Genomic DNA, 137,401 nt, shown 5'->3' on the forward strand with positions numbered 1-137,401 from the left:
TGGTTTGTGACCAGTGTGTTTGTAGATTCTTGTTTCTTGACTGTTTTATGTATGTTCTGATGGGTTTGGTAGTCTTGTCTTCATGGCTTTATTTCTGTTTGGTTTAGGGTAGAAGGAAGACTCCAGATCCAACTGCCCTTTGTGGGCTGGCCTGGAGGGCTTCCCTTTCTTATATTCATTTTGGCCAGCCCATCAGACTTGTTGTATTGATTGTTTGGGGTTGATTTTTTTGGGGCCTTTTTTGATAATTTATTTAATAAACCTAATGTTTTGTTTTCAAGCCATTGACTCTTTGATTCTGTTAGACCTCTTTGGTAATATTGGGGTCATAACTTAATTGATGTTAGAATTCAAATTGTAATTTTTTATTTAGAACTCATTGTTCTTGTTCCATTTTGTAGGAAGCAGGAAGATAAGTCATGTAACGGCTGTTGCATATGCCACCTTCCAAGTATCTACAATTATCAGAATACCAGCTAACTGTAGTGCATACACACACACACACACACACACACACACGCACAATGTGATGGGCATCACAGCAGCTGACAGTTTTCAATAGAATTAATATGTCACCTTATACTATACACTCACCTAAAGGATTATTAGGAACACCTGTTCAATTTCTCATTAATGCAATTATCTAATCAACCAATCACATGGCAGTTGCTTCAATGCATTTAGGGGTGTGGTCCTGGTCAAGACAATCTCCTGAACTCCAAACTGAATGTCAGAATGGGAAAGAAAGGTGATTTAAGCAATTTTGAGCGTGGCACGGTTGTTGGTGCCAGACGGGCCTGACAATCTGCTCAGTTACTGGGATTTTCACGCACAACCATTTCTAGGGTTTACAAAGAATGGTGTGAAAAGGGAAAAACATCCAGTATGCGGCAGTCCTGTAGGCGAAAATGCCTCGTTGATGCTAGAGGTCAGAGGAGAATGGGCCGACCGATTCAAGCTGATAGAAGAGCAACTTTGACTGAAATAACCACTCGTTACAACCGAGGTATGCAGCAAAGCATTTGTGAAGCCACAACACGCACAACCTTGAGGCGGAGGGGCTACAACAGCAGAAGACCCCACCGGGTGCCACTCATCTCCACTACAAATAGGAAAAAGAGGCTACAATTTGCAAGAGCTCACCAAAATTGGACAGTTGAAGACTGGAAAAATGTTGCCTGGTCTGATGAGTCTCGATTTCTGTTGAGACATTCAGATGGTAGAGTCAGAATTTGGCGTAAACAGAATGAGAACATGGATCCATCATGCCTTGTTACCACTGTGCAGGCTGGTGGTGGTGGTGGTGTAATGGTGTGGGGGATGTTTTCTTGGCACACTTTAGGCCCCTTAGTGCCAATTGGGCATGGTTTAAATGCCACGGCCTACCTGAGCATTGTTTCTGACCATGTCCATCCCTTTATGGCCACCATGTACCCATCCTCTGATGGCTACTTCCAGCAGGATAATGCACCATGTCACAAAGCTCCAATCATTTCAAATTGGTTTCTTGAACATGACAATGAGTTCACTGTACTAAAATGGCCCCCACAGTCACCAGATCTCAACCCAATAGAGCATCTTTGGGATGTGGTGGAACGGGAGCTTCGTGCCCTGGATGTGCATCCCACAAATCTCCATCAACTGCAAGATGCTATCCATCAATATGGGCCAACATTTCTAAAGAATGCTTTCAGCACCTTGTTGAAATCAATGCCATGTAGAATTAAGGCAGTTCTGAAGGCGAAAGGGGGTCAAACACAGTATTAGTATGGTGTTCCTAATAATCCTTTAGGTGAGTGTATGACTCAATGCCCCATTTGCACAGAACAAAATTTCCAATAAGCCAACTGTGTAAAGTACTACCTAATGTTTCAGAAAATAAAAAGTTGCCTGTGCAGGGTTGTGCAAAATGTGACATTTTGTGATTTTCCTTTTTCCTTTTAAAATACTCCAAAACTTGAATGGAGTTTGGTTGAGGCTGGTCAAACCTTTCGGAGTTGGGTGGAATTTTGCCAGGGGAATTTGCTGGGGGAGCAAAACTTCCAGCCTATATTGATTCCACTTGAAGATGTAGCAGCAGACAGTGTTGAAGCACAGACAGAGCCCTTCGCTCTACACCTGTAGTAGACCTAAATGTCTTTTCATATAGACCTGTAAAATGCCATTACTGTAAATGAGAGAGTTGTATGGTCTATATTGGCCTGGCTGTCCCTGCTTGTCCTTAATGAATGAAACAAAAATGACTATGAAACAGCTGTAACTTTTCTCAATTAGTAGCCTACAGACCGTTCTAATGGAATGTTACTGGGAGGGGCATTCGATGGCGCAACTCTGGGTTGAAACCTAGAGCGTCACCAGGATGGTTTGAGGTGATTAAATAGTGACATCCCACTGTAACTTCACAATAGACAGCACCAACACAAAGAAACTGCACCAACCATGGAAAGACACTTGAAGGGTGAGTCTACATGAATTTTATTTTACTTCTACTTCACAAGAGAAATTTGATAAAACGATTTAATCACTGAACATTTTGAAATACACTATACCTTCATTTGTTTAGTCATATTTTTTTATACACAGCAAACAGGGCTGCTTCCACTAAGCTTGTGCCTACAGCATGCAATGTCAGTCGTGTTCAGGCACACTTTATCCAATCCGACTGCAAAACATCTCTTTCTAATGGAATATACATGAGGCTGGATGTACTTTATAACCATGTAGTTTCTAGAGTGAAAGATGTAAATTAAATTCACTGTCTAACTGGAAAGAGGAACCGAATATGTATGTCTGAAAAAGTGGAAAATACCAGAAGGATTAGTTACTGAGTCAACATGTAGCAGTCATTAGGTAACCACTAAACCGATATGAGTATTCTAGGCACAGAAGTGCACATATTTCACTATCTCACAAAGCTTACAACATCCTTGATTGTTGAACGTAATGTGTGCAGTCTGATGACGATAAATTCATTACACAAGTTCCTGGATGCCCCAAACCACACAACAACGTTTGTAGTCAGGGGTCACCATGTTAGGTTTTAGTAAGACTGAGGACCGGGGTGCGGATACAGAACAATCAAAGCCCCTCAAAGTAAAGAGTTTATTCACAAAGGACAAAATGGTAGTGGGTGAGATGTGAGCAGGGGCAATCCGCTCTCCTAGAGATCCTCCAAGCAGGGCAAATGACACCGGACTCGGCAACTTGAAAAAGGAGATAAACAAATAAACATCAATCTGGTTTCAGGCAGAGACACACTGGAAAAAGACTAAACGCTCAGGAAACAAGCTGGCCTGAAGTACTCAACCAAGTTATGGCTAGGAATAATCTGGCGATGAGTCTCAGGGAGCCCCACACATTAAGACCAGGTGTAGATGAGGATTGGCAACAGGTGTGTAGCCTTGCCGGGCGACCAGCTCCCTGCCGAGGGAAAGACACACCCACACACGCCCACAGAACACCACAGGAAAAGAAAACAAGGAAGCAACCTCCAACTGTCACAGGACCAACTGTGACACACCAGAGCAAAACTGCCAGAAAGTGAATGAAATGTAATCTGCGTTTAATAAAGCAGCAGTCGTTCATTAGAAATAACACACCTGGATTTTAACATTTTTCAATTAGGCCTACCTGGCCAGGTAAAACTCCTAAATCCCAGAGTGAAAACAAATTGTGTGCTTATTAAAAATGCTCACAAAACACTTAAAATGAAATAATAATCTCTATATTGATATCAAAATGTATCTCCACAATAAGTAATGCTTTATTTCCCTGCTCATCCCTAAGCACCAGTGTTGGCTAACAATTAGATTAAATATGATATTTTATAATGGTAATGAAATGCCAAGCCAACACTGCAAATGAAAGCACGGGCTATCAGCTAGCTAACAGCAGATGGCTCATTTTAAGTAAAATAAATGCTATCTAGTAAGAAAGTTAAGTGTATTAAACAAGTTAGATAGCTAATTACTGACATTAACCTACAGTGTCTCCATTAGCTCGTTGTGTGATGCACTGGACTTACATGAGCAGCTGTGACGTAGACCATTCAACTAATGTCAAGGTTAGGAAATGGTATGGGCCTCTTTAGAGGTGTCTGAAATCATATTTCAAGATTCTTGAGGCATTAATATGGGAAATATATTGTAACATTTACAATTACAGGGAAGAAAGACTGATTGTTTCTGCCTCCTTTGGGGGGGTCCAAGTCTTAGTTAAGGGGGTCAGACCCCCGAATCTCCCCCATAATAAGAACATTGAACCATGACCTAGACACAACTTTTCATAAATGTTTTTTCATTTTTTAAGCCATTGATGTCTGAACTCCAATAACTTTGTTTTTCCTTTACTCAGAAGAGAATCCCAGTGAAAGTCAGAGCCCCAAGGCAGATCCTGGACATCCAGAGAAATGTTCTCCAGCTGTCACAGATGATGTTGCCCTGAACAACTCTACTCTGAATGTACTTGCAGCAGAGAACTTTATTCAACAGTCCTTGGCCATCATTATGGAAAATGCAGTGAAAAAGGCCACAGATGTCAGAGAAAAGGTAAAGGTGCAATTTCCTACTAGTCTGTGTAGATATGTAGACTTACATAAAACTGTTAAATTCTTAACAGTTACTCAGCATTTTAGATTTTGCTGTAAGTGAAAGCATCTTGAAGGTCAATTTCAAAAGAGTCTGCAGTTTGACAATGACGTAGAGTACATTTCTGCTACAGACCAACACCTTAAGAGGATTATTAGGATGTGTGTCCATACTGACCAGGTCTGTGAGTGGCGTTCCCCCGAGCAGCTGAAGGACTTGTTGGACCTGGAGCTGAGAGACGAAGGAGAGTCAGAGTCAGAGATCCTGCAGCGCTGCAGAGATGCCATCAGATACAGCGTCAAGACCAGTAAGTCTTCTGACTTTATTGGATTCAGATCAGACTCAGTTCAGGGAGTCAAACTCAAGAAATGTTTTCTTTTGCAAAACCAGTGCTCAGACTGAATATAGCAGCCTCCCCCGGGCCCTGGCTTGCCATGCTCACTCTTATGTACAAGTAACTCCACACTGGCAAATGGAACTGGCAAACTGGTCTGCAGTATCAATTCATATGATATCAGAAATAGATGGTGGGCTGCTGTGGGCTGTCAGGTGCTAGATAACAGAACCTTAGTCATGGTTTGTGTTAAGTTAAAGTCTTAGACAGTCACTGATATTTGTACTGTTGACAAGCCACTGCTCACCCTCAGAGGCAAACAATAATTCACAGACTTCCAAATAAAGTCCAATTATCATCTGCAACCATATTTTGTAAACTAGTTAAGGTAGTAAATATGCATACACTGAAAGATGTTGGACTGCAGCTTCTCAAACTGACATTCATCTGATTGTTACCTGCTCTCAATCTGCTCTTCATCATCTCTTTAGCCCATCCTCGTTTCTTCAACCAGCTGTATGCAGGAATGGAGCCATATTCCATGGTGGCGAGCTTCATCGCGGAGGCCCTCAAACCCAGTCTGTGAGTCACACATTTAATTGTAATATACAGTATGCTTGCAAATGTGTTAAGTTTAAAAATCATGCAAATGGTCTAAGGTTGCAGCTTCCATCAGGTACACATATGAGGTGGCTCCAGTCTTTACCCTGATGGAGGGTGCTGTGCTGAAGAAGATGATGGAGATGATCGGCTGGGAGGAAGGAGACGGAATCTTCAATGCAGGTACAATCACTGACAGATACTGATGATAACACCTCTGTTGCTATGACAGCCTTTGTTTCATTGTTCAGTAATCATTTCATTCAACCTATAATGGGATACATGCAGCCTCAATGCACCTTTGTTTTAACTCATCACACGGGTTTTCCTTCCAGGTGGCTCAATGTCCAACATGTACGCTGTGAACTTAGCCAGGTACAGTCACTGCCCTGACATTAAAGAGCTCGGCCTCTCTGCTGCTCCACGACTGGTCATCTTCACATCACAGGAGGTAGGCTTTACAGGCACTTATAAAACTTTAGAGAACATTTATTTTAGAATAACTGTAGAAGTGAGTTAAAGGGAGACTAAGTGATTCTGCTGAAGGCTTGTTAGATCATTACAGACACTAGCACTGAGTCTGAACTTTCTACTATAGTTTGGCTTGTGTGATGATTCCAAGCTCGAACTCGAAAGTAATTTTGCATTGGTTGATAGTAGGACTTGTAGTAGGACAGTAAAGTGTACACTGCTAGCTATTATATTTGGAACATTACAGTACATTTGTTGTAATGGAAAAGCCAATTAGCAAGCTAACTGAACAAACCTCTGGTACCTACCTGTCCAACAGAAAACAGGTTAACTCTACAGGCGGCTCATGACCCAGTGGATAGCACTGTGCATCACAGCAAGAATGTCCTGGGTTTGAGCCCCGGTCGTCACGGCCTTTCTGTGTGGAGTTTGCTTGTTCTCCCGGTGTCTGTGTGAGTTTCTTATGGGTGCTCCGGTTTCCCCCACCATCAAACACATGTTAGGTTCTCCAGTTTTTTGACCAGTGACACCGGCACAGATCTAAAGTTGGTTCCCTGTCCCTGCACACTCCGGGTTAAATGCAGAGAATGAATTTCGCTACATGTATGTGTAGCATCCTCTCCTTCACCAGCGGTTAAAAGACAACCCCAGATTCACCCTGTTTTTTTTGAGTGGCTTTGTGTGCCATTTTTGTAGCTTCCTCAAACCTTGAGCTGCATTATTGTCTGGGGGCTACACAACCACTGCCAGAAGACCGATGCCTGGAAACATCCTGATCACAGCAAAATAAAATAATTCAGGCAGAGGGCAGGGTCTCTGCAGATACACGCCACACACTTCTAGTAGGTCATAAGTAACGACCACAGGTGTGAGTATATACATTTTTTAAAGGAAAATCCTAGTAATTCTGCCTTCAAACATGTTAAGATATATATAGAGGAATCATTTTCTGTTAAAATCAAGCACTTTAGGAAACTACATTCTGAATTAAACAGGTTGATTTTATCTGAATTAAAAAAAAAATCATTTTTCATTTTATTATTTTAATATGACTTGTGTGTTGAAGCTCTCCTCCACCTTCACTCCTCTTAATGAGATTTTTTTCACAGAAATGAATCTTGAGACGAATGACTTGCGTGATTAAGCAGATGAAATTTGTCTTCTCATGAGGGATACTCAAAAATATACCAGACATTTACAGTTTATATAGTGAATCATATGGTAAAATAGAAATTATATATATATACCTACTCAGGTATATGTTTTGCTGACAGACTCTTGCTTAATCTCTTTCAGTGTCATTACTCCATCTCCAAAGCGGCAGCTTTACTGGGCGTCGGCACTAAGAACGTTTACGTAGTTCCATCTGATGAGAGGTAAACTGCTTCTCACACACACTTTAAAATTCTACCTGATATCTCCTCTCTGTGGACAGACAGGTCTGACTAGTTCCAGTTTCACATTTGGCATTGATTTCATTCAATCAACAATAGTGTTTCTGTTTTAATAAAATTCAGTGGAACTTGACTGTAAACACTGTGTCAATCTTATAATCCCCTATTCACTTACTGAGTGCTGGAGTCGAATGTAAGTTTGGATGTAGATACAGTTTCATTTTCCCGTGAACTGGTCCATTTATTTGATGTCAAACAGAATTGTTTTGTGTGTTTGTCAGAGGAAAAATGATTCCCTCGGTTCTGGAGGAGCAAATAAAAGCCGCTAAAAGTGAGGTGAGGGAGTCATCTTACCTGTTGAGGCCTGAACAGAGACATTGTTACATATAATTTAGTGCACAACACTGAAACATCATTAACCCTGCGTGTGTGTGTTCAGGGTGCCGTGCCCATCATGGTAAACGCCACAGCAGGGACCACAGTGCTCGGAGCTTTTGATCCCATTGATGAAATCGCAGACATATGTGAGAAGTACAACCTGTGGCTGCATGTGGACGTGAGTTCATTCATTCATTCATTTCCAATAATCCTGTCATAATTTCAGTATAAAAGCCTCTTGTCTCTTCCCTGTTCATCAGGCCTGTTGGGGAGGAGCAGCTCTGATGTCCAAGAAGCATAAACACTTGTTAAAGGGCATCCACAGGTGAACAGTTTGATCAAGTCAAAGCAACATTTTGCTTCTAACAACGCTATCGTCTACATAAATTCTCTGCTGTGTTGCTTGTGTCTGATAAGAGTCAACTCTGTGGCCTGGAACCCTCACAAGATGCTGATGGCATGTCTGCAGTGCTCTGCTTTCCTGATCAGGGACAAAACGGTAAGATAGGCTCACTTATAATCTGATAACTCAGCTCCTCCACGGAAACAACACCTACACTTACACCTACATTGAGACTAGGTATAACTAGTAATTAAGTCAGTTTGATTCACTGTCAGAAAACCATTAAATATATTACAATAGAAAAGTCATGTATATGTATAAACCAGCAAGCATTCGTGGACATGACAGATATTCAGTTGTCTCTTTGCGTGGGGCTACCAGCAGAGTTTCAGGAGTGGGACCACACATCAATGACGTCACTCCCGGCATTTCCAAAAATACCCACACAACGCGCTTCCTCTTCTTCGCTCTCGCATTCCTCACACGAAATGAGACCAAAGCAACATACAATAACGTGAATTATTACAAGCTACTTCCATCCACTTACCTCTTTGAGAAGTGTCGGCACATCGTTATCCCCATCGGACGATGAATCATTCGTGACATCTTCTACATTCACGTGAGCAGACCCAGCACCGTCTCTCCTCCTTCTCCACGCTTGAGGCCCTGCTTTCTACAATCCTGAAGTCGTCCAGCTTTAACGCCATCCGCCTTCCACGGTCCACTCTCCTCACCAACCATAAACATTGAAGAATCCTCTCATCAAACAGCTGATCACAGCGTTTCCACGCGCCAGCGAGATTCCGGGTCAAACAGTCTCGACACGAACTACCGCCACTCTTCAGAAAACTTTTTAAAATGAAATAATTCCGATTTAGAGAACAGACAATACAGCAAACTTTTCAAGCTGTCATGTCAGCGAGCCTTGCATTCAGTTCCGTCAACACCAGCTCCTTTCCGGGTGGCGCGTTACGCACAAACGGACAGTTCACATATTACCTCCATCTCAAGATAGCAGAAAAGTCAAAACAAAACAGGATAACTCGAGCTAAGAGGCGTTTCGAGCTAACTTTGAGCTAAGAGGCGTTTCGAGCTAAGAGGCGTTTCGAGCTAACTTTGAGCTAAGAGGCGTTTCGAGCTAACTTTGAGCTAAGAGGCGTTTCGAGCTAACTTTGAGCTAAGAGCGTTTTGAGCTAAGAGGCGTTTCGAGCTAACTTTGAGCTAAGAGGCGTTTCGAGCTAACTTCGAGCTAACTTTGAGCTAAGAGCCGTTTCGAGCTAAGAGGCGTTTCGAGCTAACTTTGAGCTAAGAGGCGTTTCGAGCTAACTTTGAGCTAAGAGGCGTTTCGAGCTAAGAGGCGTTTCGAGCTAACTTTGAGCTAAGAGGCGAGCTAAGAGGCGTTTCGAGCTAACTTTGAGCTAAGAGGCGTTTCGAGCTAACTTTGAGCTAACTTTGAGCTAAGAGGCGTTTCGAGCTAAGAGGCGTTTCGAGCTAACTTTGAGCTAAGAGGCGTTTCGAGCTAACTTCGAGCTAACTTTGAGCTAAGAGCCGTTTCGAGCTAAGAGTCGTTTCGAGCTAACTTTGAGCTAAGAGGCGTTTCGAGCTAACTTTGAGCTAAGAGGCGTTTCGAGCTAACTTTGAGCTAAGAGGCCTTTCGAGCTAACTTTGAGCTAAGAGGCGTTTCGAGCTAAGAGTCGTTTCGAGCTAACTTTGAGCTAAGAGGCCTTTCGAGCTAACTTTGAGCTAACTTTGAGCTAAGAGTCGTTTCGAGCTAACTTTGAGCTAAGAGCCGTTTCGAGCTAAGAGGCGTTTCGAGCTAACTTTGAGCTAAGAGGCGTTTCCAGCTAACTTTGAGCTAAGAGGCGTTTCGAGCTAAGAGCCGTTTCGAGCTAAGAGCCGTTTTGAGCTAACTTTGAGCTAAGAGTCAAATAACAAAGTAATTTCCTAGTTTAGCCGTTTTCCAGCTAAGTCATTCCAAGCAGTTGTCTTCTAGCTAATTCGGTTTGAGCTATAGTCGTTTTCAAGTTAACATTTGTTGCTACTTTATTCATTCAAGCTAACTTTCATTTCGAGCTAACATTCCTTTCAAGCTATCATCGAACTAACCATAGTTTTGAGCTAACCTCCAGCTAACGGTTGTTTTGAGCGAACAATCGCTTTGAGTGAACAATCGTTTCAAGCTAACATCCAGCTAACGGTTGTTTCCTTTCATTTTAAACCATGTTCCGAGCTATGCTGTCACAAGGGAGAGTAGTTTCGATTGAACAGTTGTTTCAAAGCAAGTCATTCCAAACAAACGTCAATTTAAGCGTTAAAAGTTGTTTTGAGTGAACGAGCGTTTCAAAATTAAAGGGCTTTGGTACCGGGATGCTGCTCACTCCCAGTCATCACTAACCTGACTGCGTCAGTCAGTTCGTTACATAGAACCATCCAGTTTGTTGTTGGAAACCGCTTCGAGTTAGCTTTACTCGGGTCATTAGGCACCGGGATGCCAAAACCCCTTGCAGCCCACATCCATCAATCTCTGGTCGCTCTAGTCTGGGATTCTGGCACCGGGATGCCAGGATCTCTAGCATCTCATCTTTACCAGTCCATCAACTACAGCTAGAACCTCCGGCACTGGCACCCATCTTTCCTCCACAGCCCTAGCAGCACCAAGTTATTTCCATTTCTAATTTCGGTCTTTCCTCTTAACCCATTACGCCGCCATGAGCTAATCCTCTTACTCGTCATCCTAACCCTTTCATCTCCCATTCTTCAGTTTACTAGTCTACTCAAACATATCGTAGACTATGTTGTGGAAATTATATTCCTGGTGAGAGGTTGAGCAAATAATTGAGTTAAAATGAACCGTTGTCTTTGAAGAATTTATTTAACAAAAGAGAATAAACAGAGAAGTACTACAACAAAATCAGCTGGACCAGAGGTTCTGTCTCCTAAGACAGTCACTAACGTCTGGCCCAGAGCAAAGGGCTGCATGATCATTTACACAGTCTGAGCATCTATGTTTTGGGGAACAAAGAAGAACAGCTAGTGAGGAAAACAATCAACAATCCCACATCCCTGACCTAAACCCCACACATGTGGACAGACTGGAATAACAAGAACAATAATAAAGAGGGGAACAGGTTAAAGATTTAAAACAATATATAAGACATAATAAAAGGAGAAAAATAGCACTCTTATAAGTACTTGCATAAAAGATTATAAGTAAAGAATAAAACAATTTTCTGCCCTTACAGACTACATGAGATCTTGTTCTTTTTATCATGCCCTTTCCTCATTAACCGCCTTCTAAAAGATCCCTCGAAGGGTACCTCTACCCAAAAGGGAGAACATCCACCCGGTTGAGAGAACTCACTCCTGAAAAGTTTGCTTACACTTTCTCCATACACTAAGACGATTCCATGGCCATTATTCTAGATCGGGTCCCCAAGTCAGAGGCATGGTTTTACCAAAAATCCACATCCACACTGCTTCCAAGCCACAGCTTGCTTCAGTGGTGTAATCAGGGACCACGCAACCCTAACATGCCCCCCAAGTGGTACCAGGGCCGCTGCGCCAAGCTCTCCGGTTTTCTCCAACCTCCGGGTTCCAAGGTCTGCAGAGAAACAGCAGGTCTTCCCATGACTGTAGATTCTAGGATTCACTCTCGACACAATCTGTTTCACATTGTAATCTGGATTGAAAGCTTATGCAATCAGCATTCAATCCCCAATTCCTCCTCGCCTTTGGCTCAGTATGTAATTGTGATACCCCAAGATACCAATCGTACACCGCCGCCACATATTCTGCAAGTTGTTAAGGGTTCTACAAAGAAAACTAATCGTAGCAGAATGGTCCCTGAAACTCTGCTACCAACAGCATAGCCCTCTCTCGGGTTACAGGCCAGCTTCGAAGAACTTAGCCACTGAAGTCAGTCAATCGGGCCAGTTTACGTTCATCTTTTTCTTCAAAGTCCAGTCATCTCTGAACCCTTTAAGACCCTCGTGAACTATAGGGAATCCCGGCACACAACCATGTCAGATCATCCGAGACCGGTCTAGTAGCTACTCGATTCCGGTTCTACCAGCAGTTCTGCCAAAGTACTCCTTCGCAAGGCATTTCTCCCATCCATTACTTCGGTCACTCCTCCAGGATCTGAGCTACCATTCACACTAAGGCTGTATTCACACTAAATCTGGTGTTGCAGCAATTAGTGCAGAGGTGTGCCGTGGGATGTGGGTGTTCATTTGTGCTTTACATAAGTCCAGTGAAACAATCAGAAAAAATAACACTATCACAGCTCCCTCTCTTCATTCACTATTTAGCTGGCTCAACTACCTGCCAGACGCCGACGTCGAAGCTTGGTACACGAGATAAACCAAGCGAGGACAGAAATGGCAGAGAATCATTTGGTTTGTTCCATGAACTCTGCTTGCATAGCCATCGGTTTCTGTGATATTTCAGGCTGATTGTGGAGCAGTTTGCTCGTCGACTTATGTCATTGGCCACCGCAGCGTGACATCAGGTTGTGTTTCTCCAAAATTTGATTCTGTTTCAACTTTTTCCCATAGGCCTGATGTGTTTTTTCTGCATCCTCTGTGGCCCTCACCACCGCAGCCTAAATGCACTGCACCCATTTAAATGAATGGGAGGACTGATGCTTTTGCTACAACACCTGATTTGGTGTATGCATTTGTCAGAGGCAGCTAGCATTGTGGGCCAGCAGACAGATGTGCAGCTGACATACTCTGTACAATACAAACTGCAAGAAATCCTGTTACATTAACAGCCACACTTTAAAGAAATAGTTCATGACAAGACTTAGATGAGAAGATTGATGCCACTCACACATTTCTGGATGCTAAATAAAAAGCAGCTGCCAGGAAGAGTTAGCTCATCTTAGCATAAAGACTGGAAACAGGGGAAAACAACTTACTCTGTACAGCTAAAACTTGTTATGTGTTGTAAATGTTATGTCTTGTGTGAGACAGAGCCATAGCTGCTTCCCCCTGAGTGCAGTCTTTGTGCTAAGCTAAGCTAAGCTAACCTTCCCCCAGTCCCAATCTTCTCATCTATCTTTAGGGAAGACAAACAAGACACAGATGCATTCAAATGCATATGATGGATGTTGCATTTAAACAAACTAAATTTGAGATAAGATTTTGACATGAACTGACTAAATTTCTTTAACTGGGCCCATAAAAGCTGTCTGATTGGTTCAGTTTGATTAGGTCAGTGACATCATAACCTGATACAGTTGCTGCTATAAAGCAACATGGGTAAAAATTAAGTTTAAATGTATTCCTTTAGGTGTCAATAATTCAAAAATACCCTCTTGAGCGTTATTGCAATATACAAAAAACGTTATATGCTATATAAAGCATTCATGTCATTGTGCTTCCTCAGAGTCTCCTCCAGCGCTGCCACTCTGCTCAGGCCTCCTACCTCTTCCAGCAGGATAAGTTCTATGATGTCAGCTACGACACAGGGGACAAGTCCGTCCAGTGCAGCAGGAAGCCGGACGCCTTCAAGTTCTGGCTCATGTGGAAGGCTTTGGGAACCAGAGAGCTGGAGCAGAGGGTGGACAGAGCCCTCGCCATGGCCAGGTTAGTCTGAGGAAACAGACACATGGCAGAGCTGCAGCTGACACTCAGTGACAGAATGGCCAACTTGGTTAAAATGTGTCAGCACAGAAGCGGTCTGTTAAACACTGTTAACCTCAATTCATGCACCTCGTGACACCGAACAACAGCCGAAGAAAGATTTTTTTCTTGGATGGAATACTGTACTACATTATCATTATGCATGCAGACTGATGGGCAGGTCATTGTGATGGTAGAGTACTTCCTGACATAGATTTAGAAGTCAGCTGGTGGATATTGCTCTCTAGTGGCAATGTTGTGAATAACCACCATACTGAAAATGTTTATGATTATGTTAGAATGACTTGTAACATTTTAGTACTAACACTTGATAAGCTCACTAGCATATAAATCTAAACACATTATGTGCTAAACCTTAATAAATGTGACATTCTGAAGATCAAGGTGCTTTTTTGCAGGTATCTTGCTCAAGAGATCAAGAAAAGAGAAGGATTCCGTCTGGTGATGGAAGTAAGTTTATCAACAATATATTTCACAGCCTGGAATTTGGCCAATATCACAGTTACATTAGCTCAGATGTCAACAAAATTTTAAGTATTTAAATAATTAATTAAAAGTATTATATAATATTATTATAATATATATCTAAATCTATCTATCTATCTATCTATCTATCTATCTATCTATCTATCTATATATCTATCTATCTCTATCAGCTAAACCTGGAATATTTTGCCTGTTTTGAACTGAGCTTTTTTGCCCCGTCTACAGCCTGAATATGCAAATGTTTGCTTCTGGTACATTCCACCAAGTCTGAGGAACCTTCCAGATGGTCCTGAGCTCTGGAAACAACTCCACACTGTAAGTAATCAATCACTGAAGAGGAAGATTTTAACATGTTGACATGAGGAGATGACCAAATTTTCCTCAGTGCCCTTTGTTAGTTTGCTGTGAAATGCTGTCGGTCATTACAGTGTGTCTGCCTCCTCCTGTAGGTGGCCCCAGTGGTGAAAGAGCGCATGATGAAGAAGGGCAGCATGATGGTGGGCTACCAGCCGCACGAAGACAAGGTCAACTTTTTCAGGATGATCATCATCAGCCCCAAGGCTGGCAGACAAGACATGGACTTTGTCCTGGATGAGATTCACAATCTTGGAAAGGACTTGTGATGAATAGTGTCAGTGAAGAGCCTATCTCCCCCCACCCACTTTTTCATCTGTCATGGACTGACTTGTGGACAATCAAGGCATTTTTCCACCACAATCCCTTTTGTCCCCTCCCCTTTTGGGAGAATGGACCTCGGAGCTCTGCTAGTTTCTACTAATCAAAAAGTTGATTTACAGCATGTCGCTACTGTTCCCTGCCTCTAACTTTTCTCAAATTGGAAATAAACATCAGTCATTAATTGAAATGTCAAAATCACATGATGTCATACAACTTTTTACATACAAGACAGTTTTTACATGTGTTTATTTGTTGGAAAAGAAATGCTATAATTTGAAATACATACAATAGAAGTGGCAAAACAATAATACTGATTTGAAGTGTTTTACAAATTTGTTATATCTATTTGAATGTACCAAATACAGGAAAATAATGTACGTTTGAGGAAGAGGTTTTGGAGTGTCTTTCAAGTTTCACTCATGAATCATAGATCCAGCACTCTCTTTTCACCTGGTCATTTTTTATTAATGTTTTCCCTCTAAAGTGACTCCTGGGTTTTGTTTTTGCAGTTCCATTGTGAGTAAGTTTTTATAAGCATTTCAGATACAGCAAAGCATACATAGACACTGGTTTCAGTAGTGTCAACTCAGAATAGAAAAAATACTTATCAGTATGCAACTGAAGCATTCTGTGACTATTTATTCAGTTTATCTGTAGTGATATAGCTCACAAGAGGGTTGATTATTGAGTTGAGAGCAGGTCAACAGAGACCTTGTAGACAGAAATCAATGGATCAATAGCTCGGCACCAACTAGGTAGGTGTCAGTGACCTGAAATGGATGTGGATCCATGACCCCTGTGTAAGCACATAATGAGTGAGGCAGCACGTAGGACACGAGGCCGAAAAGACAACAACAATAAAAATTCACCAGATTAAAAAAACTGTCTAACAAATACTGGAATCCTCGTGTTCTTAATCTTTGATAAGATATTTCAATAATGAATGGATCGATTTTACAATGTGTTTTACTTACTGTTTATATTTAACATTTAACATTCCAGTTGTTTGAAGCGGAGTTGATCTCCTTTTGTCAAATGAAAGAAAAAAAGGTTTTGTACACAACCCACCCAAAAAACAAAAAACACACACACATCTGTAGTTTTGGTTCAGTCTTATCGCCATTATTTCTGGCCACAGCAGCAGATGTTTTCAGTTTTCAGCACTTATAACTCTATTAATTATTAAATCTCAGTACACTACCTGCCTAGCAACAAACAACAAAGTTAGTGATGCTGGTGAACATGGTGGAACGTTTAGCAGCTTCACAGTCAAAAGATGTCCCACAGGAGTTGGTGGAGACCAAAACAGAGCTAGAAGGTGATTCCACTGTGAAACATCATAACCCCTAGCTGCTCTGACATATATAGCAATTGTAAGTCTCTTTGGACAAACACAACACACACTTGGGGAGGATGTTAGAAAAGACTCCACAAAGAAATGCAACCAAATCTACATGTGGCGGGTGATGATGCAAGCGAATCATTAAATGTAAAAATGCACACAAAGCACGTACAAAAGCAAACATCAAAAGACAAATGTGTACACATGGATAAGTAAAACTACAAGTTGAAAATATATAACGTGTGTTGAATATTTTGCATTTATTTTAGTTGCTTGATATTTATTTGTAAAATTGTATCAGAAATTTTACGGACATTAAAGCACATTTGTAATCATCATCTATTCAGTTCATACAGTTCTACAGTATATAATATGCCTATGGAAAGCTTCATTATGGTACGTACATTTATTAATACTTCTACAGGGTTCAAGTTCAATTGAAGACTTTTTAAGACCATTATCAACACAATTTAGGACCTATTTCACATCCTGGCACAAAAAGTCTTCCCAGAATTACTTGCAAACAACTTTATATGACTACACAGAACTGTGTGTACGTGTATGTGTGTACACAAGAACTAGGCTACATTGATCTGAGCTCTTCTGCCTAGGCCGCAATCTCCTTTATGTTCTTGAGCTCATTAATATGAGTACAGTCCAGAGCATCTCCGCTTTCAATGTTGCTGTAGGTCCAAACAGTATCGGGGCTCCACTTATTGGAGTTGTTATATGCAGAGTGGTTCACGCTGGGGCCTGACTTTGGTGTTGCTCCCGATGTGAATACAGAACAATACTGGGTGATGGCACACGTTTATTTGTGGCTTTTTGCAGCTAGTTTTTCAGTCCTTCCTATACAAAAAGTTCCTAATCTGAGCATTTCCTTTCACAAGCTGCAGACGGCTTCTAATTCATTATTTTTCAAGTCTTTAACTAAGTGCTAAATGTGCTGTTCTCGAGTCAGATCTTGCAGAACCTGCACTTAACCCTTGTAGATGACAGTAATGTTAACAGAAACAATTTTAACTTCCTACTTCTAGAAGTAGCAATATTTTTTGAGTGGAGACACCACATTACCCCGCACACCACATGACGACATGAAAACCAGGTGTGCTCTGATAAATTCTGACTGTGGCTGCACAGTTTGCATTAGTGGTAATGGGGTCCATGTTGGTTTTGTTTTGTAGGTGTTACAGCATGATCAATACAAATGTTTCACAAAAACACATTTAAAAGTAAGACTCAAGTTAATGCAACTTTATGATTGTAACATTCCAATCCATTTTTAGGGCCTGTCAACGTCGTATTCAAGACATTTTAACGCCCCTTGGAAACCCTGCGGAGCAGTAACCACTCTTGCTCTAATGTGGGGAGAATGTCCTGGCAAGTCCATCTGTGACAGATGAATGAAAAGCTCTACATAGACATGAATTATTCATCACAAGTCTTTTCCCAGATTGTGTATCTCATCCAGGACGAAGTCCAAGTCCTCCATGCTGACCTGAGGGCTGATGACCACCATCCTGAAAAAATTGGGCTTGTCACGGTGGGTCTGGTAGCCCACCATCATACTGCCCTTCTTCATCATGCTCTCTTTCACCACAGGAGCCACCTACAGGAGGAGGGAGGATACACTGTAAGGACTTATTACTGTCTTACACAGTACTCATGCTTGTTACTTTTACTCTGTGCTTACAGTGTAGTTACACTCATACAAGTCTGTCATTTCAGTTTTGACTGTTGTCATCCTACATGCATCCAGAAGAGGATCCCAAGCTTGTTCATTTGACTCAACTGACTTTTTCAATAAGACAGAGGTGCTGAATCTGTAAACTTTGGCTATGGCAGAGTTCATATGAAGTTTTCCCGTTACGTCTGAGACATATGATTAAATGTAAATATTCACATACAGCATGTAAAATATAAGAGCAATTATTAAAAGACAAATGTATACGTATTTTTTCCAAATCACCTTAAAGAAGCAGAGGTGGATACATTTTCAATATTGTGCCCCAAGGGCGATTTACTGTTCAGAACATTTTAATAATCTCCTCATGTCAACATGTTAAAATCTCCCTCTTCAGTGATTGATTGATTACTTACAGTGTGGAGTTGTTTCCAGAGCTCAGGACCATCTGGAAGGTTCCTCAGACTTGGTGGAATGTACCAGAAGCAAACATTTGCATATTCAGGCTGTAGGCGGAGAAAAAAGCTCAGTTCAAAACAGGCAATGATGTAATGTTACTGTGAAATTAGCAAAATAACAGGCTGTGAAATATATTGTTTTTTGAGATAAACTTACTTCCATCACCAGACGGAATCCTTCTCTTTTCTTGATCTCTTGAGCAAGATACCTGCAAAAAAGATCTTCAGAATGTCACACTTATTAAGGTTTAGCACATAATGTGTTTAGATTTATATGCTAGTGAGCTTATCAAGTGTTATTACTAAAATGTTACAAGTCATTCTAACATAATCATAAACATTTTCAGTGTGGTGGTTATTCACAACATTGCCACTAGAGAGCAATATCCACCAGCTGACTTCTAAATCTATGTCAGGAAGTACTCTACCATCACAATGACCTGCCCATCAGTCTGCATGCATAATGATAATGTAGTACAGTATTCCATCCAAGAAAAAAATCTTTCTTCGGCTGCTGTTCGGTGTCACGAGGTGCATGAATTGAGGTTAACAGTGTTTAACAGACCGCTTCTGTGCTGACACATTTTAACCAAGTTGGCCATTCTGTCACTGAGTGTCAGCCGCAGCTCTGCCATGTGTCTGTTTCCTCAGACTAACCTGGCCATGGCGAGGGCTCTGTCCACCCTCTGCTCCAGCTCTCTGGTTCCCAAAGCCTTCCACATGAGCCAGAACTTGAAGGCGTCCGGCTTCCTGCTGCACTGGACGGACTTGTCCCCTGTGTCGTAGCTGACATCATAGAACTTATCCTGCTGGAAGAGGTAGGAGGCCTGAGCAGAGTGGCAGCGCTGGAGGAGACTCTGAGGAAGCACAATGACAAGGATGCTTTATATAGCATATTTACATTTCACGGAACATCAGAAACTCAATTCATTATTTGTATATTGAAATGATACTTTAATATTGACACAAAAGTCACTTTCGACTGGCTTTACTGGTGTTGTTTCCGTGGAGGAGCTGAGTTATCAGATTATTAGTGAGCCTATCTTACCGTTTTATCCCTGATCAGGAAAGCAGAGCACTGCAGACATGCCATCAGCATCTTATGAGCGTTCCAGGCCACAGAGTTGACTCTTATCAGACACAAGCAACACAGCAGAGAATTTATGTAGACGATAGCGTTGTTAGAAGCAAAATGTTGCTTTGACTTGATCAAACTGTTCACCTGTGGATGCCCTTTAACAAGTGTTTATGCTTCTTGGACATCAGAGCTGCTCCTCCCCAACAGGCCTGATGAACAGGGAAGAGACAAGAGGCTTTTATACTGAAATTATGACAGGATTATTGGAAATGAATGACTGAATGAACTCACGTCCACATGCAGCCACAGGTTGTACTTCTCACATATGTCTGCGATTTCATCAATGGGATCAAAAGCTCCGAGCACTGTGGTCCCTGCTGTGGCGTTTACCATGATGGGCACGGCACCCTGAACACACACACGCAGGGTTAATGATGTTTCAGTGTTGTGCACTAAATTATATGTAACAATGTCTCTGTTCAGGCCTCAACAGGTAAGATGACTCCCTCACCTCACTTTTAGCGGCTTTTATTTGCTCCTCCAGAACCGAGGGAATCATTTTTCCTCTGACAAACACACAAAACAATTCTGTTTGACATCAAATAAATGGACCAGTTCATGGGAAAATGAAACTGTATCTACGGCCTGAGTTATATTCTTCTCCAGCACACTGGCTCAGTAAGTGAGTAGGAGATTTTAATAATGACTGTTCAAACAGAAACACTTCGATTGATTTAATGAAATCAATGCCAACAGACAAAGGCCTCTGTCCACAGAGAGGAGCCTGGATATCAGGCAGGATTATAAAGTTTGTGTGAGAAGCAGTTTACCTCTTATCAGATGGAACCACGTAAACGTTCTTAGTGCCGATGCCCAGTAAAGCTGCTGCTTTGGAGATGGAGTAATGAGCCTGGAAGAGATTAAACAAGAGTTTCCTTAATCAAGAAAAATGCAAAGCGACTTCAGCATCTTTCTGAACTCTTGTGGCAGAATAATTCAAAAGGACTGTATGACTGCAGTTACACAATAATCAGAAAGTAAATGCACTCTTAAAGAAGAGATCTATATATTTGTGATTATCTTCAAATCCTAGAACAAACTAACCCAAACACATGAACTGATCCTTCTAACAACATTTCAGTAGTGTGTATCCAAAGCCTGATACTGTATATGTTCTTCCTCTGTGCCATCAAGTGCCATTGTTGTCTAAAAACCATTGAACACATCAGTAAGCCTCCTGTTTCAGTAACATTTGTTAAAAACTACAGTGACCAGCTGCGGAAGGAAACCACTGAGCCTATTTTTAAATTGAAATTGATTTGTGAGCTGTTTTAAAAGATTTCAGTAGGAACCAAAGGGCTTCGTGCTGAGAGCCACAGATTGTTGACTCTGTTGGTTGGTAAATTTTACCTCCTGTGATGTGAAGACGACCAGTCGCGCAGAGCCGGAGAGTCCGACCTCTTTAATGTCAGGACAGTGACTGTACCTGGCTAAGTTCACAGCGTACATGTTGGACATTGAGCCACCTGGAAGGAAAACAGCAAACAGAGGATGATTTTTATTTGTTAAGACCCATTCATTAGGAATCATGAGGGAGCAGTAGTGATAACACTGGGTGCCGCTGGTGACCGTACCGGGGTTAAAGAGACCATCGCCTCCTTCCTCCCAGCCGATCATTTCTATCATCTTCCTCATCACAGTATCCTCCATCAGGGTAAAGACTGGAGCCACCTCATAAGTGTACCTGATGGAAAACACATGTGCAATGTCATTACATGATTTCAAAGTTTGGTGTAACGCCACATAGGTAAAAGAAAGCCACTGGACTCAAATTATTGCACGTGTGACTTAGAGAATTACTATGAAACACGTAACTCACAGACTGGTTTTGAGAGTCTCCACTATGAAGCTGGCCGCTGTGGAATATGGCTCCAAGCCTGCAAACAGCTGGTTGAAAAAACGAGGATGGGCTACAGAGATGACAGACAAAATCCGTTATCACCTTTGAATGCTTTCCTTTCTTGCTTCCTAAAATTTGAAATAATAGCTAAAGCGCTGGATCATTGTTTTGGTTAGATATGTGGAACAAATGGCACAGAATCCTAAGATAAAAATGGTGTTTTTTTATCGAAAAATAAAGCTGTTTTTGCCTTGAGTACAGGAAAAACATCAGTCACCATGACTGGCTGTGGAGACATCCTGTACTTTCATTTGGCAAATTCCACCTTAAAACCACTTGATGCATTTTATCACTGTGCCCTGCATCACAGTTACAGGGGATGAATTACAGGAGATGAATATCATATTCATCGCTGTGTACTAAAAGGTAAGCGTGCCCTCATCTGCAACAACAAGAGAACTGCACACTATCATCAAACTGCCTCAGCATATTACATCTCATCTCAAATTTAAAAGTACTGTTCACCACCGCAGATCCCCGGACTGACTGACTCTTGATACCGCATCAACAAATACTGAACTTGGCAAGAGTGCCTTCCACTACTTTTATTGTACCATATAAATGGAATGAATGTCAAATAACATTGAAACTTGAAAGTCTCATCCTATTTAACTTAGAACATTTTTAGTGACTTCTGTGTTTCTTTCTGACACTGTTTGTATGTATTTGCCCGTATGCGACTGTTTTATCTCTGTTGCTAGTTTCCTATGCTGTACTCAGGGCAGTCTTGCAAAAGAGATCTTGATCTCAATGCGACTACCTGATTAAATAAAGGTTATAAGAAGACTTACTGGTCTTGACGCTGTATCTGATGGCATCTCTGCAGCGCTGCAGAACCTTGGACTCAGACTCTCCTCCGTCTCTCAGCTCCAGGTCCAACAAGTCTTTCAGCTGCTCGGGGGAACGCCACTCACAGACCTGGACAGTATGGACACACATTTCACTGTCAAGGTCATCTGTATTGGCAGTAGTCCTATTAAATACACGAGAATCTTATCAGTGCTGTTGCAGAACTCTACAGTACATTGCCACAGACTGCAGGTCAGTAAATAAATAAGCTACGCCTTTACCTTTTCTCTGACATTAGTGGCCTTTGTCACTGCCTCATCCAGAATAATTTCCATGGCTTGGTGGATGAAGCTCTCTGCTGCGTGTACGTCCACGGTGGGGCCATTAAGGACAAAATTGTCTATGAAAACTGAAGGACATTTCACTGGAAGCCTGGGATCACCCATATGGCACTGGTTATCACAGGAATTCACTCCTGCAAATGAAAAAAATAAAAGATCCACAAAAAGTAGCGATGAGAGGCTGTTTTCACAGAACCTCTTGTGGGTCTTGCTGTCAGTATCATTAAATGCAGAAAAGCCCTCTCACACTCAGATGAGGTGGGAAGGTGCATCCTGCTTGCTGTGCAAAGCTTTTCCAGCGTTATGCCTGGTGCTTTATCTTAAGAGAAGCATGGTGATTAGACTGAGCGAGACTAAGAAAGTTATTTTTTTCCTGAGGTTAAAGTGAGTGAAGCATATGATACTTTACCACCACGCTTCCATGGTCATGACAGAATAGCATTCATGTCTGTATTTTTGTTAATGTGATGGATCTCCCTCATGCATGAAACATACATAATAATTATCTCGCTCCCAACACGGCAGTTTGGTAAGTGGCCTCACGCGTCAAACCATGATGCTATACGTACTAGTCTAGCGTCGGTTCGGCACGTGCAGGGCTCTGTGCTGAATCATACTTTGGTTAGATTGTGGCACCAAAACTACTCGCTGAGGTTTAGAAAAGTTCATGGTTTGGGCTACAATAAGATCGTTAGTACACTGGCTGCCTGAATGGTTTCTGTTGGTTTCCTATAGTTTTCTGTGCAAAGTAAACATCAAATGTCAGTTTAGTGTTTACTGCTGACTGTGCAATTTGTTATCTCATTAACTAGTCCTCTAGGTATTTTCCATTGTCACTGATTGAAACAATTCATAAATCAATTATGAACTTACCTTTTGCCATTAAATTTACAAGTGCTATAAAGACACTGTGTATCCAACAGCGGCTTTACTGTTATGAGTCTACAGACACTTTGGCTTTACATACATCACAACCAGTTGTAATTTGGTAATTTTTATATTGACCAGTCAAACCAAAATCAACTTTTTTAAGTGAATTGTGTATGAAAATAATTAATTTACATAATAATATAATTTACACATACATTATCTGTCTTTATATAGTGACAGAACACGTGCATTTAAACTGCCTTTATCATACTGCTTTTGAGTCCAGGCTGCTTATTAACCTATGAACTGACTTGATTTTCACCTTTGATAAGTGTTCTTTTTATATATACTGTCAAGGGCCATATTAGTCATGGCAGAAGTCCAAACTGTAGGCACATCTAAACTCTTTAACCCCTCAAAGCAAGCTACTGCTTATCTCTTGACATTTATCCAACTTGTCACAGAGGTGGGTATCACTCTAAATTTCAGTTGCGTTTCTACCCTCACAGGTAACGTCCTGCCCTCCAGCCCCTCAGGGGTCCTGAATGCCCCAGGTTTACTGTGCCACAATATTCAATTAATTAAGGGCCCTAAGGCAGGTCCTGCACTTTTACCCAACCAAATTTGATGGGCTTATCTAGTTTTGTTGTAATAGATACAGTAGTCCTCATTATTTCAAAGCCAGGCCTGTCTTTCAAAGTTTCATCCTCTCCTACTTTGGGACTTACTGCAGTTCATTCAGTCTGGCCTGCCTTGATATGATGTGCAATTGGTCTTAAAACAGATAAGACGTTTGTTTTATATCCAAGGTGTGGACAATCTAGGGGAAAATATATCATATCTATAATATTCCTCCATATACTTGCCTTGTGTATGTTACTGTATAGTTAATTTAACCTTTTACAATATTTTGACCCTTTTCATTAAAACTGTGATTGTATTTCTATGGTGCACCTATCAAGATATTACACACTGTAAATCTCAAAAATGCATAAATTAATCTGTACCGCCACAAAGCTACTAAAGTAACGTTAGACTTCATCTGTCTCCTCCCTGCCTCGTGGCACATAGCCTAAGGCATGCAGAGCAGTATCGCAGCTGGGCTGTGTAGGAATAATTAAACTCTGTTCTCACGTAACACTTTGTTAGCACCAATGCGACCTTTTTGTTGAGTTTTACCTGCAAAAAAAAGTTGCAATACATAAATGCAAATGCAATATTTGTTAATGTGTGTTACAACTGCAATGCACATTAAGCAACACACCAGGGCCTATAAAGCTTACTTTGACATATTCATTAGTACCTTCTTCTGTGAGGTAAAACAACTATTTCAAGTGAAAATTATTTCAAGTCTTCTATAATACTTACCATTCAAAGTTTTCTCCATGTTTGAGGCCATTTCTCAGCTGTGAGTCTGCTGTAAATTGTCCCTCCCGTTTATTGAACACTTACAGTAAGACGTCTGTATTTATACACAGAAGCACGGACTCTTCTGATGTCATGGAAATTTCCATGGATGGCTTTGGATGTCCAGCAGCCAGGGGAATCTGCACCACAAAATAAATATCACTGCTAATATCTTGTATAACTTAAGCTTATTTCCTGGTCTGATTAGTATGGAAGCACGAGGCGCATAGACCATTGTAGCCTATAGGTTAAAAACATATGGAGCAGGGCGGGGGACGGGGGCGGCGACTAGAAGAACAGCTTACGTGGAAATCCTGAGATTCCAGTGGTACCCAACATTAAGAAAAAATAAGAAATATACAAGAAAAAAACTTTTTTATAAAGGTACAAATTTAGAGGAAGACCCCTCTGAAATACTCATTTTTAGATGTGCTTGTGTCATTAAAGGCTCTGTAGGACCCTATGTGTAGGACTATATTAAAAGCAGGGTATGCAGATGCAAATTAAGCTACTTTCATGCACCATTATTATGAGACACATCCTGTTCAATGACCAAAAGCATAAACTGGGGAAGAACTGCAGACATTTATAAATAAAGATGTACATGCTTTCAAGTGGCTTTGATGCTGCCTGTCTGCAAGCCCCACCTCTTCTCTTAAGTCTGACTATTGTCTTGCATTATTAAAGTGTAACCTTCCTACAGTCTATAAGTGAAACTAGGACTCTCCATTCTGCTAGCCCCCCAAGATATTTGCAGTGGAGGACTTCAGTGTCCAAGTAGCCTCATGGCAACGTAGTGCCTGAAGCGGGGAGGTAAGGAGACACCGACCCCCGATAGACCTCTCAGAGTTGCAGGGAGACCCTGCAGGGCCAGGCAAATGGTAGAAAACTGGAAGTCAGAGCGAACCAGCCATGAGCAGCTGCTGCCAGACACAGAAAGCTTTGCTACTCACTAGAAGCACATTCATGGCCCTTAGTAAAACTTTCTTCCTGGTGCCTGTGTTGTAGCTGAGCTAGCTGCTCAGAGAGACTGAGAGGGTTTCCAGTGTGTGTGTGTGTGTGTGTGTGTGTGTGTGTGTGTGTGTCTAAGCGAGCAACTGTCTGAGAGAATATAAATTTTTTTCTTAGAATATTATATTACATTCCTCCCAGGCTCTGTAATGCATTTAAAAAAAAATCCTACAATGGCCTTAATACGCCAACTGTATGGAAGCCCTGAGAGGCAAGTGTGAAAAAGTCTGATCTAAACTGTTTTGTCTTCTGTGTTTATGACCTATGACCAGTATGTAGGATTCAACGGTCTCTAGTGGAGAGGCTGAAGATTGCAAACAACTGAATACTGTCACCTTATAAGTCACCTTCCCAAGCATGTAGGACAAGCTACAGTGGCCGCAAAACTCACGAAAAACAGAAAAGCCCCATCTAGAGCCAGTGTTTGGTTTGTCCATTCTGGACTACTGGATTGTCAGAGTTATTATTTTTTTTAATAATATTACCTCCCTCCCCCAGCTCTGTAATTTATGTATTTATCTACAATTGCCCTAATATGTGATCACACTGACACCATATCTGTCTTTAAAAACATTTCCGGTGCAACAATACAGTGGTTATTCAACAATAGCTATCAATTACATTGTCAGAAATAGGATTTCAAAAAGGTTCTGCCTACTGTAAGTGACCTGGGAAGAAAGTCCCGCACAGTCTGCAAAAATGTGATCTTAATCAGGAAATAACTAGAACAAAATAAAGTAAACAAGTCAGAAACTAAAACACATACTTAAGATTTGTACAAATAACAGTTTCATTTGTTATATTAAAGTCATTTGCTAGTTGTAATTTCTTACATATTATTCACTAAACCCCAAAATAAACACTTCTACTTTACAACTGAGGTTACGGTGCACCAAACATTCAACATTAACACTACATTCTGGCCTTGCAGTAGCAATAAATATCAAAATTCAATTGCAGAGTGATGACATAGTCACTAATCATGCAGCCTACTACTTGGTCAAATTAACTCAAGCATTTCTCATATATTTATCTATTTAAGTGTTTTGCTATTCTTTGCATATATTGTTTTTATTGAAATATAACCTCTGGGCTGTAGTTTTTCTTTTTGCAAGACTGCGATAAGAAACCGCTGCAGGGGAGAGATTAAATACACAGATGAAATCCATGTACAAAGAGGAGTTGAACCCAAGCTTGTGCAACTCACATTTAGTTAGCTGTAAGTGGCTGTGTCATCGGACCACTAGAGTGAACATTGTCCTTTCCCCCCGCTGTGGAAAATAACTGAATCTGTCCTTACTGTGGAAAGTTACAGAATCTCTCAATTTCAGTCATGTGGGGCAGTTTATTGATATAAGACAGAGTATGTCCAGGTAATGTAAGTCTGTACAGAAAGAGTCACAGAAAGTGAGTTTCAACCGTGCAGAAGAAACTGGAGTCAGATGGATGCTGGGATGTGTGAGCAGCAGCAATGAAGAAGAGGATGATGATGATGATTATGCAGAGATGTTTTTAGAGTAGATTGTGTAGCAGCCGCAACATGTTATGCTAGGGCCACGCTGCCTTCCTTGTAAAACAGGCGAGATGGCGATTCGCTACATGAAGTGCTGCTCATGTGGGCTGTATGACTGTATGGCTGCTCTAACCGTGGACATGTACGGTAATTTTTGGTAATTTGATTAAATACAAATCTATTTAGGAATATGCACCATGTAAGTAATATCAGCTGAAATAATAAAGATATTAGGAAACATGGCCCGTCTACAAGACAGGGCCAGAGCTAGCAGTTTACATCCTGAAGTTCATTGTTAATGTCTACAATGAATGAACAGTCCACAGTGATCATCAACAGATGGGTTACCATTTTTCAGTTCACCCTCAAACACCTTTGGGTGTAAGGGCAACTACTTTAGCAATAATGACAAAAAAGAATGACTCTCACAATCATCTGATCACCTGTGACAAACCTTTTATTTAGGTACAACAAATCCAGAATAAAGCGCAGTGGCTCTGGGGCTGATAAAGTGAAATGAATAAAACTACTTACAGTTAATCTTGCACTGCAACAAAGGAACAGGCTGGAGTATAAAACATGATTACCTATCTTAAATAATAAAGTAATGTAATAATGTCACATATACTGTATATGGAGGTCGATCAAACATGGCTAAATGGCTTGAATATTTAATGGGGTACAGATGAATGCACAGATGTATTTATTTTCATTCTTTACACACATTACACAAGACTAATAAGCTATGCAGACAGTTCTCCACTCAGAGACACAACGGGTGAGTCTCTATGAGACACTTCCAGATGAATCTCGTACAGACCGGAAGAACGTAGCTAGCTTCCAGCGTTTGTTTTAAAGGTGTTGACAGCCCCAACAACAAGGGGATTTTTATCATCGTGTGGCTGAGCTGAGGTTGGACGCCCCGGCACCACAGATGGATGAACTTCTATCAGTCATTGGCCCTGAACTGACCAGACAATCAACAAATTGAGCAGCCAGAAACAGAGCTGCCATAGAACCCAAGAAGAGACGAGCTGTTGGACTGAGGTAAGTTTAACATTAAATCACTGACCACAGGCTTAATAAACTTTTTAACAGAGATAGAACCTCACTGACTATTTTCAACTACAGACTATCAAGAGTTATAGTGGTGGTGGAAATTGCCTTTTGTATTCTGGCTTCCAGGTGGAGTGTATTATTGCATCGTAGAATCAACCTGCTCCCTCAAAATGTCTACACACTTGTGGTGGCTGCATGAATCCTTCACAACTTCCTGCTTGCTCCTAGCAAAAACCACAGGTTGCAGGATGAGGAAGAGCAGCTAGGGAGACACATGGCAACAGTGAGGAAACATGGGTGGAAACCGGGCATCAAGAGAGGCTTGTAATATCAGGGAGATTTTCTGCACATTCTTCAACTCCCCTGAAGGTAGTGTGTCGTGCCAGGACAGGATGGTGTGATACCATGAAAAAAGCAAATTTGGACCCAAATAACTTGGTGTAACCATATAATAACAAAGCAAGTTATTATTCTTATTAGTCTTATTTTTCTTATAGCTTATAGCTTATCACCTTATAGCTTTGCTAATTAGAAAGTTATAATATTAAACTCCAGGCCTTGTCCTTTTTGGTGTTGTCCTTATGTAAAGGATCTGTGGTGTCATACAAAATCTTAAGATGAATCTCTCGTTGTCCATGGTGTCAAATGTCCTCTGACCTGGAAATCTACTGGCCTGGTGCTACCGGCTATGATGTAATATTGAGGTAGAGACAGGGTGTTTTATTTTGAAAATCGACCGGATTCTCTATGCTGTTCTGTGTCTGACTTCCTGCCAGGCACGATCTGCCCTGTGCTGCTTGATGCGTCTTTCGTCAAAAATAGACTGGCTGCCTATTCTCTGTGCAGCGAAGCGGAGAGCCGCGTCTGGGATGTGCTGCGACGTTTCAAGTGTAAGCACAAGCATTGACTACAATGGTCAATTTGCTCCGGCAGCCGTGGTGCAGTTGTAATGCGGCGCACACGCCATTTGTGGTTAGGGGTGCTAATCAGCTGAATCTCTGATAAGCTAGATAGCTAGGTCACAGAGGTTCTGATCAGCTGAGTCTCTAAAACACTTAACAGCTGATTCCCTGAGAGTCTGTGGGATGCAAACCAGCTGAATCTTTGGTGAGCTGGATAGCAATGTCTCTGGAACACAGGTTAGCTTATGCCTCGTGCAGGCTACACAACTTTCAGCGTCAGCCGATAGCCGTGCAGTTCACACCGCACAACTTGCCGTCTTGTGACGGGAGTCGAAGTCATTGTAGCATTCACACTACGTGACTGATCTGTGACAGGGGGTCACACACTACACAAGTTGACAAGGACTGTCAACCGACGCAGGTCTCCAAACCACGTTTTGTCAAGAAAACACATGTGAAATGCGAAACGGGAAATGACGCGAACCTACACATGAAACAGCTGTTGTTTGTTATTATAAAGATAGCAATTATAAAGACAAAAAATATGGGTGAAAGAATGGAGTAGCACATGCAGGTAGCAGGGGGTGTCTGAGCTACAGAGAGAGCTGGAGGCTCTTTCAGATATTTGGCATGCTAGATATCTGGCAGACGTTGGCGATGTGTCAGACATGTGTTGGGGAGCCGTTTTAATGCGACGTTGTGCAGTTCACACATAACGACTGGCGACCGCCAATTGACTGCTGATTTATCCCCCATCACAGGCAAAATGGGCAACAAAATCTCAGAGGGACTATACAGCTGAAACTCAGTGAAGATAGGGAACAAAGTCTTGGGGAGGGTGGCTAGGTCAATCTGAAAAACAAGGCAACAAATCTCTGAAGAGCTAGACAGTGGATTTTTAGTCTACATAGTGAACATAGTCTTTGGAAAGCTGGCTAGCTTAGTCTCTGAAGAATCAGGCAACAAATTCTCTGAGGAGCTAGATATCTGAATCTTAGTAAGATTGGGTAAAAGGGTCTCTGTGATACTGGGCAGCTGAATTGCAGCATAGCTGGCCAGCAGTGTTTCAGAAGCACTGACCTGCTTAATCTCTGGGGCTTCTCATTGCTGGGTTACTCTGTCTCCGCGACGCCGGACAGCTCTGTCTCTGTGACGCTGCATCGCTCCGTCTCTGTGATGCCAGGCAGCAAGACCTCAGCACTGGAAGGAGGTGAGGGAGAGAAGCTGGGCAACGATGAGGACGAGGAACTTGGCAGCGATGAGGACATAGAGAAGGCCAGCGAAGTCTCAGTGAAGTTGGGCAGCAGCAAAGATGAAGAGCTGAGCAGTGAAGACTCGGAAAAGTTTGGCAGCAGCGAGTACGAGGAGCATGGCAGTGGAGGCTCTGGTGTGAGTAGAGGTTGAGGCTGCCACTGGCGTCGGGAGCCAGGATGACTACGTCTGCTCTTATGGCTTCCACGCAACTCACTGAAAATGACCAGGCGAGTGCCCTCGCTGGAATGCTGGATGCTGGGGTGGCTGACCAACAATCAGGCTGGCAGATAGCAGACAGGGGACCAGGCGGGTTGATGCTACATGGCTAGTGGGCCAGGGATCAGGCTAGCAGATGCTAGCTGGCTGACCATTAGCGGGCAAGTGGCTAACAGGCTTGGATGCTGATGAACAAGAAGTAGATAGAGGAGCTGAGGTGTGAAGAAAGCTGACCATTCCGGGATAGATTCTCTCAACCGAGGCTTCGAAGAAACTAGTCTCCCTATGGCTGTCATGACTAGCCTTATGCCACTTATTCTTTAGCTCCAACAAGTCCATCCATAGTTCTTAAAGTTCATCAGACATCATGTCTGCTGGGTCCATAATGGTTGGATCGTGCTGTCAGGCTTGGTGTTGTTTGCTCAGGCAGTGAAGGGCTTTGCCAGAAATTCTAACGTTATAATCCAACTAAAAACAGGTTATGCAAACACGAATGTAAAATCCAAAAGGCAATCATAAAGTCCCAATCTAAAACACGAAACAAAAATAATCCAGGCAGGGAAGAATCCATGAATATAAAGACTGGGAACAAACTGACAGAGTTGCAGACAGATGAATGGGACAGGAAACCACACGACACGATGGATGAAGGACCCGACAGAGGCTGACCGGAAATCAGGACAATTAATACAGACACACACAAGCAAGGAGGGTGAATCAACAAGTGAAACACATTAGGGAAAACAAAGACTAAACAAAGCTAGATACACGAGGAAACAGAAATTCGCTGTATTTCTAGAGTTTTTTTGGTCTAAAGTGTAGCAACCACAAGGGTTGAACAACAGTCTCTCAATGAGTGACTGAAGAGCCAGACCCAGATAGCACACACACACATCTTGCTGATGTCGGCCTGGATTATGTCAATGTTATATTTACAGTGTCTGACAAGCGACGCATAGTCAGATTTCTTCTGAAGTTAATTTCAAACTTCTCAGATGTCGGTCCACTGCTTGCAGACTTCCTGGCAGTGCAGGAGAAGGAGAGATGCTCACGTGTGCCAAGTAGGGTTGTCAGGTAAGTGATTACTAGACTGACATCAAATAGCCATATCTCATTGGCGCCATATCTTTAACACAGCCCAGAATCCGGCTCATCAACTACCTAGATTTAGCTAGGCTAGTTTGGATAACCTCAGCATTCAACTTCCTATTGAAGTCTGGTTGCCTGGCTGTCAGGTGCCCATCATCACAATGAGGCTTTAACAGCTGAGGCAGCAGCAGGTAGGCAGAGTCCCTGATGGTATATTATATATGAGAAAAGGTTATTAACAACACGGGGTGGTGGTTGCGCATAGATAAGATGATTGCCTTTGGTGTGGGGGACCTGGGTTCAATTCCCACTGTGACACATCCACCATTGTGTCCCTGAGCAAAACACTTAACCCATAGTTGCTCCAGAGGTGTGCAACCTCTGACATGTATAGCAATTGTAAGTCGCTTTGGATAAAAGCGTCAGATAAATGTAATATGGAATCATTTTTATAGTTATGTAGCCTCCACATGGCCTACACCTCCATTTTTCCTCTGATAGACTAGGGAGGGACAACGATCTCCACAAATCCATTTTTGGAACAATCCTTCAGAAGGGAGGGGTATAGCAGAGATATACAGTAATTCATAATTTAATGATTATTCATTTAGCTGACACTTTTATCTAAAGCTACTTACAATGGCCGTATAAGTCAGATGTCGCACACCTCTGGAGCAACTAGGGGTTTGAGTGTCTTGCTCAGGGACAGATTGGTGGAAGTCACAGATTTGAACCCAGGTCTCCCACACCAAAGTGTATTATCCACTGTCCCATCGCACAGTAAACACAACAATTCTTTCATCAGTATAGGCTTATATGCTTCAAATTATACACATATATACATATATACATATATACATATATACACACACACACACACACACATACATACATACATACATATATATATATAAATATTTGCATGAACCTCTATACTATAAAAGAGAAAGTAGGTCTAGGCCTTCCAAGTGGATCTGCCAGCCATGTCTGTCTATTAGGTCTATTTATTTATATGCATGGCACTCCACTAAGTATTGGACTGAATGCAGCCAATATAACATAACCATAACTGTTCTGTTTTGCTGTTTGAATATGATTAAAGCCTGACACAGGTTGTCAGCTGATTCCCCCCTGCAGGTTAAGGCTGTAACCACAGCTACGTGATTTTCTTCTTTAAATAGTGTGGGTAAACTAACCCCAGGTTCATATATTTGTGAAATTTGTAATTCATTGCATTATGGACATTTCTTTAGATAATTTGAGTGTGGAAACTCACTGCATTTCCACTCTAGGGACCAGGATCCAAATGAATATTCTTGAATGAATTAATAAATAGTCAAATTTAGATCGTACGTCAGAATTATATTTATAGCTCGGAAATAGCAGCTAGTCCTGCGATGTGTTTACAGCTAAGCTTAATACGGGGTCAGGAGTTATTGTGCTATGGTCTACCTTGATATACAGTATATGTGACATTATTACATTACTTTATTGAGGTTTCTACAAGGAGCCAAAGTAGGTCTCAAACAGACCAGTTGATTACAACAGGTACTTAACAATCCAACGCGATTAGAAATCTGGTCTCTCCTCTGATAGTCAGCATGGAGTATTCAGGTCAGGTGTGTGATTGGTAACTACCAGCAGGTGAGGACTGGCACCAAAACTGGAGTGCTGGTTAACACCCACTGGCTCCACTAGAGAAGAGAGAGAACACAGACAGACGAAGAACTTAAATCCACTGAGCACACCACATTCACCCAAAGACCAAATAAAACAAAAACACACTCAATTACAAACCCACTTTCACTGTGCAGGTGTCACAGCAGGGGGGGCAGGGAATTTCAGGACTGATATTGCCATCCAGAGCGCAGGATGTTACCTGTGAGGGTTGAGGCACAGCGTAGAAGAAGTTGTCTGCCTGAACTAACTCGCATGGCTTCAATCAGTTATAGTATATATATTATTTCCAGCTCTATCATTAAAACAGGAATACCTCCTTTAGGTCTCAAATGCAGATGCCTTAGGAAGAGCTGATGCAGTTCTGTAATTTATTAACACACAATGAGGAACACAGTCCTACAGGATAGTGAGGCAGGCAAGGGTCAAAACCAGAGACAGCACTCCATAACAGACATTTCCACAAATCCAAAGTCCACTATACAGGCAAAAGGTCAAACATGCAGGTAGGCAGAAACAGGGAACCAAGACATGGAGCACAGAGCAACAAAACATCTGGCAGAGATCAATAGAAGTTGACCTATGTATGGTGAGTGGCTGAGAATAAGTTGCAGTGAGTAGTGGATGGAGTTGGCCAGACTTCGGTTGAATAGTCAATAAATCTTGATGGAAAACGTCATGTGGTTAAGGTAAGATGTGAAGGAGAATGGATACGAGAATTTTTTTTTCAGTGTGTTCCACACTGGGGGGGGACTTAGCAAAATGACATTCATTGATATATTTTGTTATGATGATGATATTTTTAACCGGAAATGCAATATGCTGGATCTTCAAAAAATTCTCCTGTTTGGATATATTTGAATATACATTTACGTGTGTCTGCCATGCTGAAACTACAGCGGTGCATAGCTGACACAAGGAATTGTGGGACAGCATTATCTTCTTTCCTTTCATAAGGTCCGGTGTTAGAGGACATAAGAAAGAAAGCCCTGAAGCCACTTTCTATAGAATTTAGAGAATTTGACCAGCTCTTATCGTGGCTGCCACTTAGATACTTCCAGGGCCCAATCCCAAACGCCACCCTAAAGCTTAAACCCTCACAGACTTAAATGACTGCAAGTGCCTGAAATGGTCAAATTTGAAACAGCACTTTGCGATATCACGTTACCTTTACAACGCCAAAACACGTTATGTACCATTATGGATTTGGGACTTCACAGCCAAGAAACTTACTACTAAGAAACTTACCTATTCCACGCTCTTGCTTCACCACACTTTGAACTGTAAGTTATTCCCTGAGGCAAAGTCTGCAGAGGTGCAAACTTATGGAAAGTGTATATAAATGGCTCCAAAAGTCTGCGTGAGAGCCCTCTTGCACTTAATGATTTGACAGTGGGACAGTCCTAAGACCTGGCAGACGTACGAGGAACGCACCTCAAAATCCATGAGGGTGTGGATATTGGGATGGGGCCCAGGTCATTTCACTCAATTAGGAACCTTCATAATTAAAAAAGACTGTTCGACCGCAGCCTGCAGGACTGTTGAGACTAATGAGAGAAGTAGGAACAGGTGTGTTGATGGGTGGGGCAGTCAGGTGATGGGAAAAGTCCAAGGCCTGGGAAAAGTGAGCAAGGCTAGATTAGAGACCAGGACAGAATGTGGCTGAAGAGAGGGACTGATGAGCAAACTGTGACAACGGCAGGTTTTGCTCTACCAGTGTGTTTTTCTTAATCTCTCACCTTATCAGACAGCCGAACTAGGAAGATAATTAAAGAATGGTAAAGTCCATATACAGTATTTAACCCTGACCCAGGGCCTATGCAACGTGGAACACCGATACCATAAAGCACAGCTATGAGGATTAACTCTCTTTCTTTAGAGATAAGATAAGAGATAAGACCATGCAGGTTGATTCACTCAAGCAAAGATGTGAGATAGAATTTAACCTTTGTTTTGTTTATGTTTCTGACTCTATGACACTGCATTAATGTTCTTTTACTAAAATATATTTTGTTTTGAAAAATTCTTTGGTTGTTAGTCAAGATAAATAAGCAAAATGTATGCCCAGAGGACCTGGCCATGATTTAAAGGCTATTTTAGTTGGTTTTGCATCTTTTTGAGTTTGTTTGTGGACATTTTGTGTCTCTTTGTTGATGCTCACAAGTCTTTGAATTAGAACTAGAGTCCAAGTCAAGTCTCAAGTCTCTGATGATTATAATGAATGTTGTATAACCTGCTGCGTTCAATCCAGGCTGCTTAACACTGCATAGCTATAAGGAATTCTGTAACTGTAACCTGATTTTCACTTCCAGAGCACAACCATGTGCAATGCAATTAATTAACTACTATAAGTCAACACCCACCCCAGACTCTCAAACCCAGTGTAACGTTAACTAAATAAAACTGTAGTGTTACATGATCAACAATAAACCTGTAACCTGTTTGAAGCCAACGTTAACAATTAACATGATAAACAGCCTGCGGGACGTAAAATAGCAAGTAAACAAATGCTCATTCATCTTTTCAATAAAAACGAGCGACAGTCAGAGTTAACCTCTTGTAGGTTGTAGCTAAAGCAAGAAGGAAGCTAATGTTAGATGGCCAATGCTGAGCTAAAGATGTTTGTTTAACCTATTTTGCATTTGGTGCTTCTTTTGAGTCTACGTAAGCAGGTCATAGGTAACGCAGGGAGGGGAATAACATCTAGCTCAAAAATTTGACTGCTTTTGCGGCGTCTCTAGGAGAGTCGCGGTGTGAGCCGCTATGTTGGTTTGTTGTTTTGCCCTCCAGGTCACCGCGCATGTCACGTGACTGAAAACTATGAATTGCATAATGTGATAATGGTAACAGATCACCTTTTGGTTTTATATTCGTGTTTTGAGAGGAGTAATAGACCTGTACACGTGATAGGGCAATGAAATCAAGGGTGTGCTTGTTTGTTTGGGGAGTTTCAACTACAGGTGACCTCTGCATGTGTGCATGCTGCTCATGTGCCTACCACGTGAACGTGCCTGCATGCTAGTGGAGAAAAGTATGGAGTAGGCTACATGTAATCCCTATGTTATCCCAAACATAGGACAACTGTGTTGCCTGTTGTTGAAAATGAAAACAAGTTCCCGCCCACTAGGCTGGAGTCATACATTTAGCACAGTAGAGCAACAGATGTAACCCATTATCAGACAGCCTTTATCAAAGAAACCATTAGCCTAATCATTTTATGTTATGATCTGATATGGACCTAGGTGAAGCTAATGTTGCTACTCTATTTGACATTGAGTGAGCACAAGCTGTAGCCGACTGGTCTCAGTTTTTGATAGGGTTATGATTATGTTATTATCATTGACATTAATTTAAATTAATTATCATTTATCATTGTCATCTTGGGGATGATGATCCCTTCGCCTGAGTGTCCCTGTTTGCTTGCACGCTGTCATGCTCTTGGGTTTTTGTGTGGTATTTTCTGTTATTTTGATAATGTCCGTTCCTGTTTTACTCTTTGCCTCTGTGTTCTTGTTTATGTTTGGTTAGTTGATCATTGCCTACTTATTCTCTGTTGTATTTGGTTTCACATGTCCTCGTGTATAATCACTAGCTTAACGTCCAGTTTTATTTTGTAATGATCCGTTTCATGTGTTTTTGTCTAGATTTGTTTCCTGTCTGCTTGATTGCTTATGTGTCTCACCTGTGTTAATTGGCCTGCCTGCTTGTGTGTATATATTGCCCTCAGTTCTGTTTAGTCCTCGTGGTGTCGTATGTGAAGTGTTCTGCTGTGTACTTCCATGGATTTTTGGATTATTCCCTTGCGTTGGATTCCCTTGCCTTTTGTAGGATTTAACTCGTGTCTGGACCTTGTACTCAGCCCTTGTTGGAATTACCCTTTTGTTTAGACTCTTGCCTTGAGAGAAGTAGTAATCCTGTTTTATTTGAACTGCAACCTCCTCGTCAGTGTCTGCAACTTTGGTCCACACCTCTGTTCCTCTGCTACCACTACACTCTCCTCCTGCTCACTCTGTTCCTCTCTTCCTGTAACACGCCTGCTCTTCACACGGCCAGCCACCTCTCCTCCTTCCACCGGGTGCTGCTCTGAGGCAGAGCCACAGGCATTGGATTTAAGGATAGAAGGGGGAGAGTTGGGCTGGCCCAGATATGTAATTGGGCCCTTTTTTCACATCTCTTCACAGAACAATGTGACCAGTAGCTCATCTGTTGGATCAGACATGGTTCAGCCTTTGTTCCCCATGTACATCAGTTAGCCTTGGCCGGCCATGACCTTGTTGCCGGTTCAACGCTTTTCCTTCCTTGGACCACTTTGATAGATACTAACCACTTTAGACCATTTTGGAGACGCTCCTGTCTGTCTAGCCATCAATTTGGCCCTTGACAATGTTGCTCAAATCCTTATGCTTGCCAATTTTTTCCCCCTGCTTCTTACATACCAACTATGAGGACACAATGTTCACTACCTGCCAAATATATGCCACCCACTGACAGCTACCATGGTAACAAGATAGTCAGTTATTCACTCACACACCTGTCAGTGGTGATAATGTTAAGGCTGATTGGTGTATTTTAGGATTTTATATTTGAGTAGTGCTGAAGACATACTTGAAAAATGTGGACACATCCTCTGTGTTCATAACTGTTTTGGCTATAGGTATTTGGTATTACTGAAATATTTAGCATGTAAGTCTACCGGTTAATCTATTGCATTTAAATTTTTACGATTTTCAATTTTCATTCCTGAAAAAGCAATATACTTTTACAAGTTTTAGTAGAACAAAATGTCCAGGACAGCTCTGCACTCTGACAACTACTCCACTTATTACATAATTAAAAGTAGTTTTTAACATGTTACATAACAGATGTGAGTCAGTGTTTTTCACCTCTTTTTTATTTATTTATTTTTTTGAGCTCAGGTGCTTTTTGGGAACCTGGTCCATAGAACTGCAGCAGGCATCTGTTGGTTTAAAAAAAAAAATACTTTCAACATTCAATCTTCTACTGTAGTTAGAGTGAAAATGGTTAAATAGAGAGACTGTCTCAACAGTATAATACCCAATTAAAATACACAGGAATCAGCAAATGAATAAATATTTTCATTTCCTTACAAGTTCAACCCAATTTAAATACAGTACATTTTCACTTTTTCCTTTGCAATGCCCAGATGCACAATCTGTCTACTGTTACGTACTCTGTTAAATGTGTGTGTTTGTCTTTGGCTCTTTATCCTCTTGATATTAATCTCATTAATCCCTTCCCCTGTGGAGTCTTTTGACATTGTCTGTCAGGTTTTTGATGCATTAAAGCTAAAAGCTTAGAATGTGACAACGTTAATGGATGGTGTTTTACCAGGAATACCGAACTAGACACAGTGTCCTGATTATGTTCAGGATGACCTCAGGGTCATCCATTAGTCACCCAAACACTGGAGTTAAGAGAGGAAGGGCGGAAAGGATAAATGGACAAATCATCCAGGAGAGTTTGTCTTTCACTTCACTTCAAGTGTTGTAGGTATGATGACACAACTGATTGCTGTTACTGCACATCACAATTTCTGAAAAATAAATTCAGAGACAACAGGAGGATTTGGAATCACCAATTTAAGGTGAGTTACAGAACCTTTACGAGTATAGCAAACATTTTGTCATGAATGATGCTATATAAAGGCTTGAGACAAAATGAGATGTATAGATATCTCATTTTGAGCAATTGTAAGTCACTTTGGATTAAAGCATCAGCTAAATGAATGAATGTAAATGGAACAATCTGAAATAGCATTTGACATCATCTGAAAGTTGTTATGGTTAGTGTTAGACATTTTTTTTATCAGTGACAGAACAACATTAGCATTCATTTGGAGTCGTGTTTATGGGCATCTGATGAATGTAATGTTCACAATTCAATTTGTGAGAAATATCTGGCTCTTCAGCTGCTAAAAACTGCACCATGTACACTAGCTAGTCACTAACTTTGTCTGTCTGCAGTTTGGTGTTACAAGTAGTGGACAGTGGGTATATCATAGCCTGTCTGTATTGCATTGCCTGCTGGCCAAGAAAATCTAAGCTAAAAGATTATAAAACACTTCATAAAGCTGAGGTGAAACAGCAGAGCTGGGTGACTATTCTTATAGATAAACGTCACACAGGTGCATCTCAAAATGTCTTTACAGGTCTTTTAAGTTTATTAGCTGATTAGAGCTATTTTCAGGTAATTTTTAATGGAAGAAAATTAACTTATGATATTCACATTTTTTTTAGATGCACCTGTAGTTATTGGTCCTAAAAAGTGCATTTGCATTAGTATGCACAATTGTGTAATGCAGAAATATATCATAAGATACTCCTCTAGAACATTGTGCATATAATAATCCATAATTTCAGGTTTTTCTTCACATCTCCAAATGGAAACAATACTGTAACTACAGTACAGTTCTGTCAAATACCAGTCTACCACCATGGCCATCATCAGTGCTGGATTTGATGATCAGTCCTTTAGTAGTGAAGACAGTTACAGCCATGTCTTCACAGATTCAGAGACCACAGTCAAAGGATTGTACTTTCAGCGTGCACAGCTGCTCCGTGGGTCAGAAGCATTGCGCTGGTACTGCGATCCCACAGAGCAGGCCCTTGTAAACGTCGGGGGCATCCGGTACGCCTTTCCCTGGAGCACCCTTGAGGATGTCCCCCAGAGCCGCCTGAGCCGTCTGCGCTTCTGCACCACCCTGAGGGAGATAGCAGAGTTTTGTGATGACTATGACGAAATGCGACATGAATTCTTCTTTGACCGTGACCCTTTAGCCTTTCGGGCCATCCTCAACCTCCTGGCGAAGGGGAAGTTGCGTCTGCAGCAGGAGGTCTGCAACGTGGCCCTTCACAATGAGCTGCTCTACTGGGGCATTAATGTAGGACAGATGGAGCCCTGCTGTCGCCACCGCATGATGTCCTCTCTGGAGCAAGTGACCGAGCACCAGCGCAAGGAAAACGAGTGGCGGGAGAGAAGGAGGGCACTGAGAGCTCCTGTGGCAGAGGGCAGCCTGTTCCACATGCTGGGAGAAGCAGTGGAGAACCCTCATTCGGGTTTAGCGGGGAAAGTGTTTGCCTTCATGTCTGTCATCATGGTGGTGGTTACTGTGGTCAGCCTGTGCATTAGCACCATGTCAGACGAACAAGAGGAAGGAGCCACGGTGTGTATGAATCCAAGCAATGCTTTATATTGTTTCTTAATATTATATTGTAGATTGAAGGCAAAATACAGAAACGCTACCCTGCCTGTTCTAAGAACGTTCTATCTTTTAGTATGATTAATGTCTTGTTAAATAAAATTTCTGAGTCTCCAAAACAAAGAAATGACACCAACTTCCTTTTTTACTTTTTATGTTCGATCACTTTACCTCCATTTGTACAAATAATCACCTCTCTTATTGACATTATGATCACATCTAATATTGATCTACCTTTTAATTTGCCAAGAGTTATTGGAGTAATGAATATAGCGTGAGAAGACGTTGTGAAACGTAACTAGTCCAATAAGGTAAAGAGTGAGGAGAGGTGAGACAATTGGCAGCTGACCTGTCTTCTCATCAAAGCCATTTTTTTTTTTCCCCGGCCCACCATTCTCAGGAAAATGATGCAAGGGTGGTTCAAGTTACTGTAAAGCCCCGAGTGAATAACAGTTTGAGAATGGTGGCTTTATGAAGTAATGTCTCACTAAAGGAGATGCTAGAATCTGCCCTTGCAACAAACATGGTTGCCTGGTGAAGAAACCTGATGGATCATATTTGTTTTCGGATATGTTTGTGTGTGATGAAAGCACCAATATTACAGACACTGTTTAACTATTGACAACATTTCTTTGGAGGACCCATCTAAAAAGAATCAACATGAAAGTATTATTAAGCATAACTTGCTTCCTTCAATGTGAATTTATTGCATTTAAAAAGTTGATGTATAGGCAGCTGTTTTTCTAATATCAGATGTCAAACGCGCAAACATTTTGACTTTTAAAAATAGTTTCTGCTCACACATTCATCACCACACATGACGACATAACTTCAAAAAAAACAAAGGTTACAAATTGTTAATTGAAACGTATTCCCCCGAGGTCACAAGTTGATTTCCTTTCTAATATGACCTGCAATGAGAGTTAAGGAGCTGAAACATCCACAACAACTAGCAGGGTAGTTTAGCAATTTAAGATTTGTTTTTACTGAAACTTCACCTCATTTGTAGGTCTGTAAAATGTAATCAGTACTTTTGTCTTTTGTTCTCTCCACAGGGTAAATGCTCCCAAAAGTGCCGCGACATGTTTATGGTGGAGTCTTTTTGTGTTGCTTGGTTCTCCCTAGAGTTTCTGGTGCGATTTTTCCACGCACAGAGCAAGCTGGAGTTTGTCCGTTGCCCTCTGAACATCATTGATGCTGCTGCCATCTTGCCCTACTATGTATCCCTGTTTCTGGAGCTCAGAGATGAGTCTGTGCAGGACATTGTGGCCGGTGCAGGAAAGAGCACAATGGATAAACTGGGGCTAATCCTGCGTATGATGAGGGCCCTGCGTATACTGTATGTGATGAGGCTGGCCCGGCACTCTCTGGGTCTGCAGACTTTGGGGCTGACTATCCACCGGAGTATGACGGACTTCAGCTTGCTGCTGCTCTTTGTGTGTATCTCGGTGACTCTATTCTCCCCACTAGTGCATCTCGCTGAGAGTGAGCTGGCTCCAAACAGTGCCAAATCCCCCCAGCTCAGCTTCAGCAGCATCCCAGCGTCATACTGGTGGTCCATCATTTCGGTGACCACGGTGGGGTACGGTGACATGGTGCCCCACAGCATCCCTGGCCAATTTGTGGCACTGATCAGCATCTTATCAGGGATCCTCATTTTGTCTTTCCCTTCCACATCTATCTTCCACACGTTCCAGTGCACCTACAACGAGCTCAAGGAGGAGCACAAGAGGCTGTGGAAGGAGGAGAGGGGGGCTGAGCTCGCCACTGAGGCTGAGGAAAGCATGAAAGAAAGAGAAACTTGGCCTGATGACTGGCCAGAAACTGATCTTTTACCTGGTCTAGATGATCCTTATTACCTTTTTGTGAAAGACATTACAGTGCTGGCTCGGAGCAAGAGTCATCAACCTCTTCTTTCTCCAGTGACCTGTTGAGTCCACAGAGATACACTATAAAGTATGGCCAAGATATGTGGACATCCATTCCCAACATCGGATGAAAGTGTAAGAAAATTCCTGCAGCCAAGTTCCAAAATACTGTAGAAAGTCTTCCCGGAAGGGTTGAGGCAGTCATAGCAACATGAGAGGTTGTGGATATTAATTATTTAGCTTTTCAAATTAAATGTTGTAATGTGGGTGTTAAAGTAGATTATTCGATTGTGAGCATGTTAGTTTATTCAGCTGATATAATCTTACTAGTTGAGCGTAAAAGAGTTGTTGTTAATGTTGTGGCTGACTGGTGGCAAACCAGGACAAAGCACTAATATCAATATTCCATTATAGTGGCAAGAGCCTTTGTCTTTTAAGGATATTAGTGTTTAGTGGATTTAGAGGATAATTCATTACAGAGTCAGACATAGATGTGAGATGATTCAACTTTGACTTGTGAAATTTCCTGATCACTCAGACTTTTAACGGAGACATTTGTTATGGACATCCCTGGGCTAGAGAGATGAAATCTATTAAAGATGTTTTTTGATTTGTTTTTTTATTTTACAAAACAAATTGCAATTTTTATGATGCTCAAAACAAATAGTTTCTTATGTATAAGGAAAGACGGTCTGTTAACACGTCTTGTGAAAAACAATTACCAATGTGAAGCAGAATTTCTCACAAAGATTGTGCGTACAGTGAGGTTCAGGTATATTGCCATTAGCTGTAGAGAGGCAGGTTTTCTGAAGAGAAAAGGGTTCGTCTGTTATGTGATTGAGACGAGATAGACAAAGTCCATTTTATGTTTTAGTGGTCATTATATTATGATTTAAGGGTCATCAAGAGTTTTTCTGGCTGGATGATTCTAAAAACTTTAGATGTGTTTTAGGAAGAAAACCTTTGTTGTGGAGAATTTGCTTTTAGACAAGAGTGAGGAGTGAAAATGATTTGTTTGCAAAGTAATATTATATTTAAGAAGTCATGATGTTGGGGTTTTTTTGGACAGATGTTTCACCTTTGCAATTGTATTTTTGATGTCTTAAATAACAGTAACTTTATTTATATGACAACTTTCAAATACAAGTTACAAAGTGCTTTACAATACAAACAAATAATAGAAGAAAATACAATCCAAAACATTACATAAGGAACAAGATAAAACTATTTAAATAATTACAGCAAATAGCCAACCATCAGTTAAGAGAATGCCTTAAAGAGGTGGTATTATGCTTTTTGGCTTTTCCCCTCTCCTTTATGGAGTTATATATCTTTTTTGTGCATGTAACAGATTTGCAAAGTGAAAAAGCCCAAAGGGAGTTCCCATCTCCCACAGAAAGCTCTGCTCTGAACCGCTTGAAAACGGCTCCTTTGTAGTCCAGCCCTTCACTTCCTTTACTTGTGACGTCACAATGAAAATGCATCATAAAGCTTGCCAAGCAGCTAGTGGTTCAGTGGGTATATCTTACAGTTTTTGTATGGAATTTCACTAAATCCACTTCTGAGAAGTTTTGAGGGGAGAAATCAGCTGTGTAGATTTCGAATATTGACAGTTTTACAAAAAGTGATGGCGAAACAAAAATGTGCTTGAATATTTTCGGAGTTGAGGAGCTCTGCAAGTGGCTGCGGGGGAAGCCTGCGCCAACCCGCGGGAGGAGCGTGTGAGGCCGGCCAGCCGCCCGCTCACAGAGCCCTCTGCTCCCGCCGTCACACAGACCGCTGCAGCAACAACGGCAGAGGAAAACACAGCTGGAAGGTTTTCATACCGCTTATCTGTCTTTACATTCTGAGTAATGTTGAAACGCTTTAACTTAAAAAAGAGAAAGCTGTGTGGGTCGCTGGTGTGTGTGTCGCATTGAACATTACGTCGCGGCAGTTGTGTGTGGCGTCGCTATGACGATAAGCTACGTACTATCTCTGGGTACTGTCTGCAATGGAAAACGAAGCAGGGCTGAGTAGAGTCGAGTCTATCGATTTGCGCTATGGTAGCATTTTTCGGCAAGGCAGCATAGATCGTCAGAACACCGGAAACAGTTCAACGTTTAGTCCTCTAAAAACTATGCAACTCCGACTCTGTTTGGGCCTGGAAATTCACAACCTGTAAGTATGCTTTATTGGTTGTGAATTATATTTAAAATAAACAAGGCAATGTAACTTCACAGACTGTTCAAGTGCGGAGTTGTTGTAAATGTTGGCTAACACAGCTAAAGTTATAGCTATTAAAGACAAATTGTTTGGATTTTGGAATTTTTATGTAAAATTTAGTTGAAATATGGTGATTTTTATAGTGGTTTATGGTAAGATGTGGAACAATGATATTCTGTGGTTGTGAGTAACTTATACCATCTGCTAGGTTACGGTCGCAGTCTGAAGCGGCTTTGATTTGGGTCACACTACCTTGTTTCTTACGACCCGCCCTTCTCTGCTTCTGATTTGCTAGTAGTCCTTACCTGGGAACTGAGCATGTGCAACTCCCAACAAAGATTATGTACAAGTAAGATGCATCACTCTGTAGCTCAAGAGCGGAGCGTACAGCACACAGGGTGAAAAGAGGAGCTGCAGCAATGTGCAGTATGAGAAAAATGTGGTGTTTTTTGAAAATTAAACCATGTAAACCTGTTCTGGTACAACCCCTAAATAAGATTTGGAACCTGAAAATGAGCATAATACCACCTCTTTAAGATAAAAGCGAGTCTTAAGGGTTAAAGGGGACACTGAGTTTATTTGCTTGAGGTCCACAGGCAGGGAGTTCAACCCCATTAGTGAGAAGTCGAGGTTTTGTAACCGTTAGTCGGGCCCTGCCAGACGATCTCGAGCAGCAATCAGGCACACAGCTCTTACCACTAAGGCTGCAGGCATATTTTGGAATATTAAATATTATTTACTGTCCATTACCTGTTTCAAACTGCTGCAAACGTTGTGTACTGTATTGGATATTTGTATTTGTTGCAAAAATAAAACCCTGTGGGAGAAGGTAGCCGTGGTGAATTTAATACTTCAAACTAAAGGCAGCAGACTCCTTTTGAACAATTACTCACATTTACGGTCAGCACCTTTGGTTAAAAATCAATGTGTGCTCTAAAGAAGAAGTGTTGCATTATTGGCTGCTTTGTCCACGAGAGGGCAGACATGTTCTTTCTCTTAACACAGCGAGCCTGAGGTATTGGAATACTATTGGAAGTCAGTTAGAAGTTGAGAACGTTTGTTTCCTTGCAGGCACTTCCAGTAACAAAAATGACTATGGCAGTAATTGTTTCAGTGATTACACCCTGAAGGGAAACATAAAAATCCAACTTGGATGTGCCCACATTTTTGTTCTCTGTGTTACATTTGCTAAACACGGGGTGGAAAAATAAAGCTGTAATCCCATTTCACTGTCTCTGCCAGGCAGGTGCATCACCTGCAAAGAATCTGCAAAAACAGTGATTGGGAGGCAGACTGGTCCAGACTGGTGATTCCAACACAGAGAGCAGGCAGGGAGAGGCCTCTGGAATATATACAAACACTGCAGCACCACAGAGGCTTATAAAAGAATGGAAAAGAGGCCAGGAGTTAATTCTGGACACAGGATGTTTGCCCCTAAGGAGAGTCAGTGATGCCAGGAATACACCAACAAAGACTGGCATGAGGAGTAGAACTGGGGCTTTAAGATGGAAAGAACAAGAGAGAGCCAAAGAGAAGGAGGGGAATGGGAGAGGAAGGAGAGAAGGGTTTGTGTGTGTGTGTATGTGTGTAAGAGAGAGAACATGTGATGTGGTGCGCTCTGTTCCCTATACAGAGCTGGTTCTTGGGCCCAGCAGGCCTGTCATTACATTTCTCTGGTACAAATTCTGATCTGCTGAGGAATGTCTGCACCACACATACACACACACACACCGTCTGACTCACTTCTCATTTCACTACAAACATTTCCCCCAACACAACACTCTCAGTAAAGGAGTTAGTCCGCTCAATTGATCCTCAGCTCCCTCGCAGATCCTTGCAGGCTGGTGACTGCTGGCCGTTCCCTGCATTCAGTCACTGATGCTGTATGTTTGGGGGTGGGGGTGAAGTAGGACTTGCAGAATGGAAGTACATCCTTCCTCTAACTGTGACTCCAAATCAAATTCTGGTAATGAAAATAATTGTAAAAACAAAAAGGACATTTATCATATCAATTCTAAACGGGAACCTCACACTGAGAATGATCCCAGCCTGGCAATTGTTTCTGGATGTGTGAAGAAGATCTATAGACTTGACACTTGGACTCACCCTGGAAAGTGGCTATAATCATTGTTTTTAAATTAACGATGGATCAACTGTCTGGTGTAATGTAAAAGGTTTACTGTAACTTGTAGTGATGAACAGTAATAGATTACTGAACTCTAAAGTTCAGCTCATTGCTTTGGTTTGCCGAACCGAAAATGTACTGTTTTGGTTCAGTTTCATCCCTCTTTTCGGCAACAATAGTCAGCGGTTTTCAGTGACAATGCTCAAATAAACCAACTATCTGTCCAGCAGCAAACTGGTGCAAAAAGTTAGCATTTAGCTGGTGGACACTGTGGAGCATTCAGAAGCTAAGGACATACTATTTTCAGGAGATGGTGGAAATGGTGATTCTCATAGTTTGGGGGTCTTTAAAGAAAACACATGAAAATTGAAATAAGTGAATTAATTCAAATGTGGATAAGGACGACGTTGAGTTTACAGTATTTTAATAGAGTGCAGTGACATTATGTGGACTTAACACATGACTTAAGCCCAATTATTCTACACGTGGTGTTCTCATAGAAAGGGTATCATGATCCAAAAATGTAAAAATGAGTAAAAACATGAAAATTACTACAACTTGAGTTGGCAGACTTTCATTAGACAGCTGTAATCTATTAATTCTTAAGCCTTAGTGTTGCACCCCTTCTTCACCCTGACCTCACCCCGCACAGTGTTTTAAAAGTTTTATTTCTTACCAGTGAATTATTCTGGACAGCTGGCTGGGGTGGTGCACTTCCTATGGCATTCCTACAGAAACCAAAGAAGAGGACAAGAGGAGTGAAGTAGAAAAAGCAGAACTTGATGTAGTGAGATGAAGAGAAAGAGAAAAAAGGCCAGGCAGAGAATATAAATAAGGAGAACTAAAATGAGCTGAGGAATGAGCAAACTGGGATAAAACTAATGCAAGACAGATAATGACAGAGGAAGTGGACAATGCAAACTTAAAGCCAGATTGAAGGTTCATAATTTAAGAACAGAAGAAGAGAAAAGCATGTCTTGTATTTGCAAACCGTCTAAGAATTACACTTAGAGTGCAAAGTGCAGGAGTAACCCTTTAAACTGCTTTTCAAGTGATCACATGACTAATTTTCTGTAAGCCTTGAGCAGTTTCAACCTGTACACCTGAACTAATTCAAATTACGTGAGTTATGTTACTTATATACTATTTTAATCCAAACCATGATCTTTTCCTAAAGATGATGTCTATACTTACAGACTCAAGTACTGGAGTTGTGTACTTTGTCCACATCTGATAATATGTCAACAATGTCCTTTAAAGCTTGTTCTGTCCCCCCTCCCAAAAAATCAGTGAATGCTGCTTTAACGTTTAAAGTCTAAAAGCAAAACGATAGTGGAGAAGTGTTTTTATTCTAAAGTTAGCTGGTAGGAATTAAAGTCAATGATTTTTAGTATAATTTTTAACTGAAGTCACTTTCAGCAGTTTGAAATGATCAGACCAAACCGCAACACATGCACTGTAGTTTTTAATGTAGTTTCATTTTACTGTCATAATTGAATAAGCAATTTTTTAATTCTTACTGTAAGTCTTAGTTCCTTGTTCTGAACTTATAGTGCAGTTACAAATGCTGTGTTTTTAAAAATACATGTTTAGACTCGCAAAAACCTTGAAAAATTAAATAATACACTGTCGGAGATAAACTTCTTAATAGTTTAAATAGCTTAGGTAGTTTGCAAAAAATATACTTTTAAGATTAGGCCTTCTTATGTGAGTGTTGAATAAGAAAGAAAATGTACTGCAGATAAAACACTGTCACAGTATCTCATATCTTGCTCCCATGTTTGGTTGGATTACAGAATGAGTAAGAACAGAATCTTAGTATACGGAAATATCTTTAATTCATAAAAGATTTACAATATTTTACATATGACACACACGTAAGGCGGCGTAAAGGATATTTGGCACACTCCTCAATTTCCTATTGATATAAACATAAAACATACAAAATGTTTTAAAAAATACATCTCATTCAAAGATAAGTAGTAGGATTACATTCCCTTTTTGGCTGATTTGTCTCTTATGTACACTTATTGTCTCTATGTACATTGTGCTTGTTTATCTGGCAAACAAGGTTTAGGTATAGCTGGGTAAAAACAAGGTAACATACACTCATTCACACACACACACACACACACACACACACGGATTCCTGCTGGCGAGGAGGGAGTCCATAGCATCATTAGTGTTAAGGAGACATCTCTGCTGGCTCAAAGTCAGACACACAAAGGCACTTTTAGGGCAAAAACTCCCCTTAACTTCAACATGTTAGAGTACATGAAAATATACAAAATGACAAACATCTGTAAAGTGTACGTATCACATGGTAAAGTGCACATCAAATGTCTTTGGTTTAATAGTTATTGCCATATTTAGGTCTCATAAAGACAGTGACCTTTTTGCTCAGAAAAAATCCTGTCTGACTCCTACAAAAATCCTGTCTGACTCCTACAAAAATCCTGTCTGACTCCTACAAAAATCCTGTCTCCATGTTTAGCATATCTTTGGAAGCTTCCAGTTAACTTTGGCTTTTTGGTTCTTCAGCTTTTTTTTTTAGCTGTTTAAGGCAAGTTGTTACATTTTAGATGTGGTGAAGTCCAAAAGCATCACCCAGGGTCTGTCTTTGCTGGGCTAGAATAACACAATTGACACACTCAACTCAGTCCTAGGACGCAGGAGCTCAACTCCTGAACATCACTGCTAAGAGTTATCTCTTCAATCCCATCAAAGTGGAATAAGTGCCTTTGTTAAAAAAAAATCTCCCTCAGAGTCCATGAAGATGTAGAGCTTCCTCTCACTTCTCGTCGCTCACGGAGCAGTCCACAGCTATGACGTCCTGTATTTCTGTGATTTTCACCACCTCCTCCGGGATCTCCACCTGTATCGGGATCTTCAGCTCCTCTGGGATCTTCTCTTCTGAGGAGCTGCGGCTGGACAGTTTGTCAATCTCGTCCTCCAATTCGGAGATGCGCTCGGCGACGCAGTGGGCAGTGAGTCGGGCCTCTGGGTCGTGGTCCCAGCATTCCATGATGGTGGCGCAGATCACCGCCACACCCTGTAGAGGGAGGAAGAGAGCAGGGATGTCAGACTCCACACTAAATAAAATTCCCTGAACTGTGTGGGCACAGACACAACACAAACTTCTGGTGTAGGGGTGAGAGCAATCGTTTAGGACACTGAGTAAAGTTGTCCAGTTATCCTGAATTTACTGCAGTTATGTTTGCTTGTTATGATCCGTACATGGGCATTCATAAACTTATTTAAGTGATTAATGAAAAACATATTTTGCTGCAGTTTTTGGACAGTACATTTCTGATTTTCTAAAAGAAAACCATGCACCAAACGTATGATTTGGCTGAAAGGACTGGTATTCACTTGTGTGCAATCTGTTAAAAGCAGGTGATAAGACTGCCTTGTGGTGCTCTTGTGCTAATTATTCTAGCAGATGACAGCTGAGGATTCAATTTAAGCTTTACCAAAAAACGGTTTATCCTCAGCATAAAAACAGATTTCGAGATGTGTTAGTTTACCTCTTGTGTTTGTTGAGCTAAAGGTCTGTCCAAGATATAAAGTGAAATTTATGAGTGTGTGCATGTTTCTATATTAGTGACAGACAAATCAAATATGATATTACTGTAGTTTCAGAGTCAGCGTGTAATAACAACATGTACTTTAATGTAGTCAGAATAATAATGCTACATAATGCAGTACCATGCAAAAACTAAACTATCACTTTATGGTTTGAAAATATCATATTCTATGTTCATGCATTTAAGCGATATGTTAAAAACTGTTCTAATCAATCTGCCTCCTGAATACACACTATAGCAGAAAACTACATTCAGTGTTGATGGTTAATTTTCTTCAAGGTATGAACCAAGGGACAAGAGTTGAAAATGAGCCTTTTGTCTAACATTGGCATGTTTATAGTCATGTTAATAATGTGCTTTGTTCATGTAAAAATAAATAATAATGGTGCGCATACATGCTACAGTTAGTGTCTGTATAGTATGTAAATGTCATTCCAGTATAACAGCACAGTGTGTGTCTGACCTGATGCCTGAGCCAGGTGTCGGGGATCTCAGGTCTTCCTCTCTCTCTCAGCACGTTGTCCTTCATGCTCTCCACACAGGGGTGCTCACGCACTTTAGAGCCGTACGCAGGCTCGTACTCCTTCACCTCTGCAAACACAAACAACCCGTGGATCAGAAACGGACCGGAATTCATCACCTGAGTCTCAAATGCAAAAGTGATCCTTTCATTATGTCAGGTCGTCTGTGCCATCACGCTACTGTTATTTATCATCATCACTTCCTGGCAAGTACATGATGATAACAAGATGTAGACGAGTTGGTGAAGTTCAACATGAACACAAAACAGGCGCACATTTCATGGCATGGTTTATGACACAGTGAACATTTCAAGAACAAATGTCAAAGAGGAAGACAGAGTGAAACAGGTGGCCGGTTGAGTTAACATGATTAGAAAGTGTAAGAGCATCCTGGTATGAGGTCATTCTATCCCAAACCACTGAGCTGTTAGCTTCACCCGAGTTGACAGCTTTAAACACTGGCAGTAATAATGCTGACAGTAGTAAATAAAATGTCTCCATTGGAGGAAAAATGCTCGCTCTGGCACTTGATGATAAAACAACAAATCAGCTTTGGCTAACAAGTAATTACTAACATCAGACTATACAGAACAGCAACATCACAATCTGTGTTTAAGAACTAAAAGGGAATAAAATGAGAGAGCATAACGTCAAAACCATGAAAAATAAAAATCAAAGTTCTGGGACTGGGTCCAGACCTCATGAACAACGAACTCACAACAGCTGCAGTCTGTCTTCAGCACCAAAGAGAAGGCGCTCAGATCTCACAGTTGTTGTGAAATGAGACATTAGTTCCTGCAAAGTAATCTCTCTCTCTTTTTCCCATCTGAGCCAATCTGAAAATGATTCGCAAAGATTTAACAAATAGTGTAAGCATCATGTTTTCTGTACCTCCTCTTGTTCTCGCATTTAACAATGTCTATGTCCTGTGTTTCACAACCTGTCAAGCACTTTTTTTTTGGGTGTGTTATATTTGGCAGCATCTGAGCTGTTCTTTGGACATGTTCACTAAAATGACTTTAAAATTCACTGTGAAGGCGAATCACCCCTGCAGCACTATAAGACTACCCAAGTACTCAGTAAAACACAACAGGTGTTCCAGTCCTTCCATCTGTGTTCTCACCCGCATTATCTGTGGCTGAAAAACTGTACTCACACATACTGTATACAGTGCATTCAAACAGAGGTTTAAAGTTATTCTTAACTTTGGAAACAGCAATAAATCATGTTCAGCTAGATTCAAGGGACAAGTCTGTTACAGATCCTCCAGTATGCTTGCACACATATTTCAAGCTCTAAAGATTCAAAAGAGAAAAGAGATAAAATGAGACAAAATGTCTCATTTCAAGATTGAGTCTTTTGTTACGCATTAGTTCAATTAGTTTTCAACTTCATTTTTTCATTTAGGTAAACATCATTTTACCAATGTTAATTTGGAGTGTAAACAACAATTATGATGGGGTGTAATTAGTTTTGAAGGTGTTTGGTCATAAAGAAAAGTATTTGGTAAGTTGAAATTTTGACCTGATGATGGGCCCTAGATAAAAAGTCATGATCATGAGATTTCAGTCTGGACAAAAGTGGCGGACCTACCAATCGATGCTACCGTAACTGCAGCCACCTCACCAGATGTTGGTGGCTCAGTGTTTAGAACACATGCCTTCCAATTCTTAACCTCTCTCTCCTCTAGATTGAAATCCTTACTTATTCTAAGAAATGTTATCAGCACTGGCAATTAAATTAGCTTGTTAAAAACTGACATGAAAACATTTTAGATATGCAAAATGTTTTCACTTCAGTTTTTAACAAGCTAATTTAGTTTTTGCAGCGTAACAACGATATCTGCATTTCAAGAGTCTTTTTTTTAAGCCATTGCAAAAATCAAAAACTCAAGCAACCAAATGATTGAATCAAACTGTGTGTAATCTGCTCTACAGTAAGCTGTGATGGTTAGCCTGCCTGGCTAACTAGCTTACCACATACAGTTGTAGAGTATCAGCAGTCTCGAATTACCAACGCCAAGGAAAACATCATTACAGCGGCAGTAGGCAACAAGTGAACATACAAAGTGCAAAAGCTTCTGCGTCTCTCTCTGCTGCTCGTATCACTCGGCTAAGCCCCCCCCCCCCCGCCATCAAACCCATGAAGGAGCCGCTTGCCTTTGGAAACCACATCCTTCATATGGATCAATCTTTGCGGCAGGGCCTTGTCGATACCCTGGTCCCTCTCATCGCGACTTGTCTTCTCAAAGAAGCCCCTCCAGCCTTTCGCAGCCCAGGGCAGAGTGCCCCTGGCTTCACAGGCAGCTGCAATGCCACAGAATGAGAGGCTAGTACACTACTGTCCCCCTTCAAGAGTGATTCCCCACTGTTTTTCATCATGCCTCTTTGCCACTATTTTGTACTATACACTGTTAGGAAGGATGTTCAGTTTTTTCAGTGTTCACATTTGTTCAATTATTAATCTTGAGAAGCTGCACTAGTCACTGCTGTAACTTACACTGTACATTTTCAGCCAAACTAAGGCTTATTGTTGACCATTTTCTCTCTGCTCTGCTGCCTGCCACTCACAGGTCTTGTGCTGAGTTGTGCATGTCCGCCAACTCACCGAAAACTGCATGCATGTTGCGGTTCCTTGTGGGTCTATTCCAAGTAATGTTTAAAAAGAATATAATATTGTGTGTGTGGTTTGTTAATGCTGATAGTTGATTCGAACTTCTTGCAAAGTTCACGCACAACTTAAGGGTTAGCCAAAATGGTATGATTGAGAGTCGAATCAGGCTCCCCCTATTGAATCATCGAATCTTCGACTATTCAGTCAGCCCTAGTAAGCAGAGCGGCTAACAGTCTGATCTCAAATCTTTTCTTATCAATTATCAATACAAAAATAATGCTAAAGCTTTATTTCCATGTCTCAGCTGGTAAGGATTGTTGGCTAGAGATGAGAAGGTGCTTTTGACTGAAATCAAGGTCCCATTGTTTAAAAAATGTCTGAACCTGTGGTTAATCTTCCACTGTTACTGTAAACTGCATAGGCAGTGTAAGAATGGAAAGGCTGATAGGAGTGGCAACAACCACTTTTTTTGTGGGCACTTAAAGAATGTTTATGAATCTGTCTACAGTCCCATGACACTCCATGGCAAACTCCACCTGCTGATGAGGATCATGTGATATAATCAAAAACTCCAAAAACAATTACTAAATGGCACTTGTGGTGAGCTTGGTTATCAGCAGTCTCCAAATTGCCCATAATCTGGTTTAGTAGCTGCAAATATCAGTTTAAATAACATGTTGTTCATGTTAATTAGCATGATGGTATGAAGACTCTAGGAAAATCTCCAGTAGTTTCATTTAGGCCCCTGTGGTCTCTGCCGCTGTGTCCTTAAGCACAGGAAGGGGGAAGGTTGGAGTGGAATCCCCGGACAGGAAGTAGGATGGCTGAGATTGGGGCTGTGTGCAGAGAAGCTGACTCTAAAGGTCCACACTTCCTGTTTTTGACATGTGGAACTTCCTCCATTTTTAGTATTTTAATACAGGACCCAGCCGGGCCCGTCCAATTCCCCTGAAGGTTATTTATGCCAGGGCTGGCATTGTCCTCAGCTCTCTGCTGTTCAGATCTCCTGCTGCGGAGCTGGTATAAATACAACACATTTTCCTGGACTGGATACAGCTGAAACACAGAACAGAGAGCGAGCTGGCCTAAAATGAGAAAGGTGCAAACAGAAATATAAAGAGGCGGAGTACTTTTAAACATAACGATGGCTGAGTGGACTCTCATGTAAGGTCTCATTTCATGCTCCGATGTCAATCTGGCTCCAATACACTTGTCCTCATGTTTCTGAATGATATCTGGGGCATTACAGAAGTTGACATACCATATAGAGAGCCACTGCAGTCTATACGAGAAGTGCTGCCTGCTTCCCTTAAACAGCTCTGGATATTTGAAAGCTATGAGAAGAATTTCATCCGTGGTTTGAGAACAGATTTCACAAGAGACTGCAACCAAAGCCTTAGCCTCACTTTCCCCTCGCTGTCTGGGGCCCGTAGTTAAAGCCCTAGTATGTCCAATCTAAGGGGCGGAAAGTGGTTTACGACAGTTTCCTTTTCAGATTATCTGTCTGAAACCTTTGTGGCCTGAAGGTTAGCAGAACCGCCGTGGCTGGCTACACTGTCTGGGATCTGCTCTTTTGAAAGAAACACAGCTCAATGTTTGGCATTCAAGCGAACTTAGAATCTCAACAGGTGCATAATATTGGGGCTTTGCTGCTAAAGGTGAATTTAGTTCCATTTGTGTCCAGAATGAAAATGACTCTGTTGCTGGTTAGAAAACTGTTGATGGCAAATCGAGTGACTCCACTACTTCTATTCTTTTGTACATATGCCTAAAACCTAGGTGGGAATGACTCTTGTTACCATATGCTAATAATAAGTATATATTGTCATGTTTGAACTGCTTGCAAAGTCTGTCTTGTATCAATTGCTTGCATTGTAGCTGACATTTTCTTCAATGCATTTTGACTTATTCTATTTTTTAGCTTTTCATCTTCCGTTTTGTTACTTTCATGATTCACTTTCGTTGCTCTCGTTTGATATAACATGTTCTTCATTGATATTTAAATGGTTAATTTGGATACCTAATTATCGACACATACTCTACATGGCGATGTTGATTGCATGCTGTAATTATTTCTTGACAACATCTGTTTGTTCAGCACTTCTGTGCACTCGAGCCAGTCACTGTGCCTGGAAAAAGTTACAACACAGGCATGAGAGTTGTATCAATCTTTTCATCTATTTCCAGGTAAGAAAGTGAATGAGCGAATTTCTCAATAAATGAAACTCTTCTTTTTCCTGGGAAATATCTTGTCCCTCAGCTTTTGCCCCAAGGGGGTATAACCATCACCCCCTCAGCAGCTGTTGCCAAAAGCTGTCTCCCTTCATGGACCACAAACTTTTTGCTTGGCACGGTGCAAACTCTTCACCCCGCTCCATTACCCTGTGTAACCCTCAGCTCAGACAGAACATGCATGCTCCGCCACGCCCTTCAGGCTAATTCAGGATACGTAAATAAAATTCTCAGAGACACACAGAGAATGTACTATAACTGACCACAACAACAATGCCAGCGCAGGGTAGTATTTCTATCCACCATGCTGTCCCCTGTTGTTGGGGTGGAGACAGACAGAGTCACACACACACACACACACACACACACACACACACACACACACACACACATCCAGGATTGAGACATAGAATCAGGGCTAGATAAGGTCGTCTGTCTAGTACTTCCATCTCTCTTCCTCTGTTTCTGTGTACCTCGCTCTCCGAAATAAATACCTACAGACAAACACACGTTTTGGAATGTGACTGTTATTTCTAAATGTCTTAGACTGTCTAGAAAAGCCCACTAGGAGGAGGGAAGGAGGTGGACTGGAGAGAGTCTCTCTCTACTCACAGGAGAGTAAGTCGGAGGAAACAGACCAGTCCAAAGGGCTGGCCGTTTTAGAGTTGAAAGATAGGTTTGGATTTGAAGCTTATGAAGCTTCAGCAGTTTTCCTGGCAGTCACAAGTTACTGCAAGTGTTTATATGCACATGTTAATGTGTCTTAATATGCAATGCATCCTGTAATTTGCACGCAATGTGCAAATTAATTTGAACAAATTACTGTATGTGTTGAGTTGAATACGTTTGAACTTGATTTTTGCCCTAAGCGTTAAGGCTTGGGGATAGGCATGTAGTGGTGATGAGTTCAGGGTCAGTGGTTAGGTAATGCATCATGTCGGTGAGGGTCCTCACAAAGGAAATACAAACATCTTACTTTTCTTGTGAGGAAATTTAAGCCTCATGGACACACACACACACACACGCACCCTACTGAAACAGGTACAGTATCCACTGCTCTTCTCTCTCAGTGATTTCCTGCCCAAAGAAGGGAAACAGCAGAGTTCAGATTGTCTCCCTTACATATCAGACATTCCTCAGATTCCTGCTCCAGACCTGGAGCTGAGGTTGAGGTGCAGTCCGATGGACACGACCATCAGACTCCCCGTTGACACACAAACCCCCAGTCACTGCATAACAGGAAACAGTAGCCTAAACCCTGTGTCTGAACAATGTAGGTCACAGACACACACAGATGCACACAATGTCATGGACAAAAAAAAATACAAGTCTCATAATTAGGATTGAGAGAATGTAAAATTCTGGGAATTGGGTGAAAGTGATCCTTAAAAGTTGTGGAGGAGAAAAAAGTTCTCTTTAAAATGTCTGTGAAGATTCTCAGTCTTCCAGGTCATAGTTATCCAAGGAAGGTTAAAATCAAGGGCAACTGGAAATGATTGAACATATTTGAAGGCTTTTCTAAAATGCAGATGCTCAAGTGTCAAGAGTTACACAGACATTGTTCTGACTAAATTAAGTTGCATAACTGATGTGATCCACATTATGTATTTCTTTATGTAGCATACAGAGATGCTATTTCTGTCTACACTGGATGCCAATAATTACTCATGCATCATTTAGAGTAAAGTGTTTCCCTTTAAGATTCATCTGAAAACTTACTCTTTCCTCTCAGAGAACTGGCCTTACAGCTATGGCAGTGAAACAGGAAATTACTAAAGTTTGTAAGAGCTTTATCATCAGGGTAATCAAATAATTAAAATAAACTTACCGTTAATGGTGGCCAAACAGAATAGAGAACGAAAACGTAGATGATAATGATAAGATAATGTATCTTGGGGGTTTCCTTGTAAAACTTGTTCTGGGGGGAAATTTGCATTCATAATGTTCATGAAATATAAAGAAAACAATGTTTCCCTTTAAGAAAACAATTCCATAAAGCCATTTAAAGTGCATTTAAGATTATTTATTTAAAGCTGCACTAATTCATATTTTATATGAACAATAGATCAAATGAATGTGTAATGTGAAAGATGTCACTTGTTGTGAACCCACAGAGAATTATAAACAACTCTGCAGTTCCCTCAGCTCTGTGGGGCATTTTAGCATCTTTCAGCTCATTGCTTTGGTTCAGTCTCGCTGTTGTCGTCAGCTTTGTTTCCAGCTGCAGCAGGCAGCTGTTTTCAATGAACAGTTCTAAAAACCAGCTGTACACTACCTGCCCAGCAACATGTCAAAGATGAGTTTCAAGTTGTGTACAGCGTGTAGATGCAGCAGCCGGTAGCTCCTTCAAACTTTGCTACACTTTTGTATTACCTATGACAGAAATACAGTCACTGGGAAAGAAAGACAGGGTTTTGTATTAAAGAGCAGCGGACATTGAGACGATCCACCAGCCAGATCAACTGGACCAGACACCACGGGGGGGGGGGGGTGGCGATCGCTCAGTGGAGAGGAAAGAGAGCTGGGATAGGAGCCATGTCGGCCCAGCTTTGACTGCTCCTAAAGGTCCAGTCTGGACAAAATGAGACTCAGGTTGGCCAAGCAAAGGAAATCAAAGACTGTTGTGCCTACATCTTTACAGACACCTGCTTACAGTATCAACATGACGGATCAAGCACACTGCTGGGGGACCATGTTCCAAACCAACAGAGTGCAAGACTCCATCAGGATGACACACTGTCTCCCAAATGTCACACTTTTTTAAAAACTTATATGTGACCATATTTTAATTTAATTATCTGTTAAGTTCTGTGTGTGTAGCATGAAGGGTCTACGGTTTTTATTTTCATTATAATACCTTGATACCTTGACATCATATGAAAATGTTTTGCTGGGCGGCCATGTTAATCACTATACAGCTGTGACACATTCCTTCACATGCTGCCTTCACTGCGACTGATGAAGCCAAACATGATGACATCACTACCGGCCGATGGCTTGTTGTGATAACCCAAAACTGTCACTGCTGAGTAATCCCAGTGGTGTACACTTCACCTCAGCAGGATGTCTGACATCATACTTCCCACAGCCTGCAACAGGTAATTACTGAGCACGTGTGTGTTCGTGGTGTGTGTCCGTGCACTCACCTCCAACAGCTTCACACCTCGACGTCATCTCCCAAAGCACAAGGGCCATGGAGTAAATGTCAGTCTGTTTGAAGGACTCTGTGTTCTCCAGATTCAGTCGGGCCTCCAGCACCTCTGGAGCCATGTAACGTGCGGTGCCCACCTGCAGTACAGAGACACCACGAGTGGTAAACACACAAGTACACACACTGAGCAGAGGAATACACTTCTTGTTTCTGTAGTCAGGCGGACAGAGGGATTAACAGCATCTCACTCTCACTCTGGCACACCACCAACACATTAAAGACTATGTCAGTCTGCAGGAGCGCAATGTTTACCTTCTCATCTGACATCTCACTGGGCTCAGTGACAACAAACCTGACTCACCTCCTGGCTTCATTCATTATTGGAAAAGATACAAGACTACACTGGTGACGTGTTTTCTTTTGTAATTATTCAATTTATTGATGCATGTAATCAAATTACACGCATGGGTACAGTTTAGATTACATTGTGCTGCAACATCTAAAATTACACTATGAACTTTTCCATGTTGCTGTTGTGTTGCATTTTTTGTATTACCCTGCAGATGAGCTCCTTGTAAAATCATGATGGGAGTTCTGCACAACCAGAGGTAGGAAAAAGTCATTGTTTTGCAAGTAAAAGTCAAGTCTCAGGTCACGGCTATGAAGTTATTCTTTCTCGGCCACTGCGCTCCTCCAACGAACGCCGTCGGGCTCTGCCATCCTTACACACAAAACAATCTCAGTCCCGGCTGTTCCCATCTGTGACACCACGATGGTGGAACGAGCTACCACACGCCATCAGAGCAGGGGCGTCCCTGTCTAACTTCAAGAAGCTCTTGAAAACTTATAAGAGAAAGTGTTCTCTGAAGAGATAACACCTCTAACACCTAACCTCTAACATGCACTTCCTGTGCTCTTCTTCTTTTATCTCCTTGCGATTCTTTTGTGCACTATTCGTTAGCTTTTACTTGTTCTCCCAGGTATTTACCACATTGATGCCGTACGCACTAATCGCTCTTACTAGTATGTATTTCTGCTCTTAATAGTATCTACGTATTGTCACTTGTAGATCTCTTGCTTTGTTGATGCTTGTATATCGTTCCTCAAATGTAAGTCGCTTCGATAATAGTGTCTGCCAAAAGAGTAAAGATAAATGTAAGACCAATAAATTCCAAACTCAAGCCTACTAGGTCCCAGGTCAAGTTCTGACTGGAATCCCAGGTCAAGGCCAGTATGTTCAAAGTCAAGATCAACAAGTCCCAAATCAAATACCAAGTTAAATCCATTAAGTTCCAAGTCAAGTCCCAGACAAAGTCCCAACCCTTTGCCCCATTCCTCCATGGATTATAAAAACATACTATTCTTGTGCACAGATTATATATATATATACATAATAATAAATATATTGGTGCGTCAGTCACATTGAAATTAGGACGTTGTTTGTATCGTGTTGACCAACATCCTGTTTGTAATGTAATCACACATTGCTCCCCACATTGGGCTTAGGGAGGACGTCGAGTCATTCCCAGACAAAAGGCTGCAAGTCCAAGTGAAGCCACGAGTCATTGGTGTCGAGGTCAAACAGATGAAGCTTGCATACCACTAATACTGTTCAAGCAGGAACACCAGTGGTGTGTGACACAGTGCGTCAGAGAACAGCTCAGTAGTTTTTAATGAATAGTGCTTTTGCATTAATCACTTTAAATTAGCGTAACGGTGCCTGATGTTGCTGCGTTTCAACAGCACTTTCCAACCGGTTGGCTGAGTGATCCCTCATGTCAAAGTAGGAAACTAAAATATGTTAATACTCACAGTGTCACTTTACCACTGCTTTGATTAACCTCAAATAACTATTAAGTTTGGTTTTTGGCTTTGCATAACTTATAAATCTATCAAAATACCTTTGTGGTTGAACACAAAGTCTACTGGCTATGGTTGCAAAATACTGCTGACATAATATTGTCGGTTGCATGCTGAACACATTTGTTATGCAGGGCAAAGAAAATTTTGTGGCTGCCCATGATTCTTCAAAGGTTGTTTGGAGGTGGACCACATGAACACCCCAGCCTACCATCTGGGAATTTCCAGCCACTGCTTATGAATGGAACACAATGTGACAGCCACAGATCACGATATGAACATTTGCAAGGATAAAACAATGCCACAGGGTGCACAGGAAGAAATTTAGTGAATCTTAGTGTGCATTCTGCTACTGACCAGGATAAAACTGAAGGACAGCAGGTGGTGATGTGCTGGAGTCGTAGCCAGGGTTTTTTGCATATGATGGATGTGTACGTTTGCGTGCATATGTGTTAGTAGAGTGGTGTGTGTGGGAAAGTTAGTCAACACCCTCTCACCTGCCCCTGCTGCATTTCTAGCCAGTGAATCAGACATCATAAACAAGGACAAAGTCACACTGACAAACTGAGAAAGAGTTTGATTGTGAGCTACGAGTGGCTTTGGGGAGCTTTCATGTCTCAACAAAGCCTTTGCCTTGCCCCTTCATCCCTTGATTGCCTGTCTGTCTCTGTCAGATTTCTTCTGTCAGCAAACGAGGTGTATCCCATCAAAACTTACAAACACACAGACTTAGTTATGGGAAGACAAAACAAACACAGTCAGCTCGTATCTCACCACACACCAAACCAAAGCTATTTTAATGGAGGGCTGTGTTGGCAAACTGAGAGATTTACCATAGCAGCAATACGTTTTCTCCTCAAAACCACAGCTTGTAGCGAGATAAACACCTGACATTACTACCTAGGTTTGTAACCATTGTTTGTCAGGACGGACAGGGAGATGTCCCAGGGCAGAACAGTGCTGTTGTCATATTCAGTGATGGAAAGTAACTAAGTGCATTTACCCAAATACTGTAATTGAGTAAAATTTTTAGGTATTTTTATTTTTCTGCAACTTTATACTTCTACTTCAGTAAAATCTAATGGGACACAATCAACTTTTTACTGCACTACATTTAGCTGACAACTTTGCTGGTTACTTTTCAGATTTAAATGTTACCTTTAAAAACATATGATTCCAGCTTAAACCAGCGGTTTCCAGCTTTTTAGCTTGTGAAGTCCAAAATATGAATTTAAATGTGTGTAGCAGAACTTTTCCCTCTCCATTTAATAATTTCATCGCCCCTCAGTTTTATCTTGTGACCTTTTGGAAGGGTACTGACCCCTAGACTGGACTAACTTGTATACAAGGTAATTTTTTGCTGTGATTCTGACCTAGAGGGCTGTAGGTAGAAGCTCAGTGCCTTGCTCAGATACAAAAGAGCAAGTGCGCTCTTTCAACTCTGGATAAAAGAATGTCTGCTAGAATAGGAAGACTATTAATTTACATAACAAAGAAGAAAAATAATTAAACTTTTCGTCTGACCTGTCCACTGTTGGCGAGGTCATCCACAGACAGGCTGCTGTCCAGGCTGAGTCCCAGCCCAAAGTCACACAGGCAGCACGACAGGTCGTTCTTCACCAGGATGTTGGAGCTCTTCAGGTCTCGGTGGACTATGGGCACCTTTAGGCACAATAGAAGCATGGGGGTCAGCACCATACTCAAATTCAACTTTGCACACAAGACCATGAAAACTAATAGCTGGATTTCCACACAACTGGCCGCAGATATTCACGGTCCACTAGCACCAACCTCGAGTCAAAATTTTATATTGCAATTTGCAGCCAAGATATCTCAGAGTCTAACAGACACATTAATATGCTATTAGCTGAGCACATTCATGATCCCACGAGGATACACCCTTTAAAGACTTCCCATTCTTTCCTCCAATACTAATAATTTTACAGTTGTACTTCTATGACTGGTAGAGCTTCAAGAATAGCAAAGTTGACTTGTCCATTAAAGTCTAGGGGTTGACACTGATGCTTTATACTTTAATAATACTGTCTAGATGTGATATTTGTTGTTTCTTTCTGTACCTGTTTTGACTGATTATGATTGTTATGGTTAGTACAGATTTTTAGCTCTGGTGTACTGTTTGACAGCTGTCATATGGACATGTTCACACAGACCTACCTTAGGGCGTCCACAGGGCAGGCGGTCACTGTGGAGGTGGGAGACACCCCGGGCTAGAGAGCTGCCCAGCACCTGCAGCTCCTCCCAGCTGATCACATGATGCGTCAGGTACTCCTGGAGAGCAGAGGGATGAGGGGATTGATAGCATTGTGAAAAGGAAGAATGGCTGGATAATTTCAGACCTGTTAATTCTGAAACTTATGAATGAAAAAAACTGTGGGAATTGCAATTTACAACATGGAGTAATACTGCCCCCCTCATGTTGGGTCACCTGACAATAGAAGTCTCACCTGTAGGTTTCCTCTGGGGTGGAAGGCAGTGATGAGCCAGTACTGTTTCTCCACCTTCCTCTCCTCAGCTGTCAGGAAGTGGAGAACGTTCTCGTGTCGGAGGTCTGTATTGGAGAAGATGTCCTTCTCGTTCTTCCAGGAAGCGTACTCCTCGTAGGGGAAGATCTTCACAGCCACTGTTTCAAACTGATCTGAGGTGGTCTGCTTCAGCTTAGCCTTGTATACCTGGGCAAAGCGACCCTTACCCACCTGGGACAGGATCAAAAGTTAAGAATTTAAGTTATGATGACTTAGAGCAGAAAAGCTCTACAGAGCAACTCTAGAATACCACTAGGTCTGTATACCAGCAGATCCAGCTCTATAGGCAGGGGCTCAGTGTTGTGGTTCAGGTTGTTGGCGTGCGTCGAGCTGCTGTCTGACCCATCGTCATCCATCATGATGGCGCAGGCGTCGCTGCAGTCCAGCCCACCTGCTTTTGGCTTGCGCTTCTTAATTCTGCTGTCCCATTCTGGGCTGGACACAGGTTGCCGACAGGCTCGATACCAGTAGAACATTCCCACAACCACGATCCCCATCACCAGCAGGGGCAGCAAGCTCACCAGAATCACCAACAACAACGGATCGTCCGGAGTTGGATCCACAACTGGAAAAGAAGACAGAAGATGAAATGAATAAAATGGTGGCAATTATATAACAACGTATAAGACCAATTCTGAAAAGAAAGCAAATGTGAGGACTGATGTTGGATTACAAGATTTAGACTAAACTGGACGTGTTGGAGGGTAAATCTAACAGCATTTTTCAGAATTTCAGAATCAGAACAACACAGGAGCTCTGTTCCTATAACATATAGTTATTGATAAAACTGTTATATGTGCAGCAAACACAAGCCAAGATAAAATGTCAGTGATTTGGTGACCAGGCTGTGGTAACAGGAAGTTTGTTGAGAAGTTGGAGGTGCAAAGCAGAGGGTCACACAGGAGTGGATTTTTGCTTCCATCTCCCACAAAAATAACCCTGTCCCATCCTAATCCCTCATGAATGACTCCCGAACCAATTCATTCATCTTAGATATGTATGTTTATATATAAAATTGGACCTATGACTCCCTAAAAGGTAAAGTGAGACTGGTATAATTTGATGAAACTCTAACACTGGATTACATGCTGCATCGTTTTGTATTCAACCCTTGTGCTTGTGAAGGCAATGTGAATCCAGCATGGACCCCACCACTTACAATTAGTAATTTGTAGTATGAAATCCAAAGTGGATGCCATTTTGCAATGTTTTATCGAACATGCATACACATTTCATTGAATACATCCCTCCTCTTCATAAAATGCACTATTTCCACAGAAAAGTAACTAAAAGGGAAGATAGTGGTGTAAAGGAAAGTCTTTAAAGGACACGGTCTAATATGTGTGTTTTGGTTGCTGAGTGCAGCAGCCGCAGTAGCACGCTGCCATTTCCGCCCACTACTCACATAGTAACTGTCCAACACAAGCCAGCCAACCACAGGGAAGTCATTCTTGAGGCCATGCTATGAAAACAACATGCTGTTCCCTGCTCCATGGAGTGTTGTAAGTCGTACTTTCCATTATAACAATGAGTTTAATATATATATATATATGTGTCTGTATCTCTAAGTTTGTGATCTCAGTAGGGAGCTGACTATGTACTCAGTCAGTAGGCCAATACAATGGACACTGCCAACAGTGTGAGCAGCCTTTACAGCTTCATGAGCTATAGCATTAACTACCTCTACTCTGACTGCCAGTCCGGACAGAAAGGCAGCCAACCCTCAGAGCTCCAGCGGCGGGGAGAAAACAGTCGAGTGCCTGTCTGCCTCGGTTTGGTTCGACCCGGTCTGCTCTGGCCGGGCACCTTTTCAAAGAGTGTCTCACTCAGTCTCTCAAGGGAACATACCCTCCTGAAGCTGCCACATTGGCAGGCTGGAGGAGCTCGGACCAAGGACTGACCAGTGAAGAAGTCGCACAATCCTGCATCTGTTTTGTATTCAGATATTCCCACATAGCCTATGTATTGCTAATAAGTCTTTAATTTGGTTTATTTGACATTGCAAAAATGAGAAGAAAGAATAACACAGTAAAGTCTACAACTTATTTCCATTGTGGTCCTTGACAAAAAAAGACAACACACATGCAGTTGAAGATGAAGATAATGTTATGAAGATATAAACACAATATCTATAAACGTCTAATTAGCATTAATAAGCTAACTTTGTTGGCTTTTGCATTGTCAGTTAAAATGCTGTCGTGTTTTTAAGCTAGCTAGCTTCACAGTTAGCTTGAATTGTCAGTTTTGGGGGAGATAGAGCAGAACACATGCAAAAAAAGAAACATTTACTTTATTTGTGACTGGGAGCTTCCGGTCCATTAGAAATAATGGTAAAATGAGGCTACTTCTCAGCTGATTTATTACCTCAGTAAACACTTTCATAATGAGCTTACGGTCTCAGTCGCTAGTTTCAAGTCTTCAGTACAACATGATGTTCATGTAGCCTAGAGTAATTCGTACCCACGGCACTGTGTAAATTTAACCAGCGCCGTTGAAAAAGCTTATTAGGAGTTGGCTGTTCACTTTCTCTGGTGAGTACATTTAGTTTTAAGACTGTTGTTCGCTAGACAAAGTTATCAGCCCTGTTAAAATGACAGTTAACATGAATTACAGATACACCTAGCTAAGCAAGCTAGCTAGCTCCACACACGGCCTCCACCGTCTCGTCCAAATATGGTCATGTCCGGTGCCTATCGGCCAAACTCGAGCCTTCAAAACGGCAGTCCACAAACCAGCGGGTGACGTCACGATGACGACGCCCGCTTCTTATATACAGTCTATGGCGTTGATGCAACAACATGGTTGGACGCAGCTTCATTTGCAATGGCACCAAGAAGTCGCAAAGACTGAACTACTGTGTGAAATAAAAATTAAATACTATCTCTGTCACAATAATACTTACTACAATAATAACCTTTATTATAATAGTATTATAACCGTGTGCTGTGATAGGTGTAGATATTTTGAACTACTGTGCTCAAAGCAACAAATTGTCATAGGATTAAATGGCATCATTAACTTCCGTAGATCTGATTTGCATCTTTTAAACTCTTTCTCTTTAAAGACGTGACTGCCTTGAATCCATCATGTATTGGCTGTGTGATCATGCAAGGTAAAATAATCCAGAGTAGGATAAACAATATCTTCATTTTGTGGTTGTGTAGCGTGTGTGCGTTTGTGAAAGAGAGAGCTAAAGAGAGCGAGACTGATTGTAAAGCAGTAAGAGTGAAATTGCTCTGGGCAAAGCTGTGGAAGCAATAAATCAAAAACACTAAACACAAACACACGCAGAGATTTTTAGATTTGACACAACTTCAAACGCCTGGTAGTAAAATGGGTTTGCGAAATAAGACTGCCAGACACTCAGACACTTCTTCTCAAATTCCATGTGTCTGTACATGTGTGTATGCTTTAAGGGTTTTAAGATTGCCTGGAGGTTTTTGCGGTTTTAGGTCTATTTCCTTGCTGTCGTTCTGCCATGATTAGTGTGTGCCAGTGTGTGTATTTGAGGCCGAAACACAGCCAATCAGATGGTGCCAAGGCAAACTGGTAATAGGACGCCCTTTCCAATCAGAATGCCAGAGTTTCCTCATGCAGTGTTCAATGAGATTTGACACATCATTGGGACTAATAGAGGGATCTTCGCCTCCGGCTTGCAATTACACACACCATGGGTGAGTGTGTGTGTTGGGATTTCAAACACTGCCATCTCTGACTCATGCTCTTTGCTCTAACCAGTTGCTAATTACTCGGGTCCTCACAGTGTTTGGTGAATAACAAAATTGGAGTGAGTTGGATATTAAAGACAAACTACTTTCCACGGAAAATGACAGAGCCAGACATGATTTCATGTTCTAAACAGGTGATGGGTGGATAGATGGAACCAATTATAAACACCGAGGAGGTTAAAGCACACTTCCAAAAGGCCTTCACTGTGCCAGTTTGTGTTCTGTGCCGGCGAGACTCTTCTAATGAGGCTTTAAATGTCATTATTCATGGTGACTTGATCAAACATTTCCATTCAAAGCCGGCGGTTCATTTATGATGTGATTTATTATCAATTACTTGGTCACAAACTGTCATATAACAGCCTCATTAACTAAAGCGCATCTCATTTGCATGCTTTAGATTCTGTCTCTTTAAAGATGTGACTGCCTTGAATCCATCCTGTATTGGCTGTGTGATCATGCAAGGTAAAAATATCCACAGTAGGATTAATAATCTCCTGCCATCATGGATAAATTAAAGTCGGAGATCCTTCAGCTTTAGATTGTTGCATATTCTGATTAGTGTTGTAAATTCTCCTTGCATCTTTGAAATTGTAATGACCCACTGTTTTTCCCTTCCCTGCGGTGCACCTGGCGTCAACCAACTGTAACATTGGCATGAAGATGTTAATGTCTAACAGGTGAAGGATGATGTCATGTCTAGCAGTTGATGGCTTTACGGTGATATGAAAATAGAAGCTATTTGCTGATAAGACGCTGCTACAGTAGCTGTACGACTGACCTTGTGGCCGTTTGATTTCTCATAAAGTCAATCATGAAATGCATTAAAAGTAATTTTCAGCTTTTAAGATACAAGGATAACCCCTTAACCCGCTTTTAAGAAACCTGGATAACGCTACCTGGGGTACTCTGATAGAAACCAGAATACTGTAGCATGTAAACAGCCATATTTCTGAACTTTCTGTGTTGGTACAGAACACAGTGACTGTGATAGTGTGAATTCAAGACACACTGCACATGGATGCTGAGAGACCTGGATACTATTAGAATCATGTAGGAATAGCCAGATTTCTCATGTTCCACGTAAACATCAGATCAAAACTAGGATAAGGCTCAAAACCGGGATAGTAATGTGCATGTAAACGCACTGAATGAATAAAGCAGCTAAAGAACCAGATCTTTTTCATGGCTCACTGACTAAAAGTGAATATCACACTCACTATGTACTTGATATGGTAACAGCACTACCTTTACATCTAAGACTGCTTAGTAAACACGGCTCATGTGTTTCCAGCTCTCATGTTGCTGTTTCTATTTTTCTACTTCCTCATCTCATCTCAAATCTCTCTGTCCCGGTCACCATTCTGTCTTTTTACTTCACACTGCCCTTCTTTTCCTCCTTTTTATGCATCTTAGAGTGGTCCTGCTTGAGTCATTTCTCTATAAAGCAGTCTGCTGTGTGACTGAATGACTGATGTACTCAGTGTCGGCTAGCCAAGATTCCACAGTTAAGGAGGAACTGTAAAAAATGAGAATAAAAAAACTGATCTTGGAACATGCACATAGCCACATTTTCCTTTATCGCTCCATATTCGTCTTCTTCTGCTCTTCCTCTTTGCCGGCTGCATCGAGAAGTCATTATAAAGCATTTTCCCCTTTTCTTATTTTTATCACTTATTTTTATTTATTATAAAAAAACAGCCCCCCACCCCCCCCACACACACCAAAATCCCCACTTCATGTCATGAGGAAGATTTCATTCATCACAAAGGATGCCAAAATAACCCATATAATGACTTGGAGGAGATCAGGCGACATCTGCGCAAAAATACAGACTGTACGAGTAAAAGAATCCATGTCAGAAATGAATTAGTTCTACTTTCCTCTCATTCCTCACATAGCGTGCCTCCAAGCATGTAAAACTGACTTTCACAAGAGCACAGCTGTAAATACAGCACTAAAACAAATAGCATGTTACTATGACAAGGCAGTATTTACTATCAATGCCTCCCCTCCCACTGAAAGTAGTTCACAAGCTCCAAAACACATGTGTAACTGACACTGGCTGAAAGGCGGCGTTAGTCTGCTCCAAATCATCTTCACAGGATCGTAATTAGAAACAAACGCTGTGTCCAGACGGCTCAATGATTGGGAAAAGTGCAGGAAATCAAAATGAAAATGCATCAATTTAAAACGTTACTGTCCACAATGAAATGCCAAATTAAAAAAAAACTATAATACATAGAAAGGGTACATACCTACATTAAGGACACACAGTCTTCAAAATAGTTTATTGTAATAATAAAAAAATCTTTAGTATATTTATAGAATACTTTATTATAATTTGCACATGGGTCCAATCTACATCAAAAAACACACATATTACAGACAATTGTGCTGAACACTACCTTGTCATATTGGCAGTTTCCTCTGTATCAGAGCAGATCCAGACCAGCATTCATTAAGGCCTGAGCACGATCTGTATGAATACCCTATTGAAATGCAAGGAATTATTCTTTCTTTTTTCTGCCATACCCTAAATCTTGTGTAACAATCATCATTTGATTTAAATGACATTTTCATGGTGTGGTCCACACTTGATGTACAGGAACATAACTGCTTGCTGCTTTAATGTGGAGTTGTGTTTCTGGCCACCTTACCAATGTATGTCTACTATTCAATCTCCTTTTAGCTCCAGAGGAAAATATTGGGCTCTTTAGCTGCTAGGAGCATTATAATGTTCACTCTGTTTGTCTGCTGGTTGGTGCTGGTGGATTTATGAGAGATTTTTAAATGACAGCTGCCTGCTGCCACTGGAAACGCGGTTGATAAGAGTTCAGTGTTTAGAGCTATAAAACCAAAACAATGAACTGCAGAGTTAACCTGGGAGAATCTTTTGTGGGCTCATCACTGCAACACCTTTAACAGTGCACATAGTCTTTACAGCTTTAAATCTCAACATTTTGTAACATCTACCATCTAATGCCAAATCACACGCAGCACTGCATGATGGTAAAGCAAGAAAGCAGCAAACCAAGACAGTTTAAAACAATATGCACTTTTCATCTCAAAACTGGACACAGCTGTACAGTGACAATCTCCCTATCTCATTAACTTCTGGCCAGCTTCCACTGAGCTGTCAATCAAGACCAGCAAGCCTTGTTAGTGTTTGCCGCTGTGGGATCACAATGTTCACTCTCATGGTGACATTTGTAGCAAATGTTTGGGTGCACAGACACACTCTCACACTCTCTCACACACACACACATACACACCCACACGAGAATCGTATGACTCTCAAGACAAAAACCACATGCACAACACTATTACAGGCAGGTCATAGGAATGTTATGCTGGGGTAGAACAATGTGAGGCATTTGTAGAGGAATAAGCCATAGCAGTGGTCCAATAAACAAACAAGAACTTCCTGCTGCATGTGTCCTCAATGGGAGGAAGGAACCACAACCCCTACCCTTAGGGCTGTGCGTGTGTGTGTGTGTGTGAGTGTGTGTGTGAGTGTGTGTTTCAGTAAGAGATACAGACTGACAAACACAAAGATAGATTATGATTTACAGAAACTACTGTACACATCCATGATAAAGCAACTGAACATGTTAAATTTAGTGAAGTGAAGTGCTCGGGTTTCCCTATTATAATAGGTCTTTATGTACCTGTATGTTATCATCCAGCGTTGTCTCTCATGCTTATTGACAGGATCAGAGTGCAGCGTCAGCTACAGAGCAACTCTGGAGCAAGGTTATTATAGTTACTGAAAACTAATGAAATAACCAAAGCTAGATGTGAAAGGTGACCCTGCACGGATATGCGGGTATAGAAGATGAGAGTTAATTGTGCGTTGCTTTGTTCGGAATGCAGGTAGTGAGTTACTGCCTTTGTGGTTTTCTTTTCGTCATTTGTTCTGTTCTGCTCTTATGGCCTGGCTTGGTGCTCACCCTTGTGTGAGATGTACATGCCATAGTAGGCTATATTGATCCCCCTTGAGCCCCCTTGCTCTGGGTTAACGTGTCGTCTGGCCATATTTACTGCTGTATGAAATATTCTTATATGTAAGAAATATTTTTGGATTAATAAAGGTTTATATTTTAATATAACTGCTTATCAGTTATACTTGCCTTCAGGCCATTGGGGACCTGTTGTCTGTGGCTTGAGGGGGGGCACCATGGCAGCAAAAAAGACTAATATAAACTAAACTATAACTAAGCATTTTCAAAAAATAAAAACTAAACTAGCAAACCCACTTTAAAAGCTAGTAAAACTAAACTGAAATTGAAAACAAAATGTCAAAACAAAATACAAATAAAAAATAACGCTCTGGAGTTTCATTTAAGGTTTGAACAGAAGAGGAGTACCCACTCACTTACAAAATCAGAGTTCCAGCTCGTTAACTAAATGTGTGCAGTGAATGGAAAACTGCCGACCAACATGGCCGTGCATATTTACATTCTAGCTAATTTACTGCCCACATAATCACTGTTTATTGGTGAAGTCATGCTTTGAGGTGCTCAATTTGCAACACAAATTTACCAAATAATTGTAGCACAGATTCTTTGAAATGTGGTGCGTTTGGTGGCTGTGAGCCTCAGACATCACCACAGGCAAGTCAGGAAAGCAAGGGAGGATCACAAATTCAAGAACATGCCAATTATAAAGGGCGGAATAGGGAGCAAGGGTGCCACTTTTGATGCATCAGTGTTTTAGCTAATGCATGTAGTTTTCTCTTAAAGTTAGTAATGACGAGCTTTTTTACTTTGAACACGTTTTGGTGAATTGTATGAATTTCAAAGCTGAAAGGTCGGTTCATCCAGATGACAAATCACAGTTACCTCCATTGGTATGTAGGCATGATAATTTATTATATCTTTATTATATTCGACATTATAGTAGGTTTTGTCTGTCCGGGATTTGAGGTATACAAAATACAACGGAGGTGACTGGGGGTGTCATTTGTCAAATTACACTTAAAATGTTCAAAACCCACGTTTTCATAGGGACTCTTCTGGAGAAAATATTTCTAATAAATATTATTCACATTCACAAAATTGTGTGAGTTCTGTACACACTACTGCTGATTTTTTGATATTAGAAATGTTCATTATTTTGAGCACCATAAATAGAATTCCATTTACCTCCATTGTAGTACAATGTAACTGACCAAGGAGCCCAGATTCATTACTTTATTGTTTTCTGTATTGTCTCCACATTTACATTTTACTTACTTATTTAGCTGACGCCTTTATCCAAAGCGACTTGCGATTGCTATAGGTATATGTCAGAGGTTGCACGCCTCTGGAGCTATTAGGGGTTAAGTGTCTTGCTCAGGGACACATTGGTGGGTGTGTTGCAGTGGGAGTCGAACCTGGGTTTCCCTACACCAACGGGCATGTGTCTTTCATTCCATTGTTTCGGTCAGGAAAGGAGATTATTTATTTAGTGTTGTCCTAACCAATCTGTGTGACATATACCATCCCACGGACGTCATTCGCAGTCCACACAGAAGCTGAAGAAGAGCAGTTACTTTTTCATGACGATTAAAGTAATAAGTTGATTCAAGACTGGTTACTTTGTACTTAATAAAGTGGCCACTGAGTGTATATTACTGGTTGGTTTCTAGGTCTTCTACCTATAATAAAGATGCTATGTGCAGTCTGCTGTGTGCATTGTACTTGATGGAATATTGGAAGCAACACTACAGACATACAAGGCACAGAATGTAGGAGATGGATGGAATGGGGCCCACCTGTAATTTTTTAGCCTGGGGTCCCTGAAGAATTTAATCCATCCATGACTATAGCATGGTGGCAGGGAGCTGATAGTGAGAGAGATATCTGAAAAACCATGGCTAATAAAACTCACAAACTGTCTGCATGACTCAATGCACTTAGTCACTTGTTTCAACACTTGGCCAGCCTTCAGCCTCCCACACTATTTGCAGTAAACAGTACATGTGCAGAAGATAAAAGTGACAGTTTGTTCAGTGGGGCGGGAAGAAGAGGAATCCACTCTGCTTTAATAATAGCAGCAGACTGAGTCTACCTCACTGTCCTGCACTACAGAGGTGTTCAGTGTCTGTGGGGCCTGTGCACCATGTGCTGGAGATGTTTCTGATTTGAGTTAAACACAGACAGGAAACCATATGTCTGAGCTCTCCAGTGTGGCTGGTCTACAGAACCACACACACGCACACACCTACGCACACAGACTCACCTACACTCACACACACACTCACACACACACACACTCTGGAAGGCTTAGACAGACGCATTTTTTCTTCTCAACACTGTGAGAGGCAGCACCCAAACAACTAGCGCAGAACGCGCACAGCTGCTCGTCTGTGACCACACTGAGGATTCCCCAATGATGTTTGCGTGTGATGCAAACACATGTTTCCACTTCCTGTTTGCGATGACAGTGCACTCTCCACAAGACAGTGGCGACCATAATGAGACCTTTTTTTAAAAAACCCACCCACAACTTCTGAAACACATGTGAACAGCTTCACATGCCAAAATACACACAGAGTTTCCTTCCCTGTGGTTGGAGAGAAAGTAACTCAAAGAAGCAGGAGGGGGCGAGAAGATGACAATTAAGATGAATAATGATTTACATGTTTACACATTTACAGCTGAAATATGAAGAAGGAGTGGAGATGTATCATTCCGAAGCAAATGCTGGCAGTTTCTGATAAACTATACAGCTGTCTGAACAGATAACCTGTTGACTTTATGGTTGGTTGAACAGACGTGCACTTTTGTGCAACTTTGAAGCTTAGTTGAAAGTTGATGTGGTTACCATTCATATGTCTGTTTTCTTCCTGTGTAGGCAGTCACATCCGATATATTCAGAGTCAGCCACGCTGTTGCACCGGGTGACATATTCCTTCAGTACTACAGAGAGGGTAGTACTGAGTAAGACTAACACATTGTTGGTTTGTTTTTTTCATGGAATATGTGGGAGATAAGAAAAATATTAAAGTTACAGTCAAAGATTTTTATTTAAATAAATGTTTGTTAAGTCACTATCACAGAATGAGATAACACGATGAGCCTATGGCACCTCGACGAAGTAAGCAACTCCTTTTACTGTGTCCTGCTGTTTGCAGACTCATGCCACGTCAGAGATGTTAATTAGGGGAGACATGCCACTTCTCAATACATCCTCAATACAACTCTATAGGGAAAACCCCCAAAACCCCAACGCCAAAGATGGCCGGATGTCCCGCCCTTCCTGCTAGAAAGCCAATCATGTGAGTCCACTGACGTAAAGGGCCTACTACGCAAGCGCAGTAGAAATATAAGCGGTTGGGAAAAACGCTTTTTAAACCTTATTTTGAGGCAATGTCGTCAATTTCTTCCAGTGATTTTTATCAGATTTTATTGGTGATTCTAGTCATGTCATTTTTATGTAAAAGTGCAGTTCTGGCTCTTATAGGCATGACTTGCCTATAAGGACTTTGGCCATGTGCAGCATAAACTCAGATCATGGTTGCTCATGGACCAACACGTTCTCATCTCAGTGCGTCATTACCGACACTTTCAGACAGCATGACGAAGTGTAATTATTTTACGCTAAAGGTACCCTTCAGCGTCCATATGAAACACGTCGCAGCAACACAAAGGAGGCTAACCCTACCTGCTAGCATGGCCATGATGAAGTGCACAGCTGTAGGGTTAGCCGGTCGACATGCATAAAGTCAGTGAGGTTTAGGCACTAACATTTCTGATGGTTATGGTAAGAGTAGGGGGCTTCGGGGGGCTGTCAACACCTTTAAGACAAATGTAGCTAGCTAGCTTGCTAGCGCACTTCCGGTCTGTACGAGACACCCCAAAGCGTCTCATACAGGCGCTAACGGGAGCACCGGAGCGTCTCACAGTGTCAAATAGCTCCGCTTTTTCACTTTTTCTGAAAGCGTCAGTATTGGGCTCCATAGACTGATGGAAAAGGGCCATTCACTCTTTATTGAAAATAATTCTATGAGCTGTATTAATAAACCACATTTACTGTTACCACCAGTAAGTAGGTCACCAAATCAACCAGGACCGAAAACTTAATGATTTAAGGTAGAATGACTAGGATTTTCTTAAAAAAACAAAAAAAACAATGTATAGACTTACAACAACATTCCCTCTCAGTCAACACTTATGACCCATTACAAGTGTATCTGCAGAGGCCCTGCCCCTTTCCTGTATTTTCCTATTTTCTTCTTATTTTGCTGTGTTCAGGACATTTCTGGGCGACAGCCTTTGGGCAGTGGGTGTGTGAACCCCGTCCAAACAGCCAACAGCACACAGGGTGTGAGGTCAGGAAGTAGCAGATTACATCGTCTTTCTCTTCCCTGCTGTCTGTCTGTGCCATGAATGTATAAAGAGCTGCAGGTGTGTGTGTGTGTTTGACCGAGGACGGGGCATAAAGCATGACCAGTGGCTGTTTATTTGTGCTTTAGAACGTAACTGCTCTGTCAAAAAATTTGAAAATATGGTACAATTTCTCTGTTTCAGTCATTTGTTTTCTGTAATGCTGCTCCCTCTTGCCATGCACCCTCTAGCTCGCTCGGCCACCGCTTCTCTCTCTCTTTCTCTTGCACACTCGTTGAGCCCTGGGCAAACTTTGAACGGTGTGTTTACAAACAGCAACCGACAAATTCTACCTAAGTAATGCCAGCCTTATCCTTTAAAGCAACCTCAGCTTTGGCCACCTCGAGTTAGCAAACAACGACATATTTACACATTCAGCAGAGCAGGCAACATCAGCAACATTAACATGAGTTGAGTTTCTGACCACCTGATGACTAATAATAACATGTATTATAATTAATTTTGTTCTGTTTTCTGCTTTAACTTCATTAAAAGGTGTTAATTTCATTTACTCACTGGGAGAGAATAACAGTTGGTCATTACACTCCTCGTGAGTACACGAGCAGAAGTGAGCCATCCCACTCGTTGTGTTCTTCTCCTTCATCACACAGGTGGAGCTGTTGTAGTTATCCAGCATAATGCCATACAGTGGCTTGGACGGGTCGTGACAGAGAGTTTCGATGGAGAAGCCCGTCTCATTCTTCCTCCTAAGAGACAGGCAGACAGACAGAGTCGAGATGTAATGAAATGAATCGATACATTAAGAGCTGTCTAGTAAATCACATCTGAGAGATGAAGGCAGTTTTCTTCTTTCAGGTACCTACCAGATAGCAACACAGACCTCTGTGCTCTCGATACAGATGGATGTGATGGAGCAGTTGGACATGCAGGTCCCTGTACCGCTACAGGAGGAAGGCTCCAGATCACAGAACTTACAAAGCTGACTCATGGGGAAAAAAGGCGGCATACCTGCAGAACACACACAAAAGTATCCATCAGGTTGGCTTCATGTTTCAGGCAAGTACTGTTATCGGTTATATAACAGAAAACACAGCAATTTTTCATGCCAATTCTCAAAATCCTTGCTCTGGCTTAACGCAAAAGAACATCAATTGGTTAATGAATAAATTATGCAACAAATAGTAATTCCACACATCATAAACATGCTTTTGGTGACCTGGTGACACTGTCACACCAGCTGTATCACTGCAAGTATCTCATAACTGTGAAATTTACTGACTATATTCATGCATCCAAGGATATAGGTTTTTCCTTTCAAACTTCATAATTTCAGCCCCACTATTTGAAGTTTAAGTTCAGTCAAGAATGGGAGACGTTCTGTTTCATAAACCGTCCTATCTGTCCACAACCTATCTTGTTCATCTCAATGTATCTGCCCCACCTGCTGCAGTCCGTGTCAGGTTTGTCATTTATTCACATGAGCAGAGTCACACCGCCAAATTGATATTGTGTTGAAATAAAACTTGACTGGAGTGTTCTTACTAAAGTGTTACATTGTCGTTATTTTGTTTCTGTCCAACACTTTCATTTTGCGTTGACCATTGCAGCCTCTGGCACTTTTTACACTTTACATTATTAAAATTGCTTAAAATTCATTGGACGGCTGAAAACAAAGAGCTGCAGTTTAAGTTTTGACTAATTAATTGTTCTTTTGACCATTTGTTTTTACAAGCTGTAAACACAACACTGACATATCAACACCTTGTAAAGTTGATATGGGCCCAAGTGTTAGCAAACAGTTGCCTAATAACACATTGAGCCGCAATCAACATTAGCATTCATTTGGAGTCGTGTTTCTAGCCACCTGATGAATGTAATTCAAATATTCTCTCTCCTTTTGGCTGTTAAATGCTCCACTAATGATCACCTCCCTTTTCTGTCTACTGTTTTGTGCCGGGCCGGTATAAGTGGGATTATCAGAAACTTTTCTGGAAAAAAATCTGCCTGCTGTTGCTGGAAATTAGGTTGATTAGGTGTGGCAGCAATCAATGCACAGCGCATAATCAGGCACAAATATATGAGGAGAGAGCATGCACAGAGGCATTACCATTTTTACAGTGACTATATTCTAATTCACGTCCAAGTCTCAAGCCTTCAGCCCTGGTATGCAAGTTATACAGAACGCTGCTAATTGGTTGCAGTTTTCAACAAATTAGTAGAATTCCTGCTGCAAACAGGGACACATCTAACTAGGTCTGATGATGCTGTACACTACAAACTGTACAACACGCAGTGGGGTTGGAACCTCAGGAAAGCATCAGCTGCCTGAATTTAACAAGGTCAGGACCACAGACAACTGGCAACACAGATAAGCGGGGCAACACCTCCACTGTGTGCCCTTATCAACCAGGTCATATATGCTGTAATTATGGAGCCTCAGAAAACTGTTGATCCAAGCAAAAATAGGCCATGACCACACTAAACCATCAACACAACCACAGCTGAATCAGAAGGCAGCCTGGGCCAAGTTACAGCAATTCCTTAGATCAAACCACTTTAGATACATTACCCCAAACATCACAGAATCTTTTAAAATGCCTCCAAAAATGCTTTTTTCCATTCATGCATCAAAGACAGGAAGTGTAGTGTTTACTGATCTTTTGCAAATGCTGTGGATTTTCTTGAAGTAAGAGACTGGACATGTCTGTGAAATGTGAAGTCAAACCCATCAAACAAATGAGTCACAAGGTCTCCAAAAAAAAAAAAACAACCTACATGACTAACATGGCTAATCATAAACTTCTGCACAGACTTGGTAGAGATGATGACTCTGCATGTCCTTGTTTTTCATTTACTGGATGTTCTTTTTATGTTTAACAGGTTATAGCTGAAATATGTAGTTATAATCCTCAAGCCTCATTTAAAGGAATAATCTTTCCTGAGGTACGGTTACATTGTTTGATATCATCACCCTGGCTGGCTGGAAGGTATTGCATGTGGTGCCTGGGCTGGCGGTGTAATCAGTACAATCGTATCCCTGTCATTCTCCTAAGCATGACGTGAGCTGCTTTCGCCTCTCTGATCTCCCTCTGGTCTGTGACCTGTTCAGACCTGCCTCTCTGACTCCAAGATTGCTGGCCTTGGACAGGCTTTGTAAGAAACTAAATCACATTTTTTTCATCTAGAAAAGGTCTCCATGTGGCTTTTGTGTTCAAAAAGGCTTACTTACAGGGTGGGATAGAAGCTCTGTGTATAGTGTGCAGGTGTTGTGGTGCAGCAGGGTGGCTTTAGAGTTCAAGAAACCTTCCTTCAGCTGGGAGGTCTGAGTCTAAGCCTCCGTGTCGCCAAGCATCTGCCCTGGTTCGGCTTCATTGAGAAAGACACTGAATTCCTTCCAGCTCTGTACAACTTACATACGCTTTTCATACACTTGAAATGAACAGCAGTGAAGGTTTTGGTACGAGTCCTTACGATGCCTGGGCTAGCAGCTGCTCCACACACTTCTTTAGCTAAAAGCAGTACTTCATTGAGAGTTTGTTTCTTTTGTATTTCTGAAAAAGTGAAATGTGTTCCTGGGCTAGCATCCAAAAACTACAAGTCCCATTAGATTTTACCAGTACACTGCACTCCTGCGGTTTTTGTATTATACATCATTGTAACTGTTTCTCTCTTATCCATCATATCACTAACACTCTTCTGTTTATGTAGCAGTTCAGCCTGCCACTTGCCTAGCCTCACTCTGTTGTGCTGGTGCCATTAAATTGGTGACCATCTTGGTCTTTTGGGAAATGCTGTTTGCAACCTGATTTTTAGTCATCAGCGTTTTTTTTGTTTGTTTATTTTTTTTTTTTTACAAATGTAAAGTTGATTTTACTTAATCCACAGGCTCTTTATATGGCACTGAGCCTGAAATGTGGGATACACTGCTCTACTGAACATTTCATCTAATATGAACATCTTGATTGTTTGGGGAAACTTAAAGATCCACTTAAGAAACCTCAGCTTTGAATAACAATTTACATATGACGGGGATTTTCAGCAAAAAAGTAGAATATATACTCTTTCTCACTCATTGAAAAATGAGGCGCCTCCTGCTTCACTGAAAGTCCAAAGTCCATTCTCAGTTTGTATGCAATGGAGGCTTCAAGTTTCCAAATCACACTTTTGTAAGTCGCAAACTGGACCGTGATTGGCTCCAAACTAGTTGTGACGTCGTACGCCCACTAAATGTTTAGGCAAGCACAGAGAAACTTTCCCCCTTTCAGCGGATGAATGTGCAAACAGCCTTCTAGTGTCAAACACATCATCATTCTGCACAGTTTGGCTCAAACATCAAAGTGAAGGAACAAAGAGAAATACTACTTTTTGAGTGAAGAGGGGCTTTAAGTGAAATATAGACACATTCCTGGATTGTATTGCTGATTAAGGAACATATGCTAGCATGAACAAAACTGTGATCAAACTATGTGTCAAGGAGCTGTCTAAAATCTCTTATTGTTATTTGGCAAAAAAAAGAATGCTCTGAGGAGGGGAAGGATGCATCAACAAATTCCCCTTCAACAAAAATACTTGAACATTAAGTCTTAGTTGTGGGGTGGTGGAGGTGGCAGTTGGCACGGCATGTGTCAAGTTGCCATGCTGTATACCAGCATAGATACAGTATGATCACACTAAACACGCCAGTGCTGTCAGGTGACATAGTATATAGGAAGGAGGAGATCAGTGTGGTTGGATGGGTCATACAGGACTTTCACACAGTAGACTGCTGTTTGTGGTGTGAAACCAATAGTCAATGTTGACTACATAACTTAACTTACATAACTAAGATACAACTCATGATCTTCTACTTCTCTGACTAAGTAGTTTTGGTGCTGTTTCACAATGTTAACAACCTGTTCTCAGCTAGCTTTATTTTGAAAGTCTAACCAGACGTCGAATATTATTATTGATAAGTTGGCCACAGAACCCTGCATGTGCGAAACTGATGCTAAGAGGTATCTACAGCGTCATAGTTTGAAGCGTCCAGCCACTGAGCAAGTGGCCGTAACTGGGAGTGAGAGCCTGCTGATAGCCACAAAGCTAGTGAGCGAGCCAATGCCAATGGACAACTTCCGGGGGCGAGTTCAATCTCAAAACGTTTTGCACCGGTTTGCAACGTTTTCTAATTTAACGACATGTTTCCTAACAGTGTGCAATGTTTCGCAAGTGGTATGTTTTCTCCCGTTTGGTGGGCGTGTCAGAGGAGTAGCCCAATCTGCGACAGTTTGTAAACACAGTGGTGTTAAAAAAGCAGTATAAATCAGCGCGCTTGTGTACACAACAGTGTGTTCATGACACCACCGTTTCCAATGAAATAAACGTTTTGCCGCATTTTGTTGCTGCTGAACTTGATCTAGTTCACTGCCTGAACTAATGCTATGCTCCATCACTGGTTCCCGTAGCTGTACAGTATGGATATCATCAGTGTGAAACTGGTTAATATAAACAGTTCTAAATGTACATACTCCCATATCTCTTAAGAGACTCCACTACAGATTGAGTAAAGAGAGAGGATGTCTGATATGACGATAGCCACTTCATCATGATGAAAGGGGCTCCTTTCTTGCAAACAACAACAGCCCTCACATATCAGAAATCCAAGACATAGACAAAATAACAGCATGCACTGCAGTCTGTGCTATCGTTAAATCAATTGACATGGCAGCACGTCTGTAGGACTGAACTTTGAAAGCAGACCAGAGGACTTCAAGTTTCACTCGCGTGAATTCTCATTGCACTCCCCCATGTCGTCAAACTACCGATTCTCCTTCAACAGTGTGTGTTTATACGGGTGGGAGTGTGTGTTTGTGTGACACCGATCATAGTCTGCATAGGCCGTGTTATTCATTTAACAGGAAGCACAGTTAATATACTTTCAAGACACATTCCGTCACACAGAGTCTAGTTTGGGGCAGGACAGAGAGCGTGAAATAGCACAGCGCTAACACCCACACACAACCTCAGAGACAAATAAAACCTGCTGATTTAGTGCCACAGAGACTGAATAAATTTGAATGAGTAACGGAGAGTTACACTCTGTGTAGCCAGTGAGCTCAGTAAGTCTTTATGGTGTTGATTAATCTTTATGGTACTGTTGTGCAGTACTGATTACACATTAAGAGCTCATTAACCATCAGTTTCTGATTCATAGAGAGACGCACAGAATTCCACAGACAGAAGCATGGCTGTGCCATGGGCTCACCGGTATCCCCGATTGTGGCAAACATCTACATGGAAGAAGTGGAGAATAAAGCCCTCAACTCCTTCAGAGGAACAGCACCGAGCCACTGGTACAGATATGTGGACGACACCTGGGTCAAAATTAAAAGCCAGGAAGTGCAAGCCTTCACAGAACACATCAACTCTGTGGACAGTAACATCAAGTTCACACGAGAAGATGTTCACAACAACAGTTTGGCCTTCCTGGACTGCGCTGTACACATTGGTGTTTACAGAAAACCCACAAACACAGACCAATACCTACTCTTCGATTCACACCACCCACTGGAGCACAAGCTAGGCGTCATGAGAACACTGCACCACAGAGCGGAAACCATACCAACAAGCGCCCAAGCCAGAGAGAAGGAACAGAACCACCCTAAATGGACCTTTGTGAAAACAGCCACAAGATCCAAGAAGAACAAAACTACAGGGGAGGAGGAAAAGAAGGTCAAACGCAACAACATTGTGATTCCTTACGTGTCTGGAGTATCAGAGAAACTCAGGAGGATTTTCAACAAACACAACATCCCTGTGTTTTTTAAACCCAAGAACACACTAAGACAGATGCTGGTCCACCCCAAAGACCGCACACCCAAACACAAGAAAAGCAATCTAGTGTATGCGGTCCAATGCAGTGAGGAATGCACAGACCTGTATATTGGGGAGACTAAACAACCACTACACAAACGCATGGCTCAACACAGAAGGGCCAACTCCTCAGGTCAAGACTCTGCAGTCTACTTACATCTGAAGGACAGAGGACACTCGTTTGAGGCAGAGAAAATGGATGGTTTGAAAGAGGTGTCAAGGAAGCATCTACACCAGGGTTGAGAAGCCGTCATTGAACAGGGGAGGGGGTCTACGCCACCACTTATCCCCCACTTACAATGCTGTCCTTTCATCACTTCCCAGGAAACTCAACAAACGTAACCTCTTGGCCTCAGGTGAAGATACCAACGATGGTCGTTCAGTCTTGGCCACCGGTAGTCTTAACGACTGTAACGACTGTCGTCACAGCAACAAGGAACACTAACGAACCAGCGGTATCGATGACCCGGGATAACGACCCCACTGAGGTTAAATAGCTGAGTTTCCCTGCCAGTCAGTCAGAACTGAAGAAGTCCTTTGGATGAGGGACAAAACGTCTTCCAGTATCTTCAACCAAGTCCAGTTGCCCTTGATTTTAACCTTCGTTGCATAAATACCGAATGCTTTTGTCCAAAGTGAAATACAAATGAGATACAATCCAAGCCACAGTAGATCAAGGGGAAGTCTTCACTAAGTGTCACTACGCTCAGTTCCATTGTCCACCTTAAGTGCCAAAAGTGCAAAATACAAGATGTTATTGTAATTAGCGTGAACTTGGGCAGGCTAGCTGTTTCTCGCTGCTTCCAGTCTTTATGCTAAGCTAGGCTAACCACATACTGACTTCAGCGTCACACTTTTGAGTTATATTCATCTTCTCATACCACATGCATTTTCCAAAATGTTCCTAAAGCTATACCTTTAATATGTTGCTATTTTCAGAATAAGTCTGACACCTAGAGAAATGGCTTCGATTAGCATGTCATTGGTTCTACAGTATCTGTTCTAGGGCACTATGAAAAAAAGATTGACACTATCTGAAATTGTGTTGCAACCCTGTATTTCTACAGGTTTCCAACACACAGAAAATATCTGTATTTGAAAAGACAGAGGACAGTGTGGGATATAAATACCGCAGGATATTCTGTTCAACAGTACATTGAAAAACTGCATTGACCGAGTAAAGCAAACAAACAAAAAGCTAACTTTTATTGAGCTCATTATAGTTTTAGATTTTGCAAAATTTCCATCATGCCTTAGTGTGATGTAAACAGGAAGTCCATGAGTTCACTGTGGACCACACCTGATTTTTTTTATCTGAGGTTGGATGATATATTATGGATGTTACAACACCATGTAAAGCCATGGTGCATAAGCAAGTTTTATTTCCTGTTTGTACTGTTACAATGGATGTACATGTACTGGATTTCTTTTGATTGTAAAGAAAGGCAGATTTCTGGCACATTGACAAACTGCTGTCACTCTAACAGGTTCAGCTGATTCCAAATGTGTCAATGTTTTGATTAAGGGTGGTGAACTTTGCGTGAAATGGTTCAAAGGGTAAAAATCAATGCAAAAGAAAAGCACCTCCTAAATGTATTTACTTTTCTGGATTTATGATAAAATAACTGTTGATCTTAGATAGAGTCTGCAGCCTTTACTTTGAAGTTCCAGCAGATTGTGCTTTTGCAGAAAGTTAAAGGGTAAATAAAGGTCTGTGGTGGTATGTGGCTCATTGTTCCAGCTGCTAAAGCACTTTGACTTTCTCTTTTATTACCGCTGCTCTTTTTCCTGCTGCTAGTCCATGTGTAGGAATTATAGTATGAAAACACAAGTGACCTCGGTGCGTCACAGAAAAGTGGAGGAGGAAAGTGTGGACTTTCATTAGCCGTGCTCTTGATGGCTCCTGAAGGGGCTGTAATTGAAATGTGAGATTTCTTTGTGCTCCTGTTGCTGCAAGAAGGAAATCATGCTAGTGTGACCTGCTTCCATGAGGCAGTCAGACCAATGAAAAACCTTGATAAATACCTGTTTCACGTTTTAGGACCAGAGAGTGTGAAGTGTCTACATTAAGATGAAGATGTAACAATGGAAATTAAGCATGTGGAACGCGTGTGTCATATTTTGTAGATATTTTTCTTTTAGCACAATGAAAAAAACTGCCCAAAATGATGTTGAATGACATAAATGGTATATGATTAGGCTATAGATGATGAATTCTACCATGCGACAGGAAGCAAAATGAACAAATACTTATTTGCTGTCTTGCTGAGAGTTTCATGAGAAGATTGAAACCAACATCATGTATGTGTGGTAAATATGAAGTCAGGAGATGGTTGCTTTACTTAGCATATAGAGTGGCAGCAGGGAGAAACAGCCTGCCTTGCTCTGTCCAAAGATCACAAATTACCAGCACCTCTGAGGCGCTCCAATGAACACAGATCATTAGATCTTGCTTGTTTATTCTATACAAAGTGTACAAACCTCACTCTGCCAGGTCAGCAAAGCCCCGCTAAAAACATTTCATTTCTACAGTTCAGTTCAGTTTTTGGAAAGAAAATGAGACATGTTACTTAGTGAACTTTATAGTTGCTTTATAAGGTCAGGCTAGCTGTTTCTACGCATATCATCACTGAAACTCGCTGTCATATAAATACAAACAGAGCACCTTGTACCATGAGCTCACAGGGGACGTGAGGACAGACAGGAAACTGCAGTTTATCACCCATATACAGGAAAGACTGCTCCAAACTACTCAAATGTGAATGGAAAAAAGTGAAATAATCTGCACACCATGCAGGCAGTGACTCTTAAAATCATGAAAACCAATTGTCTCAATCAGCTTCAAACTATGAGTGATGTTCCTGTCAAAAGAAATTGTATTTGAAACAGTGAATGGTTCAGCTAATGTAGCTTATACTGGTGCTGCAGCTGCTGGCATGGATACCAGCACTCGTAATTCTGCAAACTATATGGTTAATATAGTGCTGGCTGTTTGGGGGTTTTGGAGAGGTGCAAGTGTGTCTGATTTACTGAAAACGTGGAGGGTGCTTCTGTCTGAGCAATCTGCACGTGTCACTGTTACTTTCACATTTTCAGGGACTAAGCAGTGGGTTGAGTTTCAAAATGTGAAAATTCCACATGTCTGTGCGAAGCTAAGGTTCCTCCAAATCCTACAAAGCCTAGAAAATTATTAACATTGATGACAATTCTCTGGAGTAAAGCAGCACAGCAAATAAAAATTGAGAATATAATATAAGAATCCTTCTTCTTTTCAGCCTAGTCCTGTCACTAAAACGAGGGGAGACAACTGGCAAGAGGCTGAACAGGGCTACATAACTGCCACAGCAGGCGGCTCGGCTCTCTCCCTCTGCTTCTGAAAGTTATCCTCCCACCTCTACAACTCCCTCTTAATCCACTTCTCTCCAACTTGGCTGTAATCCTCTCATTCCTCCCGTCTTTATCTTCCCCCTTTAACTTTCTCAGGTTCCCTCTCTCCCTCTGCAACCTCTGCCTCCATCCCTCCGTCTTCTTTTTGACCCAGAGAGTCAGCGAAGCGAGTCGAGAGGGGAGAGCACGAGGGGAAGTCGACTAATATGGTAAAAATCAAAGGGAGACACTTCAGTGAGATTAAAGTGGGTGACCCCTTCTCTCCTCTCCTCCTCTACACAGTGAAGCCCAGTATAGTCAGTGTAAACACAGTAGGAAACAGGGCTTTGCTGGACTGAACAGGATCCACACACACAAACTACTTTGCAAAGTGAGAAGAGCTCTCTGGGGGCTCAAATCGCCGAGATCTAATGTCTTTTCAACGATACAGATGTACACAAGTAAATTATACACCCAAAAGACAGAGTTTCCCTTTCAGTCTTGATTTTTGATTGGCACCTTCAAAATAGCTTGTGTCCGGCGCTATCTTGGCTAAGCACAGAGATTGGGAAATGTGCGAGCACATGGTGGCCTCTGCCCGGACAGTATGAAGATTCCCCTGGAAAGGAAGGAAGAAGGAACCTTCCTGTGACAGCCCAAAAAGCGGATGGTTATCTACATCAATTGAAAGCAAACAAAGAAAGAAAAGATAAAAACAACAGAGTCCGGCTCTGGTGTTTTGATAACCACAATGTCAAGCTGCTCCGGTGTTGGGAGAGCGGTGAGCAGCTTCCTCCGGGCCGAGGCGCTCTGCAGAAGTCAGAATAACAGGGAGTGTGTGTTGATGTGTATTGGTGGGGAACATGGGGGCATGTGGGTGGAAGTTTGTATGTCTTCTTGTGCATGTGTGTGTGTTGGCGTGCGCGTCTATTTGTGACACTTCCACTGCAGAGGGACCACACAGTCCTTCTGGTATGTGGGATTTCCAGGTTCAAAATAGGCCCCACCGTGGGAGGAGGGTAGGAACCAACAGCAGAGAGAGGGGGAGAAGATAAAGAGGGGAGAAGGGAAGGAGGGCGGGGGCCAACACATGATATTCATGTTCACGGCAACTGAGGCATAATGTTGCTTGCCATTTTCATCAGAATGCTGTGTTTAATCTACCCACCTGTCAACAAGCACGGGGAAGTTTCTGTGGTTTATAGAAATGGGAGGCGTTACTGTATGACAGATGGAAAGCAGCCAAGTCTGTTAAACTGCTACTGTTAACACATGGGATTACAATCCACAAAGGAGGGAAAGTGGGACTACCACCAAACTTATAAGGAGACTTAAACACATTACCCCGAAAACACTTTACTATGATCATGTAGGGACTGAGAAACTAGATGGGACATTCAATACAAAGTCAAACTGTGCAGTGAAGTTTAGAAAGATGCCAAATATGTCAGGCTGCATTTTGTATAAAATGATGCACAAGTCATTTAGAATAGTGCAGCCAGTGCAGGAGTCTTGGGTTTGTGCTTTTGATGATAACAGACAGTGTCAAGTGAGAGGCATTACTGCAATTTCGCACTGCACTTTGATAAAGGTGGGGGACTCACATGTGACCGGTTTAAAAAGGAATGGTTGAAAGTGAAGCAGCAGAGGTCAAGACTTTTGGTCCCTAATACTTGGAGTATGGATCCAAAAACACTAGATCCTACACTTCCCATAATGGGACTTAACAGCATATTTAGTTAGAACTCCACATCCATAGTTCATAACACAGGCTTTCTGTTAAAAATCTTAAGTCTTAATGACACTTTCGGGGTTAATTTTATTAGACTTCATAGAGCACCCTTCAGAGCCACAGAATAAATTAGACAGTGTGAATAATTCTCCTTGAGTGTCTCCTATACTATTCTTGTTTTCATAACACAACGTTTAAAGGATCATGGTTAGAAAAGTGATTTTGATGCACTGATCAGTATTACCATAGTCCTATAACTTGGCAATAATGGAATAGAACCATAAAGTTCTCAAATATGATCAGATTTTACTTAGAGGAGAGAATCGGGTGGTGATGGAAAAGTAGATAAGACACAAGCCTTTGATGTGAGAGACCAAGGTTCAATCCCCCACTGTGACCCATACACCAATGTGTCCCTGAGCAAGACACTTAACCCCTAGTAGCTCCAGAGGCTTGTGACCTTTCAGTAATTGTAAGTTGCTCTGGATAAAAGCCTCAGCTAAATGAATAAAATGTAATCATGTAACCTACCTGGTGTTTCACAATGAAAGTTTATCTCAGAGTGGAGAAGATCTTTATAATTTACTCTATGTGGAAAAACACCTGTGCTGTTTCAAACAAGACACCACACCATTAACTACAGCCAGCATAACGCGCATAGCTGAGCAGTGTCTCTGCCGGTGTATGAGTCACCTGTTGCGCCTGGCTGTTCTTGGCTCTCCGGAGAGCCATGCGTAACTCGCTGGAAGGAAAGTTTCCCAGGCTCCTTACAACTACAGAGCCCAAGTTAGATTTAAATACACTGAGACTCTCATTAGGAGTGCCTGAGGAGTTGCAGAGAACAGACTGAGTGTTGTTAAAGTTGTTCAAATATATGCGTAACTCACCGGCAGTCCCGGGCTCCAGGAGCACAGCACAGAAAAATACAGATACAGCTCCCCGTAGAGATAAAACACAGCGCGGGCCCTCCATGTTTCCGTGTCCGTCCTCCAAAGAGTCTCATTCAGATTAAAGGTCAAGTCAACGAGAGTCCAGTGGAGGAATGAGTTTGGCGTGTCCTCTGTGCTGTGCGCTCCACTCCGCTCAGCAGCTGGAGAGTCACTGCTGAACCGAGCACTCACACGTAGACGCACACACAAACACACACACACACACTGACAGGAAACCGGAGGAGGGAGGACTCTCTCTCTCTCTCTCTCTATCACTCTCTCTCACTCTGTGTGTGTGTGTGTGTGTGTGTGTGTATGAGAGAGAGAGAGAGAGAGAGAGAGAGAGTGAGTGAGTGTGCGCGCGCGTGTGTGTGTGTGTAATTACCTATCCAAATACTGGAAATCGGAACAGTAAACAGCTCTGTATCCTACATTTACATAAACTCAGGGGCATGAAATGTTGCCAACAACCTCTCTGAAATATCACAGAACTCCTACAGATTTTCAGAAAGTGTAGACCTGCAGTTAGCAGATTAACAGACAGCTGAAGAAAATGCTTAACATACACTTTACAACACATGCAAAAATGCATATACTAATTACTTCTTAGAGATAAACTTTACACCTTGAGTTGCACAATATACTTGGTATATTCTGAATATATTACTATTTAATGTGTGATGAAAAGTGTCCAAAAAGACTCCATAGCCATAAACTTTATAGTATTCACACACATGGTTACATTAGTCACCATTGACACCACTGAAGTATCATGTCCTTCGTATTTATAAGGGAATTTGGGGGTATCAGCAACCTACTGTGGAGGGGGAGGGACATTTGAATTTAAAAATGTAGATGGTTGGAATTTTATAGGGTTATCTCTGGGTGCTCCTCCTTCCTCCCACTGTAACCTACCTGCATGCCTTTCATGCAGGTAGGTTACAGTTTTTGAAATGTGCAATACAAATAAACTTGCCTTGCCTTGTTGTTTTTACTTCTTACACACAAAATCTTTTCATGTCACAAGATTTTTGAGTCTTCTCACTCAAAGAGCAAAACTACACGCCAAATCTCCAAACTCCTAAGCTATTTCTCAGCCTTTAGACACAAAATTCTAACAGGAAGTGACCTGCTTTCCTTTGTCAAACACAACCAAACAAAAAGCCACACTTATTCACCAGGTCACACAACCACTTCTCACATGCGTAAACACTAATTGCTTAACCACAGATTGACCATGAGAGAAGCTGGACTGAGAGTCCAACCCAACTTGAGTAGCTTTTCTCTCTCTCTCGCCTGCCATTCACCTTGTGCAGAGTTTGTCTTGTGCAGAGTTTTGCGTGCATTCCGTGCTGCCGACTGCATGCACGTCGCGGTTCCTCGCGGGTCTATTTCAAGTAGCCAGCTATTTAAAAATGCTAAATTATTCTTTGTGTGGTTCATCAACAGTGATAAATTATTCGAAAGTCGTGTGAGGTGCGGACATCTCGGCACAACACTGGTGAAACTTCACACACACAGTACGAATACACATGCACACTGACGATCCAGGGCTAGGATTACAATTTTGGATTTATTCACGCACTAACAAGTTTTTTTCTTTTATCATTTTTATTTACAGCATTAAATGTTGAAATGTGTATTGTAATAGGCAGTATATTGACATATTGTCAGAAAACTGGTAGTGCTATGTAAAATCTGACGTTGAGCACCCCCATATCAGCAAAATGGCGTGATCCTTGTTTCGCTGCGAAGCTTTGACTGTGAGATTGACAGTCGAATCAGGCGGAGCCTGATTTTTTACTATTCAGGGTCAGCTCTAGAAAAAAGTGTTTGCCATTTGATGCGAATGTGCATCAATTGCATCAATTAATGCAATTTTGAGTTGTGTTTATTTATGGCAGGGAGATATGAGGCATTTTGTGTGTGCAGTTTTGGGAACTGTGGCTCAACAGTGCGTAGAGAGCTTCATGGAAAGGGTTTCCATGGCCGAGCAGCTGCATACAAGCCTTGCATCACCAAGTGCAATGCAAAGCGTCGGATGCAATGTTGTAAAGCACCCCACCACTGGACACTAGAGCAGTGGAGATTTGTTCTCTGAACTGGCAAATCATGCTTCTCTGTCTGCCAATCCGATGGACGAGTCTGGGTTGACGGTTTCCAAGAGAACGGTACTTGCCTGACTGCACTGTGCCAAGACTAAAGTTTGGTGGAAGGGGCATTATAGTGTGGGGTTGTTTTTCAGGGGTTGGGCCCCTTAGTTCCAGTGAAAGGAACTGTTAATGCTTCAGCATACAAAGACATTTTGGACAATTTCAGTTTGGGGATTGCCCCTTCCTGTTCCAACACGACTGCGCACTAATGCACAAAGCAAGGTCCATGAAGACATGGATGAGCGAGGTTTGGTGTGGAGGACTTGACTGGCCTGCACAGAGTCTTGACCCCAACCCGATAGAACACCTTTGGGAAGAATTAAAGCGGAGACTGCGAGTGAGGCCTTCTCGTCCAACATCTGTGCCTGACCTCACAAATGCGCTTCTAGAAAAATGGTCAAAAATTCCCATGAACACACTCCTAAACCTTGTGGACAGCCTTCCCAGTAGAGTTGAAGCTGTTATAGCTGCAAAGGGCCAACTCAATGTTAAACCATACGGATGAAGAATGGGATGTCATTAACCTTCATGCGCTTGTAAAGGCACGCGACCCTAAACTTTTGTCAATATAGTGTATATTGAATTTGACTACTTATAATAGTTTTTTTTGAAAAGTTCAATATTTCTGTACCTGTATTTTGTTACATGCAGTGTGCTAGCAACTCTGTGGAACTACAATAGGCTACCTGCCTACCATTGTGGAAGTGCGTAACTAACCTTTGACCCATACTGAAATGATAGAATCACTCAGTTGCTGCAGATTTGTCAGCTGCACATCCATGGTGCAAATCTCCCATTAAACCACATCCCATGCTCTATTGGATTGAGATCTGGTGACTGTGGAGGCCATTGGAGTATAGTGAACTCATTGTCATGTTCAAGAAACCAGTTTGAGATGATTTGAGCTTTGTGACACGGTGCATTATCCTGCTGGAAGTAGCCACCAGAAGATTGGTACACTGTGGTCATAAAGGGATGGACATGATCAGCACCGCAGGTGCCTACTCAGGTAGGCTGTGGTATTTAAAAAAAGCTCAGTTGGTACTCAGGGGCCCAAAGTGTGGCAGGAAAATATCCCCCACCATTACACCACCACCAGCAGCCTGAACCGTTGATACAAGGCAGGATGGATCCATGCTTTCATTTTCACACCAAATCCTCCTCTGACCTCTGACATAACAAGACATTTTCATCCACAAAACTGTCACTCAGTATATTTTCTCTTTTTCAGACCATTTTTCTGTAAACCTAGAGATGGTTGTGAAAATCCCAGTAGATCACTTAAATCCCCTTTCTTCCCCATTCTGATGCTCGCTTTCAACTTCAGCGAGTTGTCTTGACCACGTCTACATACCTAATGCATTGAGTTGTGTATATATATATATATATATATCCTTATAGTGTTATAGTTTGTAATTAAAGGTCCCATGTTATGAAAGATTTAAAATAAGGTCCTTAATGTTTTTCTTCTTCTTAATGTGCGTCTTGGACTGATTGGCTGCTTTATTCTAAAATGATGCTGTGCATAAGGAGCAGTTGGGACTGCCTACCTGTGTGTGTGTGTGTGTGTGTGTGTGTGTGTGTGTGTGTGACTGACAAGCTTGCTGACTGATGAGTGACAGCGTTGGCACAGATCTCAGCAGTATTTAGATGGCAGCACAGAAACTGAGCCCAGTGACGGAGATAATAAAGCTGAGCCTGTCTGTCTAGTTATATGAGGCAGCAGGTCTGAACATGCTGCTCTCTACCAACACTGGAACGGAGCCACACACTCTCTAGAGTCTCACAGCCCCTGTCGACCCCTCTACTCACCAGTCCTCTGGAGTCCAGCTCCTTCAGCCACAGGTCAGGGCCCAGTGGGTTGGAGCTCTGTTTGTTCTTGGGTCCCACATGACAGCAATAGTAGAATATGTTTCATAGCCTGGGACTACAAATAAACAAAGTTTGGCTTTATGTCCAAAAAATAAATCCTTTTATAATAAGTGGAGACAAGAAGGGAAATTCTGGGGTTACTAACCTTTTTTATTGGTATTAAGAGTCATCCAACAATGTTCTCCATTAAATTATTGTTATTTACCTCTGTGTTTCAGGGATATTTAGTAATTAATACCATGGACTATTACCTTTTCATGAACCCAGGAAATTGTGCACCATCTTACCTTTTTTACACTCATTATTATCTTGGTCACCACACTTATTGCTAAGATCCAAGGCTGCATGAATTCCAGCTTCACATCCCCATCCCCCTTAACATGCGGTTGTGAGGCTGGTTGGATGTACTGCCAAATTCTCTGAAACGCCTTTGGAGACTGCTTATGGTAGAGAAATGAACATTCAATTCATGGGCAACAGCTCTGGTGGACATTCCTGCAGTCAGCATGCCAATTGCACGCTCCTTCAAAACTTGCGACATGTGTGGCATTGTGCTGTGTGATGGAACTGCACATTTTCAAGTGGCCTTTTATTGTGGCGAGCCTAAGGCACACCTGTGCAATACCCATGCTGTCTGATCAGCATCTTGATATGCCACACCTGTGAGGTGGATGGATTATCTCGGCAAAGGAGAAGTGCTCACTAACACAGATTTTGACATATTTGTGAACAATATTTGAGAGAAATAGGCCTTTTGTGCACATAGAGAAAGTCTTAGATCTTTGAGTTCAGCTCACGATGAATGGGGAAAGTGTTACGTTTATAATTTTGTTCTGTTCTGTGTATGTCTTGTGCATCATTTTATACACATTTCCCCAAAATTCAGTCTGTCATATTTGGTGTCTTGGAAATATCGTGATCCGTCGAATCTCATATAAAGTTATGTGGGTTTGATCTTTTTTCCCTTTCACAACATGAGTAATGAGTATGAGTAATGTAATGACTAACTCACCAGCAAATCATTGGGGTTTCTGAAAAACACCTCACAAATTTTTAAAGAAGGCTCAGTAATTTCCTAGAACAGCCGCTTACTATTTTTTAACAAATGATTTTCAAAGAGGAGGAAATTTGTATTTTACCAGTGGGTTAATCCCTGGGGGTCCTTGAGGTGGTTCCAGGGGGTCCCCACCAAAAAGGGGAATAGTTTCTTTTCACTATAATTCCATCCATAAGCAACACAATTACTATTTCGGTCATGGGTTTCAAACACTTTCTGTAATAAAACCTCTACCAATCTAAACCAATCAATCTTCCACCCCTCAAGGATCCGTAGGCCTCCAGGACTTTGAGGCGACCCCTCCCATCCCGGACACAAATAGTTTAAGACATTCCCTTGTACCCCCACCCCTTTACAGTACAGACTGTCAATATTTTGCACATCATTGCACAAACATATTCTTCATGATTCCATACCATAATTTTTTCATTGTTAACCTACTTGGCAATAAAACTTTTTCTGATTCTAAAAGCAAAATTCAAAATCAGAAACGGTAGGTCCGTGGTCTAATATGTGTCAGTTTAGGGGTCCTTGATGTGAAAAAGCTTGAAAACCACTGCTTTAGTCAGTATTTACGACAGCAGGGCGGTTCATGTGGGGCTGAGTCAAAATAAACTGCAGTTTGTGTTTTCACGGTAATGAAGGATCGTGTCACTCAGTGCGACATTGTGGCTCATTGACATTTATTTTGGAATTTTTCAATAGTTTTTGGACAACAATGGAGCTCTACGGCACAGCGAAAGAAGATATATCACAGACAATACTTGAGAATAAGACAAAAAAACCCATTAAAATTCACGAAACATAAAAAATATCACCAGACTTATCCTTTAAATGCTTTTGATATTTCCTAATTGTTTCATACCTGTATGATTGCTTGTGCAGTGTTATCTCATTTATAAAAATCTCTGTCTGTAAATAAAAGCAGTGCAGAGTTCTAACGTGTGACGGTCAGGCTCCATGTGAACCCAAACAATATCTAGGCCAAGACTTTAATTCAATTCTTTGTATGTACAGCAAGTATACTAAAGCCTAAAAATATCATACATTCCTGTCTCAAGGACCTACAGCTGACACCTAAACCATGAGGATGAAAAAATATACAGAGTGAACCCTTCGCAGAAGGAAAAACCAAACTGCATGTCCTAATATGCAAAAATTGATTGATGGTACAATACAGCGCACTATAAATCTCACCGACCGAATATGATTTACGATAACTGCTGATGGAGGGGAGTAGTCAGGGTTGGTGCAACATTATATGAGACCTCTGCTGTCAGAGAATCTGAAACCACAGAACAATGTATTTCCCTGAAGCTTCCAACTATGGATCAGCCAGGGTCATAAGTGGTACACTGAGATCATGGGCGTTACTGGACGGATTCAAGTTCCAAATTGAGAGGCTTTTAGTGCATAAATTGATCCCCAAGACCAAGAATGATGTATAGGATGTGTCAGTGTGTGTAGGTGTGGGTGTGTAATATCTTTATTAGTAATTCCAGCTTTTGTCCATCTCTAACAAGCCCAGTAAGCTCAATTCATCACTGTACATGCTGGTAAACACCTGCCAACAGACTTCATTAAATCTCAATAAACTTTCTGTATTCTCCATCAGAGCAAGTTGTTCATGTTTGTCATGTCCTAGCAGGGGATGATAGTTAACATCCTGAAGTTCTCTGGACCATTGTGTGAGGCGCTCTTTTTGCCAGGGGTGTTTCACAATAATGGAAACTTGGACGACGATGAGATAGACTTTTTGCTGTCATGTTGGCTGAGCGAGCTATTAAAAGAATATTTTATTTTGATTCATGTGGCATCTGTTTTGTATCTTTAGCCCCAGAGGATGTATAAACAGATACACCATGTTTTGTAGGACTGGCTTTTGAACAAAATCATCCATGTGCAGTAGGCCCCTCTGGTTCATTTGCTCAAGTGGTGCAAGCTAATTATTTTTTTATTTAGGATGAATTATGTTATAGACAGAGGACAGAACTTTTAGAAATGAAACAATATCTGTGGTCTTTAGTGTAAATTGACATTTTAAAAAGAACATTTTATATAATACTGAACCTGCAACCAAATCAACATGCAGCTAACGTGATATCATGGAATGGCGTTTAAATAGCACGCTGCTTTTAAGGACATTTCAGCGTGCCATGTCAATGCACTTTAAGGTTTTCGCATGTCATTTCACGCTGTTCAGTCCCGATAGACCCAATCAACACAAAGGAGGTTAATTGACCAGTTAACCCTACAGCTGAGCAGATAGGGTTAACTGGTCGATATGCATATTTAATTAATGATGGTTGAGGTTAGCAGTAAAGTAATCAGGGAGATGTCAATGCTAGCATTATCTAGCTAGCTAGTTAAACTTTAACATAGCTAACGCTATGTAGCTAACGTTAGCAACGACGTAGCATGGTAACTTACGTAACATAACATAGTAGCTAACGCTATGTAGCTAACGTAGTAACGTAACGTAATGTAAATAAAAACCAAAAACTAATGTTGTGTAATTATTGTTTCACTCGGGAACCGAACACCGATCTCCTGGGTCAGGGACCAACTCATTATTTACCCCCTCACAATCCACCCGACCACCACCTTAGTTTCGGACTTTCATGGCTATTTAAATCCCACACACGCTGATTTTATCTGTGACAGTAGGTGTAAAATGGCCATTTCTGCAAAATAAAAGTCAATGCAGTCTAAATGGCGTGAAAGACATGTGAAATGCAAAAAGTGCGTTGGAATACTTAAGAAATCAGCGTGTTATTCATAAACCTTTCGATGATACCAGGCTTAACTATATTGAATGAGCAAAAAATAATTTGGGGAAACATAACGGTGCCTAGATTACGGGATAAAGCACCTATCTTTGTAAGAGTTCTCATAGCCAATGGTGGTCAGCTGGCAGTAAACATGCAAGCAGATTAGCTAGGTAGGGTTTCTTAGCAGCACCACTGTAGCTACCATTCAGGTCCCTGAGGCTGAAACTAAGTTTTGAAGGCTCGCATAATGTTTTGATAGCCTGAGAAATATTCAAATCTTTGCAAACATTAATTTGTGTTTGAGTTTTCCTTCTTCACAACTGCAGCACTCTTTTTGCAGTGATTCACCAATATATATTCAGAGATTCAAATCAGTTAGTTTGTTTTTCAAGTTTTGTAAACCTTTTAAATGGTGATCTGAAAAATAGTGCGCATATGTTCGGGGGAAGTATTGAAATGTTGAAACTTGTGGTTTGAAAGGCCGTTCATCTTTATTTTGAAACTTTTGCACATGTACATTTGCATTCATATTGCAGATAGTTCTTTCAGAGCTGAGATTACTACACCCACTTTTCAGATCTGCCCACACAGTTGCGAGTTTGCAAGTCACATATTTTCTGGCAGCACTGTCTTGCTTTATTAATTGTTAAGCCGAAAGGTTTGTGCCCCAGGAGGACAGGGTACACCGTAGCTCGATCGATTGATTGAATAGTGACGGAGGTGCATTTCCTCATTTACAAAACTGCAAACTTAATGCAAAGAGTCTCCATAGACTCAATTAACAAGGTTGCCAAGGAGTTAAAAGAAATAAGACTTGATTTATGTGACACAAGCTGTACATCAGAAGATCTACTTAATAAAGAGTCTTATATTTATAATATAAGACTTATTTATAACCACACCTTGCATCACATCTCACAGCATTTTGCTGAAATGCCTGGGGATACGGCAACAAACATGTAATAAGAATAAACATCATTAAACGTTACCTGACACACAAATCACGAGTAGAACTGCTGGAATAGAGTTGTGTGGCTCGATCCGAGCCCCTTTCTTTGTTTCCCATTTACAGAGTGAGCGCTGTGTACAAACCGGATTGTTTTCAGCGTGAAGAGATCAATATGACAAAAGGACTTGTGTTAGATTAGAATCACATTCCCCACTTTTAAAGTTGATTTTTATTATATATACTTTTTATTTAGTTTCTGGAGCAGGTATGAGGTTAGTCTGTGAGCACCGGTTTCCATGGCAACCAGCGCTGTGACTTTGAGACTAATGTCCAAAGATCAGACAGTTTGTTCAATTTATTGTGACAGTTGCTTCTCTGTCCTATGACTTTTAATGTCAGAGAATCAGGTTGTTAGAGAAGGAACTGAAGATGCAGAGACGGAGGAAGATGGACAGAGTAAATATGAATTTAAGAGTAGACGAAGGCTACTACTGCTACACTACTCTGGAATGCAGGCAAAAAACAAATCTCCTCAACCTCCATATCTGCTGCTTCACCTTGGATGAATATTTGGCAAAGCTACCGCCTTGTTAGCGGACATGTACATTAAGTACTGTAGCTCGAGTTAAACCAGGAAGTTATTCTGTAAACCGTGATGGATGTTTACAACAGACAGTTTTGATCAGGGTCGGCCCTGATAGCGTTGGAGCCCTAGGTGAGTTCTGAAATTGGCGCCCCCCAGTCTTTTCATGATGGTTTGTGAAACCAGGAGAATGTAATGAACTAGGGCGTATACTTTCATTGTTTGCATGGTTTGACTGACAGTAACCGAACTATCATGTGTCAAATTACCTTGACTGAAGTAGAAAATTTTTACATAGTTGACCTCTCACACATAACTAAGGGCGGGTTCATGCCTAAAGGCCCAAATTATTAAATAATAGTGAAGTGCGATACCACTTAATTCCTATAATACCCAGTCTGGTATTGCCGATACCGATACTAATACTTACATATTTTATTTCCCTCGCTTCTGTATTTATGAGGCAAATAAATTGTAGGCTTACCAATTCCAAATAGTAGCTGCATAATGACATGACATCAAACTAATGTCATATTCTTTGATTATAATAAAAATATCCTGCTCCGAACTGCCACTTCATAACATCATCATTTTAGTTTGTGGTGTTGCCACAAAGTATTTCAAGTATTTCACTGTCTTTGCACACACATCACATACAGCGTCATTATTACCTTCACAGCTAAAATACAGCCAGACGTGACTGCATTTACAGTCAGTCATAGTCAGTATTCAGCTGTGGGAAATGTTCACAAATGCTCACAGAGCCGTAGCACAAGCATGACTCTCTATTAGACAAATAACATGAATGTCTGTACGTCTTTTAAATCCATCCAATAGTTGTTGAGACTACTGAAAAATAAAAAAGTGAACCTCATTGTGGTACTAGAGGGAAAGTCAAGGGATCATCAATGTCATTTTCCATCTGGGAATCATGAATATTTGTCCCACATCTCGTGCCAGTCTACTGTAGATATTACGATATTTCAGTCTGGACCAAAGTGGTGGATCCACTGACCGTCCAATAAACTTACAGAGGTCTTCCATGTTTCTTTTCTTTAATGTCACGAACTTCTTGTCATCTTCTTCTCACCAGGGAAGACAGATGTTAGCAGTTGTGTTTTAGCTCCACGTATTAAGTTATTTTTTTTTATGATTCATGATTTTTATCAAATGAATTTGCAAGGGAGGTTTTCACATGTAGCTAATTCTTTACTATGTAAAATGATTGGTGCTCTCCCTCATCAGGTGATTATGCAGCAGCTCTGGGTGAGCTGGCCAAAAGAGCTTTCAGAACAGTTATCAGCACACTCTTATTTAGTCCAAATGTCAACACTTGTCAGGAGTGAAACACAGCCAGTCACAGTTTTTGAGTCCTTATACTTCACTTCAGCTATTGTCTGCTCTCTTGTTCATGTGTTCAAAGTGCTTTATGGGTGACTTCATGTCAGAGTGCTGTTTTCTTAACTGCTGACTGAGGTGAAGTCGCTGGCCAAAGAGATTTCCTAGTGAAGGCAGGGGCAGTGGAAACTTGGAGTGATTAATACACATTGTAAGTTTGTTGTAGTTGATCTGACAGATTAGAGTGTGATCATTGGTATCTGGTTCTTCCATGCTCTTTCAGGCCACATACTGTACAGGGCGTACAGGAAACATTCACTACAAATGTCAAACTACACGTCCCCCGTGTGTGTGAGAGTTTTGTTTCTCATTACAGTGCCGATGCAGAGGAGGAGGTGTGGCATCAGATTCTGAGTAAGCACTTTGAGCTGAAGAAACAAGTGGAAGGGAGGAAAAAGTTTTGATGAGAAGAAGGTTTGAGTAAAAGCCAGAAACACGTTCACGGCAGGGTGAGGTGTGAACTTGCTGTGTCAAAGCCTGTGTTAAGTCAGTTTTGGTGACAATCTGGTAAACGTGTGGTGTGAAGTCTGTGTCTTGTCTGTGAAAAGTCCCTCTGTGCGCATCTCATTATACAAAATATACAGCAACCTACATACACCCACTGACAACAGCATAGACATAGATCATCATGCACACACATGTGTCACGAGGCACAGAAACAACTCTTCAGTGAGTCAGATCCGCCGCCTTTATTTCTCTATCTCTCTATCAACACACTTGCATTCCTACAGGTTGTAATGACTTGTCACCATGACAACCTCAACCTCAACAAGCAGTGACTCACTGAAACTCTATTTTTTACTGTATGTCCGCAGCTAATGCAAATACACAGTTGTGGCAGTAGTCCCTCACAAAGTTTAGATACTCTGCGCTTCGCCGTTTGCAGATTAAACAACACGCATCGATGGTAAACCATAGTTATTAGCAGTATTACTTTAACTAAGGCTGCCAAAGCGCACAGTTGACCTTCGCACTCGGTGGCATGGTGCAGTGGTGTGTTTGTGTGTGAGTGTGTGCTAGCTCCTGGAAGTCCAACAGACTCCAGTTTGGAATGTTGAGAACAGCTGTGGACACGAGCAAAAGAATTTACACAGAAACATGATGGTGTCACACACACACACACACACACACACACACACACACACACACACACACACACACACACACACACACACACACACACACACACACACACACACACACACACAGTCTGTGCAAATATTTAAAAGTAGCAATTTTTTTTTCAATTTGGCCTGTTTAGCTTTTTTTTTTATTCGTACAACAGTAACCTCATGAAAAACATGCATGAAAAGAAAGATCCAGATCATGTCTTAGATATTGGCCTGTTTTGTTGCTAAATGCCCCCATATTTGTACTGACTGATTACAGTTTTATTCAGTGTACACAAGCTTAAAGAAAAAAAAAAAAGCCTACCTAAATCAAGTAAACGCTACTGACTAGAATTTCAAGGTCATATTTAAAGCTAAATAATTAAAGCTAAATTACATATTTTTTTAATACAATGAACAAACATTTCATGTGTAAAACTAAACAAAAATACCCAAATAATCAGAGGCAAACATATATCTTAGACTTAGAGTACGACACATATTCAAACCAGATTCACACATATTCTCTCTTGCTCACTCTTCCAGACAAGTCCATACATGCAGTATTGTCATCAGAGAACTTTGTTTCACCTTCTGAACAGGGCAAAAGGCAGTAGGGTTTTGAAGGAATACAGCTAACTGCTAAAAGAAAAAGAAAAAAACACATTTCCAAACTTTGAGATGTCAATGCGGTTAGCTTCATTTCTGTGTGTTGTTATCCTAACTCGGGTAAATCTTGTAAAAGGACTCCACAGCTCTGTTTCCACCAGTATTTCCTACAGAGTCTCAGTTACTATACAAACATCCTCATGCACACACACACACACACACACATAATTGTGTCACTCTTTAATCTACACATCCTGAGGAGATTAGTACCACACATGGGGTTATGAAAATGGCTGTATATGCAAACCCCGGTCTCTCACACACACACACCCATTCACACCGCTAATTGAAAGCGGTCATTTGCAGACTGTTGAAATGCACCCACTGTGTGCTTGTCCACCTGTTGTCTTGTGGATTGAGGGAAAGCTAATGTTGCTGCACATGGCTGCAGCCTGAACTGTTCATTACATAATCAGAATACAGGGGAAAGAGCAAGAAATGAGTGAATGAATGAAATGTTGACAGTGCACACAAAGATTCTCCCATCGCAACCTCATCATCAATCTGCCACATCCCTTATGGATTGCCAGAAAAAGCGTAAGTGGTAACTTTATGTAAGACTGCACAATAGAAGCTCATTACCGTCCCAACATTGGAATCTTATTACTTTCAGCTGACATTTGCCATCACTGCTCACTTTTCAGTCTTTTTCCCCACCGTGTTTTGCTTCTCTGTCCATTGTTCCCATCACTGTTTTGAATAATTCTCTGTAAGAATATAGAGGTCAGGCATTTCACATTGGCCTCAGTGGAAACTCAAGACCCTTTCATCATATCCTCACTCAGCAGTTATTAATGCTGTGGGAAGTACCCTCCACCCACACCCTAATTCTTCTCCCATCCAGTGGTATCCTCCATCCAGGAAGGGGCATTGTTCAGTCAAATGACTCATTTGGTAACAATTCATCACTGAAAGTAATTGCACGCATTTCCATTTCCAGCATTATTGCTCATGAAATCATTAAAGTCCAAAGGATTTACGCCCTTGAGGGAATGTATTTTCAAGCCTATTAGATAATGAGAAATCTCGTGTACATAGTTGAAATTTTGAGCAGAGGATGGTGCTAGACTTAATAGCACTCTGCTTAGATTTGAATATTCCCTGTGTACAAGTGGAACATTTGCCCATATGGCAATGCCAGAAGAAAGGTCAGGGGGTCAACAGATAGGAGTCATATCCAAATTCAGTTTTATGGCAAACTGGGTGTTGTGCAATCTTGATCTGGTTCTCAATCAAGGTCCCATGGACAGATTACTTTGAAAGCAGCAAAAAACAAAAACAAAATTAACATTATCTGCTGGTTCTGAAACAGATGTCAGTCATGACAGCAACAGTTACTCACATAATCACTTCCTCGTGCGTAAGAACATCTTTGCAGCAGTACTTCATGTCTTGTTTAATTGAGAGCTTTGACTTTGAAAAGTTCAGAAGGAAATTCAAAAGAGTCTCTGGCTTGCTTAACACACCTCTGAAAAAGACGTCAGAAAACGTGACATTGGATTCCCCTGAATGAGAAACGCAGGAATCTCCTCTGCCTGGAGAAACTGGGGAAATGAAAATAAGCACCCATATGATGTGGACCACTCACTGGGAGGCACACACTACAATGCTTAATTGTGATTATAAAAAACAATATCTTCATCAATTTGTTGACCAGCAAGTGGGGACTGAACACACAACCCTTCAAACAGGAGTCCTGTGCACTGCTGACTGAGCTAAACAGGCACATGAAGTGACAAAAAACTCGGCCCAATGCCAGACTTATTTGCTTACCTCTGCTATAGAGGCTACAGTTAAGCACACACAGTGTTGCCTTGAGCAAAATACTAATGTTGGTGAGCTAACATGCCAACAATGACAATGTTAACCCTGACATCGTAGTTTAGCGTGCCTATCTTCCAACAACGCAATGAGCCTATGAATTACAGGTTCTAAAAAATCAGGAGGAGCAGAGTAAAAAAAACAAAACAGGATCATTCGTTCATAATAACCCAGGTTTATTACACTAAAAAAGTAAACGTGTGTAAGGGTGTTCCAATAAAAATGCCAGAGTTCAAGAGTTCAGTTCCTGTTTTAAAGTCGCTGGGGTACAAGTCCAACCAGGTTTTAGGTACAGGCATTCTCCGCAGTAGCCTCGAGTTAACTCCACAACGACAACTCAATACTCCTCTTCAGCCAGGACTGGATTTCCTGGGCCACAGCTGGCCACTAAAGACCCAGACTGGAATATGTTTGTGTTGGCAGCACTGATGGCACCGACATCGTGTTTGTCCACCCTTCGGCCGCTGATGTGTTCTGTGTTAAGCCCCGTTGGTATATTGCATAGTATTGCTCTTCTGCTGTTAGTTTGGGGGTGGTGGTAATTTATTGTTTTGTTTCTTAATTTTCGTATGTGTTTCTTTTTGCGTCAAAAAGCGGATCTTTTATCTCTGTAACCGGCGCATCAAAATGAGCTTTTAGCCATATATAAATATGCCCTGGGGATAAGCAGAGAAAGGTGAAAAAGTTACTGTGATTCAGTAGCTGCATCTGTACACGTTTATTTTTTTTACAATTATCTGCCCCAAGGTGTTTTTACACTCAGACATCAGACATCCAGACAGAGGCAGGAAAAGCCTGAACAGTCTGCAGTGATAATGTTGTTTATGGAGCTGGCAGTCTAACTGTCACACAGTAGGAATGATGCATCATCTGGGAGCAGCAGAAGAAGTGGATAGACCACCCTGTCCCTGATACACAACACCATTGTCCCGCTTGGAGGTGATGGTGGATGAAGGCCAAGGGTCCAAACACACACTGATTGTGTTCGCATGAGAAACATGAACAGATTAAAGGTAATGGATGTCAGCTCTGAGTTTGTGAGGCTTTTGGTCGATACTACTACTACACGACCCTCATTGGTTGTTACAACTCCAAGTTCAACATTCTCGTTCAAGCACAATCCCTTCCACTTCAGACTCTGACCCCGCAAGCTGACAGTGTTTGTCCAGAGAAGAGAGTGTTTTTCTTGACAGCAATCATCATATGCAGGCGGAGAGGCTCGGTATGCCCTCTGGAATGTGTCTGAAAAGGAAGGGCAAGACCTGGAGCCAAGAAACAGGAGAAGCTCTGAAGAAGAAGAAGAATAAACAAGGTACAAGGGATGGAGAATAAAGAGTAAATAACAAGGAGCATAATCCAAGTCACTTAAAGATTGTATTATGTAGATTTCCTTGACCCAGGCCACTGCGGCAAGGACTCGGCCTTTGTACATAGGGTGCACGCTCTAGCAGTGAGCTAGCTGGCGCCCCTTCAGTGCAGTCTTGATACTGAAAACAAATGGATCTTACTTGAACCTGAGAGAAAGGAAGGAAAGCAAATGAGCCGTGTTTGGTGGGAATGAAACCTCCAGGCTCATGGTGTATGTTAGTGACCAAACATTTAAATTCAGTTTGAGGGGCCTTGCTGCTCTGCCACTGTGGGGAAAAGTCTGCTAACCGTAATCCAGCAGCTGTCCCTACAGAAACCCTAAAAAGTAATCCGGGGATCATCGTGTCTTCCTCTGTAATCTTTTGATCGGATCTTTGTGGGGATCAGAGGTAGCTAGCAATTACCAGATAACAGGAACTGATGAGTTTGTGTCAGGATGTTTTTCCGTGTTCTGAGACTCACAGACAAACCTGCAGTCATCTTAATCATCTGGGAAAACGTATAATTTCGGTTAATTATTATTATTATCTTATTTGCATAGTTTAGCCTTCATTACCATCTATAATAATAATGTTTTTCTCACCAAATGAATTGCTGAGATGTAGGAACATGGCAACATCGCTAAAAGGTTGAAGAATCACAAGCCATCAGACAATCACAGATTTTAAACCAACGCCCAGGTTATGATTTTCCAAACTGCGTGACTTCCTGCTTCAACTTTTCTGCACCTAATTCCACCATTACCTCGAAATAAAGTGGTGAATATAATGTGGCTGAACTGTTGGCTTGTTTACAGACTGTCTGAGTGCTCAGCTTGTGTTGTCAGATCTCAGCAATTAAGTTTTTTTAGAAGAAAGTTCTCATAACTGATAGAAACAATGGTCAAAACTACAAAAACACGAACCAAATTGTTATAAACCACAAATATCATACGACAACAACTATACTACTATAACTGTTCTAATAGGTTGCATTGTTGGTGTTTACAACATCCTCTGAGCAAACACTGTTGGAAGAAAGTTATTAGATCCTTTATTACCGTTGAAATTTTGTGCAAATATGTGTCTATAGCACAACCATGTTGGTGTGGGGCACTGTAACCTGATACTTCTGCTTCTTCAATTTCACACTCCCTTCTTTTCATTCCTGAAAAAGAAATTAAATTCTAGCATAACTTTCATTAGGTGTATGAGTATAGTTTGATTGTGTTTATTATGTATCTGGACCACACATATAATTTCCATCCCTCCCGTTTAAACACTGCAGACTTTATCTGAACTCCATAAGCACATTGGGCTGCACTATCTGTTGGGTTGGTGCGGTTCCATGGCATCAAGCCAGGCCAGACCAAGCCAGACAGATTTAAATTTAGGAAATATAAATGCCAAAATCCAGCAAGCAACTAGGAACATGGCAAACAGGCGAATTTGCAAACAGGAAGAAGCGACAATACACAAAGGAAGTGAACTGGTATGCACGGTAAGTGGCTGATGTTGGAATGAGCTGCAGGTGATGTGTGGGCGGAGTAGACCAGGTAACTGCAGGGCAGTGGGAACAGATCTATAAATGGATGGGGCAGTCAGGTGATCGGGAAAGGTGGAAACAACTGAGGGCATCTGGTGGATGGCTTGAGGATGGCAGGTCTGGTGAGATGAGGGAAAGAACATTGGCTGATAGACCGAACAGAGTAATACAGGGAGGTGGGCATGAAACCTTCTTTATCATCAGTCATTCCACAAATAATGGAAATTATTTCCCACTAGAACAGCTCTCCAAACCAACTGTTCTGTTGCACTACTGTCAGCAGAGTGTCTGTCATCTTAAGGAAGGCTGATTCCAAGTGGTGCATTTTGACTCTGCAGCAAAAGTTCATCTTTAAACTTATTTATCTTAAAAAGTCTTCTTTCACAGTTTTTTATAGATTGTTTTTAAATTTGCTTAGATCCCGTCTCATCTCATATCAGGATGTCTTGCAGCTCTTGTGTTTTACACATTTTCTTGCCAGTTTTATGCGTCATTTCCTAATTTCCCTCCTTTCTTACTCAAGTTGAACTGATTGTAGTGCTATTTTATGCTGATAGAAGGTACTTTTAATACTGACTCTAAGGAGTTCTCCACAACATGTCCATCTTGTTGTAGCTCACTTTCTACTATAATAATATTCATATATAGTCATATTGAGTTAATAAATGAATTTAGCTACATCTTAAAAGAAAACTAATGTTTAATACAACTAAGGCTTCATTGTCTTAGCTCAGGTCATCTGTTGTCTCGTTTATGATAAAGATGACCGAGGGAATAGTTTGACATTTTGGCAAACTCCCTTATTCACTTTCTTGCCGAGAGTTAGATCAGAGGTTTGATACTACTCTTATATCTGTATGTTAAATACGATGATATAGCGAGGAGACAACGAGGAGATTTAAGACTAATTAGTGAGTTTCAAAGGTGCTGGTACGCAACCTTTTGAACAAATCAACAGTTTAGCCAGATTAGATAGGTAGTCTGTCTTTAAACTGTGATAGACGTTTAAAACAGACAGTTTGGATGATTTTAATTTTTACTTAAATATTTCTTCTAAATATGTTTGGCTTACTTTGTTAACTTTACATTCCAAGATCTCTGTAATTACTATGGCAAGTACAGTGTTAATAATGACAAAAAGAATCAATGCCTGAGCTACAAAAATAAAACCTAAGTTGTGGTAAACTGTAGTTTTACTTTAACTTAATGCCACAGATCATTTCACAAGTTTTAAAACTTTAATTTCTGTGTCATAGTGTGCACATCAAGGCCCTCTAATGGGACCAGCTTCTAGTGTCAGTTTCACAGTGCAACATTGCAAAAGTAATACATCAGCACTCGAAATGAATCAAACATTTTTCAGGAACTCTGACAGTGATGTAAGTTTTTCTTGTTACTGAACAGTTTACAGTAAAGAGTGATGAAAAAAGTAGGAAGAGAGACTGATATGCAGAAATGGACTTGAGCCTGCGGTGCTGACGTTTCTTGGCTGGTCAGATGAGCCAGCAGGATGTCTTTAAAAAATGCTAATGTACAGCACTTTCATTTGTTTCTATTTTCCCCGTTCCTCAGCCTTGTGACCCTGTGTTGTCATCCTGAAGCGGGCCCATTCAAATATTAGTCCCTAATGATTAATAGCAGCTTGTCTACGGCTGTCCTTATCTCTGTAACATATGCGGGAGGCCAGGATGCATGCGAGTATGGGAACAAATAACAGCTGATAAGAGTGGGCGGAGGATGAGGCGTGTGTGCACCCACAGTTATGCATGTGTTTGCATTTGTGTGTGTGTGTGTGTGTGTGTGTGTGTGACAGTGTGTAGAAGGCAAGCATTTTGTTCTTGCAGGAGTTGTCCAGCCCCCACTATAATGGAATGTGTCTCCATTGTAATGCACTGCACATACCATTAACTCACTAAACCACACACACACACACACACACACACACACAAACATAGATACACACAGTGCATTAACAGACCACAAAGCAATTTAGAGGTAACACTTGCACACAAAGGTTATAAGCAGTGTTATTCATAAATCACTTTAGAACATCATAAAAAGGGACAATAGCACATAATCTGCATTGTGGTTTTCACTTAAAGAACAGAGGAAATTAACAAAGGAAATGAAGACAAGTGAATAATTGACAGTAAAAATGAAACTTCAGATATAAATAGAAATATCTTGTTCTCTGTAATTGTTTAACTATTTACAACAAACAGCTGCACGTCAGTGAGGAGAAAGGCTTTTCGACATAATCTCTTTTGGGTTCTTCCTGCATTTCCTCCTCTACTTCATCACTTATCTGGGCTTTCCTGGCACGGACACAGGAAAGACAGACGTCAGCCACACAGTGCGAGGCGTTGTTGGGAAAGGCCGCAAAGAGGGCGGGGTCTTTTGGATAGAGACAGATTAGAGTCTTTGGTGCCAAACACTACATCACTCACAACAAATAGGGAGTGAGAGCAGCTAGAGTTTGGATGCAAAATGAAGGGCTATTATCATTAAGTTTAATGGATTGAAATCGCTGCAAAACGGCACGCTTGTCAAAACAGTTTTCCCTCTCTTCAAGGGGAAGGTGGACTGAGAGTGGAGGTGAGGCTCAAGAGGGAGAGAAGAAGACTGGGAAAAGGAAAGGAAAGGAAATGAGGCCCTCGTTTGTAAAACCTAGAAATAAGTTTAGACGCACTGTGACCTGAAAGACTCTTTCTAATTTAAAAACTGTTGCAACATTTGTAATGATGATTACAAATGCTTTTTTTTGTGGTGCTAATGGACAATATTGTCTCATAGTGCAACACAAAATGTAAAAGAAGGCGCTGTAGCTGCAAAAAGTGAAACAGTTGTGGATGATTGACAGCTTGAAAAATTATTAAATTAAATGAAATTAAAGTCATAAATCCACGAGACAGCACTTTTACTCATCTGTAAAGTATTCAGATTGGAATGTGTTGGCTCTGTATTACTTGTTGGTACAAGTCATGAAAGTCACTTCTAATACTAATGACGGTACGCTGTCAACATTTACATATCTTAGTATGTTTCACTAACAAAAGACCACGCCTACGAACGTAGAAGATTTAAAATGGTTTATTGCTTGTAATGGAGCCAAGATTGATTGTACGAAAAGAACGAATTGAGTGCCCAGAGGGTGGGCTGAGGGATGTAGAGGGGAGAGGGTTGAAGGAAACCAGCGCTGAGGCTTAGCCTGTTTTCACTACTGACGTTAATGTATTTGTAAACAGCACGATACTTTTTTAGACTATAGCCTAATTATAATTTGAACTACAGTACTGTATTACTGTACAGTGTATTTTAATTATACACAGTGTTGTAATTTGAAAAGCATTTTAAACAGCTGTTCTGTATTTTGAAACAGTCAGTAAAATCCAGTAAATAGCAAAGCTGTCCTTTTTATTACTTTATATTCATGTAATAAATATACAAATTTCAATTAGATGGTAAACTGCATGAGAAATTAAGAAAAAGAAGCTTATAGTGATCAATTTGAACCGGACACACGTGAGCAGTATAAGTCGTTTCCACAGAATTTCTAGGAGTCAGGGTTGGTATGTGTAGAAGTTGCAACAAGTCCTCCATACAAAAAAAATACGATTTTTATCATCGCCTTCCAAAAGAAGCATATATAATTGTTTTCCTCCAAAAAGGTTAAAAACAAATGACTGTTTTCTGGTCTGTCACCACTATGGTTAAAGTATTGGTTAAAACAAACCAATGTTGACTGTTTTCAGAATGGGAGGCACACATTGGTCTCCTGTGTCCCCTTGAGGTTTTGTTGCTCTACAGTGAAGTCATGTGATTTAAGAGTCATAATTCGCTATCACTGGGCAGGCCTTGTCTGGAAAAAGTAAACATACTAGGTTTTTTTAGGCACACTTATGTGATAAGAAAGTACAGTATTTAATGAGGTGTCTGCACAGTGTGAATGTATAGCACTTTACAATGAGAATAAAACTTCCTAGCAGGCAGTTATGTTGCAAATAAAGTTAAACTAAAGCAATTTTGTGTCTGGGTTCCATGTGTGAAATGGTTGTGATTGTGATAATGATTCCAGTCGTGATTCTGGTTATAACTGTTGCATGTATTATGTAAGCTCGAGTCCAAGATTAATCAGCTTGTTGAAATGTGTCTACACAGTCTCTGACCAGATGTGAGTTTGATCTTCAGGATTCAACCAAGACAGTATCAATAAACACTGACTCTGTTGGGGAAATGATCGTGCGATTACTGCAAGATCACATTTGTTCTTGTGCAAGATTGATAAATAAGTCAGTGTTGCTACACCCTTGTGTCTGAACTCCTGAACTCCTCCTGTCGCTATGGTGCTTTTTACTGTAACCCTCCCTGCCTCGTTTTAGCTGCTGTGTGCCGTTTGACTCCCCGTCACCACCTCCACTTCCTCCCTGGCTGGAGGCTGCGTGGATGTGCGTCTGCGGTGTACCTCAGACATCAGATGTTACGACTCAGCTTTGCATTTAGAGGTTTGGCCTTTCACCTCTGCTGTGAGTCCTGATGGGAGAGAAGTACAAGACTGATGATGGTCTGCTTTCAGGCTTCGTTCATGGAACAGAGAGCATGTGAAACAGTTTGCACGCACACAAATGGGTTGACATATGAACATGCTTGCACATGCCGTACATACATGTAGACTGACACACACATACACACATAGACCATAAAACATGCGTGGCCAGTCTGGTCCTGGCTGAAGTCATTCCAGCTGCCTCTGGTTCAAATAGGGAGAGACAAAAGGGATAAAAAATAACAGCTGAGGGACATTATGGAGAATCAAATAAGCGGATGTGTGTGTACTCTGGTGGGCGTGGGGGGGGTTAGAAAATGCCCACTTAATGTATTGAATTTAGCAAGTGTCAATTTTATAATGCTTATGAATGAAACTTTTTATTTGTAAGAAGATTGTTAAATTATTTTACAAGTTACATAGTCTGACTTTAGAGATGGGGCTTCTGCATTTTAGCAACTTAAAGGGTATGTACATTCAGAAAATCATTAATTTATACATAAGAAGTCTGTCAAACATTCAAGCTAAATATAAAACACTTTTGTTAGCTTGAATATACTGCACATCGTTGGTTATTCCATTTTCACACATCACAAATTGAAAGGAAAGATGTTTTTTCTTAATGCCATACAATCGCCGCATTCAGTTGCAGAGGTTGAGATGTACAGCACGAGTCAGGTTATGGAAGAACAACCACACGACTTGTAAAATGCTTCCTCTCATTTCTCAAGTTGGCAGGACGGGAGTCCTCTGTGCTCAGCTGGCAAAACCATCACACACACAGAAAGACATCTGCTCAAATGCTCACCCTACATGGTGCTAAGTGAAAATCAAGAGATGTTTTGATCTAAGAGAAATACCACTCGAAAAGGAAAGAAAGAAATCCGGATACTTTAAGTGCAGATCTAAAGGGAGAGAGATTAAGAAGGAGACTAAAGAGCCCAAAAAGGACGGTGCTAATACGGAATAACACGGAAGGAGTACGTGCACGCTGCATGTTTCATAGACCTTTAACAATCAATAGAGACTGGTGGAACTGCAGGGGAGCAGGGGCTCATCAGTCAGCAGAACATGATCTGTGCATGGTGCCGCCCTGTGATTTCCCCGCTGCCGCTGTTAATCTACTTCCTAACCTCTGCAGCTCTGCTTCTGCAGCCAGAACTAAACCCCTGAGGGGGAGGAGGCAGGAGATGAGAGAGAAGGGAGGGGAGGCTGTTCTCACGCTGCCTTCAATTTTGTAGAATTCAATTGTTATAATTTGGGAAAAATTAATTCTATAATTTATGGGTTTTGGGTTTTCCTTTAATTATCTTTGCCTTTTGATTTTGTTTTCTCAAATGATTTTGGTCCAACAGATCAGAGGAACTATGCCACACACTGTAATAGATCATTTGTGCAGACATGCTTTTCTTTCAAGCACGCAGCCCTAAACATTGACAGATACATTTAAGTTTAGAGGGAGTTCTGAATGAGACCTGGTGGTGTTCGTTTCTTAAAAAGCAAAAGTCCATATGAAAGACAATATTTAATTTCAGGGTTCATCAAAAGTCTTTTTCGTTTTTTTCCTGTTGCTGTTTTTATTTTATGGTGTTTTCGTCTAAATTATTTATCACATCTTCTAGAAACGCCAAATGTTCGGGTTCCATCAGAAGTCAGCAAAAGAGACTATACTTCCATCAGTCGCACACATGCACAGACTGTACTAATACACATCATAACGTTCACAAGCGTTCAAACAGTGCCCTCATAAGAAACAGATGAGTATCAAGCTTTGTTGATGCTGTTGCAGAGCACACATGGATCTAAGCTTCTCTTTGGTGTAGTTATGCGTCACAGCTTTAGTCTACAAGAGTCCAAGAGGTGTAGGTCTCTGGATGAGTAACTAGCTGTCTCAAGAATATCTTTCTTCACATCCACATATTAAAATGATATTTTGGATGTGTGTGTACACGGTTATATAGACATGAGCAGCGGCTAATGATAAACTTCAGGAACATATTGGCATTGTATTGGATTATAAGTTTGTTATTGTATGTAGCACCCTGCTAGTTTGGTTTGTCTGATGTGTATTTGAGTCAACAAATGTAAAATGTATTTTGAGATATGCACTGGCTGAATTTATTATTGGTGTGTTAAAAAAAAAAAGAGAGAGTTACAAAGTGGTTTACATAGTTGAACACAAATTAAAAACAATATGGAGGAATTTATAATTAAATTCTATATCAGTTTAGAAACAAGATGATCAACTTCTGTAAGAGGGACTGAAGACTCAGAGTTAAATTTAGGCAAACATCTAAATACTGACTTTAAATAACAACTGAGTTTGTGCTCATCCTCATGTGATCATATGTCATGATCATATGTCCAAACAGATATATCACAAATCAGAAGCTGATGTCTCATGTCAGTGAACAAACCTGTAGCAGAATCACAAGGTGATGTACATGGGTATAAAATATTTCTGGAGCATGACTATTTGCCCAGTTAGACGCCTGAAGGATGAACTGTGTTTTAGTATTCTCGAGTCTATAGTTTGAAGTGAAATCGTTTTGTTAGAGCTTTGCCAGTTTTCTTAAATGTAATATACAGAAACACGATATCCACAGAGTTCATTGAAGGAGGCAGAGATACCTACAGAGCAATCAGCGTGTTGTTCGATACAGCCATATGTGAATGCACTCTGCAGATCACCCAGCTCCGAACTGTTGGGCCCACAAGAGGTGACGATGAAGGTAGTCCCCAGGGTCCAGTAGGGCTTCTGGGTGACTCTTCCAAGCGTTTCCTCAACATGCCCTCGCAGCAGCTCAGTGACATGGCTGTTGGTGTCAAAAGCTGTTCTTCAATCGTGTCTCCTCTGCTCTTTGAGCCATGCTCAGGTGACCTTTTCAAGCTCCATCAGACAGGACATGGTCCTGTGTATACAGGAAAAGTTGAGGCAGATGTACGCTCCAGATACTCTGGGGCGGAGGCTGAGGTGTCGAACATCACCGATGTTGCAGCGGGGGACATTTGTATGTTGTTTGAGCCTCAGTTATCACTGACGTAGCTGCAAATCAAGTGCAACTGCACCCAACCAACAGATGGTAGATAATGCCATGGCCATGGGCACCCAGGCTGAAGATATGGATGAGAAGCCTGGTCTGGAGGAGGATACTGAACCAAACAGAGAACCAGACTGCTGTGATTACTCCACCAGATCCTCTGACCCTCAGTGTGGAATATCCTGCCAACTATTACTTACATGAACCAGCCCAGAATCAGAATCTACTGTGGTACACTCTCCACCACCTCCTCTGAGCCTTTCTGCTGAACCTGCTGTCACTGCTGCAGCCCTGGAAGGTGAGTAGCCCAACGGAGGACCAAACTCTGCGGATGCCTCCCCTTTAACCAATCCACTGACCCCTAGTGATGAACCTGCTGCCATTACTGCCATCCGGAAGGGTTTGACAAGCCAGGCTGAACCAACAGAGTTGCCTAAACCCAGCCTACAACTAGAATCTGCATCATTTAATTCCTCACCTGGTGCTCTGACCACTGCTGAACCCCCTTCCAACATTAGCTTGGATGAACCAGAAGGGGACTCCACTGTGGTGCCAGCTCCACCACCTCCTAAAATATCCTCCTGTTGGTGAACTGCCATTACTGCCAACCAGGAGGTTTTGACTATCAGCCAGGCTGAACTAACACCCCACCAGGAGACAGAATCTGCTGTTCTGTCATTTCAACCACCTCCTTTGACCCTCCCTGCCAAACCTGCAGTCACTGCTTCAGACCTGGAGGGTGAAGTTAAGAGTGAAGAGCGCAGTCAAGAACCAGCTCTTCAGACCTCCTACCTGAAGACCCAGAGTGACAGTATTCCTCAGTTTGATTATTTCTTTATTCATATTGTTAAAAAAATAATCATCCTCTGCATCAGTCAGGTTTATTTTATTGTGAGTGAATGAAACATAAACCAAAGACATTCTCTTAGGGGATATGAAAATTACATTATTTGGTCCGTATAGGTATAACTTACAGAGTTACAGAGAGAGGTATGAAAAGGATTTCAAATATACTCTCTCATGGACATATACAAACAGCCAGAAATAACATTCAATTGACAGAAAATGTAGCAAATGCAAGAATAAACACTATTGCCATGTAGAGTTGCGGCAAAATGGTTTATTGGAAATTAAGCTTTTGCTGCATCAAAAAGAAAAGATACTGTTGGTAGATTATATTGTATTTGAATCTTAAGGTTAAAGTGTACTGTGTTTTACGGATTCATCTTTAAATTATGGATTATGATTATGAATAAGTGTTTTATAGAAGAATTTTAAACTTTCAATTAAAATGTAAATGAAATCATTACTTTTTTACTACCCAAAAAAACGCAGAGGTGAACATATTTTATCTGTCTTGTCAAGTATCTGCAGATTTTCTTCAGGCTGCGTGTGACTCAGCAAGCTCTATGAATCAGAGGGGTAGGGCCTGATATAGCCTGAGGGATGATCCCAGGCAAAGCAAGTCCACACACCAGTTGCTGGTAAAGATTATCGCTGTGGCCGCAGGGTAATAACTGAATGTGACCCAGATGAGTGTAACAACATGTTGATTAGTTCCTCTTCATGTCATCTGGTTTTTGGCTGCTGGCCAGTCAGAAGGAGAATGTTTTTAGTGAGGACATTAAACTCAAATCATAAAAGTTAGATGGCGAAAAACAGGATTGTTTTGCTGACTACATTGGCCATGGACAGTGACGTACTCTTGCACTAAAATCTGGGTCCCTTTCCCATTTTGTTTTATTAAAAGCTATTTTTAAGCCTGCACATATAACTAAGGACGGGTTCACATTTAAAAGTTTGGTTCCTGAATGGAACCACTGCAAGGATGATATATAGTTTCAATTTTCCAGTTGGCCCGGTTTGCTTTTTACAAAGGAAAAAATCCAAAAATTGTAACGGCCATGTGGTTGAAATGGTGTTCGATTCATCAGGGGGTAAAAAAACAAACTCCTATAGTACTTAACATCGTACAGCTTGACTTTGATGTAGGCTACTATTGAGGCAGTTTTTTAACTTTCACATGACACTGCACAACAGTTTGCTGGAATATATTATTTTTATTGCTGAATATTTTTAATACCTCAGTGTTCTTATGCTCCTTCTCTAGTAATTGAGAAACATTCTCTTCAGCCTAAATATTCAGAGGGTATCTCACTTTGTCGTGAGCCCATGTTTGTCCCCAGCTAGAAAACAAGTTATTAGTTCACCAGTTTTGTTAACCAATGAAATGACACGTACAATGGTACACTTCTCATTAATGGTTCGAATAAAGTTCACGCCACAAATTAACTGCTCCTGAGTTTACTTGACAGCAGTGCAAGACCACCTCTTTGAGGTGGACCAGAGAGCAGTTGTTTGGTCCGCACCAGAGTACGAGTCCAGTGTTCACACCAACCCAAATGAGCCACACCAATGTGGGGTATGTTCAACCGGACAAGTAATGAAGAGTTTATGAAGCCTTCAAGACAGTCTGCACATTATAAAATGCCTGCATAATTCAGACCTCTCTTTTCAACATACTGTGTGAAGCTTTCATAATGAGGCATCAGAACATTCAGCCCATCCTCACCCTTAAAACGACAACATAGGTCGATAGTTACTATATATATATTTTTTAACCTTTATTTATTCAGGGGAGCTTCACTGAGAGGAAGCCTCTCTTTTACAGGAAGGCCCTGATCACATTCACACCTGGAAGCTGCCCAGTACAACCGCAGCCTGGTCTGCTGGCCACTAAGCCACTGTTATGGGGTTATGGGCTTTGCTCAAGGGCACCTCAGTGGTGGTAAATGAGGAAGGGCACCCAGATTTTATCCTGCCTGTCCGGGGATTGAAATTATGACTCTTTTTCTCGAAACTCTAAACACAAATCCACAACTTCTCACCCAGTTCCCCAAACATGTTATTTTCAGGTCAAAATGAAACTTTCTACTCAAAACCATTCAATCCAAAACCCAAACTTTGCCCTCAGACTTAACACACAAGCCCTCAAAAACACACACACACTACAACACAGTTTTATACACTGGTGAGATATATTACAGATACAAAACAAAGCTACAATATCTGGTTTTAAGTAATGGTGCTTGTGGTTCTCCCCCTCAAAAACCTTTTCACATGATGAACACAAAAGAAATAACAAATGTAAACATTTGCACATATTTTTTTATTCCTTAGTGTGCTGTACAGTACAACACACCAAACAACAAATTTTCTGCCCCATGCGTCCTGTCTTTGGTCTGGGGCAGGCCAGAGATTCTTATTCTCCACCTCCTTCTCCACCTACTCCTCCCTCTACCTCCTCCACCTCCTTCTTCACCTCCCTCCTCCTACTCCCTTCTCCACCTCCTCATCTTCCTCCTATCCCATCTCCTCCTCCATCTCCTACTGTTCCTCTTCCTTCAGATTTCTCTGGATCCATTGTTCCAAAACTGAATGAACTGACTCTGGCCCTTTTATCCATCTATTGAAGCTTCTGATTGGTGTGTTATCAATTATGACTTGTTTTACACCTGGGTAGCTGTGTGCTAATTGAGCTCAACCTGTGCTGATTGAGTGAACAATATTGAATGTCAGTGCTTCCTCTGGCCCCAGAGTTTTCGCTGCGTATCAGAGTTGATCTCCGTCTACATTAAAACGACTATCTATTGGCTGTTCAGGTCCACTGGGCATGCGCCTGCTGGTGTAAACATGAAGCAGATGGTCAAAAGAATAAAGAAATGACGACAAAGAGTGAGACCAGATTTTTTTTGCATGCACCAATAACCAGCTGGGACTGTTACTGAATGTAACACGGGACTGTGGCAGATAGGCCTAGAATATTTTAATAAAAATACCAACTCAAAAACTCTGTCAGTAGCATCGTGTTTCTGCTTTGCATGACTTATAAGACCCAATCAGAGAGCTGTGTCATCATTTCTAAAGTCCTCCGTTTTTGCGGGGTCGGCAGCGATTCCAAACTTCTCCGTTTTAGGTCTTTGTTTTTACCGTTTTAGTCTGGACGGGAGGTGCAAACATAGCAAAAGGTGCAGTAGCGTGGATGGGGCCTCAATGACCACATGGTGTCGGCAATGAGAAATTAAGGGATTTGTGTAGAGTTTAGGGAAATGGGTGTGCTTTTTTGAAAAATGGAGTAATGGTTTTGAAATTTAAGTTCAAAAGCCTGGTTATAGTGTTTAAGCAAAGGAGAAAAACGTTAAAAACACTTATATAAGCTGTTTTGGAGACATCAACTATGGACCTATTCTGTTGTTTCTATACGAGCACGTGTTGGAACATTATTTCCGTTACAGTTGTGTAGGTCTTCATTACTCCCTGAGCATACAAAGGCTAATCTGACTCTGGCCCCTACACTGAGAAAGGATTATTGTGCAACTTTATTTCACAATAAAATAATATTTCACTGAAGTCATGTTTTATTTTCTTTTTGCCCATATGTGACTCAGATGTGATCTTTTTATGACAGTGTGAACAGGCCAAGTCACATGGAATCTGATCTTTTCAAGTTCGGAATTGGGCCACTTCCATATGTGGCCCAAATCCAATACAGATTGGATCTTTTTAAATGCGACCTGAGTCTGGACACTCAGGTTTGAATTGATGCGACTTTGATGTCACTCTAGAGCAGCGAAACTTTGATGTCACTCTAGAGCAGCGAAAAATCTCCACAAAAGCCATTATAATGGCTCTCTTCCTCCTCTACCTCACGATCATCTGCTCATAAATTCCTTTTCTTACACCTGAAACCCACCTGACCGCGAGCTCTTTTATGAGTTATGTTACCCAGGCTGGTCTTGCCAATACCGATACCAGTACTTTTTACATATTTTATTTCTACTTTAATGTAACCTCCCCTTTCCCGTTTCTGTATTTATGAGAGAAATAAGGAGTGGGCGGCAGCCTTACCAATTCAAAATAATAGCTGCATAATGACAAGACATCAAACTACCGTCATATTCTTTAATTATAATAAAAATATCCTGCTCAGAACTGCCTTCATAACATCATCCTATTATTTTGACTTGATCTCATGTTTAACGAAGTTTGCAGTGTTGCCTAAGTATTTCACTGTCAAGTCACATTATTCACATGTCACATTATTACCTTCACAGCTAAAATACAGCCAGACATGACCATTTTTAGTCAGCCAGTCAGTATTCAATCGGTAGAAATGTTAAGGGCTGCAGCGGCTCACTTCAAAGAAGCTCCGTCACAGAGCCCTATTGCGCAATCATGACTTTGACAGGCGGAAGGAAAAGTAGTTCCTATCAACCGTGCAGACTATAATTAGACCATCCTGGTGACAGTAAGATACTTATGATTAAACACACACTCACTCCAAATTACTGAGTTTAGCTATCGATCCTTTTATATGAGTATCGATCCTAGAGCAGGAAACGTCTCTATCAGCTGCTGGTGGTTTGCATATGGTAAGTAGCATTTGTAAACACAATTTAACAAAACACTGTTGTAAACTGATTGTACTTCTGATTGTCTTTTTTTAAAGGATCCTTCCTTTCAAACAGTCTGTCTCTGTAATAAGATTGTAGTGAGAGCACTCCAGTGTCAGGTGTTACTGTGCAGCAATGGCAAATTGTTTACATACCTTAGGAGTCAAGTAGGAGTGTCCTATTAGAAGAATTTTGCTTAGGCCCCAGCGAGGTCAGGACCATCTCTGTGGACACTGGCAGGGAGTGTCAGGCCAGTGAAACCAACACGTCGCAGCTACAGTCACTCAAAACTGTGGACTGTCTGCCCCCCCAACTGTATAATCACACACGATTTTATCACACGCACATTAATGGCCGTGGTCGAGCAGTGTGGATAAAAAATGGACAGTGCAGGAGAAAGTGAAAAAATGTAGCTGAGAGGGAGCACATAAAAATCAGAAAGGCTCTCTAAAGAGCTTTATACTCTTACTTAAGGAAATACAGGTTGCAAAACAATAATAGTTTACTTATAATGCTAACAATGTTAAATGTCTAAATTGCAGATATAAACCCTGGATACTTAGTACCACTAATCCCCTTGACACAATGCTCATGGTTGTCTATTGCTTTGAAAAAGCTGATAATCTGAATCACAAACACACATATAAACACCGTTCAACGGAAATTATGCTTTACTCTTCAACTATATTCTATTATTTTTAAGGTGCAATTGTTGAAAACCACAAAGTAATAGTAGTAAGATGTTTCCATGCACGCATTTTGCCCATGGTTTCTCACGAAAGGGAATGAAGGAAGGGAGCGCGACAGAGAGAATGGAAGCAGTACTTGTACTTAAAATAATTCAACATGGCAAAGTGACAAAGATTTGTTTTTGGAAAATGCTGAGTGAAGCCTGTATGGGATGTGAGAAACAAAGGAAACACCCAGAGACAAGGGTAGCGAGGGAAGTGAACATCATCTCATCTCTTTTATCATCATAATTCTACACTCACCTCTCACGTTTTCTCTACACTCGACCTGCCAGATTGCTGTTGCGGAAAGGCCCTCCCAACAGGAAAGAGAGAATTTATTTCCCTTGCTGACCAATACTGGTAGTAGTAGCTGTGGGTAGTATTTGTTTTGGGTGGGTCTTCTCTTTCTAATTAAACCCAGCAGGCTGAAAAGTCCATTGAGAGGCAGGCATGTTGTCAGCAGCAATCGGTTTGGGTGGATTTCTTAAAAATACCAAAGAAGGAAATGGGCGCCATTTGATCTGTGCAAACTCAAAAACTTTTATACAGCTGGAGCTGCAGAGCTAACAATCACCTGCCATGTTGTGCTTTTTCTCGTTTACTTTTCCTTATATTCCCCACTGCGGTTGTCAGCGTAATGATGCGTGTAATTCTGAGCAAGCCTAGATTTTTTGGTAATAACGAATGATCTTGAAAATGCTGTTGTTTCCCATTTCTTTGGTCCAATATTGGGCCTTGCTGCGTATTTGTGTGTACATATGTCCTCATGATACTCTTTTCACTCACTTCTACATGTTCTTCCAATTAGTTCTTCACAATGTTTATTCTTCCCTCATCCTCATTCTCCCACTGTGAGCCGAAGTTGTTGCTGCAAAACAGATGGAATGTGCATTTCAGTGTTTGTGTGTCTCTGTTCTGGGGTGCTTTAATGTCACTTTTGGTCAAGTGCTTTATGGATTTGTCATGTGTTGCAGATTGTCTGTGAATGCAGTCACTGGTGTGTTTTCGTGTGAGTGTGTGTGGGGGTGGCTGGGTGGCTGGGTGGGTGTGCGTGAGAGGCAGACAAAGAGGATTAAAGTGAGACAGTGAGCACACGTGGCCATAATTCAGCAGAATTATGATGAGGAGACTTACCGAAAGGTCCCTCAGAAAAATGTTCCTACTTAACATGTTTACTGGACTGCAGCGTAGACTATGTGAGCACACATTTCATAAATATAAACTCACCCAAAGTCAGGCGCTTGGCAAAATAGGGAGAATAAACACATTTTTACAAGCCGTACTGTTTTGTCTGACAGTACATTACTGGTGAAAATGAACCAATCTACAGAAAAATATACAGTACATGGCCAAAAGTATGTAGACACCCCCAAAAAAGTATATGGGCATTCATCTGCAGCTATGACAGCCTCAAATCTTCTGGTTTCAGACTTCCCACCAGATGTCAGAACCTGGCTGCAGGGATTTGCTCCCATTCAGCCTCAAGAGCATTAGTGAGGTCCAACAAGGATGTTGGTCAATAAGGGCTGGCTAGCATTCTGCGTTCCAGTTCATCCCAAAGGTGTTGGATAGGGTTGAGGTCAGGGCTCTGTGCACGCCAGTCAAGTTCTTCCACACTAAACTGGGAAAACCATTTCTTTATGAAGCTGGCTTTGTGCACGGGGGTATTGTCATGTTGAAAAAGTAAGGGGAAACACAGACTGTCGAAACTTATTTGTAACTAAAGGGCCTAACCCAAACAACGAAAAACAAACCCAGACCAAACGTATCTAAGTATGTGGACAGGGGTGTGACCCCTTGATGTAATGCCACAATTATCTAGAGGTCATGACAGGTCCAAAAGTTTGTGGAAAAGAGACTTGATCTGAGAAAGTCCCGGGAAAGTCACAACAGATCTGAAATAAAAATATGATGCCTCCACCATGCCTGCTACACACAGCATAAAGTTTAAGTACAAGTCTTGGCTACTTGACTTTAGACAGCTGATTGCTACATTGTTTGTCTTCAAAAGGACAACAAAAAACATTTACAGACTCATCTATATGTTGAGGTGTTACTCCCTTGATCCATTTGCTCCTACAGATGCGACATAATATATAATTTTGTCAACATAAAAAACTGAACCACCCCTTATTTTCCTCCCATAGTCACAGTGTGGATCACTCGTCAGAGCCATTTGCAGCGTGGTGCCCTGACAGCTGCAGAGACCTTGGGAAGTAACCTCAGTGTCCTGGACGTCAGTGTCTGTTGGTTTGGCTGGAGTGAAATGGGGTGGAAAGACAGCACCTGATCATCCAGTTCATCCAGGTCAGCAGCATCAAGCTGGTCAACATGATAGAGGACCTGCACCAGCTTTACCTCCAGCACCCTAGCATGAAGATTTTGACACATATTGTTACACCCAGGCTGCAATTCCCACTTGCACAGTCCCAGTCTGTTGATTTTATTTCAATAAATGTGTTTAATTTATAGTTTTAAATATTATAGTAAAAAAAAAAAAGAATAAGATATATATTTGCTATTTGGTAACCTCTGAAAAGGTCTTCCTCAGGCAAATGCACAGGTGTGTACAACATTGTGAGGCTCGATTATATGCACCTGTGGCAAACAGGACCTTTTCAGGGTTTGCAAATAAATTACACCTCCTAGCAGAGATGCTCACAAGTCTTGGAGCTAGAGTCCAAGTCTCAAGTCACTCATGGTTATAATGAGTGTTGTATCACCTGATGTGTTCACTTGATATGTGCAATGCAATTAATGACAGCTCATTAACTCCTGTAAGTCAAGAACTTAACTCGGACTCGGATTCAAACTATTCGGTGCAGATCATTATTTGTTTTTCACAATAGAGTGAAATGTGAATGTTCCACATTTGTCTTAAAGAAATGTCCAAACAAAACTGGCACATCTTAACATTTTCATCTGTAACTATTAAAGCAGCAGTTGGAGGATTGGGCAGCTCTTTCATTGTTGGTGGCTGTTTCTCAGATATTGTGTTTGCAAAACTCTTGAAGCCATGTGCCAAGATATGGAGCACCAGCTTCACGTGGTGGGACGGCACAGGGCAGAAACTGAAGAATGTTGCAAATTCATCAGAAATCCATACCTTCATCGCTTTTCTTCCACTGGAAGGGCACACAGATGTCACTTCATCCCATTGTTTACACATAGGGACGCCTTGGAGGACATTTAAAACATTTTATCACACAAATGGCTACCCTAGGGCACTGCATCACAATTATTTTTACATGTTGAGGGCACTACATTATGTTTCCTTGCACACTTCACCACCATACGAAAGGCACATTCAAGAGGGCATTTTTGCTCCATTCCTGTAGAGCGCTGGGCCCAGGTTCTCCAGATCTGGTTGGATACTGCAATCAGCTGCTCTGGCGTTGGCTAGATACAGTTCCTGACAAAGCACAAACAAACAGACTAAGCAGGGGCTGTCACTCATTGTACACGAGGGAAAGATGACAGGTTAAAAATTCAGAGGAATGTACACCTTAAGTGTATATGTTGTCACAATCCTTGCCTTTATGTCTATACACTGTACAACACAGCACAGTCAGTCCCTCTGGTCCTGCTGACCAAGAGGCTCCATCTCCTCTGGCAGCGAGCCGTGACAGTGGTCAAAGGCTTAGTGGAGATCAAACACGCGCTTTAACCAGAAAAGACAAACCAAAGCTCAATTAGCCCTGTGTACACAACCATCAGCTGACTGTAATCACACCACAAGGAATTGTCGGCAGAGGAAGAGCGAACCAGACCAGATTAACACAACTCTTCAGTTCACTTCTATCCTCTCCTCTTGATGTAGTATGTTATCTGCCAGTTACAATAACTTAAATTAACAAGCATTATAAAAGTGTGAAAACACACTCATAGTAGAACTCATTAATATTATTATATGGTAGACACACTTTTTTGTGTCTACTGTCTAAACGGAGGCGCTGCCTGATTCTATAGATCCCCAGTCTTTCACAGGATTGACACACACAGTCTAGAGCTTTTAATAGACCTTTTCTCAACAGACATTTTGTCACGTTAATGATTGCTCTTCCATTCACATATTCCAATATGCAAAGCCAGTGAGCCAACATGCACAAGGGCCTGAAAGCTGCACACCAAAATGGAATGCAACTATCATTAATGTTTTTAATATCGCCAGTACTTGTCCTGCTATGACATGTCAAAGTGTCTGCTTAGGAAAAGGTCTAGCAAAATAACCTGCACTGTGGCCAGCTGGAGCTCCTGTAGGAAACCAAGCAAATTCAAATGCCCCAACTGTCACACGGATTCAAATCCAGAGCCTGCCACAGTGCTAACCAACGAGCCACTGTCCCGCCCTACTACCCTATGTACCCTAACTATCCTAATTGTTTGTACTTTGCTTCCTCTTCCAATTTCCTGTTTATTTTTTTCTATCTGGCTGGACTGATACCAAAATAAATAATGTCAGAGTTATTGGTTTGAACTTTCTGATGCTAAACAACAAACAAGAATTAATCAAGTAATCAATACAGAGTTTAAGTTTGTAAATTAGAAAAATACTGTAGTATTAGTTAGTATAGATATTGAAAAAAGGAGAAAAATCTGAAAAGGTTTTGAGATTGGTTAAAGCGTTTACTCTCATTTTTCAATCTTTGGTGATAAAACCCACAACTCCTATATAAACCAAAGGACCAGACGCAAACTCAAATGCTTATTTGGAGCAATAAAGTAATTGTTGATTAGCAGTTGGTGTCAGTGCTAGTTACTGTATGGCTTTTATATGTTAGGTCTTAGAAAATGACAGAGCTAACAAGGAGAAAACTTATACACACTCCCCTCATGTTCTTTCTATCCTACCAAAAACACATTTAGCGTTAAGCCCTCTAAACACTGCTGTTGTGGTACGCTGAGTTTCCATTGGCACTGACACTGGATGCTTTCTGTGTAGACAAGGTTTCCTCCCTCTTGAACATGTGTTTTTAAGAGTGAGGTTTAACCATCCTTCACATTGAATCAAATACAGTGTGTTCTTCGCTAACTGTAGTTATACATTCTGTATCATTTATACAGGATGTATAGGTTCTCCATAATGTTTAACCTTAAAATAAGCCTAATCGGATCCATGTTTAAACTGGTGAGGATTATTCGCTGCCTAATGATGTATTCCAGTTTTCTCTGCAGAACAACTCTTAGTTATTATTTTGCATTGCAGATCCTGTATTCTGTTAAAAACAGACCCACATCAATACACTTTCACTCAAGAAAGAATGCTGGACAAAGAAGAGAGTAAGAAACAAAGCAAAATGAAAATGTGTTTCATGTTGCAGTAAGGGCAGTGCAAAACCCTGTGTAGTGTAGAAACATTGGCAGAGGTGGACTCTTCATGTCATGATCAAGCAGTGATTTAATGATTATGAAGTTGGAGTGACTGGGTGGTCAGGAGCTCAGGGTTTGGGATTTAATTGAACAGTGATGGGTGGGACGTAATAATACAATGAATAAGCAGGGAATTAGTCATCATTATGTTGGGCAGGGGCATCTAGGCACGGACAAAGGAAAATGCATCAACCAATTGAATATTTCTCCAATATTATTTATACATCATTTGAAAAAATAGGTGTGACTCTTGTTCAGTATGACACATTCTATGTGCTGGTAATTTTAGGCTGATGTCAAAATGCTATAGAGACATCAGGGCCACTGTTTTATTCTCCAAAGGGCTTGTTGAGATAAGACTGTCTGAGCTGACTGAGCAGACTCAGACTCGCAGGTGGATGTTTTACAAAAGGTTTTGATGATATTTAATGGCACAGAGGCTTTGAGGAAGTGTGGTTAATGATGGTAGGAGGCTGGTTGGCGGAGCGGAGGTGAGCGTGGTGGAACAATGGTGGTCCTGTGCTGGCGGCGTGTTGTGGCTAGTGGCATGGGACACAACAAAACTGTTGCACGGAGACAAACAAAATGAAATCCAAAAAGAAGCCAGAGGAGTACGCTAGAAGGGTTATCGGCTAAGTGTATATTACCAGATAAGAGAAGAAATCTATCTAGCACTGACTCTGAATGTCTGAAGCTCTGGAGTATTTCAGCTGGAGCTTGATTAGGAGAGGGTCAGCAGCTGTGTCGGTGAGAAAGTTACCCAGGAGAAGCCATGCCTTTACATTATGGGGACTTGCATTTTGTCCACATAAGGAAGGCAAGTCCCCACAAGGTGACTGTGTAACCAGATTTATGTCCTCACAACATTAGTATTACCTGCCCATACACACACCAGAGCAACAACAGAGAAACACAGGAAACAAAAGGAAAAAATACAAAAAATCTCATGAGTCATGGCTAGACTCACTTTTTTCACAAACTTAATGAATTGACACAATAACTTGAAGGGATACTTGACGACCCTAAGTCCACACAAGTCAGCTCCAAAAGTAGATCAAACGGTCGAAGGAAGAACACCTCCAGACATTTGGATCATTACTTGTGTTAAGTAATGTAATTTTACTATGTTAGTCTTTTCTCTACGTGACATAAGCAGTCCAGGTTGCAAAGCTTTTGATCAGGCCCTAAATTCATAACACAATCCAGGGCTCTTGTGGTCACTTATAGACACGGATCAAGCACATTTGTAATTAATAAACTTAATTAAGGCTGCATTCCAGTTTGGGTCCTGGTATTGTGCATGCTGGCTCACTGGCTTACTGAGACACTTCATCATTAATGTGTTGTACCTGTGTTTAACACCTTAGATGGGTTAAAGACGTGCCTTCCTGCTTTTCCCTATTGAGCGTGTTTGCATGATGGGACTGATTCAAGACTGTTTATATTAGGTGCCAGTTCCCCCCCGTGCACTGTCCTCAACCACAAGATGAAACTAGTAAATATTATAACATTAACGATTTTGCACATTAACCACTTAATTTCCTGCTTTCTGAACACATTTTCTACACTAATTTATTGTGGAAATGTCTTTATTTATATGAAGGGAAACAAAATTAAGGTGACAACTCAAAATATACAGGAATATAATTCAGAATCAGCTTTTGGACAATGCACTTTTTTTTCTTCTGTATTTCAGTTGCATTGCATTGTTTTCTTATTGTGCATTGTTTCATGTGTTGTTCAACATTTCTTGTTGCTGTTTTTCAGAACATTTTTAACAAAAGCTTTCAAAAAGTGATGGAGACATTTTGAACTGACGTCCCCAGCGACCCCAGTGTAAATGACACCCTTCTGTCAATATAATATAACAAGCATGAAGAGCTTTAAAAGTAATCAATAGAATTTTAAAGTCAATTCTAAAACATACTGGGAGCCAGTGTAATGAAGCTAAAATAGGAGTAATGTGGTCATATTTCTGTGTTCTGGTTAAAAGCCAGCTGAGTTCTAGACAGTCTGGAGTCGATCAATAGATTTTGGGTTAAACAGGTGAAAAGGCTGTTGCAATAATCCAGGCATGATGAGACGAAGGCGTGTAAAATGGTCTCGGTGTCCTTAAAAGTTAACATAGATCGTATTTTTGCTATATTTCTTCTAAAAGTTGATAAAAACATGATTGAACAAGCTTTGTGGTGTGCTGCTCGAAATTTAAATTACTATCAAACCAAACACCAAGGTTCTTTGCCACAGGCTTAATGTGATTTACTAGGGAACCAGCAGATGGCAGTATTTGATTTGCCATCTGCTGGGACCCGATGACCAGGATTTCTGTTTTGTCTGAGTTCAGCTGGAGGAAATTATTTGACATCCATTTTTTAACTTCACAAAGGCAGTTGTTAAGTGAACTCAGCATTCCAGGGTCTGTGGATCTGACGGGCAAGTATATTTGTGTGTCATCAGCATAAATATGAAAAGAAATGCCATGTTTATGGATAATATGTCCAAGGGGAAGCAGATACAAGGAAAACAAAATGGGTCCTAAGACCGACCCCTGAGGCACACCATATTTAACTGGACAGAACGAAGAGACATAGTTGTTTACAGACACGCAAATCTTCCTATTTGACAGGTAGGATGTCAAATACACAGGGGGATTAGGAAAGTAACAAGTAACAAAGGCATTAAAGAAAAATAGTTAGCCTAAGTCTTTATATATTTAATTCTCCAGACTAAAGCCTATAATGCTTCAATATAATGTATGATTTATATTGAAATGTTCTGTTTGTGAATGTAACATTTTTCAATAGGTAAAGAGGTTCAAATATATATAAGCTTTTCTTTACAATGAATATCAGTCTTTTCATAAAAGAATATAATATTTATTTTTCGTAAATATATAAAGTCATGTTCTTAAATAAATATTCGACACAAACACAAAATGAATGACAAATGCTTTCAGTTTCGTTATTGCAAAAAACACACTTTTCCTCAACATCAATCCTGAATCTTAATACCATAAAACCATATGTTGTTTATTTGATACACGTATTATAGCAGTGAGTGCAGCGGTAATGTCAGATCCTATTTATGCTGGGGGGAGAGGGTAGTTCGTCCGAAAGTTGTCGCTTTATTTAAACCCTATGCCGGTTAGGGAGCTCGATTTGGCCTGGAGGGTGCCTCTGACCAGAGTTCACTCCGTGTCAGAGTGGAAGTGGCGAGGGTCTAGTTTCGGAAAGGCCCATGGATATGGCAGAGTACAGTACCGGCAGCTTGGGAGTAGTCCCGGTTCGCAAGAAAATGTCCCGGTACTCCAAAGAGTAGAATGACAAGGTGCCGGTACTGCTTACTGGTGCGTTCCGGCCCACTTCAAGCATGCTGGAGGTAGGTTTTTAGCTCTTTAAGACAAGGTGACCTAGCAGACCTATTTAATATTTGTGTAACTCCATACATTGCCATACTGCATACTGTCAGACATTATGCAGGACAATCAGAGATTATCTCTGTCTAGTATAGAGATATGTGCATGTTTAGCCTAGCTTAGCACAAATCTTATATTTTACACATCTAGCAGACACGGAGCAACATTAGCATTAATTTTGAGTCCTGTTTATGTCCACCTGATGAATGTAAGCTCAGTATTCACACTCCTTTTAGCGGTGTTTTTTCTCTCCACCAAGTCCTAGAGGGAAATAGCTGGTTCTGTAGCTGCTAAAAGCTCCACTTTGTTCACCTCTAACTGCGTAGTGTTCAGTGGGTTTTTACAGGTTTTTCACTGAAAGCATCTGCTTCTGCTGCCAGAAATTACTTTATAGTCCGGGAAAAGAATCCCCAAAGGAGGAATGATTTCTTCCCAGAGATTTAAGTACTTAAAGTAACTTCTTACATCAATTCTGCAGAATTCTGTGTCTTACTCATAAATACCGGCTTCCACTGCTTTACTGCTCACTCTGTTGTGTCAGCGGGTGGATTAGATCAGACTGATTAATAACTGACATTCCAGGAGTAAACACACACACATATATCCACAGATGTATGCACACCCACACCCACACCCACATAGCTCAGTCTCGTTAGCTTTTCCTGTATTGTTCTTCAAAATCAACACGCAGCTGTTGTATAGACTGTTGTGGCTTTAGTCAGCCTCCTGTCATCATCCTGCTCCCTACATTTGTCTTCTGCCTCAGAGAGCTGTCTGGGTGTCCTCTTTAGAGAAGCACACAAACCACCAAAACCTCTTCAGTCTACTCACAGCCCTGTAGAAGAGGCACCTTGTCGACATTGCGGTTGACTCTTCAGTTCCAGTGAAGATGTCTGCGGAGAGAAGAGAGATCAGCAGCTGTAAGTCTTCATCAAGTATTATTTTGGTCCAAGTTTCACATTTGGGACTAGAGAACCCCGGTTACTCAGCTCCCTGTATGTAATCTAAACATCTAAATCTCATCATGATTCTAATGGTCAGCATTGTGGTAGACATTTCTTGATAACCATGAAACCTGACAGTTCGGGTTTACTATGTTACAAATTGAGTCGTACTCATAGATTCAAGGATCTGAGCACATAGCAAAACTGCTAAAACAAGTCTGACAGAGCAAGAAAGGTTGGACACAGACCCTGAGGTTAGTCCTTACTTAAACTATACTGTTTTAGCAAAAAATCAACATAGTTCACCACTTAATACTGACAGCAGCAGTACATGAGACTTCAAAATGTTTTTCGCAATATTTAAAAATAGTTTGTTTTCTGAAGCTGTCTCACCACTGTCTGCAATTTATTAGAATTATTTCCAGCTGTGAGCAGCTCCTCCCATTCCTTTGTGCATTGCATTGTGGGAGAATAGTGTACATAGAGAGCAAAATTGTCTGTATCTAATTTGCACTCTGTCTTCTTGTTTGAGTAAACTTCATTTTGACGTCACTCAAAATGGCCATGCCCTTACTTATGCATAACTTTAAGCCTTGATATACTGTAAACCACATGTTTAAGTTACTCCCCCCACAGTTTTGGGAAATTAGCTATAGAGAACAAAAGTGTTTTTTTGACCAGGCTGTAAACGTGTTTCTTTCTGCTGTAAAGTTGGAAATTTTAAGAAAAGGTAGTCTCGGTCGTTTTGGAGCCTCAAAATGCTGGAGAGTATACAGTATGTCATTCTTAAATATTTTTATGTTTTTTACTTAAAGTTGGGGGTATCCTGTATCGAATTATTTCCTGCCTTTGTGCCATTCGGCATTAGTCCTGCAGAGATTATCAAAGGTTCCTTTTGCACTGGTGCGGTGAAGCAGCAAATGTGCGGACCGCACACATGTCTTCCATGGTTCCATCTTTAATGATGTCTTTGTTCAGACAAGTAGCCCACCAGGCTTGAATCTAATCCATGCAGCCCCTTCACTGCTGGACCACTTATATCTCATGCTCCCTCTTTGTGCTGCCCTTTGGCCTTTTCCACTTGCCCTTTCACCTCTGTTCTCTTTCTGTCTCACCCTCCTCTCCTTCATTCTCCTCCTCACATCTCTGTTTAGGCCTGTTATTACGTCTGTCACCATGGTGACCAATCTAGGCCCTCAAACCAACGTCTGGGCGCGCAAACATATCTGGGGAGAAAGAGTGGAAATGAAGAGTGAGTGAGAGAGAGAGAGAGAGGAAGGCAGAGAGAAGAAGACAGAGAAAAGAGACCAGATCCAAAACACTCTCCAGACATGGCAGCAAAAAATACATCTGTCTGGGAAAGCGAGTCCAGCTCTCCAGCTTTAATTATCTTTTAAGATGCACAGGGGGGAAGTGAAGGATTCCAAAATGAAGGGATGAGGAAAGAGGCCACTGAGATTCATGCTGCAGATTCCTACAACTTTTTCTTCTTAATCAACAACAAATAAACAATAAAAAGTCTACAAAGAAGAAGAAATGATTAATAGAGTTGTGGGGAGGGAGATGGCAAGAGTCAGAGCATGTAAAAGAGACATCCACAGAGTAACAAAAAGGGGGATCTCATTTCAGTATCATTCTCTACCAGTTAAACATGAGAGGCCTGAAATGAACCTGCTGTGCAGAGCAGCATCTGTTTGCCAGGGAGCAACTGAGGCCTCCACCCTGGACCAGACCAACACTGAGATCATTGTTGTTCCACAGCCTTCGCTGGGCTATAGCAGTGGGGCTCCACTGTGGTAGGTCTTCACTATTTTACCGTATTTTCCAAAGTCATTTCTGCTCTGTGAGATAATCCACCATGGAGTATGATGGGAAAAATGCAAAAAGATGCAACCGATATGTTATTCAAAATTCCAGAGGTCACAAGATAGCTAATGATGTAATGACGCATTCGTTTGAGGCACAGTGAATCTGTTGTCTTTCCAGCCTTATTGCAATGTGCCACCAGGACACCACAAATCCATCATGTGCTCTCAGGCACACAGGCATCAAAAGGGGCTTGAGCATACCCCCATGATCATTCAAGCCAAGTGGTGAACAGGTGAGTGCACCTACTTCTAACCGCATCCTACACACCCACATACACACCAAGTGTTAATGCAGTGTGCAAATACACATCCACAGACTTCCCAAGTTAATGACTTACATCAAGAGTCTTTTCCCCTGGTGTGTTACATTAAAATGTGCAGATAGGCTTCTTTTGTTAAATTTAGAAGAGAGATGCAAACAGACGGAGGGTAGTAGGCTTAAAACAAAACACCATCTAAATGTGTACTTTGGAAGTTTTCTTTCCATTAGAGTAAAAGAAGACATAGAAGAGAAATGGATCAAATTCTTATAATTGACCATTACATGAAAAAAAGAGTCCTGCCTAAAACAGTGACTTCGTAATTTAAATAGTAGGCTCCTCATCTAGTAACTATCCATTCTATTAGTTTGCTCTATACTAATAGATCTTTACATGATACAGACAGCCCTTCCTCAAATGTGAAGCTAAGTCCTTGTCACCATCAGTTTCTGTTTGCGTGTGCGAGCCAATGTGAATACTAAAGAAGAACATGTTCTCTGTGTGAACTGATTATTTTGTTGAAATCTGTATGAGTATGAAACAACTGCGTGAGTGTGAGATTATTAAAATAAAACGGGTAAGAAATCAGAGTTGTGTTAATATATTTAACATTTTGTTTAATTTTTTTTTATAATTATGAGAAGTGCCCTTTTTTCGCTTGAGCCCCTGCCACCCAAAATGTCTATGCACGTCCCTGTGCACTCTAACTAGATGGTGTCTATAGTAGAAAGGTTCAGGAACACAAACAGGCATGGTGTTACACATAAGATTCAAAAACTTTGCCTTCATCCTGCCGAACATCTCTACAAGGTTAGAGCCTAGCCCCGCATGATCCTGCTAGCTTTTCCTTGTGACTGTTTCCCTCTGGAGGGGATCAAAACAACTTTTTACCTCAGACATTTTCGTAAATTTATGAAAAGATATGTGTATGGTTTACTGCAACAGACATGATAAAACATAAACATTTCTGATGTTATATTCACATTAAACCCTCAACTGAGGATGAACATCATCAAAACAAGCAGATTCTAATTTTTGGGCCTATGCATATTCTGTATGTGTGAAATCACAAATTTCACAACATATATAAAAGGCCCAATTACATCATATTTGGTGTCTAAGCTCTAACTCTGACACTAGGCTTTCATCACTTCCCTCAAGGAACTGCCAACCTCAGCACAGCAGGGAGTGACCTTTGGGGAAAGACTCAGAGCTTACACATGGTGGGGTGGAGGTGGGGCTTTTGTTATGTCAGTCTGCTTCTGTTAAAAACAACAGCACTAAATTCAATCCTATTGCAGTTTCCTAGAATTATGCCTTAAGTAACTCTTTTGCCACACATCAATGAATACACACTTGACATACACATGACTCATCTTGTTTGTTGTGCATAGCACAACAGAGGTCTGACAGTTGTTTAAACTAATGACTCATCACTCACAGATTCCATGATGCTGAGTTTAGTTGTTATTATGTCTTTGCAGCTATGATGTGATGTTCTCAAGTGCACGAGAGGTTGTTGTTTACAGGGAGTATATTTGTGCTTTGTGTTAGTTCCAAAATGATGGGTTGCTCTTTTGTTCCTCTATCTCTTCTCATTTCTGTTTCTCCATGCTCTAATTCTCTACCCTCATCCTCTCCATCCGTGTCCTTCTGGTTTATTTTATTTTTATATTTAACCTTTATTTAACCAGGGAAGAAGACCCATTGAGATAAAATCTCTTTTTCAAGGGCGCCCTGACCAAGAAAGGCAGCAGGACAGCGAGTCTGACATTACAGACATGATAACAATGTAATTAAGACATCTACCATTTTACATATACACATATGTGGCAGTAACAGAATACTATAAAAACCAGTACATTTAACCAGCACATGGTCTTCTCTGTGAGAATATCATCACTGACATACAGACATAGCCACTGTGACTTACGTTTAGTCCAGAAACATGGTTTAGCCTAGCCTCAAATGACAATGTGAAAACAATGTGACCGTGTGAAAGGGGCGGCTCGTAGTGATGAACCTACAGAGAATCCTCTGGAGCTGCCGCTCCCCTCCGCTCTATGGAGCTTTTTAGCGAGTTTCAGCTCATTGTTTTTCTGTGTGGACCACAACTTTACTGTTTGGATTCCCTCTCAAAACTCTCATAGTGTCATTTTCTGCTGCTTTTTAAAATTTTATTTTAGAGAAAGGGTTCACTACCTGCTCGGCACTAAACAGCAGACAGACACAGTTAAGAGACTGGCTGGTGAACAAAGTGCTGCATTTGGCAGCTACAGAGCCAGATATTTCCCTCAGGAATTGTTAGAGACAAAAAAACAGAGCTGAAAGTGAATATTTTACATAAACCAGGTCCCATTGCTCCAAATGAATGCTAATGAAGCTCAGTAACTGCTGGATATAGAAATATTATTCACCTAAATTTTAAGTTAAGTTAATACTCACGTTTGCTCACATGCAATACTTGAGTAAATGCACTTAGTTATGTTTCACCACTGGTTCAAATGGATTTAGCACTGAAAACAGAAAACAGAAAGGCTGAACCATTACTAAAAGAGCGGGTCACAAAAAAAAAAAAAGAAAAGGGGGAGTAGTGACAGCTGAACAAAAAGAGCGAGTGAACAAACTGTCATGGTTGTTAAAGTCTTGGCTGGGGTTTCCCCAGAACTATCAAAGCATTAAATCATCTTTAACTGACTAAGGAACAAGGATCACATCTGATAATTGTGCAAATATTCGTTTCTGAAACAAGGCCCCAGTTGTTATCTCTGACTGTGACTCATGGTCTTGTAGGTTTAAGGTGGGTGTCTCCAACAGCAAGCTTTGGGAGTTTCTGCAGATTGAAATGAAACTGGTCCAGGTCTGCTGTGGATCCTGCAACAATACACTTATATAATCGCAGCAGCGAAGAAGTGTTTGATGTCTGTCTCACAGGTTAAAGATTTCTGGGTCTCACACACTCAGTCATGGAAAAAAAAAAAGACAACACCACTCTGTTAGAACAAGTGTTTCACCACATAGTCCCTCTAAACTACAGAGTTTACAGAACTTATGAGGGAATACAGCAGTTTAGATAAAATAATGCTCTCAGTACAGTTCAACATAAATGAATGATGGTGCAGTTTGTTGGTATGGTTCCAAACCGCTGATAATGTACAGTAGTAAAGCCAGAGGAATGCTGCCAGGCAACAAAGCTTTCACTGTGTGGCAGGGAAATATCTTCTCTATCTGCCTCTCTGTGGTTTGGAAATACTCTCCTTCTGCAATCTACACAATGGAATGATGCAGTACACATGTACTGTACATGCACACACTCAAATACAATTGCATGGGCTCTCTGCTGCACAAAAATCCCTGCTCGTGTTTTTCTACACATACAGAGTGCCCTCTGTGGTGGACCTTTTATCCAGCTGGAATTTCATACAGTGTGAGCGTGCGGCTGAGGGGGGTCAGGGTGAGGGGTCAGAGGTCAGTAGAGTCAGATGAAGTAGCTGATTGTACAGTAGGACAGAAGTCCTGAACATTAGGAATAAGTGAGTAGGCGGCAAGGCAGCAGAGAGGCAGAAAGGTCAGACAGCAGATGAGCACAATCAGCCCAGCTTTGTGCTATCACATTGTTCCACATACACACACACACACACACACACACACACACACACACACACACACACACACACACACACACACACACACACACACACACACACACACACTCACACACACACACACACACACACACACTGCATCTTTCCTCTCCTTCTTTCTCTGTTTCTCCGCACTCCATATCCTCCTGTTTCTTTGCACACACACTTTTATGGCTTGAAAATGTTTTGAGACAGTTTTGAGACAGGACCTGAGTGTTTTGGTGCACTCTAGTGTTGCACTTTTGAACATGCAAATGATAGCAGCCCCTAAGCCAAATCAAACTGTTAATTTCCTGTGTTGTCATGAATGAATTCTCTTACTTTATTAAACTATTGCTCAAGTTTTCAATGACCAGTTTTTCCTACACACAGAGTTACATGGCTTCCGAAATTGTGCAAAACAATTCTGTAAAAAGTTTTTAAAGCATATGTAGAAAGTAGATGCATGGAGACATTGTGGGCCTGGATTTGATCCATGTTTAACCCTAAGATTACCATGTCAAAAAACGTGGGTGATTGCTTTCAGAAGTTTTCCTGGCTTTCAAAAACACACCAACATTGCCACCTACAGGAAGCTGTTCACACCTATATCTGAATCAGAAGAAGGTTTTCACATACACAGACTTTTACAAAATATAAAAAAAATTGGCCATGTACAGTTTTTCTGTTTTTAGACTGAAAGAGCTGTAGAGTTTGTGCAGGAATCACTAAAAAATACAATATGAGTAATGTACAGAGATAATGGGCCAAAGTATGTGAGTTACTGTAACACATTGAGACAGATGTGGAGACTGTATGTTTATAGATAGTGTAGTGTGTATGGGGCGGGATAAGAGTCCATGCCAGAGGGTCCCGGGCCTTGTTGATGAGGCCAGCTGTGGACAGTAAGAAACTGTTCTTGTGGCAGGAGGTTTCAGTCCTGATGGATTGCAGCCTCTTGCCGGAGGGGAGTGTGTCAAACAGTTTGTTTCCAGAGTGAGAGGGGTCGGCCACAATCTTTCTTGGAAAGTGCTGGAGGTTTGTCAGATTGCTGCCAATCATCTTCTGTGCAGCGCAAATCATATGATGCAGTTTTCCCTTGTCCTTGGCAGTGTCAGCAGCATACCAGATGGAGATGGAGGAGGTGAGGATGGACTCAGTGGTGGTAGTGTAGAAGTGCACCATCAGTGACCTTGGTAGGTAGATTTTTTTCAGCTGCCACAGGAAGCACATTTTCTGCTGGGCTGTCTTGGTGATGGAGCTGATGTTCAGTTTGGTGAGGGAGCAGATTGAGCGTGTCTACCATACTACATACTGCATATATACTAATTTTCTTAGTGAAGCCTACTACTCTTGCAGTTGTATTCAAGAAGTCGATGCACTTGCAATGCCAAAAGTATGGTGCACTAAATCAGAATTATGAAATAGTAAGTCAAGATTTTGACTTACTATCTTATAATGTTGTCTTGGTATATTTTGATGCGATTAAATCTGCGGTACAAAACTTCCTGCTTGAGTGCACTCTAGTACTCATACAGAGGGTCTGGTCAAAAGTCAAAAGTTTGATGTTTTGTATCAAAATTTTGACTGTTTTTATTTGTCAATCCTTACATTTCCTGTGGGCATCCACAGTTTCACCACAAGTTATGAATAGCCTCTCTAGCTTCTTTGTGCATTGCATTGTGGGTCAGTAGTGTACATCTAAAGCACACTCACATTTTAATAAGTTTTTTTTACTGTTCCTGAATTAATTCACAACACAATATATAGGAAATCTGGACTCTGCTATAGAAGGTCAGTGAAGAGAAAGTGAGTAGAACTATTTCTCAGCTTGTTCATGGTATCATGGTACTTCTCAGATCTTTGATAGACATCAGTGTGTGCTCTGCTGATTATGTCGGCATGACTTAAAGGTAGCATATTCTTTTGCACTTCCAGCTACAGTATATCTGCTGGGCTTATGTCAAACACACAGTGGTGAACACAGCCAAATACCCTTGTTGAACACAAGAGGGCACCCTGAACCTTCTATAAGAATTTGTACAATATATAGGCCACAATTGTGGCAGAGGTCATTGCAAGTATAATTATAATAATTATCTGGCCATGCTGATGAATTGGACCATTATTTTTTCGTGTCAGTTAAGTAAACAGTTCATATGTCTTTAAGGAGCTGGGTTAATACAGCTAAAGATGATAATGGGATACATATATTTAACATTTTTTAACCAGCTCACAGCAATGCTCAGGAACACCCTTTTACACACAATCATACCTGGGAGCTCCTCCGTACAATGACAGTCTGGTCTGTTGGCCACTGAGCAGCTCCAATGATGCGGTGAGGGGTTCAGGACAAGGCCTTGTTCAATGGCATCTCAGTGGTGGTAATGAGGGAGGGGCAAGTGCTGCTCTTTCACTTTGCCCACTCATCTTTATTTTTGCGGACTTAA

At 41.3% G+C, this 137,401-nt stretch overlaps 4 protein-coding genes and 2 long non-coding RNA genes across 9 annotated transcripts; 2 read left to right on the top strand and 4 right to left on the bottom strand.

The window, feature by feature from the left end:
* Positions 1 to 2,424: 2,424 nt before the first annotated feature.
* On the top strand, positions 2,425 to 15,354 carry LOC119898108 (acidic amino acid decarboxylase GADL1-like). Of its 2 annotated transcripts, none has more exons than XM_038712269.1 (15): positions 2,425 to 2,458; positions 4,354 to 4,547; positions 4,767 to 4,893; positions 5,412 to 5,502; positions 5,597 to 5,703; positions 5,856 to 5,971; positions 7,288 to 7,367; positions 7,667 to 7,721; positions 7,825 to 7,941; positions 8,024 to 8,088; positions 8,181 to 8,262; positions 13,498 to 13,697; positions 14,153 to 14,204; positions 14,466 to 14,555; positions 14,690 to 15,354. In XM_038712269.1, exons 1-15 carry the CDS (start codon positions 2,440 to 2,442, stop codon positions 14,861 to 14,863), a joined length of 1,569 nt encoding a protein of 522 aa, XP_038568197.1. In that variant the 5' UTR covers positions 2,425 to 2,439; the 3' UTR covers positions 14,864 to 15,354. The 2 variants fall into 2 exon arrangements, with proteins under 2 accessions (XP_038568197.1, XP_038568198.1); XM_038712270.1 differs by having other exon boundaries at positions 4,357 to 4,547.
* Positions 3,089 to 3,916, bottom strand: LOC119898109. The gene is made up of 2 exons (XR_005443485.1): positions 3,308 to 3,916; positions 3,089 to 3,203 (listed from the first exon to the last, which is right to left on the bottom strand). It is a non-coding gene; the product is annotated as an uncharacterized LOC119898109 (long non-coding RNA).
* A 1,142-nt stretch (positions 15,355 to 16,496) lies between the features above and the next one.
* LOC119898107 (acidic amino acid decarboxylase GADL1-like) lies at positions 16,497 to 24,936 on the bottom strand. The gene is made up of 15 exons (XM_038712267.1): positions 24,809 to 24,936; positions 22,511 to 22,704; positions 22,232 to 22,358; positions 21,360 to 21,450; positions 21,115 to 21,224; positions 20,891 to 21,006; positions 20,311 to 20,390; positions 19,992 to 20,046; positions 19,772 to 19,888; positions 19,625 to 19,689; positions 19,451 to 19,532; positions 19,060 to 19,259; positions 18,560 to 18,611; positions 18,361 to 18,450; positions 16,497 to 17,869 (listed from the first exon to the last, which is right to left on the bottom strand). Exons 1-15 carry the CDS (start codon positions 24,837 to 24,839, stop codon positions 17,696 to 17,698), a joined length of 1,584 nt encoding a protein of 527 aa, XP_038568195.1. The 5' UTR covers positions 24,840 to 24,936; the 3' UTR covers positions 16,497 to 17,695.
* An 8,425-nt stretch (positions 24,937 to 33,361) lies between these two features.
* Positions 33,362 to 34,878, bottom strand: LOC119898111. 2 transcript variants are annotated; one of them, XR_005443487.1, is made up of 4 exons: positions 34,817 to 34,878; positions 33,885 to 33,932; positions 33,693 to 33,770; positions 33,362 to 33,585 (listed from the first exon to the last, which is right to left on the bottom strand). It is a non-coding gene; the product is annotated as an uncharacterized LOC119898111 (long non-coding RNA). The 2 variants fall into 2 exon arrangements; XR_005443486.1 differs by having other exon boundaries at positions 33,362 to 33,770.
* LOC119898110 (potassium voltage-gated channel subfamily G member 2-like) lies at positions 33,952 to 43,275 on the top strand. 2 transcript variants are annotated; one of them, XM_038712272.1, is made up of 3 exons: positions 33,952 to 39,173; positions 39,949 to 40,751; positions 41,843 to 43,275. In XM_038712272.1, exons 2-3 carry the CDS (start codon positions 40,023 to 40,025, stop codon positions 42,719 to 42,721), a joined length of 1,608 nt encoding a protein of 535 aa, XP_038568200.1. In that variant the 5' UTR covers positions 33,952 to 39,173; positions 39,949 to 40,022; the 3' UTR covers positions 42,722 to 43,275. The 2 variants fall into 2 exon arrangements, with proteins under 2 accessions (XP_038568200.1, XP_038568199.1); XM_038712271.1 differs by having other exon boundaries at positions 33,952 to 40,751.
* Positions 43,276 to 48,798: 5,523 nt separating this feature from the next.
* tgfbr2b (transforming growth factor beta receptor 2b) lies at positions 48,799 to 88,635 on the bottom strand. Its single transcript, XM_038712273.1, has 10 exons — positions 88,388 to 88,635; positions 76,417 to 76,561; positions 76,109 to 76,299; positions 63,759 to 64,057; positions 63,415 to 63,663; positions 63,125 to 63,238; positions 62,474 to 62,611; positions 59,085 to 59,226; positions 51,036 to 51,163; positions 48,799 to 50,037 (listed from the first exon to the last, which is right to left on the bottom strand). Exons 1-10 carry the CDS (start codon positions 88,470 to 88,472, stop codon positions 49,777 to 49,779), a joined length of 1,752 nt encoding a protein of 583 aa, XP_038568201.1. The 5' UTR covers positions 88,473 to 88,635; the 3' UTR covers positions 48,799 to 49,776.
* Between the last annotated feature and the right edge of the window lie 48,766 nt (positions 88,636 to 137,401).

The sequence above is a fragment of the Micropterus salmoides genome, unplaced genomic scaffold, assembly GCF_014851395.1.
Source record: "Micropterus salmoides isolate LMB-PRFRI ecotype aquatic unplaced genomic scaffold, ASM1485139v1 Ms_hic_scaffold_11, whole genome shotgun sequence".
NCBI classification, from domain to species: Eukaryota; Metazoa; Chordata; class Actinopteri; order Centrarchiformes; family Centrarchidae; genus Micropterus; species Micropterus salmoides.

Coding starts and splice junctions, on each gene's coding strand:
- LOC119898108 (XM_038712269.1), top strand. Junction 5,503..5,596: donor GAGGCCCTCAAACCCAGTCT/GTGAGTCACACA, acceptor AGCTTCCATCAG/GTACACATATGAGGTGGCTC. Junction 13,698..14,152: donor AGAGCCCTCGCCATGGCCAG/GTTAGTCTGAGG, acceptor GCTTTTTTGCAG/GTATCTTGCTCAAGAGATCA.
- LOC119898107 (XM_038712267.1), bottom strand. CDS start 24,839: ATGGCCTCAAACATGGAGAAAACTTTGAATG. Junction 22,359..22,510: donor CCACTAATGTCAGAGAAAAG/GTAAAGGCGTAG, acceptor CATACTGTCCAG/GTCTGTGAGTGGCGTTCCCC. Junction 18,612..19,059: donor AGAGCCCTCGCCATGGCCAG/GTTAGTCTGAGG, acceptor TCTTTTTTGCAG/GTATCTTGCTCAAGAGATCA.
- LOC119898110 (XM_038712271.1), top strand. CDS start 40,023: ATGGCCATCATCAGTGCTGGATTTGATGATCAGTCCTTTAGTAGTGAA. Junction 40,752..41,842: donor AACAAGAGGAAGGAGCCACG/GTGTGTATGAAT, acceptor TTCTCTCCACAG/GGTAAATGCTCCCAAAAGTG.
- tgfbr2b (XM_038712273.1), bottom strand. CDS start 88,472: ATGGAGGGCCCGCGCTGTGTTTTATCTCTACGGGGAGCTGTATCTGTA. Junction 76,300..76,416: donor GAGGTCTGTGTTGCTATCTG/GTAGGTACCTGA, acceptor CCTGTCTCTTAG/GAGGAAGAATGAGACGGGCT. Junction 64,058..76,108: donor CCAACTGTTATTCTCTCCCA/GTGAGTAAATGA, acceptor CTTCTTTTCCAG/TTGTGGATCCAACTCCGGAC.